Source organism: Ascaphus truei, chromosome 6, assembly GCF_040206685.1.
Source record: "Ascaphus truei isolate aAscTru1 chromosome 6, aAscTru1.hap1, whole genome shotgun sequence".
Classification (NCBI taxonomy): Eukaryota; Metazoa; Chordata; class Amphibia; order Anura; family Ascaphidae; genus Ascaphus; species Ascaphus truei.
Window position 1 is genome coordinate 9,047,392 of NC_134488.1, and position 144,179 is coordinate 9,191,570.

The 144,179-nt window shown below is 43.3% G+C and overlaps 1 protein-coding gene across 1 annotated transcript; it reads left to right on the forward strand.

Moving 5' to 3' along the window:
- Positions 1–22,538: 22,538 nt before the first annotated feature.
- ADAMTS15 (ADAM metallopeptidase with thrombospondin type 1 motif 15) lies at positions 22,539–80,823 on the forward strand. Its single transcript, XM_075603364.1, has 8 exons — positions 22,539–23,923; positions 54,253–54,385; positions 57,954–58,121; positions 67,854–68,137; positions 73,519–73,696; positions 74,722–74,897; positions 76,566–76,741; positions 77,418–80,823. The coding sequence occupies exons 1-8, from the start codon at positions 22,961–22,963 to the stop codon at positions 78,157–78,159; spliced, it is 2,820 nt and encodes a 939-aa protein (XP_075459479.1). The 5' UTR covers positions 22,539–22,960; the 3' UTR covers positions 78,160–80,823.
- Positions 80,824–144,179: the final 63,356 nt, after the last annotated feature.

Genomic DNA, 144,179 nt, shown 5'->3' on the forward strand with positions numbered 1-144,179 from the left:
TGTGCGCTGTTTGTTCTTTTTTCCCTATTAGTTCTATTGGATGTTGAGCCATCTGAAGTGACACAGCAGCAGACTCTATCTTAAGTTACACAGGAACTCCTCCCGCAGGAGGCAAAGGCAAAGCACAGCCGCAAATAGAGAACGAAGGAAGGCTGAGAAGTGACTAAAAGAACTTTATTCGCACAGTGTACTGACGGATCCTCTGACGCGTTTCAGCCCACTGGCCTTTGTCAAAGAGTGATCCGCCAGTAAAAGAGACACCTTGATATAGTATGTGTAAACCAAAACACCTGTATAAATTGCCAATCAGGAGATAGGCAACAGGTGTAAGGAGTCACATCATCACATCATTATACAAATATATTAAAACATGGACCACAAATACAGAATGTATGTCAAACATTACCAACATAATTGGACAAAAAATTAATTAAATATATGACACCATCGATATATAGAATTGGTCCAAGACATAAAAAACAACATGAAATAGATATCAATGTATACACTAAATGCTCAAAGATGAGAATATCAAATACATCTATTACTATACCCATATATAAAGCCAAATCTAACAGGAAAAAGCATATGACAGCAATATATTATATTATAATGTTACCTGATAAATGTAATATTAAACCATAATAAAATAATGAAAAAAAGAAAAGAAGAAAAAGGGAAGGGATGAAAGAAAAAAAAGGATGAAAAGGTGGGGGATGATAGAGGGGGGGAGGGGGGGGAGAGGGAGAGGGGAAGGGGGGGAGGAGAGGGAGAGGGGGAGGGGGGAGAGGGAGGTATGGGGGGAAAGGGGGGAGGGGAAGGGGGGGACAGGGAGAGGGGGATGGGGGGGGGAGAGGGAGGTATGGGGGGAAAGGGGGTGAGGGGGGGAAGGGAAGGGTAGGGAGCAAATTAATCATGAAGAAAATGTTGTAATTCCCATTCCATATTTAAGCCCTGAGGTTGCAGAGATGGAATGGGAATTACAACATTTTTTTCATGATTAATTTGCTCCCTATCCTCCCCTTCCGCCCCCCCCCTCCCTGCCCCCCACCACCCCCTTTCCCCCCATACCTCCCTCCCCCCCATCTCCCTCTCCTCCCCCCCTTCCCCTCTCCCTCTCCCAAATGTGCCTCTAATCCAGCAGTGTGGTGGTTAACTGCTGGTAGGCAATTAACTAACACCACCTGGCTGATTACAGGTGGTAGAAAAAGCCTGCCTCTGAGACAGGAAGTGAGACTCCTTAGCTCACACCTGAGCTGAACTAGGAAACAGAGCAGAGATTCCTTAGTCCACAACTGGGCTGAACCAAGGAAGGACAGATGTCTTGAGTGACAAGCTGACCACAAGACAAAGGGGACAAGATTCTAACCTGGAGCCTGACATTGCCTGTGCACACAAGGGTGCGGTTCCAAGAGAGCAGAGAAGCTTCCCCTACAGCAGCCCAGCTAACAGATAAGACTTTTCGTATCAGACTATTATCTATGTCTATTTGTATTGATAAATGTCTCCATGATTTGGGGCTGGTAAATAGCTTAGCTAACAAACCCAGTCAGAGAGGGCTGAGCTACATATGTAGATAGTCTCCAAAGCAGAGATAGGTTTTTTGGTTTGGCTTATTCTCTTATGTTGATTTTTGCTGTGTTTAAAGCGACAGGCACAACAAAGCCTTGTTTTAATTTCACCTTAAAACAGTCTCCATTGTGTACCTCTGCACATGTCCTCCTACATATTGTGTCAGAAGTGGGATGAGAGGTGGTCTTTGAAGTTAGGACCCGGAGATTTCCTGTGGAATTTTTTTTTGTGCTTTTTGCCTACGAACAGCCTGAGCAACATAAACAATCACATGCAGCAGAGATCAGAGTTAAAACGACACACCCAGGCAGGAAATCTGCACTGCAGTGAAACTCACAAAACCACAGATGGACTCTTTTTCCCAATCCCAAGAGGAGAGAGAGAGAGACAGCTGAAGCAGGTAAACCTTATTTGCCTATCACAAAGTGTAATATGGTCATTGAAATAGGGGTTTTGCCTTTCAGCCATAGTCAGGGTTCAAGAAGTGAGTTAGCCCTTAAAAGGGATAGGTGTTTGTTGTTTTCAAATGTTTCGCTGAAGCAGTGAATACAGATGGTGACCCACGAGCGGTACTGATTCTGCAAATAAAGGTTGCCACACCGCATAGGACTACCAGCTGTGAATGGAGTATATGCAAAAAAGTGTGAAAATTGATGCAAGACTGTGCTGAAGCAGGGGAATTTTCAGCAAACAAATGCTGAGTGTAAAATTGCCCTACGGGGAAAAAGGGATTGCTGAACTGTGTAAAAGAAATATTCCACTGCAAAGAATGTTTTTTTTTTCTGCAAGTAAAAAAGTCTGAATATGTATCTTGGGAGTAAAACAGGCACCCAAAGTGTGAAGAGTAAATGCCATAATACCCAAAGATGAGACTGAAAATTACTGAACTCAAGCAGAAAACCAAATTCTGTTGCTGAAGCGGAGGGATTGCACATAGCAAGTAAATGGTGTAAAGCAAATGCCTTTGCTGAAGCCAGAAAATGGGCAGCTAGCAAGCACTTTATTTAAAGAAATAGAACCCTGGGAATTTAAAATGGCCACCCAGCTGAAGTCAAATACAGACTCTGTAAAAATAGGGAAGAAAATGTGTTCCTGGTGTAAAGAACCCCACCACACGGAGCAGTGTCCCTTCAGGCCTTATTCAGATGACGAGAGTGAATGCATGCACAGTAATGCTAATATTGTAAAACTTACCCAAGGGAAGAAAAAGTCTACAGAGAGGCCTGTGAGAGCTACGACCTCTACAAACAAAATATGCCCACCTGTAGGACTACAACCATTTGGGGTTCTAGCAAATACAGTGGCAAGAGCTGCAATAGCGCCTCCTGTGGTCAGGAAGAAAAATACACCTGATAGCCCCAAAATGGAGGACAAGATGCAGCGTTCCTGTAATGAAGAGTGGCCTTCCAGTCCGATGAGGAGGAAGACATCTCTTATGGGGAACCCAAACCGAGTCACACCCACAAAACACCCCAAGAATGGTGGGGGTGCCTGAACTCGGTACAAACCAAAAAGACCGCTCCCTATGATGACGAATATGATCGTCAGGAGAGAGCGGGAGCAGTGGATCACCGAATATTTCCGTCAGCTGTTACAGTTGCAAGAGAAGCCAGGTGGATCCAGTGACGCTGCTAAAATTTCAAATGAAGATGGAGACCCCAGTATCCCTGAGGGGACGGTGTCATCCAAAATAAAAAGGCGAAAAAAGAAAAAGAAAAGCGGTTCTTAACTTACCGTGGAAGGAACAGACACATCTGCAGATCTTGCGGAGGAAAAGGGGGTCCGAAATGCCCTGCAGCCTAGAGAAAAGGGAGAAGTCGTCCCACGGATGACCGAATATCCAGAGGGCCCAAGGCAGAAGTCGTGTACCCCAAAGAAGTGTCTGTCCGGTGCTAATAGTGAAAAAACCTCAACCAACGATCCCAAAGAAGCGGAGCCGGAACCGCTGAGTGACGATCCCTTGAACAGCCGTGGAGATTCCCTGAAGGTTGCCAGGCGTGACTGTAATTGGCTCCGGGAAAATAACGTGAAGCTACATAAAGATGTGCTCACAATGTACTCTTTGGCCAGGACTGAATTGGACGATCTCAAGACTGAGCTAGATACTGCAAACTCTACTTTTACCTCCATGGATGAAAAGCAGAGCCAATCTGATAAAATGATGGCTAAGCTGAAGCGGAAGTATGAGGAGGCACTGAAGCAGATGACAGTCTTCCAGCAAGAGATGCACATTCTTCGCATAGAGCTGAATGCCTCACAACAGGAGGTCAACAGTGTCCGGGCAGAGGTAGAGTATCTCAGAAGGAGGTTCATACACTCCGCAGAGCACTGGATGCCTCACATCATGAGACCAACAGCTGCCGCACAGAACTGGAAGTCTCCATAAAGGAACTTCACAGTCTCACTGAGAAGCTGGACATTTCAAAGAAAACTATCCTACATCTTAACTTGGATCTCAAAGTCTCTCAGAAGGAGCTTCAGAACCTAAACCTGGAGATGGAAGTCTCACGCCAGGAGACAGCCCGCCTCCAAGCAGCTGTGCAAAAATGGAAGGTGGACTGCAAGGAGGCCCTGAATAGTACAGAGACTGAAAAAAGAGAAAATGTAAGATTAAAAAAAGAAAATTCTGAGTTAACAGAACACGTCAAGGGAAAGAATGAAAAGCTGCACGAGCTTAAAGAAATAAATACATTTTTGGAAGATGAAAAGTTTGAAGCAGAACACCGACTACAGAACCAACTGCAAGGTCTGCGTACGCACCTCCAGTATGCCGAGGAGAAGCAGCAAACGCTGCAGGAAGAAAAGCTGCAGGCTGCTAAAGAGGTACAAGCGCTGCAGGAACGTCTGAATACCCAGTACGTCCCCACAGAGCAGTATGAGAAGCTAAAGGCCACGCTGCATGTCTTCAGAGCATCATTGGAGGCGGAGCTTCAATAACAGGTGACTCTGTATGAGAGGGAGCGTGAGAAGGCTCAGAAACTGGAGCAAGAGCTGGAGAGACAGAGAGACTGTTCCATTTCCTTGAGTCGGTACACCAAGGAGAAAACAGACGCAGCGGCAACCTTGACGACAAAAGTTACAGAGCTCCAGAATATGAAGGAGACACTGATACAGACTCAGAGAAAGCAAAGTGCGCAGATAAATTCCCTAAGAAGAGACTTGCAAGACGCAGTCAAACAGAGTGAGACTCTGCAGACCAGTAACTTACAGATTCCTCCAATACGGGAAAAGGTATTGGCTCTGCCCAAGCACCGGTATCCCACAGTAACTAATGCCTGTGAGGACAAGGGTACAGTACAGTGAGAGTTGGGGACTCCACGCACACCTTCAAAACAAGATTATGAAGTTTGAGCCACCTAAGAAAGCACTAGCCAAACCTGCAGCTGCCCAACAGGAAACAAACAGAGGTAGTAGTGCAGAATCAAAGCCAGAAGAATCCTTAGCTGAGGAAGCTGAAAAGATAGGACGTTCTCTGGAAAGGGAGGTGGAGGTGCAACTCAGTCCCAAAGAAGCTGAACTGGCGACTCCGTTGTGTGGAGGAGGTTCAGAAAGACCGCTTCAAGAGCGGAAAACTCTAAGGGCTAGTCCTAACTGCTCTACAACTGTTGACATACAGTGTGTCTACAAAAAGAAGAGTGCCCGACGCAACGGAAATCTCAGTAAAAAGACTTTACTTGGAAAAAGTCCTCCTCGAGCGACTGAGGAGTGCTGATCTCAAGCACCTTCGGGAGGAGACAAAAATAAACTGGAGAAAGGGCTCCAATCCCAGCAGGACAGAGGGTTCTCTTCCTCCATCCACTCTCATTCAAGTCACAGAAAGATCTCGAATGAGAGTGGAAGGATGGGCTTTGGCCGTGGTAAGCCCGAGCTTCCCACAAACAGGGGAGGTATGTAACAGGGGACTTATCCCTGTTCACAAATGTGCCTCTAATCCAGCAGTGTGGTGGTTAACTGCTGGTAGGCAATTAACTAACACCACCTGGCTGATTATAGGTGGTAGAAAAAGCCTGCCTCTGAGACAGGAAGTGAGACTCCTTAGCTCACACCTGAGCTGAACTAGGAGACAGAGCAGAGATTCCTTAGTCCACAACTGGGCTGAACCAAGGAAGGACAGATGTCTTGAGTGACAAGCTGACCACAAGACAAAGGGGACAAGATTCTAACCTGGAGCCTGACATTGCCTGTGCACACAAGGGTGCGGTTCCAAGAGAGCAGAGAAGCTTCCCCTACAGCAGCCCAGCTAACAGATAAGACTTTTCGTATCAGACTATTATCTATGTCTATTTGTATTGATAAATGTCTCCATGATTTGGGGCTGGTAAATAGCTTAGCTAACAAACCCAGTCAGAGAGGGCTGAGCTACATATGTAGATAGTCTCCAAAGCAGAGATAGTTTTTTTGGTTTGGCTTATTCTCTTATGTTGATTTTTGCTGTGTTTAAAGCGACAGGCACAACAAAGCCTTGTTTTAATTTCACCTTAAAACAGTCTCCATTGTGTACCTCTGCACATGTCCTCCTACAGTGCTGATACCCCGTAGGGGGTCTATATTGAGCAAAATGAGCTAAATATATGACACCTGCACAGAGATGTCCGTACAGGTGAAAAGTCGAAATGGGACTGAAGATATCAGCAATAAATTCCAGAAGCTCAGGTGCCCAAAGCCTAGTATAACGTGGCTATAAGGGCTACTTCTGATAGGTCATGACGTCACTGGATAGCCTATAGTAGCACTCACAAAAAGCACTGGTGTGTAATTAAAGGATTGTCACCTAACATGTAATGCCTCACAGAACTGTATAACACTGTAGAAGTTAATAACAATTGAGGGCAACAATTAAATATTGTGAATAACGGTGTAAGATCAGTATAAACCCACACACTCGTTAAAAACACACAAGTGCACACTTGCAGTGGTAAACAAATAAGTGATTGGTGCGCAGCTAATAATTAGTGAAACAAATAAGTGATTGGTGCGCAGCTAATAATTAGTGATAACAAATAAGTGATTGGTGCGCAGCTAATAATTAGCTAATAAATAACTTCACTATGTGCGTTGTGCGCCTTGTCTTTTTGTTTTTTCGCACACTTGCAGTGTTTGCCACAGTGATAAGTGGACAGACACATGAATGGAGTAGCTGAATTCGCTGATTGGCAGTAAGGAACACCACAAAAACTAACCCTGAGCGCCAATAACTAAACACAGGGATGGAGGTGAAATTGGGAGGTCCCTACACACCAATATATGCTGACCCTGCGGGGATATAACAGTGCAGTAGGATTGTGTGCTCCCCCAGACTAACCCTCAAAAACATAACCCAACAGCGCACGGGGGGTGGGGGGGGGCGGGGAGAGGGGTGTAGCATAGCGACTTCATCAGGGGCTGAAGTCGCTTTGTGTGACGAAACGCGTAGGAACGTGGTGACGTCATCACGCACGGGTAGAGACACGAGGAGCCCCTGGACTCGTAGCAGCCAAACGAGTAACACAGCCAAGCCAGCTGACTCTCTTCTTGCCGAGAACGTAAGCAGTGATGGAGGATAAGCCACACGGGTCCTGTGAGACGCAGATACAAGGCGTAAGCGTGTGATAGGAGCTTTTGGAGGCTGCACGCGGTTTCTACTCGATTAGGTGCACCCAGCATTTGCCGGGCTTTCTCTACCCCTTTTGACATCCCACAGAGATTTCTCTCCCATGAATGTGTTTTTTAAAATCTTGTAAGTGCATCTCCTTGTGACTGCTCTTGCTTAATAAATTCACCCTGATTTTTACACAGATTTATGCTATGGAGCTTGCGCTTCTCTGTGTTTTATTCATATATATATATATATATATATATATATATATATATATATATATATATATATATATATATATATATACAGTTAGGTCCAGAAATAATTGGACACTGACACAATTTTCATAATTGTGGCTCTGTACACCACCTCAATGGATTTGAAATGAAACAACCGAGATGCAATAGAAGTGCAAACTTTCAGCTTTAATTCAAGGGGTTGAACAAAAATATTGTATGAAACGTTTAGGAATTGCAACCATTTTCATACACAGACCCCTTATTTCAGGGGCTCAAATGTAATTGGACAAATTAACACAATCATAAATAAAATGTTCATTTTTAATACTTTGTCGAGAATCCTTTGCAGGCAATGACTGCTTGAAGTCTGGAACGCATGGACACCACCAAACGCTGGGTTCCCTCCTTTGTGATGTTTTGCCAGGCCTTTAATGCAGCTGTCTTCAGTTGTTGTTTGTTTGTGGGTCTTTCTGCCTTCAGTTTTGTCTTCAGCAAGTGAAATGCATCCTCGATCGGGATGAGATCAGGTGATTGACTCGGCCATTGCAGAATATTCCACTTCTTTGCCTTAAAAAACTCCTGGGTTGCTTTTGCAGTATGTTTTGGGTCATTGTCCATCTGTAAAGTGAAGCGCCGTCCAATCAACTTCGCTGAATTTGGCTGAATCTGAGCAGACAATATATCCCTATACACTTCAGAATTCATCCGGCTACTTCTGTCTTCTGTCACATCATCAATAAACACTAGTTACCAAGTGGCATTGTAAGCCATGCATTCCCATGCCATCACACTGCCTCCACCGTGTTTTACAGATGATGTGGTATGCTTCCAAGCCTTCTCCATACTTTTTTCTTCCCATCATTCTGGTACTGGTTGATCTTAGATTCATCTGTCCAAAGAATGCTGTTCCAGAACTGGGCTGGCTTTTTTAGATATTGTTTGGCAAAGTCTAATCTGGCCTTTCTATTCTTGAGGTTTATGAATGGTTTGCACCTTGTGGTGAACTCTCTGTATTTGATCTCGTGAAGTCTTCTCTTTATGGTAGACTTGGATAATGATATGCCTACCTCTTGGAGAGTGTTCTTCACTTGGCTGGATGTTGTGAAGGGGATTTTTTTTTACCATGGAAAGGATCCTACGATCATCCATTACTGTTGTCTTCCATGGACGTCCAGGCCCTTTTGTGTTGCAGAGCTCACCAGTGCATTCTTTTTTTCTCAGAATGTACCAAACTGTTGATTTGGCCGCTCCTAATGTTCCTGCTCTCTGATTGATTTTCCTTTTTTTTGCAGCCTAAGGATGCCCTGTTTCACTTGCATTGATAGCTCCTTTGACCGCATGTTGTGGTTTCATAGCAACAGCTTCCAAATGCGAATGCCACACCTGGAATCAACTCAAGGCCTTTTACATGCTTAATTGATGATGAAATAATGAAGGAATAGTCCACACCTGTCCATGAAACAGCTTTTGAGTCAATTGTCCAATTACTTTTGGTCCCTTGAAAAAGAGGGGGCTACATATTAAAGAGATGTAATTCCTAAACCCTTCCTCCAAATTGGATGTGAATACCCTCAAATTAAAGATGATAGACTGCACTTTAAGCCCATATTCATTATTTAACTGTAATTTGAATTTATTTTGGTACACAGCCGAAATAGCAAAACTTGAATCAGTGTCCAATTATTTCCGGACCTAACTATATATATGGGTTATATGTATTGTTTTTTGTAATATGTATTGGGTAGGTGGGTTCTCTGTATTATTTGGGGGTGGGGGAGTTTGTATATATTTGTGGGGGTGGGCATTTTTTGTATGTATTTGGTGGTTGGAAGTTTTTTTTATTGGGGGCTGGGAAGTTTTTTTTTGGGGGGGGGTAAGGGCGGTCAGAACTGTAGTCCTGGACCCGGAAATCTGTCTGCGGAGTGTGAGTTCTCCTGCAGGGATTGTCTCCACATCCCTGGAGCCTGCAAGAGATGCAGGCACTGACACCGGGAGGAAGAACCAGTTAATAATGCAGAAGCCTGTCCTGATGTCCTCACGACTACCGGCGGACACCTCAGGATCCTGTAAGCCGGTTGGTAACCAGCACATGACAAGTGTTGTGGAACAATCTCCCAGAGGGTGGGGGAAACACTGCTACACAGTCTCTCACTCATGGATAATCGTTCGGTTACTCTGCTCTCCGATCTCTGTTCAGTTGATCAAAACAGTGAACTGCAAACGCAGCTGATAGAAATGGATCCGGAAAATGTCCCAGCAACAGATCTTGGAAACTTTAGGGGACAGAGGTCCCAGAATCGCCCAAAGTGTTTCGTTCGTCTCTGCGACTTCCTCAGGGGTATAAACAGCATTGAATCAGGAGAATATTTAAGCCTCTGCAGTTGCCGTGGTAACCAATAGTCAAGCTGATTCTTAAAGCAATACTATTCCAAGATGGACAAAGGTGGGGAAAAAAAGGTATATAACCACATCCTATATCAAACCATTATACAGAGGTGTTAAAACTATTATGTTGATACATAATATTCAATAAAAACATCCCAATTGTAATGACAAATAGCAAAAATGATATAAATACAAATAAAAAATGGTGATGAATCTAAAAACACATGGGAAATGTAAAATTAGCTATACTGTAGATCAACGGATGTAACTAATGTGATAGTTACCTAAATATGTTGTTCACCCTATGATCAATCTATCTAAATAAATTAATTAAAATGTATAAAAAGTTTATATCTCACTATTCATACTTAGATGATGTACCAACAGGCGGTCATAATTATTAAAAGTAAGATTCATCTAATGCCACATTCGGTTGTAGAATATTATATATTTATTCCTATAAATATACATACATACACAGTGTTGCCATGTATGTACTGTATAAGCCAGTTTGCATTTAAGGTCAAAACGTGCCAAACAGCACCATGGAAGAAATATAATGAATACATTAAAAATAGGTACACGAACCTCAAAAATGAACATGTATAATTGTATTACCTTTTTTACTACATGTGTATTTTTTGTACCTTCTAACGCATATAAAATAACGTAAGAACTGTCCTAAGGGGAACATTATGGGTCTTGTACAATGTCAGATTTAATTATTTTTGACACAGTGCAATGTGCTTTATTTATAAGCTTAAAATGTAGAACTGTATGAATGTCTATCAAAGGAGTCCAAAAAATGATATAATTTGTGATTAATGAAAGGCAAATGTGGACATAGCTATGTGTCGTATTAAAGGGAGAACCGCAATCTTCATTTTATAAGTTTATGGTGCCTTATTGCTTAAAATCAGAAGCAGTAGCAAGTAGTGCTTTATTCGAGATCAATGCCCAGTCGTGCCTTTATGCTAAAAATTAGGAGCAACGGTCACTGCAGTATGATTGCAACTGTGGTGGTAAGAAACTCACCCTTTTGTATTAGAAGGGTCTCCCTGATGTGTGAGACTAAAGCACAGTCATTTTATCCCATTTAACAAATACACATTACAGACTAGTACCACAAAGCAAAGTTAAATAAGGGCTCATAATTGTAAAGTGCATTACTTAAAATAGGAACGGGAGTTGTTTTCCTTGAAGTTAACACATTTCTAATTAAATGCCACATAACATTGCGTTATCTTCCAATGACGGGGTGTTAAGTATGTCTTAGAATTACTCCAATTCGGACCCTGACGTAGGTGTGTAACTCAAGTTGAGAAAGAGAGCAGAAAGAGAGGAGAGGGAAATGATGCTGGGAAATAAAGCTATGTTAGTTCATTCATACCTGTGGCGTTACCCCCAACCAGACCCTGTACAAGTCCTATTTCAGGATCTGGGTGTGAGTAACACGTATGACCTAACTTACGCGAAGTTGAGTCCCCGTGTTAACCTTAACAGATTTCCGTGGATATGCTATGTTATGGCAATGCCTCATTTGCATGTCATTTCAATGTCATTAATAGCCATTACAGTTAATGCAGGTTCCTTAATATGTGAAAATAAGGCCTAATGCTACGTATTTGTTCTCTGAAAAAACACGGTTAGGGTTAGCGTGACATTAGGATAGGCTAAGAGCACGTTTAGTGACTTTGCAGAGTTTTGTGGATCTGGGCCTAAGAGACATATTTACTAAACAGTGTTATTCCACAAGACACCTTATAGCAGTTTCTGGTGCTGGAACCTGTCTCATAGAATAGTAAATATGGGCCCAAATTTTAAGCTGTTTTGGGAAGGGACACATTTTATCTGTGTGGTCCTACTATATATAGTCCTGCTTTTATTATCTTTACTTAATAAAACAAGCGCTAAAACAGGGATATGAGCTGAACATTACAACTTGATTGGAGTGTTTTAAAGGATATGGAGCTTTTAAAGGATATGTACTGTATACAACTTGAGACTCTACTAAATTAAGTATCTCTTTTGCTAGCGCTCACACTCCCCTCCCTGCAAAACCCATATTTCAGGCTCTGGACGTAGATCACAATACTAATCTCGCCAACTCAAGGAGGCGTCAAAATAAATGTGAGTTGTTTGAAGCGGTTTAGATTTTTGCACTTTACAGAGCTACTAGAATTCAGCTAGTTTGCAAAAAAAATGTGTTTGAGCCTTTTTAGTCACTCCACCCAGATTTTCAAAGGACGGAATGACACTGCTTCCAAAAAACCTTTTCCGCACGGTTTGGACAAGGGTTTACAGAATAGCAAAATATGCTAATCTGATCCGAAGGAGCTCTTTGATATGAGACCACAGAAGACTCCCCAAAGAGGGCCTCCACACCATGCTTCCATTTCACTGCTCCTGTCCACTAAGGCAGCATGGACAAGGTTAACTTCATCAAGAAAGGACAAACACAGCTTGAAAAACCTGGAGATTGTCACCTTCTCCTCCCCTCCCCCCTGCATTTTTGCTGGTAGGGTCTGTTTGCTTCCAACTGCTATCACTTCACCTCAAGACTTCTTTGATATGAGACCTATGAGACCACACGAGTCTACTAAAAGGCGGCAGCCAAAGGGCACCCAAACGGTGTCACACGTTTGTTGCCATTCGCTGGTGTTAGAGAGGCTGTTACTATTCAATAAAGAATCTGGTCGCTCCTCCTCCTGTTACCGTGCACCTCATGACTGGAACAAACTACCAGAGATTCTCATACCTGCCTCCAGGTGACGCCACATGTAACAGCCTCTGAAATTATCATTCACCCTGTCGCCAGCGACATAGCTGAAAGTTAAAGTATAACTTACGCTACTGGTGACGGCGACGGGTGACATCATCCGTCGCGTTGCCGTTGCACGCACTATAAGTGCGACCTAATAGATTGTAAGCTCCTTGGTGTAGGGCCCTTCTTACCTACTGTAACAATGTAAGTTTGTTTGTTATTTTATTGTTTTTGTCCTCCAACCCTATTGTACAGCGCTACAGAATATGTTGGCGTGTTGTTATAATAATAATTCTGGCTCTACCTATCTGTCTGATGTGAAACAAAATCATTGTATTTAATTGTAGTTGTTATCAAACTGACTGTCACACATAGTGATGTCCCTTTAAGTGAAAGCCTATATTTATTTAAAAAAATAGATGATGATGATGATGATGTGAGTTTTTTAAACGTGTATTACTTCCTGGGTGCCGTTGGTATGCCCAATCTTACAAATTTGCCCTGCTTGCTATGACTCTGAGCTCACCTCTTCCTCAGGCAACTCACTCCAGGGACTATACAAAACTACAGAGAGTGAGTAAGCACAGGCACCAAGCTGCCAAACCCTGGAATCACATGAAACGTCTCACAGTGTGCAAGCAGAGAAGCTGAGCTCAGACCTCACATCACTCACACTGTGTATACTGTAGGAAACCTGAGACATCTGCACATATGTCATCGGGCACACCCAGTCAACACTCACATAGAAGTTTATATTTATATACACACTGTATATATGCCATGAAACATACAGTATATACATGCACACATGCGCACACATCTTTCAATTTCCCGAGGAAGAGAGAAAACTCTCAAAAGCTTGTCATATCAATTGTTAGTCCAAATAAAAAAAGTATCACCTAATACTGAAGTACTCATATACTCTGCAACTGGACTAACAAGACTATTTCTACTTAATTCATGTAGGCATACAAAATCGACACTCGCCATATATATATATATATATATACTGTATAGATATATATATATTTTTTTTTTGTTTGTTTGGTTTAATATGTTTGTCTAAATATGCACATTAATCCATTTCTGATGTAATTGAACACATAGTAAACATAGTTAAGTCTTATTTATATATAAAAACCTACATACATGTGTGCACCTAAATGCTGCTGGATTAAAGTTTAAATTAAACTCGGGGTAATGCAATCGCCCACTTTTGATAATATTTAATGATCTCTTTAGTGCTTGTTTTTTTTCTTGCAGCCCACAATGGAGAATGTGTTCTTTCTTTGTCCCCCCATTTAAATCAGGAGTAAACTACATTGCATGTTTCAATGTCATATACTGACATATTGATAATTTTCAGGAACCCAAAACCAAGATTGGTTCAATATTTCTGGGTCAGGTAGTTAAACAAAGTTATAACCCCAAATAATAAAGAGTAAATTAGCGTCCCAGAACCCGTATTGCATCTCTGTAGAATAGGGTTAATAACACATTATTGTAAGATAATGCTGCTTTATCTTCCATAACGTGACATTCTGTAAGTCTTGGCATTACTCCTATCCAAACCCTGAAATAGGGCTTTTGCTGGAGTGAAGAGAGAGAGAGAGAGAGGAAAATAATGATGGCAAATAATGCTATGGTATTTAAAGCATACCTAACTGTGGCAGTACACCCAGCTTGATACTGACAAAGCTTCCGTATGAGAGTAATGTCAACATGAACAAATTGATTCAACCTCAAATCAATAAGCAAATGAAAAATCAAATTGTTGCTACCAATTGGAATTTGAACATACCCATTCAACCGTTGGAGAATACTTTTACCAATAACTTCACCCCGTTAATTATTGCATCACATACTGTAGAGCTTAATGAACCAAATTCTAAGAACAAGAAAAAGACACCATATTTTGTAACAAAATGTAATAGCTCACACAACAAGATTAAACATATTCTCAACAAATATTGGTACATTTTACATATGGATCCAATATTGGCCACATTTTTACCCAAAAGACCGCCTATTTTCTTTTCTAAATCCAATAATCTAAAAACCATTTTGGCCCCTAGCCTTCTTAAGGGTAGTGTTTCTGCGAAAAAGAAGGATTTAAGAGATATATTTGGTTTAAAAGGAAATCATAGATGCAATAGGTGTAAAATTTGTCCTAGAATGCTCACACAAGATCATTTCAAATCCAAAATGAAGACTTCAAATAAGAGATCAAAAACTATATTGATTGTTTGACAACATATGTCATATACGTCTTACAATGTGGGTGCGGACTACAATACGTAGGCCGCACCAAACGCCATCTCAAAATACGTGTAATGCAACAGCTAAGAAATATTGTTAATATTCCTAAACTATTGGCCTCTGGTAAACCACTTACACATCTGTTGTCCCATTTTAAAGATGTTCACCAATGCAGCACCACAGGGGTCAAATATATGGGCATTGAACATATAGTAACACACATTAGAGCTGGTGATAAAGATCTGCAAATTGCAAAAAGGGAGCAGTTTTGGATTTTCACCCTCCAAACAAACATCCTGGGGGGTTGAATGATTATGTAGGGCTGACTCCCTTTTTGAGGTGAACATCTACACATTATTCCTTTGAAGTTTGCCATATGTTTATTTTGAAGGTTTTTATGTTTTTCCTTCTTATTAGGGTGTTATATTGTATTCTCATTATTGTTTTTTTCCCCAATTCTTCCATTCACTAGCCCCTATTTTATTTACCTTTCCCCCTCTTTTTTCCTTTTTTCTTTGTCCTTCTCCAATTCCCTTTCCCCTTTTTCCCCCCCTTACTCCTCCCTTTCCCCCCCTTCTTCCTCCTCTTCCTTTTCCCCGTTTTTTCCTTTCTTTTTGGTTTTTCCAACATCATTGTTTTATGTTTCATGTTTGATGTGTATTTGAGTATTTGTTTTTATGTTTTTATGTTTTATGTATTTTGCACAATGTTTTATATGCTGTTCATATCACTTTATATGAAAATCTTTTTAATTTATATTACACTTGATTACAAGGGCCACTTATTAATGTGACTTTATATGTCTTATTTTTGATTTCTGTGGCATTTATATTTTGTCAATGGTATATTATCTTTTCAATTTTATAGTGCCATTGAATCAATTTACTATACATTTCATTCATTATAGCCTATAATAGCATTATGAATTTAAAATATGAGAGGGGAGTGTTTGAGATTCATTCACCCCTCCCTGCTATTACCGTAATTGGCTGATCAGCCTCTGGGAACAGCCAATGGCGGAGCAAGATAGACATATAAAGGACCCCAGATAGGTGCCCTAGTCTAGCCTGATGAAGTATACTTGGTATACGAAACGCGTCGCAAGTTGTGTTGCTGGCTTTCACATACACAAGTGTATCTTTCCCGGTCGCGATTATCAAAATGGACAGGCATCCAGAGACGGCTACAGAGGGCTTCATTCCTACGTATGCGCACTACGCTCCCAACCACGCTCACACTCGTGGAGGTCAGATTGCGGATAGTGCTACAGAGTTAGCCCCAGCGTGCGGGACTGTTATCTGGAAGGATTGACATTGCCCCTGTATACCCTCTTGAGTGATGCCCTTCTAAAGAAGATATCGTTTAGATCGAGATGTATTAAAGTTTTATTCTATGTAAGTGTTTACTATTCCCTATACTTGGTAATACACTTTATTTCTCTTACCTTGGTTCGCTCCTGTGTCCCTTTTTTTCTTGAGAGTAATGTCAAGTCTAGTGCTAACCTAAATAACGTAACATTAAAATCCCCACGTTAACTTTACAGACTTTAGTGAAATTGAGATATTGTAATGCCTCATCTGCATCTCGTTATCACTTGCGTCTACTATAATTAATGTTGTTCATTACGGAGTGTTACTATTAACTGTGCAGTGTAATACGCCCGGCATTGCAGTTATTCCGGCTACAGACACTTCACCACTGATTGTCCTGGCTCCCACCAAGTGGAGGGGTCGGAGGAGCCGCAATTGAATGGCGCACGGGGCAAAGCTACCACATCCGGTTTGCTGAGTGAGAGAAGAGGTTCAGATCCGGTTTGCAGAGAGAGAGAAGCACCTATTTACAACAGAAGCTCTGTGGATCCGTGTTGCGGTGCTGGGGTTTGAGATTATTCTCATAAATGCTGATGTTCTAGCTACGTTTGTGAGTGCGCATTTTATATTGTTCCAGTCCTATAACAATTGTTGAAACTTTAATACACTAGTAGTGCGCCTGTTTTCTTTTTGTTTTGTCCCTAGATATCCATGAGGGATTGGTGATCCCTGTATTCAGACTGCAAAGACCCCGGAGGACTGTGTACTGGGACTGGTTTCTTATATTTTAAACTGAACGTTTTTTTATATAGACTTTTTTGGTTATTGATTTATAATTTTTTTTATTTATTGGTTTTATATTGTTTTATTAGGTTGTTTGAATTAGTGTATTTTAGTAGTTTTGCCCATACTCCATTGTTATGTTGGTCAGTACAAGTTAGTATTATTATTTAAATAGGTAGTTAGTGATTGATGCGCTCCAGCGCTGGATCCATTCATATGGATAATAAAAATGGACATGAAATATTGGAACTAGTGAGATAAATGAAGATGTAAAGTCCTCTATAAGGGCCAAATATTCCCTGAAGATGAGGCTGTTGATGAAGCCCCTATGTGTTCCTCATGGGGATGGACCCTGGACTCACAACCTGACACAATATTCAAAGATACTCACATACTGTCCGAATCCAAATGTTCCGAGTGGCGTGCAACTCTGTGGGGTAGTTCATACAATATAAAAAGAGAGAACTGGCACACAGCCAAAGAGCGGGTGACCAACAAATAAGCTGAAGAATAATCCTTTATTGATCCATAAAACAAATGGAGGAGAGCACCTTCCTACGCGTTTCGTGTATAGGAATACACGTTATCAAGGAGTTGATAAAGTGTATTCCTATATTCGAAATGCGTAGGAAGGTGCTCTCCTCCGTTTGTTTTATGGATCAATAAAGGCTTATTCTTCAGCTTATTTTTGGGTGAAAAAAATGTATATATATGTGTATATATATATACACACACATATATATATATATATATATATATATATATATATATATATATATATATATATATATATATATATATATATATATATATATATATATATATATATATATATATTTATGCAATGTGATGCCAACACCACGTTGCAGTCTCTTTTAGTCCCAATCACTGTAATTTTTTATATGGGGTTTATTTACAGCAATTAAATCATACTAATAGGCCCACCCTCCCTTTAAGTCCAAACAAACATAAAATACACTCCTACTCCTCTTAGGAGACTAACTGTACATTCAGCTTCAAACTCTTTCACTTGCTTAGACGGCTCAAACTTTGTAATCTTTTTTTTTTAATTGAGCGGTGTCCCCAACTCTCACTGTACCCTTGTCTTCACGGGCATTAGTGTCTGTATGATACAGATACTTGGGCTGGGTCAAAACCTTTTTCTCCAACTTCAGCAACACACACACATATACACCCCCTTAAAGGATATAGATATATGTACAAATGCCCCTTTTCTCCTGCACCTTTCTTTTAGGACTGGTTCTGCCGCCAAGGAAAGTCAGCCCCGGGCTGTTTCACCCCTACGGTAAGTGATTGGCATTAGGAGTTACCTTTAGGGGTTTTAGGGTAAGGGGTTAAGATTCAAGAGTAAGGGTAAGGTTAGGGTAGTGGATTAAGGATAAGCTGTTTTAGGGTAGGGGTTTTAGGGCAAGTGGTTAAGGTTTGGTGATTTAGGGCAGGGGTGCGCAAACTTTTTCATCTGCGTCCCCTGACTGTTATCCCCCCCTATCCCCCTCCCCCACCTTACCTTGTCTCTGGTGTTCCTGATGTCACAGCGTCATTTGCCACTGTGTTGCCAGAAGCCGCCGAAGACCAGTTAAGTACTATACAGGGGTCTCGCACGCTCCCCTGGCATCTAATTAAAATGCTTTGAGGAAGAGCACGGGCCTCTGTAAGCATCGCCCCCCCAGAAAATGTTCCACCCCCCAGTTTGCGCACCCCTGGTTTAGGGTGAGGGGTTAAGGTTTATAGGGTAAAGATTTGCGTTAGGGGTTAAAGTTATGGGGTTTTGGTATGGGTTATGTGGTTAGAGTAAGGAGTTAAGGTTAGGGTTTTTTAGGGTAAGGGGTAAGGTTAGGGGTTTTTAGGGTAAGGGGTAAGGTTAGGGGTTTTTAGGGTAAGGGGTAAGGTTAGGGTTTTTAGGGTAAGGGGTAAGGTTATGGGTTTTTAGGGTAAGGGGTAAGGTTAGGGTTTTTAGGGTAAGGGGTAAGGTTATGGGTTTTTAGGGTAAGGGGTAAGGTTAGGGTTTTTAGGGTAAGGGGTAAGGTTATGGGTTTTTAGGGTAAGGGGTAAGGTTAGGGTTTTTAGGGTAAGGGGTAAGGTTATGGGTTTTTAGGGTAAGGGGTAAGGTTATGGGTTTTTAGGGTAAGGGGTAAAGTTAGGTGGTTACCTTGGCAGCAAAATGGCCGGTACCTAAATATCCCAATGGCTTAGCAGCAGCAAGTGCTTGTGGCAGAGTGGCAGCAGCAGAATCTTCTAGACCAGGGGTGCTCAACTCAAGTCCTCAAGCCCCCCTCTCCCCTCCTCCCCCCTAGCAAGTCAGGTTTTCAGGATATCCCTGCTTCAGCAGAGGTGGCTCAATCAGTCCCTGCTTCAGCACAGGTGGCTCAATTCTTTACTCTTCGACTGAGCCTCTGATTGAGCCACCTGTGCTGAAGCTGGGGTTTCCTGAAAACCTGACCAGTTGGGGGGGCTTGAGGACTGGAGATGAGCACCCTTGTCCTAGGCCGTGGGGAGGATAATGGTGCAATGTGCTCTGAAACACGGAGCATAACTTTTCATCTGAGTCAGTTTGCGTCAGCAGCATATGTATTCAATACTTGTACCTTGGTTCTTGCATTTGGCACAGAATTCTTGGTAGCAGAACATAACGCCACATAGGCTTGGTGAATTTATTTGTGTCACAGAGAAGGGAAAACTGCATGAAGCAAATTTTGATACATTTTATTATAATATTTCCCTGACTATATCCTTCCCAAACTCGTCTTATAAAAGTAGTGATATACCGGGTATCCGGAAATTACCCGGTACCCAGCCTACCCAGCCATATTTAAACTTCCCGGAAATTACCCGAATTTGACCCTGGGCGCAGGGACCCAGTGCCAGGTATTTCTGTCCTGCTCTGTTCCCTCGGTCCACCTCTTGGAGAAAGGAAGGGGCAGAGCAGCAGAAGAGACTTACCTGCAGCCGGCGGCAGAGGGTGAGGAGGACTACGGTGACATCCTGGTGGCGGTGGGAGCAGAAGAAAATGTGACCGGAGCACGAGCGGCACTTGAAGACAACCGGAGAGGAGTGCGCCCCAGCGGTCTGACCCAGAAGTCTTCTGACTTCCGGTGTCTGCCGCTGCTACAGTGCAGCTCCTCTCTGGCTGTCTTCTAGTGCTGCTCCTGCTCCGGTTACATTTTTCTCTGCTCCTACCGCCACCAGGATGTCGCCGCGGTCCCCGCACCCTTCCGCCACCATCTGCTGACCGCCACCAGGATGTCGCCATCGCCCTCACCTGCCGGCTGCAGGTACTTCAAACCTACCCCTACCCGGCCGGGTAAAAAAAAAAATCCCCGGGTACCCAGTACCCATTACCCGGTAATTTTTTGGACCTTGTACTACACTAATAATAAGTCTAAATACTCAATGACAAAAGTGGAGCAAAATTGGAGCAAAACTCCTTGATACGTTTACATGAAGTGATGCAGAGTCAAATGCTGCACTTTTCACCTTGGGCCAATGCTTCAGTGTATGTATCTATAAAAAAAAATGACCAGGAAGAAATACATTGAGAGATACCTAGTATGTCACTAATTAATGGGAATATTTAACATTGGCTTGATATTTCCCTTAAGCTTCAGTTTTAAGGTAACACAGAGATGTGTGAATATGTCCCAATTCATCTCAGGTTATTTAAAAAAAAAAACACATTAGGGAAATATTTTGCTGAACATATTGAATGAGATTGTGGCACTTGACATTTTTTGCAAATGTTGACATTTTTGCAGCTTGAAAATGTCCTGTATATCTCAAGTGTGCGTGAATGTTCAGCACATCCCTAATATTCAGTATGACTTTAGATTGTACATGCTCATTTTCTGATTAGAGTTCCAGTGCCCAAGAGCAATTGATTCACAAGAGGTTTCTTAGGTAAACTGTTATACCCGTTACCAATTCTTTATTGCTTCTGTCACAATTAACCTTTATGACTTTCAGGAAAAATCCCATTTTAATGGTTCCATTGACGTCATGATTTTTTTTTTGCTTGTGACTACAGGTCTGATTCTCTTCAATCCCTGATGTTGAGGGCAGACTGTGAGCATGAATGTTTAATCCAATCCTCTAACTCTTATTTCAATGCATTTTAGTTAATACAGTGGTTGTTCTGTATTTGCATGGAAAGTGGCAATTTAGAAAACTAGTACTGGACTAGAATAACATTATGACATACAGTAGACCTAGATTCACTTAACCCTGACTACTAGCAATCATGTGCTCCTTATCACTGAAAGTATGGTGCCACAGACAGTCTAGCACCAAAAAGGTTGAAGATGGGTGAATCCTAATAACCTTGTAGTTAATGAGAATCTTGGTCTCTCCCTAAACAGAACAAATACACACTCTGGGTTATTATAACCCTCTGGGATATATATTTTGTTGTCCTGGCTACAAAAATAACTTGAAATGTATTGCTTTCAATGGCTACAACATTTGTGGAAACAATTTAACAGGTTTGTAACAAAGATCAGAAAATAAAAATATCACTTGTGAGCCCATTCACATGCCTGAGACAGGACTGTAACCCTGGAGTTCACCATTATCACCTAGCATGCAGTGCTTTCTCTGCAGCTAGGGATTCTGGGAAATTACATGCAAATGAGCACACAGTTTCACCTTTTGTTTCAAATCTACTGAAACGTACAGTATGCCTGACACATTACATAGCTTTACAGCACAGCTAGGGTTAAAGAAGAGCATAGCCAGTAATCTCACTCACAGATCATAGTAAAATAAAGGGGATTTATTCCCGTGATAAATATAATGCTAGTGTAAATGATGATTATCGTGCAAAATATAATGCACTACTTTTACCACAGTTTTGCAGCCAAGAGGCTCTGATACTGTAAGTAAAACCCACTTTCCCAAACTTCCTGCACAGACCCCAGGAATTGCTACAAAAAGTAAAATATATTTTGTTGTTTAGGACATTTTTTTTCTCATTACACAAATAAACACTCAAACTGTACAAAATTAGGCAGAAAACTCCCTCCCAATATTTCATAACAAACCATAAAATGCGGAATGACAGCAATCAGGGAGAGGAAAAAATGTTTTCAAAGATGCTTTGTCTTATATCTCTAACACATGTACATTAATTGCATTCTGACAGCTCAATGTGTAGGATGTAAACATTTATCCATCATTGCAGGTTGGAAAGGAGGAGCCTGTGGCACTTTGGTAAAAGCTCTATACAGTACTGCATAACACTGTATAACACGGACATATCTTGCAGATAAGTCATCCAAAGTAAAGGAGAAAACCCATGGGGAAACAGTCATGAAATACGTCTAAAATATCATAGCTTGCAAACATTGTGCAGAGGGAAACTGGCTGACCTGGGAAAAACAGCTGCTTTTAGCAGATGCAAAGCTGTGCTGGATAAATAAATCTGGCTCTTTAAAGTTTGCCAGGCAAGAGAGAGAGAGAGAGAGAGAGAGAGGGAGTGTGTGTGTGTGTGTGTATGTGTGTGTATGTACTGTATGTGTGTCTGATAATGAGCTACAAGTGGAAGAGGCAAGCCCAATAAGCCTTCCCAGCACCTCCCAGGAAAAAAAAACTCTATTTGCACAGGACAGAAATGTATATAAAGCCCTAGAAGAGGCTGATGTTGCCTGTGAGTAGACAGGTAGTGAAGCAGCACACAATGCCTCCAGGACTGGGACTCAGCGCTGCCTGAACATCTGGATTACTGGCTGCAAAACCAGCTCTTATTTTTGCTATTTGTGGAAGAGCATAGCCGGCTGCATTTACTTACACAATATTTCTTCTCTTTCTTTTGGGCATCATTATTTTCTTACCCTTTGTACGCTAAACACTGTTATTGCTCGTCTTTTCTTTCTGATTTTTTTTGTTTTGTTTCTCTTATGTACACATATATTTGGTGAATAGATTTTACTTGTAATAAATATATACTGTATATGCAATATTTTATTTGCATTTTTCCCTGAACTCTCTTTTTTGGGGGTCTCTCTCTTTATATATCTTGTAATTTTTGGATGCATTGAGTTGTGGCTGTGTTACAGGCACCATGCACACACATCTGGCTGTCACCTCTCTGCTTGCTTTGGACCTGCTTCTTCTAACCCCTACCCTGTGCTCCTCCTTGGAGGGGGTCGTGGTTACCCCAAAGAGGCTAGATCCTGATTTAAATGGAAGGCATTATTTCAAAACGGGTAATGAAGATGCCAAGGAGTTTGGGGTCATTTTCCAAATCACAGCTTTCCAAGAGGATTTTTACTTGAATCTGAGCCCTGATGCCCAATTCATTGCCCCCGCCTTCTCCATGCACTTTCCTGGCTCCCTCCCCAAACCATCTCCTAGTTTAAGACATTGCTACTACTCAGGGGATGTCAATTCTGACCGTGACTCCTTTGCTGCCCTGAGCCTTTGTGGGGGACTGAGAGGGGCTTTTGGCTATCAAGGGGTGGAATATCTTATCAGTCCTTTAAAAAATGACACAGGGGGGAGGGTTCAAAGCAGCCACCAGGGGCCTCACCTGCTGCAGAGCAGAAGAGCACTGTTCCGTGCAGTGGGCACCACCTCAAGGTGTGGGGTGGGTTCTGGGTTGACCCATGGCATCATGGAAGCTTTGCAGAGATACAAGGGCTCCCACCAAGACAAAAGGCAGCTGAATGGCACTAGGGCGAGGGGCAACAACAGATCCAGGCGCTTTGCATCAATCACCAGGTACGTGGAGACACTGATAGTGGCTGATGAGACAATGCTCAAGTTCCATGGAGATGACCTTCAGCACTATCTGCTCACATTGATGGCCACAGCAGCTCGCTTATATCGACACCCCAGTATTCAAAACCCCGTCAACATTGTGGTGGTGAAATTTATGGTCCTCACTGACGATGGGAAGGGACCCAAAGTAACCACCAACGCGGCGATGACTCTGAGGAGCTTCTGCAGCTGGCAGAAGAAATGGAACAAAGTGAGTGACAAGCACCCTGAGTACTGGGACACCGCCATCCTCTTTACCAAACAGGTGAGTCTCAGAGGAGGGAAATACTGCACGGTACAGTACTGTACATATGATGATTCTCAGTGATAATGAAGTGACAGGTCCATTAACAAATGATGTGTGCATCTAGTATGTATCTATGATGAATGCTGGTCAGTTGTAGGCAAATGTTCATGGTAGAGAAGTGATAAGTCCAAGACAGTTACAGCTATCTGTTGCATACTGTATACGGACAGTATACACCGTCCCTGTGCTAGCTTGTGAGAAACAGAGCTTTTACAGGACAGGAGTTGCATTAATAGGTAAATATTGGACGGGCTGCATAGTAAGGACCACTGAACAAACCTAGTCTGCCCATGTTAGATTTTACATACCCCTCTGTCAAGAACAAGCAGGATTAATTTCTCACACTAACCTTAGCTGTACTTTAATAAAAAAATAATGGTTATAGGATAGTTAAATATGATCAGCAACGGTAAAGAAAGACATCATCTTCCGGGGTTGTGACAGCCGGGTAGGAACTGGACAGAGTGAAACAGTCCCCATAGTTGAATTGTTGAAGGTACGGTTCAGTACTACAAATAATGATGACTGCTGCATGATCAGAGGGTGAAATGTCCATGACAACAGAAGCTTAAGAGAGGTATTCGTCGCTGCACCCATACACATCTGTAACATGCTGCTTATCCTACAACAGGTGGGAGTTAACAAGAGAGCACGCTATGTCAGGGAGCTAATACCACATTCATTTATAATCTCTCTAACAAATAAGCTGTTGCGGATACAGTGTTTAGTAGGTTTACATAAGAACGATGTAATACAATGTGTGTGTGTGTGTTTTTTTTTTTTTTAATTAAGCATAGTATCATAGCACGTGTGGCTGAAAGAAGACTTGGTGAGTCAGAAGACTTAGTGAATCAATTGAATTCAATCTCTGAGCTACTGCACTATCCTGTGCAGTATAATAAGTATGTGAAGACAGCAGAAAAACATAATAACATTCTCGTAAGATGATCCTGCAACTTGAAATCATATTAAGACATATAGTTAAGCTATGCTTATTAAAGCTACAGTACAATTCAGAACACCTACAGAGCAGTCATTTGGAGAGGTGGTGAGGACATACAGCGTGGTCACTGCGCCTGCAGGTCACAGTAGCTTGCTCAGTAAATCACTCAGTATACTACTGACTACTGAGGTACCCTATATCGTCTTAACTTCTGGGAGGTGTATTCACAATGATGAAGTAGCTGTATTACATGTTATAAACGCATTCACTAAAAGGAAATTATCATATGCAACAGCAGCTACTGTATGTCCTTTGACACCCCAATTGCTGTATTATTCTAGTTGTTGTAACACTATAATACCTCACTCTAGCAAACACCTTTGCAAGAGTTTGATTACACATATAACATGTATATAAGGTGCCTTTGATGATATGAAGGCAGGACTCAGGATAAGAGTGCTGTGGTAGAATAGTCCACAGTATGGAATCCTGAGAGATATAATTTAGTTTCAGTCAAAAAATTGTGTTGTTTTATAATGTAGTGACTTAGTATACTGATATTGAACTTCTGATTACTAGTGCCCTCTTGAAACGTCCGTAAGGGTTGGCTCTTAAGGAATTGTGACCAGGTGTAGCAGGCATGGATCGCAGCTGTCTACATTAGGCTAACTTCATATCATTTACTTGTGCTATTTCCCTATTATTTATACCTGCAGAATCACAGAGAAGCCAAAAATAACCATATGTAACTACAGTACCTGTGGGGGCCACTAGGAGTGCTATCACCTGCATTTCTTAATACACCAGTCCAACTCCATTAGCCCCTGCAAAAACATTTTAACATATAATATGAGTCACCCTCAACGTCAATCTTCTACCAATTTGTAGCTTTTTTTATAATTCCAAGCACATACAGTAAAATGTTAATCCAACAAAAGGCCCCCAGGCTTTAAACTATTAAAGGCATAAGCGTGCAAAGAAAGCTGTCATCTTTGAAGTCACTTCAATTTCTCAATTTCCGAAACATGGCCAAAAAACACAATAGGATTTCAGAGACCAAGGCAAGAAAATGAAATAAATACAATGTGAAATGTGAAATTATTGTTCTTTATTAAAATGGGGCAGTGCTGTTGACAGCAACCTGCAAGTTAAAAAAAATAAAAATGTATTGTATGAGATTTTGGTTCTTTTGGTCTTGGAACAAATGTGTCTTTATCAAGAAAGAAAACAATACATGTCCGCTCAAGCCTTCTAAATTATTGCAGCTCCCATATGAAGGATATAAGAGGTACTAATCTTTAATATCTAACAACAATAAGCACAACGTTGAGGTATGAAATAACCTCATACATTGGGTGACTCAGGAAATGGCTGGGTTGGTCCGCTGCGCAGTTACAGTGTAGTTGCCATCACGCAGACAGGCTGCAATGTTGGTTACTGTCTCCCATGTTGCTGAATGTACATTTAAATCTGGATGGTCAGATGATTCGGTTTTATGATCACGATTAGGATTTTTATATGATGTGATTTGGAGTAACTACTTACTAGGAACCTGATCTACTGATGGATTTAGTGTTGACTGTGAAAAGGGTGCACTATGACTGGAGAAACTTCTGAGGAATGTGAAATAGACCACACAGTGAAGGTATGGTGAAATTGTTCTGTTGGCTAATCATGGACATTCTGGGACACAGGAAAAAATAACCAACACAAACATCTGTGATAATTGAAAGTCTCAGAACATTTCACAACAGGAAAACCACTGTCAGTAGCCACTCCTCCCCTTTTATCACTGAAGAGGGTAGCAATTAAATCGAGTAGCAGGAGAGAAGCACTTTGATAATGTTGTTGTTGGATTGACAGTGACACTGGCTCTTTTAAAGAGGCAATCCAAGCGGGCGATTGTAGAGGAAGGGGAATGTGATTGGAAAGGAGGCCATTTTTTTTTACATAGGATTGAAGCAGGGGGTCTCCGGAGCTGAACCCCATTCATTTCAGCTCTGTGGACCTCCTGCTTCCGGATATACATACCTCCGTAGGGGGTGCCAGTACCCACTCCGCTCGGCTAGCAGGGTTAATGTAATGGTGGCGTTTCAAAGCTCTTGTGCCCTGCGGGCCAATCGGAAGACATAACTTCACCTAGTTTGCCTTCCTATTGACCCGTGTGACACAGGAGCTTTAAACTTTAAACCCCAGCTAGTCAAGCCGGAGCTGCTACCAGCACCCCATACGGTCTGTATCTCTGGGGTCCCCGGAGCTGAAATTAATGGGGTTCAGCTTCGGAGACTGCCCGTTTCAATCATGTAAAAAAAAAAAGCCTTTTTTCATTTCTCAAATCCCAGACTTCTATAACATTGCCTACTTTCCAACCATATTTCTCTTCCTCTACAATAACGTCTTTAGCCGGACTGAATGTACCACTCTTTTACTTCCAAAGCTTTAAGGGGCTTCATTTACGTTGACATATTGGCCTTGCAGGCAAGGAATCAGGAAGTATGATTATAAAGCTGCTAGTCTTGCAGGTTGCACTTTGTAGGTTTACCACCATATTCCTTAACACAATTACCAGTAGAATGCTCCCTAAGCGCCTCTGTTTGGCAATTGGGAAGGGGCACTACCAGTGTCATTATGTGTCACTTGCCAGTAGTGTAATAAAGTTACAGCTTATGAGGGGCAAACAAACATTACAAATAATTTGTTGCACCATTTTAGAGAATGATTAACCTTTGGATATCTGTATCTCTCTAACATTCTTAGTATCAACAATATGAGTAGCATAGTAGTTTCTTCAGTGGTGTCTTTAGTATCTTATTTTAGTATTTTATTTAGTATCTTCAGTAGTGCTTTTTAACATGACCCTGCCAAATGGCACTTATTTCAAATGAGTCTTACACATTGAAACCTCTCTTTAATACGTTTAAGAAAATTTTATAACGTGTGATCATCATGTGTCCACACCCCCCAAATCTCAATCATTTCTCACTCAATTTAGACTTTGAAAAGTATGTACTTGGCCACTGTGTCTATTAGGAAAGTAACTTCCTGTCTGTGGTTCGCATCCACAAACTTTGTATTTAGGTCCATATAGTCTATGAAGTAAAAGCTCTGGGCTGCAAAACTGGGACTAAAACTAGTGCAAGTCAGAGCCCCAGATTTATCAAACAAAACCAATAGCAGTTTTTATTTAGAAAAATGTACGCTAATGCAATTCTTTTGTATTAGGTTTGCCCAGATTGCAAAACGTTATTACATGTATTTATTTATAAAATGTGTTACCAGGAAGTAATACATTGAGAGATACCTCTCGTTTTCAGGTATGTCCTGGGCACAGAGTTATGATGACAGATACATGGTTACAAGTACATGGGTATATTAGGTGAACAGAATTATACATTATATATAAAGACATTGCATTACATTAGGTGAACAGGATTTATATTATATAGGAAGACATTGCATGAACAGTTAAAGATAAAATAAGTTATTGGCTTATGTAACAGTTACAGACCAGATTAAAATGTGAGACAGCTTTAGTTTTGAAAGAACTTAGACTGGTGGTGGCTGTGAGACTCTCCGGTAGGTTGTTCCAGTTGTGAGGTGCTCGGTAAGAGGAGGAGGAGCATCTGAATACTTTGCTGAACCTTGGGACATGTAAAGTCTCTTGGAGTCAGATCTCAGGAGATCAGTGCCGCATGTGGTAGGGGTGAGGAGCTTGTTCAGATACAGGGGTAGCTTGCCCAAGAAGTATGTGAAGGCAAGATACTGCACCGACACACTTTATTCGAGCAAATACCCAGTATGTACCTGGCAGATACCTGGAATGCGCCGCTCCACACCTCTGACAAGCCCCGTTGCGTTTGCCTTCCCAGCCTGGGTTAATGCCTGGCTGACGGGCGGATGATCTGTTAAATGATAATGATTAGGATTTAATAGGCTGCAATGCTTCGCGTGTCTACCAGATGGCATAAATTCATGAATTGTAATGCAGTATATATATATATATATATACTGTGCAGTATTGCAGCCAGCGGGAATAAAATGCTTCAATCCATGCCTGGAAAATAAGCCAATGCACTCGGGCAGAAAACAGTCACAAACCTCAATACACCCGGGTATACCCGAATTCGTGGGACTAGCCGAGCTCGAATAAAGTGTGTCGCCAGTGTAGGAGACATGGGCCTCCTCAGTCCATAATCTTTTGATGCATAATTTAATAACATGGAAGTCATATTGTTCTTTAGTAAGGGTAGCTGATACGGGAACTCCGCAAAATATATTACATTTCCATGCCTGCATTGTGTAATCCTGGTCTGTAGCTCTAGACTCAAGAGCAGGTCTCCCTCTGATATAATGGAGATATTTATCACAAAACAGCACACATGTACTGAAAGCAATACAGTATATTTATTTTCTTTGTTAAACCTGGTACTAATTTTACATCAATATTACACCAGTTTTGCAGTTGGATGACCTTTTGTATATGTAGCGGTTTTTCCCCCACCCTCTGGGAGATTTGCCCTGCTACCAGGTGTTTAGTGCTGGTACCTGCTGGTTTACAGGATACTTAGGTGTCCGCCCAAGGGAAGGGGACAGAAGGTGTCAGAGCCCTGTACACCTGTGTGATATCAGTCTCATTCAAGAGGGAGAGATAACTGACTAAATTTAGTCGTTGTAAACAGAAGCGGGGAGCTCAGGAACCATTGAATATGTGGAGAAATTAAAGGAAAAAATACATAGTGCAAAATTGCATCTATAAAGCATCTATAAAGCATAATATGTGACAGTGACACCTATAGAGTGAACACTCACACTTTCAAAAGATAATACCAGCAGTGTGCCCCACAGTGGTCGCCTCTTCCATAAAGGTGGGAAAGTTGATTGCTGTGATTGTTGAACTGAATCATGTCACGGTATGGCCCATCTGTACGTCCTAACACTGCTGCACCTGTGAAATGTTCTCATAGCCATGGCTATGACATGGCAGCAGTGTTAGGACGTACAGATGGGCCATGCCATGACATGGTTGTAGGTTAAAAATACTTTGGCCAAAGAATTGCACTAAATGACCCTTGCTTATGAGAAGATAAACAGCCTGTTTATATATGCATCTTGGAGCTGAGACATGATTCAGTTCAACAATCACAGCAATCAACATTCCCACCTTTATGGAAGAGGCGGCCCCTGTGGGGCACACTGCTGATATTATCTTTTGAAAGTGTGAGTGTTCACTCTATAGGTGTCACTGTCACATTTTTTGCTTTTTAGATGCAATTTTGCACTATGTATTTTTTCCTTTAATTTTTCCACATATTCGATGGTTCCTGAGCTCCCCGCTTCTGTTTACAATGTCTATTCCCAAGAATCCACCTGGAGGGTTCAACGTGGGTTGAAGCCGACAAGGAACCAATACAAAAGTATCACTGATTATTAAATCAATATCACATTACACTTGGTATTAGTGACTATATATATATATATTCACACTATTATATGTACATTAATTATTTAACAAGAGCGCCAGGTGATTTTTTTCTCTTGTGACTAAATTTAGTGTTGAAGCCCCTTAAGTACCGAGGAGGAAGGTCCAAGGTCTGAGCCCCTTATTGGGCAGAACACAGGCCTTAGCCCACCTCCTCCCCTGTCACTCAAGGGAGCTGCTGGTGGTGGGGAAAACCCAGGATTGGTCCTGACACTGCCTGCACTGTTACCAGGGATTGCATGTCAGGGAGGGCAGATTAGTAGCCAAAACCAGACCTGGCTACATATATATGCATATATATCATCGTTGCAGATGTAAAACTCATGAAGTATATTTTTGGCAAAAACTCACTAAATACCTTTCCTGACATGGAATTTCTTTATATTTCTATAACGCAATTCATTAAAGACACATAATCTTCAGAATTTATCATATAAAAATACCTTCCTTTTTAAATACAGAATGTTTTTTGTAAACAAGAACATTTAATTGCTTTTTCCTCAGTACTCAGTACTCAAAGAATGCAGTTCATGACTTTTACCTCTACAACGACGATATGTTCTTTAGTGCATTCAGTCGTTAACTTTGGGTTTGAGTACTTTATATTTATGGGGGGGGAAAAGGTTGTTATCATGAAGAAATTTGGAAGTGTACTGATTCCATGTCCAGTGTTCTTCTCCAAGTTCAAGAACTTTCGTTCACTGGTTTCTGAGATACCAAACCCTAAAAATAGCAGACTTTTTCTTGGAAACGTATTGCTCAAAAATAACTAAACAGATTATAACCAGATCTAGAAAGAAGAAACAAAATGCAGATCTAGACCATTTTTTTTAAATGCTTTGGCCTTTTGAGCATTTGTAAACATATTTATTTAGGATGTGCTTTAAAGCCCAAGATTCACTGACGGGTGCTAAGCTTCAGCATGCCTTAACATTTATTCCTTTGTCAGACTCTCCCAGTAAACATTTGCTGCTGGTGGTGGTTATCACTTTGGATTATGAAATGTTATTTAATCAAGTGACATAGCTTATGTGCCTATTTCTTATCTATTGTTTAGTGGCACAGTTATAACAAAATGATGCAGTGCCAACAGGAATGCCACAGTCAGGAATCTTGGGAGTATGTGTGTCTTCATTTTTTTTCTTTAATCGGAATCACATGTAAAATAAAAAAGGGTTAATTGCTGTATTATTCATATATTCGATACAGATAATTAGCCACAGAAGTTAACTCTACCGGCCAGATTATGTGGACAGCAAAAAGAGAACTACGGTACATAGTGCAAAGCTATATTATTGGGGATTCCATTTTCATGGATTTTCACCAAACATTTGGCTTATTTCCATTATAAATGGATGGAACTCATACCAGAATGTGTACTTTTGTAATGTATGTTGGCTTCAATATCTTTTAAAGGGTTATGCATCTGTATTTGTGGCATAGCTCCTAAAATCGATGTGAAGTCTCTAGAATATCCCTGCACACATTTCATATACGTTTCCAATTTAGCATGGTAAGATTGCTTTAAGAAATAAAATAATGAAGATGTGAGAAAGTACTTCTTCATGGAAAGAGTGCTGGGTTCATGGGATAGCCCCTCCCCCCCCCCACAGAGGTGGTATAGGATAATGCTTTAAGAGAATAAAACAGTCCTTGGATAAATATACGGGCTATTTTCAGTATGAATTAAAGCCAATGATCACATAGGGTCAGAGATTTAACAACAGACATTACAATAGGCAGACTGCAGTATGTAGACTGAGTGGTTCTTATCTGTTGGTCAATTCTATAATGCATTTTTGTATCTGCTAATTCAGTTTTATTCACAACATAATCCCTTTACCATTGATTAGCATGTGTAGATGTTTTGTCAAATCATGACAAAATATCCCTAGCAGAAAGTGATATTAAAATAAGAAACGATGATTAAATTGCCCAATACCATAAACTCTGCCACTTTATTTGGCATCATACAAAGACAATATGTAATATCATTTGTGAAAGAGGCAAAGAAAACCGAGTTATGATATTCAATAGCACTGTATGGGCCACCGAACAATTGCCTGTTCCTGAGAACCAATTTTGAGGCCTGCAGGTCAATTGTCTTCTGAATTGCTATCTCGTTATAAATAAAGCCACCAATTCATTTTTATGACCCAGCATTGATGATGAGATGCCCCTGAAATGTGATGGAACATCAGAAAGGGCTGAGTTATGGGTTTATAGCAGCCTTCACAGACGGTGAAGTTAATTATGGTTCATTGACTCCTGCTCTCTACTATCAATCTGCCACTGTCTCCTTTTGATTTCCATGGGCTAAGACAAAGGGCAAACTCTAGTGATTCTTAGGCAAATCCCAATCTATTCCCTTTCTCCCCCAAACATATATAAACGAGTTTCACCAATATTACTCAGCAGATGTCCAGTCCACCTAACTGTGGTGAATGGACATGGGGTTCTATTCAATCATTCCTTCTTGCCCCATCCTTGTGTGTATCACCCATCACATTTCACTCTTACATATATGTTGTGTTTGTAGACTTTAGCCATTACATCATCCTTAGTGTTAGAAGTCTCATGAGTTATTTAAAAATATTGTTTTTCAACTATTAAGCTACTATATGGGGAATGCATGGGGCATGGTGTTCTCTGTTATATCTGAGTCATTTGTTTTTTAGGAGGGGTATCATTTTTATTTATTACCTATTTAAATACCCTGTGACACTACAGTGCAAAGCATTTAAGTCTTTAATTCTGTGAAAGCATAAATATTTCTTCATAGATAACAGTCCATCCATCTCTTTGTAGATTTTAGGGGGTACGTCATACCACTAAGTATCATCACTGTTCAATTACTACATTTAGGGAATACAACTGGGAGGAAATTGAATATTAAAACTGAGGTAGAATACAGATTGCCATGGCAGAGATACTAAAAAAATAAGTGCTGTTAGAAAGACACAATCTGCATGGACCCAAAATGGCTTTGGCAGGGATAGTTAGGACATACTTACTTAGTCATTAAAACACCTGCTTTTAAAAAAAAATACATTTTAAAATGAAGACTGAAAAAAAGAATCTGAAACAGCAGTACCGTATGCTGCATTTCCTGTCTATGGATGCATCGTTAACTGTGACTTACCCTGCTTCTGACAATATTAAATAGGTGAGGTATACAGTACACTACTTTTGTCCTTTCCCTATGGATTTGGATCAACGTGAGGTTTATTTACACTGGTAGAGATTTTTTGTATAATAGGGCTCATTGTAGGTATTCGTTCCTTGCATTGTGGTATATATAGCAGTCCCTATTATTACTTTTTTGCTATTTGCATATGTTAATGCTTATACAGCATATGGAGACGATATGTTATGTATTTTTAGTGTTTTTATCTGAGTTAGTCTGTCTGTCTCCATTCAGCTATTAGCATAATAAAACTTACGTTTTTGTACCCATATTTGTGGGCCCCAGTTTGGAGTGTTAGTAGGTCCTGCCTTATGGGACCTACAACATTCTTCTTTTTTTGTATCTAGTAATTCTATTGACTCCAGGGAGCACCACCTGTAATATACAGGTTTATTATGTGGGTACTATACTTACATTGGTAGTAGTACTCTGTTAGTCCTTTTGCAAATATTAAATAGAGGTCTGAGAAACACATACAGTATTCACTAGACTGACAACAAAATAAAATAACATTTTAACGAAAACTGTCAGTTTGACTCCATTTTGGTATAATTAAAAGAAATGTGAGTAGCAGGACAACTTTTTTCATACTAAAGTATGGGTGACTGTACCTTTAAACTAGGATTGATTTTAACCTCCCCATCCACTGTGCCATATACTAATAAGCAGGGTTGTGTCAGAGCTCTGGGAACTTGCAGGCAAAAGATAACAAATGAGCTCGTTCTCCAAATAGCTGCAGGCAGAGACTGCACAGCAGTACAAGAATGCTAGGAATCCCAGAAGAAAAACAGGAGGGACTCTTGTCACTGATAGTAAGGTGCTGGTTTCACTAGAATTCCCATGGTTGCTGGGAAGGTGTCCATTATGCTTCAAAAGTATACTTTCAAAAACATGAATTAACATCTGTCTCTTGTAGCAAAGAACTGGCTGTTCCTTTAAATGAAGATGCTGTAAGCAAATACACGTCGGTCAATATATTTACTAAACGGTGCTATTCTATAAGACACCTTCTGTTGCCAGAAGACACCCTACAGTCCAATCAAGTGAATGGGCTGTAAGGTGTCTTCTTCCACCAGAAGGGGGCTGGTGGAATAGCACAGCTTAGTAAATATGTGCCACACTGTCAGTCACACACCATGCAAATGAAAATAGTTAAAAAAAATAAATGATAATAAAAGTAATAATAAATCACCAGCTGATCTGATGAAGGACTTGTTGGTCTTTTTGTCTTTTGTATGTCCTACTTTTTGTGCTTGCTTGTCAGAAAGGCCAACATAGTGTTGTGTGTGACGTGTTCTGAATCATTTTTTTGTTAAAAACGAGGACACCTCTGTCACGGGAGACCAGGCAATTACACCTTTTTACCGGGATCATATCACTGAGCAAAACCAAGAAGTAAAACAAATTGTCATTTATTCCATTGAAACAGACGGACACACAGTGAATTACAATTATACAGAGGAAAACACACTTACTGGGGGTCTTGGCTACAAAACTAACCTTTCCAAATTGAAATAGCACAAAAAAACAAAGTCTTTACAAGTCCTTTAGATGACCGGGTCTAAGCCCGAAAAGTCCTGGAACTGAACTCGGCGTGCATTTCCTGCCGCCACCGCTCTTTCCACTCTGGAGGTGCTGAAATCCCTTGACCGGGAGCGAGTACCAAATGTCCTGGTACTCTTTTTTGACTTGTAGTTCCAGCCGCGACCGCTACGTTCTGTTTTCAGAAGTTGGCCTCGAAAAGTGGGAAAATTTCTTGCCTTGAAATTTCTGAAGCCGGCTCGCGTCTATTTCTCACAGAGCATCTTTTGGTAAATTCAAATCTGCCGCTGCTGTCTGTGTAACTCCGGTACTCCTCCCGCCCTAACACCTTGGAATCTCTGAGACTTTCAAGTCCGGGACCCGACCAGACACAATGGCATCAAGCCTGGTGGCCACCTGGTCTCTCGGAACCAGGGATTTAGAAATTCCCCAGCTTATATACAGTGCATAAAACATATACAGAATACCTTTATACACCATGTTAATAAAAATATCACAAAATTCTTCTAAGACTTTCGTCCCCTAGGATCTACTGAAAAGATGCGCACGTTCATTTTCAGAGCTCCTAGAACTTCCTATAAGAAGTTTACTAAAAAGTTGCTTCAAATAACGCTTAGGTTAAGTTTCAGAGTTGCTTCTACAGTATTGTACCGAAGCTGGACTTAGAAATAATTTCACGCTCGCAACCTTATACATGGTTGGAGACAGTCCGAACCACAAATACCAGGTCCGGGGGTTTGAGCATACAGTATACTGCGGGGGACTCCCCCTAAACCAGGGACTTTTCCGTGTGATTCTCACATTTTAAAAAATCAGCTAGGTGGCATAAACCGTTCGTATATGTAAGAAAGCTGATTGCCATACAGTATACTTGGGAAAGGCTGCTGTGTCAGCCAAAATGTTGGTCAAATATGGCTCACTAGCTGATATACCCAGCGTTGCCCAGGATGCCCGGGATGTAAATCCGTAATAGGTAGTATTATTTATAAATAGGGGAACAATAGGTTGACTATTTGGTGGAAAGCTTGTATAATGATGTTGAAAAGAAACATGGAAGAAAATGTAATACGATGTTGTTTAAAAATGGTTTATTGTAAACACACCACAGTACAATGTATATTTTGGTGACATAAGTGATGTAAAAATGTGAGGTGTGTGTCCTGCTAGGGTGTGAGCAGGTGTGAGGCGGCGGGTGGGTGTTCAGGACGGGTGGCGGGTGGCTAGTGACTGCTGGCTTTGGGTGGGGCTCCCGCTTGGGTGTGAGCGGTGTGAGGCGGCGGGTGTCTGGTCAGTGCGTGCGGTGGCTCGTCAGTGATGTCGGTGCGTAGGGGTGTGAGAACGGTGGGTGGGTGTGAGGCGGGAGGCACCGGGTGGGTGGTGAGTGTGTGCGAAATCTGGTCAGTGATGTCGGTGCGTCGGGTGGGTGAGAGGCGGCGGGTGTGTGTCGAGTGTGGCGGTTGGGTGAAAGGTGGCAGGTGTCTGTTGAGTGCGGGCGGTGGCTGTGGGGCGCAGGGGTGTGAGGCAGCGGGTGGGTGAAAGGGGGAGGCGGCGGGAGGGCGGGCGGCGAGTGGGTGAAAGGCAGTGGCGGGAAGGCACGTGGGTGAAAGGCATGGGCGGGAGGGCGGAATGGGTGAAAAGCAGGGGCGGGTGGGTGTTGTGTGAAAGGCAGGGGCGGGCAGGTGGTTTGTGAAAGGGCGGGTGGGTGAAAAGCAGGGGCGGGCGGGTGAAAAGCCGAGGCAGGAGTGCGGGCGGTGGGTGAAAGGCAGGGGTGGGTGGGCGTCAGGTGGGTGAAAGGCAGAGGCAAGAGGGCGGGTGTCGGGTGGGTGAAAGGCAGGGGCGGGAGGCGGGTGGGTTAGGGGCGGTGGGTGGGTTTGAAAGGCATGGGCGGGAAGGCAGGTGCAGGAGGGGGAAAGGCAGGTACGGGGGGGAAGGCAGGTGCGGGGGGGAAGGCAGGGGTTGGGGGAGGGAAGGCGTAAGGGGGAATGTGGGGGAAGGCGCGGGTGGAGGGGGGGGAAGGCAGGGGTGGGGGGAAAGGCAGGGGCGGGGGGGAAAGGCAGGGGAGGAAGGGGGGTGTCAGTGTGTGTGTCACTGTGTGTCAGTGTGTGTATCAGTGTGTCTGTCACTATGTGTGTGTCACTGTGTCTGTCAGAGTGTGTGTCACTGTTTCTGTCACTATGTGTGTGTCACTGTGTCTGGGGGGAGTCAAAAACGGAGCTGGGGGGGTCAAAAACGGAGGTGGGGGATAGGCAAAAATGGAGCTGGGGGTCAAAAACGGAGCTGGGGGGGTCAAAACGGAGCTGGGGGGAGGGGCAAAAACGGAGCTTGGGGGGCAAAAACGGAGCTGGGGGTGAGGGGCAAAAACAGAGCTGGGGGTGAGGGTCAAAAAAGGAGCTGGGGAAGGGGCAAAAACGGAGCTGGGGGGGTCAAAAACAGAGCTGGTGGGGTCAAAAACGGAGCTGGGGAGGGGCAAAAACAGAGCTGGGGGGTCAAAAATGGAGCTGGGGGGAGGGGCAAAAACAGAGCTGGGGTGGACAGCCGTTGAGGAGGGGCTGAGGGGTGAGAGGGGGGAGTGTTGTACTTACTTTTGGTGTTGTGGTCAGCGTCTCCAGGGGTGTGTGTGTGTGTGTTTGTTACGGATGTAATCCGCAGGGTAGGCTCACAAATCTCAGGTCTCACACAGTATGAGGAAGCTTCTGGGGTGTGAGCAGTCCACATGGGTGAGAGTGTGGTGTGTGAGTGAGTGGCTCAGAGTAGTGAGTGTGTGAGTGGCTTAGAGTAGACCGGCCAATGAGAGCCATGGGGGGGGGGACCATCGTGGGGGGGGAGCGAGACACCGGCCTATGAGAGCCGTGGGAGGGCAAGTCGACCGACGGACCAATCAAATGGTCTCCAGACACTCACAACCAAGATTTTCAAATTTATATATATAGATTAGACCTTTTCTGTTTTGAAATCCAAAAAAGTGCCCTGCCTTTTTCTTACATACAATTCAGAAAGCTGGTTGAAACTTATTATTTGCAAAAAAGATTACATTTTTTTATCTTACCTGAAATGTGGGTCCTCAAGGAGCTCACCTGTGGCCCACTGAAGTCCGGGATCAGAGATAGCGAGCTCATGGTGGTGTTGGACTCCACCGGGCAAATTTGGGAAAGACTATGGCTGCCGGATTCAGGGATCGCTATAGCAGATAATAGAAAAGTAGCAACGTCATGAACGATGACATCGCAACTCCATCAGCTATGTTTGTAGTCTGCTGTCGGATTTGTAGTTTTTTTTATGTCAAAACAGTCACACACAAAAAAAATACAAATATCTCCAGAACCAGGAACCAGGAAGTCCTCCAACGGGAACCACCGATGAGCTATGGGGAACCAGGTTCAGGTTAGTTAATAAAACAAAAATGCTTAAGGATCTCTTTGGAGAGGTTCATGCCTAGATTTCTTTGACAATTTCATGTCCACTTCTTCCCTCTCATCTTTCTTCTTCCTCTTCTTCTTCTCCATAGATCTCTCCTGGGTGTGAAAATTAAAGCCTCTCTGTGAGTTGTGGTTGACATAGGGGTGACATTCCCAGTGGAATCAGTTATATTCAAGGAATGCATCTAAGTTCTTGGTACTGTGCTCTTTGATGTCTCTTTTCTCACTTCATCTGTCTCAGACACAGTACAGGCTGACATTTTTTTGGGGGGGCATATTAGCACTTTCTGAAAAGCAACTAAACATTTACAGCAATCAGTGCAATAAGCTAAACAGGTCTCTTAACCAAAGGAGGACGTACTGTGTGATACTCAGGTAGGAAGGGTATGACTTAATGCTCTGTAGAACTTCCTGTAAAGGGAGTGGTATGGGTAAGCTTTGCTTTGTTGCCTATCAAAGGGGATTTGGTTGTTGAATATTACATGCTATCTCCATGGATATTAAGTAATATCCATTATTTCTGTCACGGAAGAGGTTATGTTACTTTAGTAGGGTGGGTACCTGGAGTAATGATCTGCAAACCGCTCTAACAAGGGGCATGATATTGAAGTAATGACCTTGCAGGTTAGTTAGTGTTGAGGAGGAGAAAAAAAATGAGGAAATACTCCTAAGGGCAAAAACATTCTTGGCTAAGGAGAAAAATGATTCTTGGAATAATACTGAGCAGATATCAATAGCAGCAAAGAGAACTATGGAGCTTTACTCTGATTTGTATTCTTACTAGAAATGTACCTACAGAATGATCCTCTGCAAACTATTGCAGAGAAAATTTCTCTACCGTTCTGTTTAGCAGGAAATTAATTGGATCATTATTTGCAGGTCTCCTGATCACGTTTAGTGTTTATAGGTTTATTCTCCACCCAGTAGAAGAGTTGTAGCAATATTCTAAAGGCCCCATAGAGGGTGTTTCACATTAAATACAGCCTTACTCTATAGAATATGTTTGTGGAGTAATGCTCTACAGCACCCTGTAGTAGCAAGTTCCCATGGGGCTTCGGTCTGCATAACTCTTTCAGTGGTAGGATTAAAGGAGTTCAGTGAAGCATTGCTAAGCCGAAGGGGCAGCTAACTTAATTAAGCCATTTTATCAGGAGATCCCAATTAAGGACTAAACTGAATTACAGAGAGCCCAAACCAACATTAAAATGTCTCTGGCATTTAAAATGTCACTTCAAGTGTAGCCAACAATTAGAAGTTGGTTTGCCATGTTTTAATATCAGTGATGAAATATCCGGGAAGCGCAATATATGTAAAAAAGAATAAAATACAATGGTGATAGTGCAATATTGTTAAGGTGAAATGGATAAACTCAAATAAAGATGACACTGCTCTCAATATATATACTCACAAACGTGTGAGGTTATGCAGGCACATAAAGGTATCTTTTAGGATATTCTTGTTAGTCCCTCAGTCATCAGGAGATACAGCAGTCAATGCAGCCCCATATAGATGTACTCCCAGGAACCTTATTCAAAGATACAACTGGACATAGTGCAGACTGTATGTATAATTTATAAAAGGTAAGTAAAACAAGTTTACACTCACATAGTTTCAGATATAGGTAAGCATTTAGATCTCAATGGATCTCTCCGGCCGGGTGAATGGTATCTCAGCTTCCCCTCTCTCGTGGCGTGCGTTCCACCGGTGCGTTCCAAACACCGGAAGTGATGTCATCTGCCGCGTCCACTTCCTGGGGTTCCGGCCGTCTCAGGGATAGAGCGTCACTCTACGCGTTTCACCACATAGGTTTCATCAGGCTCCTGATGAAACGCGTAGAGTGACGCTCTATCCCTGAGACGGCCGGAACCCCAGGAATTGGACGCGGCAGATGACATCACTTCCGGTGTTTGGAACGCACCGGTGGAACGCACGCCACGAGAGAGGGGGAGCTGAGATACCATTCACCCGGCCGGAGAGATCCATTGAGATCTAAATGCTTACCTTTATCTGAAACTATGTGAGTGTAAACTTGTTTTACTTACCTTTTATAAATTATACATACAGTCTGCACTATGTCCAGTTGTATCTTTGAATAAGGTTCCTGGGAGTACATCTATATGGGGCTGCATTGACTGCTGTATCTCCTGATGACTGAGGGACTAACAAGAATATCCTAAAAGATACCTTTATGTGCCTGCATAACCTCACACGTTTGTGAGTATATATATTGAGAGCAGTGTCATCTTTATTTGAGTTTATCCATTTCACCTTAACAATATTGCACTATCACCATTGTATTTTATTCTTTTTTACATATATTGCGCTTCCCGGATATTTCATCACTACTATTCTACATGAGGATTGACTGAGCAAACCTCAACTGGGTCACAGCTGCATCATATATCTGTATAAGTATCACTGCATTATTTATATCATTATTAATGGTCATTATCTGATTATCTAGAGCGCCACATTTTGATAAGTTTCCTTTGTATGTTTTAATATCAGCCTGACTGGTATTACATTGACTGGATGGCCAGTATTACCAGATGCCAACATATACCTACAGTAATTGCCAGTTTACAGTCAGGAATCAGAGGATATCCATGATAACTTTGGTAAGGAACTTCAGTCTCAGCCCTTTTCTCACCAAAAGCACTGGTTACTATCACTATGAACTGAAGACACAGCATTGAGATTGGCTTGGATGGCCTCATCCTGTTTAGAGAATGTAAGAAGCAAAAAGAAAGGCTTTTGACAATGCTTTTTAAACTGCTTGTTTGAATACCCCTCTTCTACAGGAATGGGGGGAGGGGGTTGGACAGACAAAATAGAAGAGGTTACACATACAGACAGATAAAACAAAATAATAAAACATATCACAGACAAATATCAAACTTTAAAATTAACGATACCAAGTCAGAAGCAACTTTGAGAATATCTCCTTGCCGGATAACCTGTTGCAGACACTAAACAATAACTTTCCGTTCACGTTAAACTACTTTGGAGTCTACATTTCCCCCAGATCAGCTGTTTTTTTCAGCTAAACTACCCCAAGTGAATACATGCGATCAAAGGTGATCTAAGGGACTGAGATCAATTTAACATTTCTTGGTTAGGCCCAATTAATGTAGTGAAAATAAAAGTGCTTCCAAGAGTTCTTTATGTGCTGCAAACCCTCCCAATTAAATAATCAAGAGACGGTCTCAGTTCGCTCCAGTCTATAATCAACAAATTTATTTGGCAAGGCAAACGCCCGAGAGTGAAAATGGATCTGCTGTATAAACCCCAGCAGAAGAGCGGATTGGGGAACCCAGGTTTTAATAGTTATTACATCTCAAACCACTTAGTCTGCTTTTTGGACTGGTACGCCAACACATGTATGCGGATGACACAATCTTATATGCACACAGCCCTAGTTTCTCTGCCCTTGGACACGTACTTCAATCTGATTTTTCATGAATTGAATACTGGATTTCCCAAACCAATATTTTTACCCACTGACAAAACTGTAACAATGGTATTTGGGACTAAGGCTTAATTTGTAAAGCTAGCAATTATAGATCTACAGGTACGAATAAACTATAACGCCATTCTAGTCCTTCATATGGTTTGACTCCCATTTAACATTTGGGTCGCATATTGATACTCTGACATGCAAAACCTATACCAAACTAGTCGTTCTTTATAGGAACAAATCCTCCCTAAGCCAGCTGGTCAGAAAGAGTATCGTACAGCAGATGCTAATTCAAATGTTAGACTATGGGGACATAGTAGAGTATGGTACAGCACCCCAAACTCACCTTAGCAAACTTGACACCCTCTACAACTCAATATGCTGCTTTGTCCTACAATGTAACTACAACACACATCACTGTGAATTGTTCAAAGAACTAGATTGGCTATCCCTTGAGTCTAGTAATTTTTCCTGCCTTGCCTTCAAATAGTTTCTGGGCACGCCACCCACGTATCTGAACAAACTCCTCATCCTTATCACACGCAACACTTATCATTTAATCTGGTCTGTAACTGTTACATAACGTTCATAACATATTTTTTCTTTAACTGTTCATGAAATGTCTTTAAATACAGGCATACCCCGGTTTAAGGACACTCACTTTAAGTACACTCTCGAGTAAGGACATAACGCCCAATGGGCAAACGGCAGCTCACGCATGCGCCTGTCAGCACGTCCTGAACAGCTATACCAGCTCCCTACCTGTACTGAAGCTGTGCGCAAGCGGGGAGACTATAGAGCCTGTTACAAATGCGTTATTTACATCAGTTATGCACGTATAAGACGATTGCAGTACAGTACATGCATGGGTAAGTGGGAAAAAGGGACTGCTTCACTTTAAGTACATTTTCGCTTTACATACATGCTCCGGTCCATTGCGTACGTTAATGCGGGGTATGCCTGTATAATGTATAACACTGCTCAGTTAATGTAACCATGAATTGTTACCATAACTGTTGCCCATGACATACTTGAAAACGAGAGGTAACTCTCAATGTATTAGTTGCTAGTAAAACATTTGCTAAATAAATAAATAATAACAACACTATACTTTGGGCTCAGTTGGAGACAGAACTCAGTAAAAAGCATAACATCCACCTGGATTCAATATGCTGGATAGAAAAAAACTTGAAGACCAAAGGATCTCGGAGACCACCCTGTATGGGACAGAGTTCAGGGATAGAGTGGGGATCCCCTGCAACCTAACCACGACTCCCTCAGCACTTATACCCATTTGTGGTAACCCTGAGTTCCCCCTATACATGGTTCCAGGGGCCTTTGGTAAGTGGACTGGTGCTAAGTGGTTAGATTGGTTTGTGGACAAGATTTTGCCCTTTACTCATTTTGAGAGCATATTGTATTGGGGCAAAAGGGAACATTGGCAGTTCAGACAGCTAGTCGACTTCATAAGTAAACATAAGCAAAAACCCTTAATTCTGAGACAACTCACGCAAATTGAGTACATTTTTAGTTGTCTAGTGAACGTGGGACACAATCTAGCAGCTATTTATAGGATCATTAATGGGAGCAAAATAACGTTTAAACAGAGCTTTGTAAAGGCATAGGAGAAAGAGCTGAACTCAGGAGTTTCTATGATGCGGAGCAACACAATAAAGAAAGAATTTATATATAAAAATAAAACAATGATACATTTGTTTTTATGGTACAGTGGTTCTCTGAAGTCCTTCAACATTAGAAAGATCTGCAGAGCATTGCTGTGGGGGTAGAGAATAAGCTTTCTATATTGGGGTGAGAGAGAGGGCACAGGGAGGTAAGGGGCACTGAAGAGAGGAGTAAGCGAACACATGAAAGAGCAGGGAGTGGACAAGAACATAGGAGTTTAGCTATATAAAAATTCCAAAGCAATCATTTCCAAAAACTCCTGGGGTGTGGAGATCATGCTTTGTATGTTAGGTTTCTGCAATCATTGTGGTGCAGCGAGCTGCTTAGTAATTTCAAATGTCAACAGAACGAATATGACTGGCTCTACAACTGGTTATTTCACATGAATAAATAACATTAATATGTATGTGCCCTAAAGTCACTTTCTTGGATTGCTTACCTTCTATACTCGCTGAAGAACAAACACAGTGTTTATAAGAACATGTTCACACTCCAATAGCACTCCCATAGAATGTATAAGGTTTTACCCAAGTTGTGGATTCTGGACAGGTAATAGAAAGAATGATACAGTACTAACTTCTTTAATGCAAACTATCCAAACGTAGTGACCCAAAAGCATTTAATTAAACCCTGAATTGAGGACTATAGAGGGCAGGCAGGCAGATGATGTAAATCTCAGTTGTTCTGTACCCTCTCCAGCTGGAAGAATATTTGCAGGATTTGGGTCACTGTGTCAGCGCAGGTGTTGGGCCTCAAGCCATATCCCTGTCATCAATAAATGAAACCAAGTCTGATCACTATACTTGCTGCAGAGAATAGCAAGGTATCACTTACCGGTAGAATGCATGTAGATTTTTGCATAATTTAGTATTTATTTCTAGAGACATTCTTAGATATTGCAGAACAGGGGTTTGTCTACAAAGCATTGGTTTGTTTACTATTTCTAGGTCGGGAGGCCAGAATGTAGAGCATCACTTATTAATAGGGTGCCTTTAAATTATAGCTTCAAGACACCCTATTACTATTGTCCACTTGTGTATACTACTGAACAGACATGGCGTACATCACATACATGCATTTTGTATATAAAGAGAGAGCTGCAATATATTTGTCTCTAAGAGAATCTGGAGAGTGTTGCTCAATTTACGTTGACTTCACTTATACTTGAAGAGCATAATTCAGATTTAGATTTTCTGTAGGTTGTTAATCCATTAGCAATATCTTTCTAGATGTGAAGAGCATCACTTCTGGATGTCTGCTGAGCCTATCACCTCTAATATCTTCTGTCTTGGAAACGTGTCTGCAGAATAAGCTCAAGTTACTATTCACTGTTAAATAGTCCTATAAGATATTTCTATGTAATGGCAGTGAAACTAGCAGAGTATTCCACAGTAACAGGATTTAAGCAGAGCATTTGCTTGGTAACTACTTCTAGAGAGAACTGCATAGCATCACTTAGTAAGGTATTGGACGTTTTAGTCTTAAGGAGCACTACTAACTAGAACAATATCTGCATAACATCTCTCACGTTACTGGACCTTGGAGCCTGCGAGGAAGCTCCGCCTCTCTCCCGCAACTTAAATATAAATAAATAAACACACAACGAAGGTCTGGAGGTAGAAAGGCTGCGGCTTTATTTACACAAATAATAAACCCTGGTAAGTGCCAACCCTGCCAGCGTGCTCCGCCCCTCGTAAAGGCTAATGATACCCCAACCATTGCCCACAAGACCCACCAAGGCGGCCTGGCGGTTCAGCGAGACTGCGCTCCAGGGAATCACACACAAATGAGCCCTTCCCACTCTCCACTTCCAGCCACCACAGAGCTTTTCTGCGCCATAGAGCCCCTGCTGGCAAGGTTAACGTGCACTTGCCCGCCTCCCCTCCCCCACCCCAACAGCCGCCGTGACGAAGGGAACACACGCCTTGGAATGCCCACCTCAAACATGGCAGACATCAAAGTTAAAGCTGACATTGACCTTTTTTTTTTTACTGAGATGCTTGTGTATGAAACTTGATGAACGAGTTACTTATGTTTAACCAAGACAGTAAATGGCATTAATGTAGTCAGCTTAATGTATTGACCTTTTTGTGTTATCATTAGGATCAGAGGATTCCTGTACGAGCCACCCCCAGCTAAAGAGATCTGCAGAACATTGCTCTGTACCCTTATTCTAGCAAAGAAATGCACATCATAGTGAGAGGGAAAGTGCTGACAGAAGTGAATGAGAGCGCTGACAGAGCTGGATGAGAGCTGAGTGACAGTACTGGTTAAGGAGTTGTGCCTGAACCTGCCTGGTGTTGGTCTCTCTGTCAGATTGATGCATTTTGCCCTCTGTAGCGCAAGAAAAAGACATGCCCCCCCCCCCAGTCAGTCGCGGGTCACAGCAACCCCTCCCCCTTACTACATATTACCAACTGCTTTACTGATCAAATGTATCACATTAACCCTTTTAACCCTGCAAGGCACAGACACGCCTGACTTAAACTCACATAAACCATGAGCCTAGACCGGAATCTTATACTGTCGGTGCTTTCCCTCTTAAACTTAATCTTATATCAAATTGCCAAGTAATAGGGAGTGCTTCTGCGGATCACAATTTGTCAGCCTAAAAGTCACAGAGGATCTGAAGACAGGTCTTAAGAGCCTGAAACGAATGCACTCACAACATACAAAGTCATCATCTCTCCTTTTTTCCTGCTAGTAGTACAACACTATAGTGTCCCATTGTGGATGTAGCTTAAGGAGAAGGATGATCCAATTCTAGTTTACAGCTTGTTTTGCAATCCATTTCTCGCCTCTCTGGTAGCGAAGGTGTTTTAAAATACCAGTTTCTCTTTGCACCGTCTGTATCCTTAAATAGACAAAAATGTAATGCGATTTTAGAATGTTTCAGTTTTGATATAATTCACTAAAATAAGATGGAAGCTTTTGTATTGTTAATATATGAACACCTGATATCTATTATTGATCCTAATGTAGATGTTAACCCCTTACTGTTATTTCTTACAGTATATGGAACACAAGGCCTTGTTTTTGGCATAGTGAAAAGATCAACTTTATTTTTTAATCTTTATCTCTCTTGCTCCCCAACTCCCTCTCAATAGCATTAGAAAACCACTAATATGATCCATGACCTCTTGTTGGTTATTACATTGGCTTTATTCACTGCCTTAGAGCAGGGGTGCTCAACTCCTATCCTCATGGCCCTCTCCCCCCCCCCATCTGCCCCTTAAGACTGAGCCTCTACTTGAGACACTGGTGCTGAAGCTGGGATATCCTAAGACCTGACATGCTAGGGGGCTTGAGTATTGGAATTGAGCACCCCTGCTTTAGAGAGTAGTGGGGCGTGCATAGAAAAATCAACGTATGATACAGTATGTGGAAAAGAGAGGATTCTTTACATAATATCGTTTCTGGAGAAAGGTATCCATTTTTGAGAGCAGGAAATGTATTCAGTATTTTTAAACAGCGAGGGGGAAGAGCTTTTCTGGCCTTTATTTAGAAGTCTTAAAATGCCAAATTATGTGTAAGGGGAAACATTTGTTTTGACATAGTAAATAATTGTTGTTAAGGGGGTCTCTGTATCAAGGCAAAAGTAATGCAATTCAGGGCCGAAAAACAGCACCATATGCATCAAAGAACAAAATCCTATTGCTTTCAATTAAATGTTTTCAATTCATACATACGGTTCAGATTTTTTTGCCTCAGGATTGCACCGCTTTTGCCTTGATACAGACCCCAAGTCCCTTATCCAATATGGGATCCTGATGATGCGTGTAACTCCATTAAATTGAATGAAGCAGAAGTCTACTTCAGCATGGATAAAACATCTTCGTAGCATAAGGGCCCATGTACCAACATAAAGAAAAGTTTGATAAACTACTCTATTTGTGCACCTCTTTTATTTTACTCACAGATGTGTTAAATATAAGAAACAGATTCTTACATCTGGTGCAGATTGTTAGTCAGAAAGGTTTACTTCACTTTAGCAGCAAGGGTGTAGAGGAGCACAGCAACGTTTCCTTGCAGCATACCAGCTAGTGGACCGCCAAAATCAGGGTAACTCCAGACAGGGAATAGTATTTAAAGGATACTTTAATGGTCAGTATATAGACAGCAATGCTGTCTATATACTGACCATTAAAGTATCCTTTTAATACTATTCCCTATCTGGAGTTACCCTGATTTTGGCGGTCCACTAGCTGGTATGCTGCCAGGAAACGTTGCTGTGCTCCTCTACACCCTTGCTGCTTGTATGTACCCTGAGAGGATTGCACGCTGGATCGGAACCACCCTTCAAGGACACCACCAAGGAAGGTAAAGGGCTTATGCCCCTCATACTATTACCTCCCAGTGCTGGACTGACTGATATATTTCCCCCAGGGTGGTATATACCATTATAGGAGACCTATTTTTGGGGTACCCGCGTGGGCACCACCAGGCCTCTGGTTTTTCACCCTGGGATGTTATGGATGGATTATTCTACATGTCCTTGAACTTGGATCCAATATGATATATGATATATATCATTTATGAGCTATCTATGGTGAAGCACCAATATACACTACTTACTTACTTCACTTTAGACTTGGCTGGTTGTTAGTCATAAAAAAAGGGGAAAATGATGATGCAGAGACCCAGGATTCAATATACTCCATTATAATATGTGAATACTACTGATACACCCTCCCTCAGATTGCACACTTGGAAAAAATAGAGAAAATGTTGTTGGTTCTCTGACATAAGATACAAATTCCTCTCTGCACAGATTTAGCTTCAGAATTGCCCAGATAAATTGCCTTTTAATTTTGGAGTCATTCGCAACTAATTATTAACTGGTTCTTTTATCACTTTATGACAGATGCATACAAAGGCAAGCACAGGATGAACTAGAGATGCATGCTAGTGTAGTCAGGTGAAAGTAGAATCAGGGTTGATCCCAAGAGATGACAGTCTGAGATGATAGTCGTGGAGGTAATGATGATATGAGGTCAGAGACAGTTGCATGAATAAACTGCGACCCTCTCTCAGAGAAACTGTATGGCCCCTTGAATTCAATAGCACAATTTGCATATAGTCTGCTATAAAACTTTTTTTTTATTAACTCTATCTAACTTATTTATTTTACAGATCCTAAGCACAAATTCTCTACAAATGACACAACTTTAGTGTTGGAGTGACGGCAACCTCTTGAAGCTTTGTCATTTATTTATTTTTTCATATTGAATAAGTGAAATAGACCGCTGTCACTTTAAATGATTTGAACAATGTAATTATAAATGACAGGTGCTGTAAGGGTGTTAAATACAATAGTATCGGTGGTGATCAAAGAGTTTGATCAAGAAAGAAACCCTTCTAGGTAGCAATCTCTTGTCATGTGTGTAGTGTCATATTTAATGGACTTAATTGGTCCCACAGTTAGATACTGTATGTCTGAGTAATGCCCAGATTCACAGGGGAAATCAAAAAATAATATAAAATATTGTTTTACATATGGTAATACACCGATTGATTTATGACAAAACACTATCACCACTCTACATAATAGGGATTTTTAATAATGTATATGTGTTTTTAATATCTATGTAGATTTAATAAAATTTTATTATTTTTTTATTTCCCCTGTGAATCTGGGCACTACTCAGACATACAGTATCTAACTGTTGGACCAATTAAGTCCATTAAATATGACACTACACACATGACAAGAGATTGCTACCTACAGTAGAAGGGTTTCTTTCTTGATCAAACTCTTTGATCACCACCGATACTACAATTTTTTCATACTAATTATTTACAATGTGTAAAACACATTTAAAGGATAATAGAATCCTATTTAAAGCAATGTGTTTTAGGTCCCTCCAACACTGAAGAGGTTAAGCCACAATGGATACTGTATATCCATGTCCAAAAGGAAATGAATATAAATAGGAATATTAAGGATTTGTTATTTCTCCATAGAGTTGACAACATAATACACTTTAAAACAGAAAATACAAGGGCTACACATTATCAGTGCAGATTTATGCGTACCCAGACATAAGTGCAAACAGCATTAAAGGGGGGTTACCTGCCTCAAATAGACTGCAATATACAGTAGTGCAAAACAAGGCCAATGGTATATAATTATACGTGTGTCAATCAGTGTGCTAGAGAAAGTAATTAATTATGTTAAAACAAATATAAAGTTAAATGAGTACAGTATAGCAGGAGAACTGCTAAAAAGCTTTCTTTGGAAAATACAACTTCTGGGGTATGTAGTGGTGGTGGATTGTAGTGGGAAGGAAGTTACAGGAGTATGGAACAGCATGGGGCATGTCTATAGAATAGATAGATATAAGAGGGTAGTATACACAAGCTGAATAGGCCTAAGAATAGGGGAAGTTAAGAAAGTACAACTTTAGATACAAACCCCCAGATTCATCAAGCTTTGTAATGTTTAAAGCTCCAGAGCGGGCGTTAACTTCTACTGACTGGAATGGGAGTTGAGGCCCATCTGGGTGCGTTAACTTGTAACAGAGCTTGATGAGTAACCACCATAGAGACAGGTTTTTGCAAAGGTTATTATTGATTGCAATGCAAACAAATTATGGGAAGCTTTTAGAAGGATTTGAGGAGGAGAAGAGGGGAAAATACCTAAAAACTTGAGTGAGTTTGATCAACAGCAGGAGTGACCCTAAAGAAGTGGGGTTGCCATCACATATTTCATTCCTTTGTTGTTAAATCTAATGGGTATCATGCAATGGTCATAAATTATGGTGGGGAATGAAATGTAGTCCCCCTAATGAATTCATGTGCTCCCCTAACTAGATTACTCATCCCTATGGCTTGATCAGGAAGTGGAACATTTTAAGAAAACCTGCGATGGACGAAGTCCCCCAGATTATAGCATGTGAGAGGTTTGTCCTGCCATGTTTCATCCTGTTTATATAAGGGGGATGCCAAGACTTGCTCCCATTACAGCTGGAGGAATTTGGTATCTGTAGAAAATTGGGGAAGGGAGAGTGCTACAAGGAGGGTCAGTAAGGTCAACAAGAGGACAGTTGTAAGTAGTGTCAGTGGAGGTACAGGTATACTATACTACATTGCCCGAGGAACTTAATAAGTGCTCTGTATAACATGGGCAGATTCTACGCAATAGAATAACCAGGCGAAAGGTTATTAAGTGGTTCAATGAACATTTAACCCTGTAAGTGATGTAAATATAAAGCCTTACCACTCTTCCACTTTTACAGAGATATATTCTTTGTAGGACATGATGTACATTTGTAAGCCAGCAGTCTTGAATGGGACTACCACAATAAGTGATTTCAGTGACTTTGCTAGTATAACTAGTAAGGATTTATAAGCAATTTTTTTTTTAGAAATATCAAACAAAATGACTAATGCTCCTGAATTCCAGCTTTTCAAGCATTGAAGTGGACACAATTAGGAATTATATACAACATTTATTTAGTCAATTGAAAAAAGAGTAGCTGGAATACTGTGACCCACTGCTAGCCAGAGGCGGATTTCCCACAAGGCTGACTAGCATATAGCCGAGAGCATTTAGTGTATCCTTGAAATTGAAGGAAGAGCCGACACTCACTGGTCTTTACAAAAGTGATTTCATCGACAGGAATCGACGTTTTGGTCAGTAATACTGACCTTTGTCATATTAATGACCGAAACGTCGATTTCTGTGAATAAAATCCTTTTTTATAAAGACCTTTGGACTGCCGGCTCTTCCTTCAATTTAGAGCACACACTAAACATAACCATCCCCCGCTGGGGGCTGATTTCCAGGCACTCGAGGCAATTGTATGCAGTCGAGTGACTGCACCTACCCTTCCTTTCCATAGCCTACAGCAGCAATTTTGGGGGGGCTGCAACTTGTGTGTGTGTGAGGGGAGAGGAGGGTCTTACCTTCTCCGGAGTGGCCCAATTCCAGCTGCGTCGTGTTGTCATGGTGACCCAACATCAAATGATGCCGAAATGTCACATGATGATGCGTTGCCATGACAACACGTCATCACATGCCAGCGTGACGTCATGACACTGCTATGCTGTGGAGGAGGGCCGCCCCCGAGCCTATGGGGGGGAAAAGTAAAACTGCCGCCGCTTCTAGCACTTCAGGCCACTGTGTACATGGTTGTATACATTGATAGTGCTTTCTAAAACGATTTTTCGGCCATTCTACAAGGTGTAACAGCAGTACAGTGCACATGATCACAACATGGAATCCAGGAGGCAGGTTCTTACCTTTTCTTTGAATGGATGTTGAGGCGCACAGTGACTGATAAGTTACTAAATTAGAGGGAATGAACCACAACATATCGTAGTACAGCTCAGTGACATAGCGTAGGTCAGAGAGAATGTAACTAATACTATTCACACCAGGCGAGTATTTACGGTAGAGCACAATAAAAGTACCAATCAGTGTTTAGAATGAAAACTGTTCAAAATAGCTTCAGAAAGATGGAATAGATCAACACAGTAGTGTAAATCTATGTTCACAAGAGATACACAGGTGGTATATTGCACTTACGTGAGGTCTTTTGAAAATAAGCCTTTTGGGTCGTTTGTATAAGGCCCACCCCAGCCGCCTTGTCACCCGTTCAGCAGAGTGGAATACGGACACCGTCGGAGAGCCTCTTGTACACTGCAGGTTCTCTTACTCGCTAGTCCAGCCGTTCCAGGAACACAAAATGGTCGCCGACACTGGGAATGGTGTTCTCAGTAATGAAAAAATCCTACACGTTTCACCAAGTGGCTGGCTTCCGTGAGGACAAGGTTTATTTGCAAAATATCTCTTATGAGTGCAATAAATCACCTGTGTTTCTCTAGTAAACATAGATTTACACTACTGTGTTGTTCTGCTCCATCATTCTGAAGCTACTTGGAACAATCTTCCAGTGTTTAGAACGACTGATTGGTATGTCTATTGTGCACTATATACTCACCTATGGGAATAGTATTAGTCACATTCTCTCTGACCTACTCTATATCACTGAGCTGTGCTATGTTGTGGTTTATTATTACCAATTTATGAATTTAGGAGTCACTGTGGGTCTCAGCATCCGCTCAAAGAATTACTCACAAATTTCTCATAAACGGTAGAAGAAATTCATGATTTGAGAGCAGCAGTCCACCCAATAAATTATCAGTATTATTTATTATTACATCACCAATATCACCTAAAATCACTTATTTTGATGTTTATTATAGTGTTATTTTAGAGCGCATTGAACTTTCTCTTTCATACAGGTTATTACCAGTACATTGTACCCTTGGCTGTAACCCCATTCCCTGACTCAGATCATTGGAACTGACTGTTCTGGCCTTGAGATGAAATGCTTGAGGGGGACACATAGGACACAAAGATGTGCTATGATTTGTAAGTGTATATGGATATGTCTTCAGTAATCCAGCCCTAGAGCTGAGAAGCTATTTGCCCTGACATTTATGTGCTAAACCCTCCAGCCCTCTAGGTAACCGTACATTTTTATTTCAAACTTTTATATTTCTCTAGAAGGGATATAGTACTTGTATTTGGAAATATCAGATGGGGCAATTAATATACCCGTGTGGCTGTCAATGGAGTAGCTACTCGTCTTTAAATTCTTAGTTATTTGGAGTAGGTCTCGTTGGAAACAAGTCTCGCACATTTATAGCATCAATAGTGTAATAGAAACTATGAAATCAAATATGCTACCTTACAGTACATTGTCATATGGCTGTCTAAAATCAGACTTCATGAGGTCTTCTGACATAGGGGGGGCTTTTATGTAGGATTCTGCCAGAATATATAAATCAGATAGTGGGAGGTATGGTTAAGAGTTTAGCATAACTTGCGACGTTCCGATCTTGTATTTGGTTTTCGTTAGTGGTAACAGCTTTATTTTGTATTTTGGATGTACTGACAAATTCAGTGTTTATACTAGTGAGGGGTGCTGTCTTCTTTTTGTATTTGGGAACACCGAGAAGAATACAGTGGTGCAATTTTACTAGCTGAAATAATTCAGGGGTACATTCATATTACTGTAAGTGGGATGAGTAAGGGGAGAAACCATTGGTACAGTGCTAGTATTTGGGGCCTAATAGAGGATCATGCTATTTAAGGCTTGGGTGAGCAGTCTGAGGTGCATCATTTGAGCTCAGGAGAACACAGGGTGAGCAGGCCTTGTATATGTAGTAGTACAGTTAAATGGTGCAGCCCTTGTAGAGTATAAAGTTGAAGAGAAAGCTTCTTAACTACAAGGTATTTTTAGAGTGCTGTAGAATTGTTACTCTTATGTAAGGATGTCAGTGCAGTTGGGCCAGTGTAAATGGTTAAGTATTGATTTATTTATAACATGTTTTACCAGAAAGTAATACATTGAGAGTTACCTCTTGTTTTCAAGTATGTCCTGGGTACAGAGTTATGATGACAAATACATGGCTATAAATACATGGTTACATTACATTTGATGGCAGGAAGGGGTAAAGCCCTGATAATGGGGGCATTACAATACTTGTGTGTTGTAATAGTCAACAAAATAAAACAGCCTATGTATTTGAGGGAGGTAAACATCTGACATCTCCCTCATTCCCTGCAGGATCTCTGCGGTGCCTCAACCTGTGACACACTTGGAATGGCAGATGTTGGCACGATGTGTGATCCCAAGCGCAGCTGTTCTGTCATAGAGGATGATGGCCTCCCCTCTGCGTTCACCACAGCACACGAGCTTGGTGAGTGGAACATTGTACCCAAGACAGGTAGAACACAGGGTGGAAAGTGTTATGGGGGTAGAAATAAAGGAGTAAATGTTCAAAACAATCCCAAATGTGTACAGAAATTCAACAGGCAAAACAAAAAAAAATAAAACATTTTTAAATAGATAGGACATTACCAGTAGAACACAAACATAGAGGAAAGTATTGACAGAATACAGTGAAAAAGAGACAGAAACAGAGTCAGAGACAAGGAGAGTTTTAGAAACAGTGCATTTACTTTTCATGTTCTTCTTCCTGAATCTTTGTGGTCATAGACAGAGGGTTTGGCTGGAGTTCATTGTCCAGAAATATCTCAGAAATGCTCAGAGATGCTCAGAGGTGACTCCCAAACAAGTGCCGCCTTTTGGCCCCGTGAGCTGTCAATGCTACGTGTCCGGAAACTAATGAACTTAACCAGACGCAGGTCACATGCCCACTAAATATACAAGGGAGGATGAATAAAGAGATCAAGAATTTGGCAATGCCAGACATGCAGAATTATGAAAAAAATAAATATATGCAAATCATGAGGAAACATACATCCAAATGCGAAGAATCACTGAGCACGATCTGGCTCTGATCAGTTTATGAAGTCTGTCATTTCTTTCATAGTGGGACATCTTGTACCATGACGTAAACAACTCAATAAACTCATCCGAGCTGCTGCCATTTTTCACTCTTAGGTGCACAGGTTATTTTCTGCTTTGACAGAATCATTATGCAGCAATTGAGAATAATTCATTTGATTAGAGATATGCAGGTAGGTTCTCCTGGGGCTATGAAATGTTGATTGAAATGATATAAGTATTTGTTATTTTTTTTTAAATGTTCCTGCTGAGTACCTGCATATTTTCTTTTGTGCGTTATGGAGAATCAATCCCATATTCATGTGCACTGGTATTTCACTTTGCATGAGAATGGCATGCATTCAAATATATCTGCACTTTGGTTATAAATGGGTGTTGAATTAATTTCCGAATGTGCCTCTGAGAGACGTATTCAAGTCATTATGAACTCTTAGGCTATGGCCCCAGTCACTGGTGCACGCGTGGTGCAGCCGCAATCTGTGGTTTGTGACGCGCGTCAAGAGAAGAGCAGGAGTTCATGACAGGGGGCGTGGCCATGACATCACGCGGCTGGTTCGCCCTCATTGGCTGAAGTACCACCGTGACGTGGCCACCGCGACGTGGCCACCGCTCCGCCAACGCGGCAAAAGTAAAATATCGCGCTTTCTGCAGTCGTACGCAGATACTTACTGGAGCCGGCCCCTTAAATGGACGTACTTTGTGTGCGCCATGCATGCCATTGTGTGCACAGCCGCGGGTCAGCGGGAACAAGGCCTTAGTGGGGTCACCCGCCTCCAAAAGGAACACTTACAGTACCACTGAAACCGGCATTATTATTTTTTAAATCTTTTTTACTTTGCTGATGTTTCTAGGAAAAACACATATTCATTAATTAGCAATCCAATCATTACTTTCACAGATGATATGGATTGCTGTAGTTTGGAAGCAGGTGGAAGCAGTTTTTAACTGAATAATGTCTGTCTGCCCTAACATATAGTTACATTTTGCTATACAAAATGGTGTATATCGACTTTACCACTGTTTTGGGCACGGTGTAAGACTTATTTCTTCCTTCTGGCTTTTTCTATCTATCTATCTATCTATCTATCTATCTATCTATCTATCTATCTATCTATCTATCTATCTATCTATCTATCTATCTATGTCTCTCTCTCTCTCTCTCTCTCTCTCTCTCTCTCTCTATATATATATATATATATATATATATATATATATCTGTCTCTCTCAAAATGAATTGTGTATAATTGTATTTGTTCTTAAACTGGACGCGTGCTTTTACTTAAAAAATAAATGATGATGATGAGGACACGTGTGCAAATCTGTCTGGCACTTTCCCCCAGTTGTAACTTGTTACAAGGTCAAACTAGTTCACTTCCACATTGTGCCAGTAACATTGTTAAAATTGTTAAATGCCAAATCAGTCATAAATTCCAACACAGCCATAAATTCTGACTCCATCCTATTGCTCTCATTAACTAACGGAAAATGTTAAATGTATGCTGAAAATATGGTGTGTGTTTCTTTTAGAGAGCTCTGTTTATTTGCTGTATATTAGATAGGGTGATAAATGAAGATAGTGTTAAAATGAATGCTAACTAGGCTAGAAACAAATGGGATGGATACAGAAATACAAAGCTTGTCATCTACAGCAGGGGTGCGAAAACTGGGGAGGGGAGGTGGGTGGGGGGGCACGGGCGGCTGCAGAGGTCCCGCGCTTTTCCCCAAGGCATTTAAATGAAATGCCGGGGGACCACACGGGGCCTCTGCAACCTGTACTTACCGAGATGCAGCCGGCTCAGGACACCGTGGGTCATTTGACTCCGCACTGAGGTAAGAGGTCGGCGTGAGAACGGAGGAGAGCAGGCAGGGGCGCAGCAAGAAAAAGTCTGCGCACCTACAGTATATTATATTACCCGTTTAGTTCTGTGTGCCTGTGCAAGTCTAGTAACACTACGAACTGGGGCATACTGTATTTGGATAATAATGTGTTAAAAATAGGTAAATCCCTTAAATAGTCTTAAAATGTTAACCAGTGTATACAGAAGCCAAAATAGCTACAGTATATGAAATTAAATATTCATTAAAGCAGCAATACTACATCCCCTCACCCTTTCCCCTCCTTCTTTTTATATGTAAAGCATAATGTGTATAAATGTATAATTCTACATTCTTACCTAATACTGGCATCATCTGGTACTCCTGTTATAAATAGGTTAAAATCCTGATGGCATGGTCACCTTTTGAGTCAGTGAAAATGCTGCAGCTGATATGTAACTTTATATTACTAAGTGTATCACATTATTGTTACAGCTTCCAGAGTAATAGACAGTATGCTGTTTGGAACACAGCAACAGATCTGTCTGTGATACTTTGTTGCCAAAGGACAGCACTCAACAAAGGTGTGTGTGTGAGAGCCTATTTCAAACGAGGAAGTGAATTTGACTTTCTAAATGGTTGCTGTAGCAACCAAAAGGTGATCACTATATTTAATAAAAAAAATCATTATAAATAAAAACGGCAATAGGAGTTTAAAAAAATGCAGACAATATTATTTAATATTAGAGAACTGATTTATAAAAAAAAACATATAGAATTTTTCACATTTCCCTATTTTAAAGTGTATGGAGACGCCCTTACTTTTTCTTTTTTAAGAGGGAGTGATTTTTTATGTCATTGGTGACATAGGTTGCACGTGAGAGGCAGGAACACTCAGTGCTGTACTAACATTCCTCTGTGCTGTTTTGAGATTAGCACAAATTTACCCCCCCTCCCCACCCCCCAATACATATTCATCAAATGTTTTACACATGTTTGTATGATTCAAGAAGAAACCAAGGGGTTCTAAGTTACTAAAAAATGACTAAATATTTCAGTGTCACAAATAATGTGTTTGTAAACCCTTTAGGCTCTATTATAAGACTCCTTCCTCCCTTACATGCTTCCTCTTCTTCCCCAAGGTCATGTTTTCAACATGCCACATGACAATGTGAAAGCCTGCGAGGAGGTATTCGGGAAGCTGAAGGAGAATCATATGATGTCCCCGACCCTGATACAGATTGACCGAGCCAATCCATGGTCTGGATGCAGTGCTGCCATTATCACAGACTTCTTGGACAGTGGGCATGGTGAGAAATGGAGGTGAACAGCAGGCCTGTCATCTCATTTGGAGAGAGTCGCACCCACTAGAAGGCAAATTAACTTATTCCTAGAGTCAGTGGTTTTTATTGACATTAAAGATGTCACTTCTTGAGGTTTCAAACAATTATGTTTCCTGGTCCACAATTGCGTGCCCAATTAGATTAATAAATAGTAACAGGTTTGGGACAGAAATTCTGCAGTCAGTTCCCTAATGGTTGCGCATTCGCCCATTGGTCTTCCACTGCATTCTGCATCTTGCAGTTCTGTATTTTACAGAGATCAGAGAGGGATTGTTTGCAGTGCGCTAAATTCCATGTTGTCTTGCTGATCCCAATGGTATCGAAATACACCTTGATTCTTTGCAGACTATTCAACCACAGACCATAGTAGATTCAAATGCATTATGGCCAAAGTCTTACCAATGGTCCCTAACAGGATTACTTAGTGTTCTGGTTTTGCTGTATCTCCACTAGGATTAGACTTGCATTTCCAAGTGATCACAATGCAATGCAATTGAGAATTCAGGTCTCTAGGGTCGTGTCTTCTTACGCAACCCAAGTTGGATTTCTATGCATTCTCATCTAATCTTAATACTGGACAGTATATCCCAATACATAAGGACGATAGAAAATATGCAGCCTGGGTTTAACCCCGGGGTAGGTTGACAGCTGTGCAGCCGGGGTGCCTGCAGAATGCGGGAAGAGCATCCTGACAGATGGCTAACGTCTCTAATGATTTCCACAGCTGAATGGTTTAGCCCAAGCCCTGGCTCAGCTCTGACGCCTCTTTAAACAGTTTATACTTGGCATCCGGTCTCATTTGTAAACTTAACACGGAATCTGGCCTTGGACATTGTATTGAATAAGACTTAATGAAGGGAATACTGAAAACTAACAATGTTTATTGATACTTTGAGGAACCCTGAAAGGGAAGCAGTGGGAGGACCAATTATATATGCATATACACACACAAGTCATGTATTGTACATTTACAATAACTTTCAATACTATTCCACAGAATGTACTGTATGTACCCGAGTTTTTGTTTTATCTTGTGGTTGTGGTGTATTATTGTAAATATAATGTTAATTGGATTTACTTTTAAACAAGTAGTCATGTAGGAAGATTGAGAAAAGGTTCTATAGAATACGGTCCAGAGTTTTATTACTGCAATTTAAAGTCACAGTCCCTGTTTTTGTATATTTGTTTTTTTTTATTGTAGCTGAACTGGGGTATCCCTTGGAGCTGATCCATGGTTTCGCCAACCTCCTGCGGTCCCTGAAATATTTGAGTTTTTTTGTTGGCAGTGTGACTAAACTCTGCCCCCCCCCCTGAAATATGGTGGCAGGTCACCAATAGAAAGTCACAAAGTCATCTATTGATGACGTTGCAGCTTTCTTTTTGGCTGTCAGAGCGATCCTAATGCCGCAACCATTTTATGTTTGCCGGTTATGTATTGTGGCCTGGTGAACAAAACTAATTATATCTTGGGATCAACAGGGTCTTTGAGGTTGGGGGACTGGAGATCATCTCAGATGGACCCCCTGGTTCAGCTAGAATAAATATATTTTTACCACTCCCCACAAAAAAATCGAGTAGCATGGACCGCAGCTATGCAAGGATATGCAAAATGATACACTAAAACCACAAGACTCACCTGTAGCATGCAAAATGTATTGCACTACCATGCCATCTACCACATAAGTCAAGGACCTGGGAATTATTAATGATTTAACCAGTTATGATGAGTAAAAAAAAGTGACAAAAACCCTCCACCGTACAATGTACAGTAAATAAAAATACAACTTGTGGTGCATTTGCATCTCAGACATATCTGCAACCCTGTCTTTCCCCATTATCCCTTAGCAAACAATGCTTTCACTGCAGCCAGGGATTCTGGGTAATGATATGCAAATGAGCACTCATAGTTAGTCACTCTTTACCAGCCTTGCACTGATGGTTTAAACAGCTGCGTGTGAGTAGGTTTACTGCCAATGCACTTCTTTAACACAGGATGTGCTGAAAAGCTGGGTAATACGGTAGGCATAAGCTTATAGGGGGCCATGTTGAAATGAATCAGTAGAAAAGAGTGACTCACTGTGAGTGCTAATTTGCATGTCATTACCCAGAATCCCTGGCTGCAGTAGAAGCATTGTTTGCTATGGGATAATGGGAAAGACAGGGTTGCAGACATGTTGGAGACATGCAAATCTACCCACAAGTGGTATTTTTATTTACTATTTATTTAACCAATGCAACAAAGCAGTGAGTAAAGCCAGCAGGTAGTATAGAGAAATCTATAAGTGCAGAAAGACAGGTAGGTAAGTGATCATGCTCTGACACCGAATGGTTCATGGAAAATATGAGGAGGTACGCAGTTATATAAAGGGTGGTAGATTCATAAAATAGCTTCCCAATAGAGGTGCTAGATGCTTATATTGTAACAGAATTCAAAACTGTGTGGAATAGACGGTATCCTACAGTACATATAAAAGAAAGCCATACATCCAATTGGGTCAGAGGTTTCACAGATAGAAAATAGACATTGTAGGCCAAGGGTTTGTTATCTGCTGTAAATGTTAACATTTCTACTTATCCATGCACTTTGATTTCCAGTGGGGGTGAGTACAGTTATACTGCCAGTACGGTTATACTGCCAGTACGGTTATACTGCCAGTACGGTTATACTGCCAGTACGGTTATACTGCCAGTACGGTTATACTGCCAGTACGGTTATACTGCCAGTACGGTTATACTGCCAGTACGGTTATACTGCCAGTACGGTTATACTGCCAGTACGGTTATACTGCCAGTACGGTTATACTGCCAGTACGGTTATACTGCCAGTACGGTTATACTGCCAGTACGGTTATACTGCCAGTACGGTTATACTGCCAGTACGGTTATACTGCCTACCTTTGGTCTAATTATTTGTATGAAGTTACTTAAGGGTAAAATATTAGTAATCACCAAAAGGGGGTGGAGGTTAAACACCTGTAACTTAAAGCTTACAGCATTACATCTGCCTTTCAGTAAAAACCATTAAGGGGTATAAAAGTTCTATGCTTAATATTGCCTTGTGCAAAGCTACTTTCCTGTCAATGTACTTAAACATACACTACCTAACTATCATTGCTACTTTAAAGCAGTAAAAGAAGAAAAGATACAGCAGCCGTAACATGAACGAGACACCACAGCAGAATTCCTTCCCATACACTTAGCTTTATTCATCTGGAACAATACTGGAAACATAGAGAGCACAACCTTTTAGGGGGGTCTTTGTCAGGTGTATGTGAAAAGTGATGTGCTGTTCTTTGAATACCCTAGCGGTCTCAAACACAGGGTCATGAACCCAAAAGTATTACATCGATCACAGGCATCACAAAGTAACACAGAGAATTTAGCATATGTTGACATCATAATCTAATATACAAATGTAGAAAGACGTACTGTCCCCAGCACCACTGCCGAAAAAGCGAACGACCGCGGTGCTTGAAACGGTGTCTGCAGCGATCAGGCAGTGGGGTATCCATGGTGACAAAAAGTGTTGCTTAGGCGCTCCTATATAGAGTGTATTCAAGTGATATGTTGTTATAACAATATTAAATCACAAAAAAGGTTTAAATTGTGCACTAATAAATATTAATATAAAATAAAGTACAAATGCATGTGCAAACAATTACAAAGTTAAAAAGATCGCAGCTCAACACTATGGAGAAAGGTCCAAATTCTTCTGTAAATGGATGTGGTGGAAGGTTTGAGGAGCGCTTCATGAAACGCGGTTCATGAAAAATGAAGCAGATAAACACTACATAGTGTAATATGCTTCAATTAGGTCTCTAATACAAGGAATTCAATAGAATGGGGGCTCACATTTTTTTTAAATAAAAAACAGCATATCTCACAATCAATGTGGCTCTGGATCATCAGACTTCACTTCCGGGTTTAGGAGATGGTTATGGTCTGGTGTGTTGTTCCTCAGTGTAGGAGAAAAAATACCATAGTGCAAAACTGCATATACATAAAGCTTGTATTAAACAGATGATTGCACTTACATAGATATAGACAGCATGGACATACTGTATACAACTACAGCTCAACCCCGTTATAGCGCGATATGCTACAAAATGGATCCACTTATAACGCATTTTAAACGTGGCTCCCGATTTAAAAACACCTCCTTTCGCCGCACGAGGACTTACTGGCATCTTCATTTCCCTCGTCTCTGCGGCTTTCGACTCTCTCTGCTCTTGCCTCTCCTTGCCATAGACTTCTCGGGCACAGAGGAGGGCCACATGACACACACATCCCCCTACATACACCACGTGGATTTTTTTTCCCTTTAAACATTCAATACTTTATTGCTAACAGACACATACACACAACCCTACACCGTGTGGGAGTTGAACATGAATACATTTTATATAATACACATGCAGGAATCAAACTCCGGACCTTCCATTTGCTAGACCAATTCTTTACCTGCTACACAGGGCAGTGGACTGCAAAGTGTGCAATATGTTAAGTATGCTTTTAGAGCCTGAGACATCACACAATCTCTGTGGCTTGGAGATATAAATTGGTCTAGCATATGAAAGGTCCTGTGTTCTATTCCTGTATGATATGGTATAATTTATACGGCATGGAGAGAAGAGAGCCGATAGCCGCAGAGAGAGATATGCAGATGCCAGTGAGTCCCGCGCGGTGAATTTACGCGATCTCGGTTATAACGCGATCTCATTCCATGGACCGCGTTATAATGGGGTTCAGCTGTGTACAGTAGCTGCCAGGCATCTGATGTTTCTCCTACAATGAGGAACATCACACCAGACCATAACAATCTCCTAAACTAGGAAGTGAAGTCTGATGATCCAGAGCCATATTGATTGTGACTCCATTCTATTGAATTCCTAGTATTAGAGACCTAATTGAAGCATATTATGCTATGTAGTTTTTATCTGCTTCATTTTTCATATTGTGATACCTGTGCTCCCCTGTGTGGCAAACGGGAGGCCTGATCCTCCACCACTGGGGAGCCTGGGGTGTATTATATCTACTAAACAGCGCCTCCACCTGAGAAGTATACTCACATAGTAGGATACTGTAACCCCTCCCAAGACAATATGCCCAGTAATACACACACAGAGTATGGGAAACAGTATTTACTGGGAGGTAATAAACAATGACATTAATAGGAACAGCAATAGACATATATGTATACCAACCCGCAGAATAACCCCAGAGTACTTGGGTGCAGCGGCACCAGTGTCCCAGAGTCCAGACCCCAATAGCCTTTCCCACCCCCAAGTGTGAGATAGCGCTGCCCATGTGAATGTTGTTGCACTTATGCGGATACCTTCCCGGTGCTCGAGCCCCTGGGTGTAGTTGAATAACAGTCAACGGGCAGTCTGTTCCAACAACGCCTTCCGCCTCCGCGTGGGGTGGTCTCCATCAGGAGCGTCCCACCATAGATAGTCTCTGAACATAGGTGATCTGATCCCAAACCACAAGTTACGCGTCACTGTATGGCGTAGACTCTGTGTCCCTGATACTGCACAACACAGGAAAAAGGGTCCCTAAGTATGAGCTTCCCACTACAGCTGCAAGTGCTTAGTGTGAGTCAGGAACTGGGGCCTGCAAGGGAAAGCTGGCCTAGTCCCAGGGCAGCTGGCATCTGGGACCCTACCTCCCTCTTCTGTACCCTGCTCCCAACTCCCCAACTGCCCTACAGGTAACTGTTATCACTGTCCTAACTGCTATCACTGTCCTAACTGCTATCACTGTCCTAACTGCTATCACTGTTCTAACTGTTATAAATGCAGCAGCCCTATTGGATGCCTGGCAACATGTGGTCTGCAGCCCCTGAGGCTGCTGGGACTTGTAGTTCCCAGCGGATCTATGGGTGTAATGGCCACCGCTGGCCCACAATCATCCTGCAGCAACCACACAGCCACCCCCCTCACACAGCCCTGATGTAAGAGGGGGACTTGGCTACACATGCATTCAGATCGGACCCCTCCTCCCGCAGCGTTAATCCGTCTGGACTGCAATCGTCATGGGAACGCGAGCGGCTGCGGCAACACAGACTGTAAGTCTTGTTACATCTGTGTACAGTAAATTGTACTAAAAAACACTAGCAACAGTTACTACTGTGTACAAATAGTGTGATAGACAGATCAGATATCTAGGGCATCACCATAAAAAAACAAATCTATTACCAGTAAGTGTAAATGGATAATGCTATATATTCTGTGTGCATAAAAATAGAACAAGAATCACACAAATGGTTTGAAATTCCTCTTAAACATTTCTCTTACTTCGATACTAGGGTGTCACAGAAGTGCGGTACATTTTTACCGTTAAGTTATCGCCATTTTACATATAGATATTCCGTAACGTGTATCCTCATAGTTGCTTAGCGTTACGATGTCCTCGCATTCACCTGAAAGATAGCAGATCGATGCATTTTAACGGATGTTTTGCTTACTCATATACAAATCATGAGAATGGCTCAGGAGTGGCTCAGTGAGTAAAGACACTGACTGGCACTGAGTTTGAAGCAGGGGAGCCTGGGAGAAGGAGCGGCTCAGTGAGTAAAGACACTGACTGGCACTGAGTTTGAAGCAGGGGAGCCTGGGAGAAGGAGCGGCTCAGTGAGTAAAGACACTGACTGGCACTGCGTGTGAAGCAGGGGAGCCTGGGAGAAGGAGCGGCTCAGTGAGTAAAGACACTGACTGGCACTGCGTGTGAAGCAGGGGAGCCTGGGAGAAGGAGCGGCTCAGTGAGTAAAGACACTGACTGGCACTGAGTTTGAAGCAGGGGAGCCTGGGAGAAGGAGCGGCTCAGTGAGTAAAGACACTGACTGGCACTGAGTTTGAAGCAGGGGAACCTGGTGTCGGCTCCTTGTGACCTTGGGAAAGTCACTTTACCTCTCTGTACCTCAGGCACCAAAAACACAGATTGTAAGCTCCACGGGGCAGGGACCTGTGCCTGCAAAATGTCTCTGTAAAGCGCTATGTAAAACTAGCAGCGCTATACAAGAACATGCTAAAGAAAAAAAACAACGCTAAGATATTTAAGACTTAAGAGAGTATAGGACTTAATCCTTTCATTCAAAAAAGTTGCACGTCATACAAATACTGTATATGTTTTAGGGATAATATAAATGTCTGAAACACATAATAAACTGTGTTATGGGTTTCATTGATTAAATCGATATGTTTGTGTGAACTAATATGGTATATAATGTAATAATGACTGTATTAAGTATGGGTGTACAATAATATATATAATTTTTATTAATGTACAATTAAAGTAAATGAAGGACAGACCCTATAAATAATGGAAAATGTTAAGTGTAAAAATATTAAATTTCTCAGAATTATAATAAGGTTTGCATTAGCTTTTGGTAATGCACGAGTAATGCACCTTAATCGCATGAGATAATAATGCGCATTAAAGGTTTACCAATGCGCATGTGCAGCGAACGGGTCTCTGAAACATGAAAATCACCGGTAATAGCGCCGCTACTTTTACGAACAGATGTTATTTTGGCATCTCATTAGCTTTGAGGATACCCATCATTAAAATGAAGAAAAATAACGTCCATTCCCAATTTTGGTAATAAACGTTATTAGTGCAAAAATGACGGGCTTTTGTGGACCTAACCCTGTTTGCTATATACTGACTTAAATGCCCATGTGGCTTTTGTTATGTGGGGAAGACTAAGAGAGCCATTAAACAGCATATGTTTGAACATAAAGTGAAAGTAGTGTACGTAGTTATGATCCAGGTTGGAAAACATTTTTCTTATACCAAACATAATGTAGCCTAATTAAAAATGCAGATTTTAGAGCAAGTGTTGCTACCAGAAAGAGGAGGTGAATGGTTTAAATAATTACTCCAAATAGATGTGTATTGTATTGTTAAATTAGATAAACGGCATCCAAGCGGTTTACATGAGCATGAAAATGATACTGTAGATGCTTCTTTTATTCATCCATATTCCGTATAGCATGAATTGTATAGGATTAATAATAACGCTGTTGTAATACATGCTTTTCCTGTATAGTTCTCAATCCATTTGTGTTTAGTGTTTTTTTTTAAATATATATATAAAATAAAAAATAAATAGATGATACTGTTCTGTGGCTAATGAAATGCTTTTATTTGTGCGAGCTTTCGAGATACACTGATCTTAACCGATGTTAAAATGGATAAAGCAAGAGAGGTTTTTACTTAAAAACAGGCACATCTATATATCTATATCTATCTATATCTATCTATATCTATAAGACTGAAATAATGTTTGTGCGTGTATTTCTTCCCCCTGTGTGATTGGCCCTGTGTTCCCTCTGTGTCATTGGCCACGGACGCACACCCCACAACTCACCCCCCCACCCCCCTCACCCCACCCCTCACATTGCACCTCTTGCCCTCACTTGGATTTGGAACCTCACTTAGCAGGACCATCTCACTTGCAGTTGCAGTTGGAACCTTACTTGTTACAAGAACAACTTGGCGATCCCACACTCCTCACCTCCCCCCCCCACACCCACACACCTCCCCCCGGCCACACCACAAACAGCCATGGCTCCTCGGCGCAGGCATCACCTCTCCCCCACCACAAACCCCCCTCCCCCCGGTCACAACACTAACAGCTGCTCCGGTGCAGGCCTCACCTCTCCCCCACCACAAACCCCCCTCCCCCCGGTCACAACACTAACGGCCGCTCCGGCGCAGGCCTCACCTCAGTTAGTAGATATATATAATTATCCGTTTACACATATGGATTTATTTTTTAATAGCGATGCCCTGGATATCTGATTTGTCGCTCACATTATTTTTACACCGTGGTAACAGCACCGCTTGTGTTTCTTTTAGTATAATGAATATTTTAGACTATGATGTCAACATATGATACATTCTGACTGTTACTTTGTGATTGATGCCTGTGATCTATGTTAGGCCGTGCATATAGTGCCCACGACGGACGACGCGACGTCGCCCAAAAACAAATGCATTGCCGCCGCGTGCGCTTATAATAAGCGCGATGGCGGCAATGCGACGGAGCGACATTTTGGAAGCTGGCAATATTTGATTTTTCAAGGGCTGTCGTCTCATGTGACAGCCCCTGCACAATTAAATGCCAGTAAGCCCGCGACGCCGCCGCAAAGCAAAAATATACCTTTTGCTAGCGGCAATGGGTGATGTCACCAGTCGCGTCGCCCGTCGCGGGCACTATATGCGCGGCCTTATACTTGCAGGTTCATGATCCTGAAGCTAGGGTATTGAAGGAACAGCACATCCATTTTCACATACACCTGACGATGGAAGGCATATAGCCCCCCCAAACATTGTGCTCACTAAGTTTCCGATGAATAAAGCTAAGTGAATTCTACTGCAGTGTCTTATTCCTGTTGTGGTGGTTGCTGCTTCTTTTGAAATATATGGAGGTGTTACCACAGGATGCTTAGGTAGATCAGCACGGAACACCAGAGATGACAGCCACAAATATAAGAGCTTAAAGAGGCATCCTGTGAGTGTGCCAAAGCTACAATGTTGGACACTTTAACTCAGTCCCATGCTCTATTTAAACAATCGTGGTTGAGTAATGGACGCTGCTTCTTCACTGTCAAGTTATTATTTGTATTGGTTCAAATGAGGAGTGGTCAAGAGCCCCTTTAGAGGGTAAATATATTCTTATACTTCTCTGTGCAGGTGAATGCCTTCTGGATGAACCAGCGAAGCCTATCTCCCTGCCGGAAGAGCTACCAGGTGTGCGGTACAGCCTTAGCCGGCAGTGTGAGCTGGCATTTGGCCTGGGTTCCAAGCCCTGCCCTTATATGCAGTACTGCACTAAGCTGTGGTGCACTGGCAGAGCGCGAGGACAGCTGGTGTGCCAAACTCGGCACTTTCCATGGGCTGATGGCACAAGCTGTGGTGATGGAAGGTTTTGCCTGAAAGGGACCTGCACGGAGAGGCACAACACCAACCGGTATAAGGTGAGAAACCATGTACCTGTCTTGTTATAAGATCTTATAAAGACTCCCTTCATATGTGACCAATATAGCATACACTGTCCAGTTGAGATACTGTAATACATTGGAAGGTAGGTCCCAAACTTCTGTAGATAACCGTCGACTAGTTAGTAATAGACCCATACGACCATAAGACAGTTCTCCATAGTTTAGTTGTCTATGAGTTTGTATGGCTATATACCTTTCCTTTCTAAAAAGTTGTCCAACCTTTTTTTCAAGATATCTATTTTATCTGCAATCACAGTCTCCATGGGTAATGAATTCCGCATTTTAACTACCCTTACTGTGTAGAACCCTTTTCCTTAAGGGATGACCCGTGTTGTTTGTACTGCCCTTGGGATGAATAGTTCTTTTGAAAGCTCCTTATACAGTATTGTCCCCGAATATATTTGCAAATAGTTATCATATCTCCTCTTAGACGTCTCTTTTCTAATGTAAACAAATCAAATTTAGCTAGCTTCATTTTCTCTAGTTCCATAATGTATTTTCTATGGAGTGGTGCCCAAAATTGTACTCCATATTGAAGGTGTTGTCTTACTAATGATTTATAAAGGGGCATAACTATGTTTACTTCCCTTCCATCTATTGCCCGTTTAATACAAGATAAGATCTTGTTTGCCTTTGAAGCTACTGCATGATATTGGGCACTATTGCTATGTCTGCTGTCTACAAGCACACCTAAATCCTTCTCCAACAAGGATTCTCCTAATTTATCCCCATTCAATTTGTAAATTGCCTGTTTATTCTTTTCCCCCCAATGCATAACCATACATTTATCTGTATTAAACCTCATCTGCTATTTACCTGCCCAGATTTCCAGTCTATCCAAGTCCTTCTGGAGAGAAATTACATCCTGCTCTGATTCTACTATCTTACACAATTTTGTGTCATCAGCAAAGATGTAGACTTTTTCTCTATGTTAACCTCAAGGTCATTAATAAACATGTTAAAAAGCAGGGGTCCCGGGACTGATCCTTGAGGTACTCCACTTACAACTTTAGCCCAACCTGAAAAAGTTCAATTTATGACAACCCTCTGTTGTGTATCCTTCAAACAGTTTTCAATCCAGGTGCAAATATTTTTTTCTGGGTCCAATTTCCTTTACTTTGTACAATAACTTCATGTGGAACCGTATCAAAAGCCTTAGCAAAATCTAAGTAGACCACATCAGTTGCATTACCCTCATACAAATTACTACTTACTTCCTCAAAGAAACGGATAAGGTTAATTTGGCACGACCTACTGTATCCTTCATAAATCCATGCTGACTACTACTACAATTTTTTTTCCATTATGTATTCTTGAATATTATCCCGTATTAAACCTTAAAGTAGTTTACCCACTATTGATTTACAGGTCTGTAATTCCCCGGGTGTGATCTAGCTCCCTTTTTAAATATAGGCACCACATTTGCCTTACGCCAATCTTGTGGTATTGAGCCTGTGGAAATGGAGCCCTTGAATATTAAATATTATGATTTGGCTACTACTGAACTTAACTCCTTAAGAACTCTTAGATGTATACCATCTGGGCCAGGTACCTTATTTACTTTCATTTTATCAAGCCGCCTATGAACTTCTTCCAAAGTTAACCAATTATTCGTTAATATAGAGGTTGTGGCTTCCTCCTGTGCACTACTATTGCAATTGATTCATCCATGGTAAATAGAGGCAACGATTTTGCTTAATGCCTCTGCTTTTTCCTTATCTCCCAGCATCAATCCGATGCAGGAAAATTGATTTTTTTTTCTAAGTCCCTCTCTCGCCGCTTCTCGGCAGATTCTCACTGCTTTCCTGCCAACTTTTCCTGGTGGGAGGATTTTGAGAGGAAATCTCCATTCTAGAGCCGCGATTAGCCCCAATAAGCTAATTGGGGCTACAAGAATTGCACGAGTTTGAAAACCTGCAGATAAATGGATTATCGCCACTCGTTTGGCGTTTTTTTTTCCTCAGAAAAAAATGCAGAAAAGGGCTTTTATCAGCGACTTATGGGGCTTACTGAATTGCAGTAGGTCTTTTTTGGCGAAAAGGCCTTGATAAGTGGCTTATCGGCGCTTAGTGCCTAAGCCCCAAAGTCTTTGTTGAACCCAAGTTATATGGTTTTTGTTCATTTATTTCAAATGAGACCATGTTATGATTACTGTTAGTCAAATTTTCCCAGACTTGAATATTTGTTATTACTCGTACATTTTTTGATATGACCAAATTCAGTACTGCCCCTCTCCTGGTTTGTTCCTCAATAATTTGGGTCATGCAATTGTCTTTAAGAACCCCCCAAAACCTGTTTCCTCTCGTTGCAATGCTAATTACATGTCTGTGTTTGCACAATTAAAATCCCCCATTATGCAAACATGACCTCGTTTTGATGTCTTCTCCAGTTGCGAAACTATTTTAGCTTCCACAATCTCACCGATATTTGGCGGTTTATAACATATTCCTACAAACATTTTCTTTATACTTTTACCTCCACTACTAATTTCTATCCACAAGGTCTCTACATTTTCATCATTCCCTTCATAAACATCTTCCCAAATCATAGTTTTTTTAATCCGGTTTAACATATAAACATACTCAACCTCCTCTTCTATTTGCTTGATCCTTCCGAAAAAGGGAATGACCCCCTAAATTAACGGTCCAGTCATGAGTTTCATCCCACCATGTTTCAGTAATGCCTATGATATCATACTGCTCCCTTGCAGCTATTAATTCAAGCTCCCCCATTTTATCTGTCAGGCTTCTTGCATTAGCAAGCATGCATTTAAGTTTTTTTTTCAGTCTGTACTATTATCTTATCTGCTCCTTCCTTTCTACTCCAATTGGATTTAGTTTTTAGAAGTGTTCTAGTATTATATTACCTGTATTTAATATGGCTGTCTCCCTGCTTGTCAAACTCCCACTTGCCCCTATTCTACCTCTATGACACCTCATTCTCATTCTCTTGTGACCGCATTGGAAACAAGAAACATCTTTCTCGAGCACGACACAGATCTGTTTGCACGTTATCCACAGCTAAGAGGGAAAAGTAATGGCTTCACAAAAATGTATACCTCCCATTATAGTCTTAGCACCCTGTATCTCCTCCATAACTCATCCTATTGCTTTCTTTAACCACTTTCCAAAATCACATGCTAATGCTAAGCAAGTAACAGTGGCAAGGGAAATGATACATTGATACTGAGATATGCACAGCTCTTGTACTTGCTACAGTACATAGCTCCTTTCGTGAATTTGATTAATCAAGGCATTTATTGTTACAGTGTGTCGAATCCAAACCATCACCACCAAACACACACTATGACGCATTATGTGTTAGCACGGGTGACAAAAAGTGATATAGCATGCCAAATCCAAGCAATTTCCTTGTGCAATACCATGATATATTGTGAGAAAGCTAGGGCACATTAAAAGCCATGAAATACCATGGGAAAGAGTAAAAAAAATCTAGTGTGTTATGTCTGTAAATACCATGCTACTCTGTCCAGTACAAACTATTAAAGATAAAAAATGTCTTGTCATGTTTAAGGTAAAAAAACACTCAGGCGCCAATCACTTCTCATAAAGATTCTACAAACCTCTTCCAGGCTCCCAACAAGTATACAGTGTGAGAGTTATGTATCAAGAGTGTCTCATGAATGCTGCCCAATGCTTCACTTTTTCATCTGTTTACATTTGTTTGGAGTGTTACTAGGATGAGTTATGGAAGAGTTACGTAACATATAGATTATAATGGGTAAACGATCATTTTACTCCGCTGATGGCCCTTTGATAGTATCAAACACATAAACAACTGTGACTTGCATTCTACGCTAAAGACACTTGATTTACGTTTCTTACATTTGACAAAGCCAAATGCAAAAGATTTCCACTTTGTCAAAACAAACTATATGTTAAGGCGTACAGTAGACCCCACACTCTATTACCTTAAAGCTTTGGTGTGCTGCATGCACAGTGTGAACCATTAAACTTGGATTAAGGAAGTACAAAACCTATGTGAAAAGTTTGCATGGGAATCAGGGTTTGTATATCTTTCCAATACTTTCTACACTGGAGATTTTGTACTTCCCATAATCGTATTGCTTCTGTTTGTAAGAGTGGGTCATTTATTAAGGAGCAGAAGTGACTTACTGTATGTTAACTGGAAATTGTATCAGTTTTCCATGTTAATAAGTTTCGCAGCTATGCTAATTCATTGTAGGTTGTGATATGTTTTGATGGACCCTCAAGAGAGTTTATATATTTTTATATATAACACATAAAACCAGCGCACAACGAATTATACCATAAATTAATAAGTGCACAAAATAAAATGATTAATAATAATGATAGCTGTTGTATACATGGTTCTAGGACAGGAGTGTGGAAAATTGTAATTAGGCAGAGGGAATCGGCAACTCTAATAGGGATAAAACTTTTTTCTGATATATATATAATAGACGATACAGTTCTGTGGCTAACGAAATGCTTTTATTTGTCCGAGCTTTCGAGATACACTGATCTCTTCTTCCTGCGGTGTTACAATGAATAATAAGCTCGGCTAACACAGTACGGTTACCTATATATATATATATATATATACAGTGGTCGACAAATCGCCAAAAAATCTACTCGCCGAACAAAAAAATCTACTCGCCACCTAGTACCACACGTGTGCTGCTTGGGCCAATAGGAGCTTGCCACAATGTTAAATCCACTCGCCCGGGGCGTGCAAATGTATAGGTTTGTCGAACACTGTATATATATATATATATATATATATATATATATTTAAACAGTGTGCACAAAGCATTCCAAATTGTGCAGGTCTGTACTTCATGTGTCCAGATAAAACTGTGCTAAATTGTTTCAGTGCATCGTGATGTAAATCCCATAAATCTGATGTAATTCTTAGACATGAAGGCAAAACTGGCTTAAATTGGTTAAGTTTTAAGTGTAATCCTTCCCTAATCCTTGATGAATAAGCCACTGTGGCATGGAATTGTTATGAGCCATTCTTTGGATTTAGCGTAGAACATGAGACATAATGTACAGTACCACTTATATAGTAGTATGTTATTCCCAAGCACCATACAGTATATGCTTGACATATACTTATGTCATTGCATTCTAAATAGAATGGAAACATTCTGTAACTTTACAACTAACGCTAACACAATATATTTCTCACATTATCAGTCTTTGTGGAGATGACTTCAGCATTTTTCTTGCAGTCTCTTCGAAGTACTGTATATTGAATCTGTCCCTAAGACTCAGGACACAATTTTCCTTCTTATATTAAGGAATGTTTCTAGATGGGATGGTTTGCATTTGGCTCTATATAACTATATAACTCTCTAACTTTTTCTCAAGGTGGATGGAGCTTGGGGGAAATGGAGTCCATATGGCCAATGTTCTCGGACCTGTGGAGGGGGTGTCCAACTGGCCAAGAGAGAATGTAACAACCCCGAGCCCACTCATGGTGGTTCCTACTGTGTAGGACTGCGTGTGAAATACAGATCCTGTGCACTGAGCCCCTGCTCTGATAATGGTGAGTAATCAGTGGACCAATGGTGAGCATCAAGCAAGGCATCTGTTAAGTATTGTGTTCATGGAGCGGCTTTGAGTGTATATATTGAACAATGATAATTTTTTGCACAATTACCCATTTTCACTAAGTGGTGCAATGCCTGTAAGCACTATTCATAAATGTATTCATGTATTTGTATTTAGGTTGGCAATAATTGTTTGTCTTTTACTGAATTTAAATAGACCAAGGCTACCTAGGTTTAACAAACCTGAAAAGCATGAATGTACAGTCAGTGAGAATGAAAGATACAGCATGTTGCATGCTTCTGTATGACTGTATACTTGTGGTTGTTTATCACAGTTGCCACAGGGCTCTTAACTTAAAGGCCACTTCCTGCCAGTCCTGTTTTGTAGTTGGGTTGGGGCATTTAAAATGTACTGGTTGAAGCTGTTCAAAAACTGACTAAACTGGACAGCAATCTTCTCAAACAGCACAGATCATTTAAAAATAAATACTATATCATTTAATTGGGGTGTACAGAGTCAGCTTACATAAGGTGCAACAGTGGTACTTTCAAACAAAAAAACATGGTTGAAGTTGTCCTTTGAGCCACCGTGTACAAAAAAAAGCATTGGCAATTAGAATAGTCTGATTGTGCTTTTCTATTGAGGCCTGCTGGCTTCCCTTCAATTAAAGTCAGAAGGGACGGAGCATTCATGATTACCAGCAAACTGCTATGGGTGCACAAATGTCTAGTCTCGCCACTTGTGTAGTGCAGAACGCAGCATAAAGTCGGCATTCACGAGGAGCATTAGAAATTATTTATGTCGGCATGAATATTTCAGTCCTATTCATAGTCTATTTTTATCGTAATAAAGGTGCATGTTTAGGACCAAAATGTTGATACCCTTTTAAATAAAGGATTTCTAAGTCTCCAAGTAAGTGCCAATTTTATGCTCCAAAAACGTCTTTGTCATGTATAGATCAGGATGCTTACAATCTAATAATGAATCCTGCTTTATGGATGTGCTTGTATTGTCCTATAGGGAAAAGTTTCCGCGAGGAACAGTGCGAAACCTTCAACGGCTTCAACCAGAGCACCAATCGCCTAACTCTGACAGTGGGATGGGTTCCCAAATACTCAGGGGTGTCACCAAGGGACAAATGCAAGCTTATTTGCCGAGCCAATGGCACTGGCTACTTTTATGTGCTGTCTCCAAAGGTTAGTGTACAACTACATACCCCGATCTGTATGCCAAATGTATTGGACTTTGTGGCCACAGAGGTGAGAATGGTTCATATAGGACTATAAATCACAGCATAGACAGTGACAACATCATTATAACATTGATATTAGCTTTATTTATTCCCTTACCAAAGTCAATATTCTCAGTGAACATTTTTTACACCCCCAAATTTTGCAAGTTAAGTATTTCCTGGACTGGAGAACTTCTGGTGGTCAGACTCAGGCATTGTACTTGGGAAAACCTTGCATGTCATGTAACCTAAGGCTGAGGCCCCAGTACCTCCGCTGCACGCGCGTCAGCGAGACTGGCGGCGCGTGCATCCGATTCCCCAGTCTGCAGGGAGCTGCAGACCAAAAGACCGAAGGGGGGCGTGGCGAGGGAGTGACGGGGGCGCGGCCATGATGTCACCTGGCAGGTTCGCCCTCATTGGCTGAACTGCCGGGGGGGCGTGGCTTAGCGCTCCGTAGCGAGTCCTGCTCTCAATTCTATTGAGAGCCGGAACAACTCGCGCCACAGCGCTGCGGCCCCCTCTCGCAGCGGGCCCGGCGCCATTGAGGGGATGACTCTCATCCCTGCAGCGTCCGCAACAGCGGACGCTGCAGTAGCCAGCGGGGACCAGCCCTAAGAAAATAACTGTGTATGTGTTTGGGTGTAGGAAAGGCAATATTAAGTATTGATATTTTTTTATAAGTTGCCAATATATTACGGGTTACCTTTTACAGCAAGGTAAAATAATACAATGCAAACAAAAAGTATTACATTCAAATAATATGACACAATAGATCTTTGTCCAAAGAGCTTACAATTTGGATTTTTTTTTCACATCTTGCATAGTCCAACGACCCCATGTGGTAACTAAGAGGTTAAATAATCTGATTGTATTGCCATACAGGATAGTGTGAAATTGCATGAGCATACTGCTTACTGTACCACCTTACTGCATCAGGTGATCAGAAAGTTGCTTAGATTGCAAGCTCTGTGGGGCAGGGTCTCTTTAAACCTTATGTTGTCATTTACCTGTTGTATTTACTCCCAATGTTTGCCATATACGTCACTTAGGGCTGGGACCCGCAGCGCCCGGTGCAGACGGCCGCGCGTGCGTTTCCCACCAGCAGGGGAATCCTCCCGAGCCGGTCCCAGTCCCCCCTCGCTGACGGCTCACTACGCGCTGTGACGCATAGCCGCCAGGGGATGCAAGAAAATTGTGATCCCGAGCGGTGACGCGTCACGTGGTGCGCTGATGAGCCAATCAGCGGTGGGGGTGGGAGCTGTCAGGTGTGTGTGAATGCGTGCGTGTGGAGTTGCTTACCTTACAGCAGCCCGCAGCAGCTCCCTCCTGTCCGGCAGCCCGAGCCCGTGGAGGGAGGGGGTGGGGAGTAGCGGGTCCCTCCGCTCAAGCTACGCCCCCTCCCACTCCTGCCCCACTTCCGCCCCCTCTCCCGCTCTCTACAGACCGCATATCGCGGTCTTTGTCTGTCAGCGCACCGCCTGTCTGCAGTGCGGGCGCACTGACTGAGGGAGCGGGGCCTTAGCCTTACCTTCTATTGTAATGTTGTACATGGTTGGTGCTTTATAAATACAATTATACATACAGTACATACATACAGTATATAAATGCACTCTTATGTCCTCCTGCCCTGCAGGTTGTGGATGGGACCCCCTGCTCTCCCGACTCCACTTCCGTCTGTGTGCAGGGAAAGTGCATTAAAGCTGGCTGTGATGGACAACTTGGCTCCAAGAAGAAATTTGACAAATGTAGGGTGTGCGGAGGGGACAATAAAAGCTGTAAAAAGGTTTCTGGCCTCTTCACCAAGCCAATGTGAGTACGCATCTCCCTCAACCTTAACGTTGTTAATGCAAGTATTCCCAACCTACAAGCATGGATAAAGACACATGCAGTCACACCATCATACCAACACACATATTTACCCATATTTATCACAGAATCAGTGAGGCTAACGTCAGGTGGGTTTAGGACACATGCAGAAAACTGTTGAAACAGAACACTGAGAATTGCATTCCCAATCGTAGGCTACTCTGTGTTTATATATTGAACAATGAGACTGGCTACACCTGTGCATACTATATATACTGTAGCGACTGTGTACATATTTAGATCTGCATATACAGTAATATATAAACATTATTATTATTGACATCCAAGAATGTAATAATGACAAATTAGGATTTATGGGTCCCGGTTCTGATTTGCATTTAGTTCTGGGTGAGCTAGAGTTAGTTTTATGTTGCTCAATACTATAACTCAGTTAAAAATTATATTGTATATTGTCTTTGAATGATGAAAAGAAGGTTGATTAAGTGTATACTGTATCGTAATAAAACTTTACTGACCCCAAACACATTCACCCAAGCATGGTATATGAAGGATAATCAGTCATACATTTAAAAAAAAATATATAACTAATACATGTATATTATATATGCATTTGTGTAATCACACATTTACTGATGCATAGCTATTACTTTCCTTTTAGACATGGCTATAACTTTGTGGTGACGGTCCAAGCTGGTGCTAGTAACTTGGACGTCCGACAGCGTGGATACAAGGGCCTGATCAACGATGATAACTACCTGGCAGTGAGGAATGGGCAAGGTCGTTATATGCTGAATGGGCATTACATTGTGTCTGCAGTGGAGCGCGATATCCCTGTGCGGGGGAGCCTGCTGAAGTACAGCGGTACGGGAACTGCAGTGGAAACACTGCAAGCTATTAACACAATTCAAGAGCCACTGACTATAGAGGTGCTTTGTGTTGGAAAAATGACTCCTCCTCGGTTGAGGTACTCTTTCTACATCCCCAGAGAAAGGAGGGATGCTAAATCTGGGCAGGGGATAAGCAATAGCCTTGTAGGCCTGCCCCCTCCTCCTCCCAGGCTTCAGCCTCCGTCCCACTGGGCACCAGGTAACTGGGGCGAGTGCTCGGTTAGCTGTGGTAATGGGCATCAGAAGAGGTTAGTTGAATGTCGTGACCCTTGGGAACAGCTGGCATCAGATTGCCAGGCATCTCTGAGGCCACCAGAAATGAGGACCTGTGGGGACCCTTGCCCAGTGTGGGAGGCCGGAGAATGGACACCCTGCTCTAAAAGCTGTGGCCGGGGATTTAAAAGACGGCAGGTGAGGTGCAGCGCCGGTGGTAGGGTAACGCTGCCCAGAGAGCACTGTCACCTGAAGAGGAAGCCTCAGGAATTGGACTTCTGCACCCTGCAGCCCTGCTGACTTATGAAGGAGGGAGAAAAGAAAGGCAGCGCCGTTGGACTGTAGAGATCCAGGAGAGAAGAGCACCAAGTCCTACTGAGAATATGTGTAATCCAGGAGTGCCGAAAAATCAGGGTGCAGGGTTTAGGGAACCCTATGTTCTATGACCAAAAAAAACAAAACAATCTGGAGACAAAGAGAGAGATATATGGTATAAAAACATAGGGAGATGTGGAAGAAGGCTAATATGCCCTAACTAATGCTTTGCACTTTTTATTAGCATTTTGTTACCTTAGATTTTGTTCCTACTTTTTAAAATTGCAATGCAGGACAGCAATGTACAGTACCTGTATTGCAGGCTGTTCATAAGGGGTTACACAACTGCAATCTTTAGGGTTTTTGGAAGGTGCCTGCCAGACGGGTACAGATGCTATGGACCTTTCTTTTTATATTATTTTTTGCCACTTGAGTGCCTGACACACAGGATCTGCTAAATGATCTCCGGTCACATGTGTTACAGTAAAAAGTTATCCAATAGTGTATTTTTTTCTGTGAGATGCCACATTGTTACCCACAGATTTCATATTCACGATAAACCATAGTTATTGAGAATGGGGGAGAGAGAGAGGAAGAGAGAGGAAGAGAGAGAGAGGAAGGGAGAGGGAGATGGAGAGAGACCTGTGAACGCACCAGAAATATCTGGGAATAAGCTCTTTTAAATATTTGAAAACGCTATTTTAAATATGCAAATAGGCTTATTTCTAGGTAACTCAGGTGGAGATTTTTAATTGGTGAACCGTTTCCAAACTCTTGAAAAAGTTATATTCTTCAATGTTTGAAAAAACAGCAAATGTTACGAAGTTCGCTAATTTAGGCAAAATGTTTGCTTATCTGTAGTGAGGATACTAACAGGGAAGGTGGAGTAAAGTTGGAATAGGACAAAGATGCATTTAAGAGACAATCATATATATGTAAACAATTCTAAAATCGCAGTTCCCTTTTACCCCAGTGCTCTGGTGTGTTTAATACCACAGACCCGTATGTTGGATTGGTAGTAGGGATTTAAGCATACCGTACATTTTACCTATAATGTATATTTAAAAAGCAGCTTAAGTTAATGTATACTTAAAGCAGCAGTCCCTCCCAAAACATGAAAAACTGAAGTAATTACATAACCTGATAATTCATGTCGTGCTGATCTATTTCTAACTTTTCATTTTTTTTTAAAGCTTCATTTTTTGCTGAGTTTCACCTGTTTATTATTTCACTGTTACCATGGCAACTTCTGTTGGTCTTAATGAGTGGCAGTGGCCATTTTAACTTCCCAAGGAAGCAAACTTTCAGCAAATACAGTATCTCCAGAATGCAACAACAGAATAAAAAATGGATGGTTGGATTGCTAGAAACAACAGCAAAGTAACTTTACAATGGTAATAAGAATGTACTGTAGACAATAATTTATTTTTTGGTGAGTGGATTGTATCTTTAAAATGTCCCTAGATTAGGATTTTTAAGATTAATCTGGTCTACAACAATATAAACAATTGAGTAAATATGACAGCACAGGGTTTGATTTGTCAGATCAGTATCAGGGATCCATGGCATAGAAGGGGTTAAACAAACCTCCTGGTTTATCTACCTCTACATATGATGGAGAGAGGGGAGGGGCTTTAATAATAGATGTATGTTTTTAGGTCCTGAGGTGAAAGTCTGACTGCCACTGGCATGAACAATCTACTTCAACCCGACTCAAAAATGCAGCAGTACGGTATCTAAGTCAGGTCTCAGCTCTGCTACTGCAATTACAAGGACTGTAAAGCATTTGTGTTGACCTTAATGCTTTGCAAGAAAACACTGTCTGAATCTGCATTTCAACTGTTGTTGTAAAGCTTTGTTAATACATGTTTTTCATGCAGCGTTTCATTTTCCAAAGGTGCTAAAAAGGTTCTTAGTCAAACTTTGATGTATGCCCAGAATTCCTCACTTTCCATTCTGGACTAAAGCTGCCAAGAAGAACTGCAGGAGCTCTAGTATAAGGCGGGCCTGTTTTTAATTAACATCTTAAAATAACATGGGCATTTTAGTAACAGACCTGCAATGGCTTAAATGTCACTGTTAGGTGGTCACTGATTTCCTGCTTGCCTGACAGTTCTAAGATAGTGTTATGTTTATGAACTAAACATTATCAGAGTGTAGATCCTGATCTATAGAACATGGTTATTCAGTCCTGAGTTTAATTTCTTTTACTTTTCTCAGCAATTTTTTTTTTAAACAGGACTGGATCAGCTTGTTTTGTAGTCCTGGATCATGTGGGCATCTGTCATTTCCCAATAAGTGTGGACACATTTTAAGATGTAATTCACAGAGACACAGAAAAAAATGGACATTACCACAGCTGGTAATAATAATAATTGGGTTTTTTTTCAGGTAAAAGTGGAAGGAGAAACAAAGACTGAATGATGACTCCGTGATAGGACTAGTTTGTTCTTTTATTTTATATTTTTGTACATTTCTTTTGCATTGTTTTTCATATAGCAAAAGGAGTAGAAAAGCAGTGGTACAGGCTGTGTGTATATAAATATGTATACTGTGTATACTCTCAATAGGCATGTGCAAGGAGAAATAAACTTGTACAGATCCAAGTCAACTCTTGGTAAATGTACTGCATAAAGAATCCAACGTAAATGTGTTGCCTTATTTATTTCATCACCTTAGTAGTTGTAGGATCTTCTTCCCTTTTACCCTTCTGCTTAAAGGTACAATTATAATGTAATTCTCTTTCTTAAACAAATTAAATGATACTTAACGCAAAACATTTGGGGGGAAATTAACAAGAATGCTTTCCAATCAATTGCTATACCAACCTCTTGACCAGTTAACAGGTTACTGACGATAGAAGAGAGAGGGGGCATTGCCTGTACAAACTTCTGTTCAATATATACTGTACTGTACCTGTACTATAGTGATATTGCACATCAAGGAGTAGCTACAGATGTAGCAAGACTTACCGTCAGTGTGAGCCGCTATAAAGCTGTGAGGGGTCCATGCTTCCAGATAGGACTCCCTGCAGTGTTAATCCTTGGTTGCTATTACCGCGGAGTAGCGGTCCGAAGACTACATCTTGTTACATGAATATACATGAAATCAACCACCCCAACCCCATGTCACAGCTTACCATGTTTACACACTGCTTATATCACTGAGATGTAACCCCATACACATGTACATTTCGGTCCTAGCAGGGACTGCACCTTTAAACACACTACCAAACCCTTTCCTCTTTACATAGCTACAGTTCCCTCCAAACCATCATACAGTGATTTTAACCTCTCTCTGCCCCCACACACTGACTTCAATGTGGTTCCCCAATCCATGTCTAAAGAACGTTATCTCAAAACCTCTGGTAAAGTTTGTTGCGTTTTAAAAATGTAAAACTAGCTGGGAAAGTTGAAGACTTTTGTGGCAATGGGATGGGCTGAGGATTGTATGCACTCAACAATTTTTAGCACATGTGTTATATTATTACATATAATGTGCAGATTAGGCAATGCAGATCAACTGGTTCATATCGGCCTCTATGTTTTATGTTTGGATGAGAAGAGCAGAATTCTAACTCCCACACTTCTATAGATTTGAATGGAGAGACCAACTGACCAGACAGATACATTTGTTGCTTTGTCCACTGCGCTCTCTGGGGATAGGGAAGCCATGTTGTTACTTAAGCTAAGTACCACGACTCATGGGTGCAGTAGTCTTACTATTCTTCAATAGTTATTGAATAGAAGCATAAGGAAAAGCTACGTACTGTAGGGACCTGGATCTTCACTTTAGGTAAATGGGTTGGATTGCATCACATTCATAGCTATAGACTGCAAAATAATTACCTGTATATTTGTGAACCCAGACTATCTGGACATATTTCTGTGCTGTTTCTAACCGTATCTGAAACACTCTAGACAACTGGTGATTTAGTAGTAGAGATGGGCGAATTCACAGAAATCCGTTTCCCGGATTTTCGCATATGTTACCCCCAAAATCTGTTTCACGTTGTAAATTCCACAAACAGATTTAGGTGATTGCAGATTTAGGTGGTTTCAATCTGTGTGGATTCATCAAAATCCGCCCGTGGATGGATTTTTAGAATCAAATCTGCGGATTCAGCAATCCGTTGGCGGAGTCTAAAGAACGGATTTCTGAATTCGCGGGATGGATTCTAAAAAAAAAAGGTCCACGGCTTGCGGAATCTGTGGAGTGTATTGGTAATAATAATAAAAAATCCACAAAACATGAATCCGCCGAAATCCACGGACCAAAGGAACCAACCGATCCACTGTGGAACCGAATTTAGTAGGTATTTCCAATCACAAGCCACAGATTTTTAAGGGGTTAAGTCACTAAAGTGCAATAATGGTTATGAATCGTTAACATCAATTCCAGTTAATACAACTAGCTGATACATTTTTTTATTGATAAGGGTACAATCTGGACCTCAAGAGACGATCTCATCAGAAACAGATATTTTTAGGGGAGCCTAGCTATGGAAAAGCAATCTCCAAGGTACAATGTTGGTGGTGTTTGAGAGAGAGAGACCCACCCACACACAGTGAAAAAAATAGGTGGTTCTGTTTAAACCAGACACAAGATAGGAGCACAAATAGAGACCGTGTAAATTTTAAGTATAATTTATGTAGTAAAAAATGATTAAAAATTAATATATAAAATGGCAAGACTGCAATCATCGTCCCAAGATGGAGGGACCCGTGCTGGCAAATCTCCAAAACCGGCAATAGGAATCCGCAGGGGTCTTCTTCCACAGGCACCGTGCTACTCGGTCCAGTAGAGAATTATTTAACAGCAACAATATGTTTGTAACAGCCATGCACATCACTACGTGCCAAGTGCTCCTACACATCCTCAATGCGTTTTGCGTCATTACGCGCCATGAAGGAGTTGGCTCAAATCAATCAGAGGGGCCATATTTAGGTAAATAGGACACACTTCCACAGAAAGGCACGTTCATTAACCCTTTGCACACTTAGAAGTAGATATAAATAAATAATGACAAATACAAATACAAAAATCCCAAACTGGATACGCTCATAATGGTGGGCAAACAGTGTGACATTAGTAAATTAGTAAATATTTCATGTAATAATCAACTATCTACATTAATAATGCTAAAAAGTATATAAGAAAAATATATCTACAAAAGGTATCTTACTACCAAATATCCAAAACTACTATCATACATGCCCATTATGCGAGTGGAACCATTTACAATAATACAAAGAACAATAAAAGCAACATTCTTTTAATTTTAAAATCTTGCTTACAGAAACGAGTAGCAAACATTGGTTGTGATAGAAATGTAATATTGACAGGGGAAAACCACCCCACTGAAATACACTTTTTGCGTCTTAGCCTCATTATTGAAAAGAATTAGATTACTAGCAAAACATTTTCCAAACTGGTGGATGTAAACACTTAGGGCAGGTCCATACTGCCGCAGACCACGCGGAGGCGTCTGTGCAGGGCGTGATTAAATTGCCTAAAGGCATTGATCGCGCCCATAGGCAGCGTGGGCGGCAGCAGGAGGGGGGGTGCGGTGTGCGAGAAATCAGTTGAAACTGATTTCTCGGCGCGACAGCCAGGCCACTTGAATGTATCGCCCAATGAGGGCGAACCAGCTCCGTGACGCCGCTAGGCACGCCCCCACGGTGCTTCTACCATGGACAGAAAACACACCCGCTTCACGCGGGTGATGTCCCAGCCTTTGCACACCTCCGTGCGGGCGAAGGCTGTATGGCCTTAACCTTTGTGGGAGTATCCTAGTAACTGGATAAATAACACACCATATGGGCAAATTTTAAGGATCAAGAGAAATTGCACTAAAATTAAGGATTTCAAGGATCAGGGCAGTGCTGTGACCAAGAGGTTTTTGGATAAAGGATGAGATCTGAATTAATAAAAATATCACAAAATAAGAGCACAAATGTATCATGAGAATCACTTTTGACATCTAAAGTTAAGATTAAAGACTTTAGAGCAGGGCTGGCCAACCTTTTTCTCAGGATTGCCAATAAACGGGCAAAACAATTCTGGGGCCACTGTTCTCCTCGTCACTGCCATAGGGGGCAGTAGAAGTGCAGCTGCAGGGGTGACAGCAGTCTGTGTGGAGTGGGCAAGACCGCAGACAGCTTTCCTGGGTCCCAGGACAAGAGTTTCTACCTTGGCCTCCCATGTCGGCAGGCTTGCCAACCACCCCTCTCTTTCTCTTACACCCCACCCCTCTCTTTCACCTATTCGCTCTCACCCCTCTTTATTTCTCTCTCACCATACAGTATGTATTTCTCTTCTCCCACTCATTGTGCCCCTATCTCCTCCCCTGTGTTGCTCACTCCCACAATCTCTTCCCCTTCTCTCTCTCAATCTCCCCTCCTCTCTTTCATTCATTTTCCACTCTCCTAAATTCCCCCACACAATTCTCCTCCCCCCTTCCATTCACAAGTCCTCCCCCCTTCCACTCACAATTCCTCCCCCCTTACTTCAGAATTCCTCCTCCTCCCTCCGTCCCCACAATTTTACCCTCTCACTCACAATTTTACACCTTCTCCCCTCTCTCACAATGTTACGTCCACATCACAATTTTACCCCTTCTACACTCGCTCACAATGTTACCTCCCCATCACAATTTTACCCCCCCCCTCCTGACTTGCAGTTTTACTCCCCCCTCACTCACAGTTTTACCCTTCCCCCCTCACTCCCAATTTGACCTACTCCTCCTCAAAATGTTACCCCCTAACACAATGTTACCCACCTCACTCACAATTTTCCTTGGGGGTGCAGTGGAACAGGATCCTCCAGGGATCAGCTTCTTCTCATGCTGGCCAGCACACCTGCCCGCGTTGCATTGGGCCTACCAGGAAGTCAGGCCCAACTTCCGCATCTGCCACCAGGCCCCTGCTCCCTTCCAGTCTTACGGCCTCACAGAGGTTCTGCTCCATTTCCAGTGAAGGCCGGCGCGAGAAGAGGATCATACGCGTCAGTTAAAAGGCTGTCGCTGCCACCAGTGGCCACCCCTGCTCTAGAGTATCAGCAACACCAATGTTTGTTACTGATTTTTGTAAGCAAGATTTTTAAATAAAAAGGACTATTGACAAACATTGGGGGCTCCTACATATGGATCCACTTTTGAAGGATAATCTAGTTGAATGACCTAAAATTGTTTTTAGAAAAAATAAATTCTCCTAGTGCCCTTAAATATTCCGGCAATAAGAATACCGATACTGCTTTTCTCCAGAAACCTATGGGTAATTTCCGTTATGGACGCTGTGTAACGTGTCAATTAATGTCTTGTGATAAACTGATCAAAATGCAGCTGCCACTGAAAAAAAAAGATTTTAAAGTTTCTAGCAATTATCAATTGTTGTACATGTTGTGTTGTTTACATTATTGAATGTCCTTGCAGGCTACAATATATTAGTAAGACTATTAGAGTTTTAAAACCTAAATGGAGGAACATATTAATAGTATTAAAAATGCTAAGCATTTGATTAATAAAAGCAAAAATATTAATAACTTGGCCCAACATTTGTTAGATAAACATCCAGGAAGCACTGAAGGTTTCAAATGTAGGGGATTAGAGGTGGTCTCAAAAGACCCCTGTGGTGTAGAGGTGGACACAACCATATGAAGAAGGGAGAGAGAGCTGACAGGTGCAGAGAGGAGAGAGCTGCAAATGCCGGTAAGTCCTCATGCGAAGGACCCCGAGGACCGTGTTATAACGGGGTTCATCTGTATATGTATCAAAAAGAGAAGTAAAAACGCACGGCCCATAGTGTAAACAAGTTTCACATTTAATAAGGAAATCGGAAGGGAGGGAATAAGCTCACTCACAAGGAAAGAGTAAAAACTAGCATTATTGAACAATACTGTCACCGCCAACTAGATGGATCCTCTGGTGAAGTCCACGCTTTACATCTATAACCAGTTAGTATAAATCAGGAACGGACTCTGCTGCACCTCAAGGATGATCCACAGGTAGTTATGTTCTGATCCGTGGTAGATAGTGCAGTTGCGGTATGCAGCTGACGCTCTCAGCCTCTGGCAGCATGGGACGAGATCCGGCCACCAGCTAGGAAGGTCTTGCACAGTACAATATAAAGGATTCAGTATGGGTGTTTATCCCAATCATTCCAGCAGCTCTGCCTGTATGACGCCTGGGTGAGGTGTGTGGCTTGCTGATGATGCCATCACTTGGCGCCTGGTACTTCCTTGCAGTCCATGCTGCATTCACAGGCATACAGTATATATATATCGCTATAGCAAAGAGATATGGTGCGCAATATACCAGAAGCCTAATATAAAGAGGGAAATGTGTCTAAATATGCTGCCACAGTCTCACAGGTTTTACACAGTAACAAAAAGTAGATACAAATCAAAATAAACACAGGCACTATATAAGACAATGATTGGGGGAATGGCTGACTAAACAGACTAAATGGACATAACAGTGGACCCATGGTAAAATGGAAATTGAATCCGAGTCCCAAGTTGGTAGGATTCTAAAAAATTATGAAAGAGAACCAATATAGTGAAATATAGTAATACTCGTTTATATGGGCAAAAGGTAGACAGCTACTTACAATGTAGCAGACAATATCAGTATTGTGGATAACAATCCCTGCACGGTCAAGGCGGTGGAATTTGGCGTCTGTGCCTCCACACTGGTATATCCCGGAACCACCTATCGAATCCAGAGCTCCAGCTCTCGCGGGTCTTTACCACCTCGATAGGTGGTTCGGGGATATACAGCATGGAGGCACAGACGCCAACTTACACCGCCTTGACAGTGCAGGGATTGTTATCCACAATGCTGATATTGTCTGCTAAATTGTACAGTAAGTAGCCATCTACCTTTTGCTTATATAAACCAGTATTACTATAATTCACTATATTGGTTCTCTTTCATAATTTTTTAGATTCCTACCAACTGGGGACTCGGATTCGATTTCCATTTTACCACGGATCCACTGTTATGTCCATTTAGTCTGTTTAATCAGACATCCCCCAATCATTGTCTTTTATTGCACCTGTGTTTATTTTGACACACCCACACGCACACGCACACGCACACGCACACGCATATATATATATACACTGGCGACACACTTTATTCGAGCTCGGCTAGTCCCACGAATTCGGGTATACCCGGGTGTATTGAGGTTTGTTACTGTTTTCTGCCCGAGTGCATTGAGGTATTTTCCAGGCAGGGATTGAAGCATTTTATTCCTGCTGGCTGCAATACTGCACAGTATATATATATACTGCATTACAATTCATGAATTTATGCCATCTGGTAGACACGCGAAGCATTGCAGACTATTAAATCCTAATCATTATCATTTAACAGATCAGCCGCCTGTCAGCCAGGCATGAACCCAGGCTGGGAAGGCAAATGCAATGGGGCTTGTCAGAGGTGAGGAGCGGCGCATTCCAGGTATCTGCCAGGTACATACTGGGTATTTGCTCGAATAAAGTGTGTCGGTGCAGTATATATATATATACTGAGTTAAGTTATGGTGAGTAAAAAAAGTGACAAAAACCCTCCACAGCAAAGCAAATATGCAAATGTAAATACAACTGTATGCTCATCTGCATGTCTTAGGCAGGTCTGCAACCCCACCTTTCCCCTTTATCACCCAGCACACAGCACTTCCACTGCAGCAAGGGATTCTGGGAAATGACATGCAAATGAGCACACAGTGCCACTTTTTGCTTCAAAACCCATTTTTAACATGGTTCCCTATAGGCGTAAGCTTTGAGCACAGCCAGGTTTAAGGTGCATACCCAGAAAACCCACCCACAGACAGCTGTTTTGACCTTAATGGGTCTCATCAGTGTGGGGTTGGTTAACTGGGTATGCAGAGAAGCTAAAAGATGGGGTTTACCATACTGAGTTAAGTTATGGTGAGTAAAAAAAGTGACAAAAACCCTCCACAGCAAAGCAAATATGCAAATACAACTGTATGCTCATCTGCATGTCTTAGGCAGGTCTGCAACCCTGCCTTTCACCATTATCACCCAGCACACAGCACTTCCACTGCAGCAAGAGATTCTGGGAAATGACATGCAAATGAGCACACAGTGCCACTTTTTGCTTCAAAAACCATTTTTAACATGGTTCCCTATAGGCTTAAGCTTGCTGCATGGTCACAGCTTTGAGCACAGCCAGGGTTAAGGTGCATATATATATATATATACTGCTGCGGCCCATTTTATTCTAAAACATCACCGCATTTGTCCTGGATTTTTTCTCGAATGCGATGCACTTCACCGGGTGCATGCCACATTCATGTTTCGTTCTCAGCCGCGGGTCATGTGCGCTTCATGCGTTTATTGAGAATGGTTCGGATTTAATAGGTTGCAATTCTTCGCGTGTCCGACAGATGGCAGATATTCATGAATTGTAATGCGCATGCGCTTCAGTAATGTGTCGACTTGCAGGTGTTTCGTTTAAAAAATATACCACAGTGTGCTATTGTAAATTGGCCTTGAGACTGAAGGAAGAGGTTACAATAATGTATCAATTTAGGCTTTTCATATTAAAGAAAGACAAAGACCAGTTTCTGTTATTCTCCAGAGACCCGCCACCATGAGTGTTCAAGTGCAGCCCGTTTTCCAAAAACCCGACAGAACTTACGCGTATTTGATATGGGCCACGATTAATGCAACAGATGATAAGATGGCAACAGTTGTTCAAATTTAATCGGTATTTTATCGAAAATTATGACTTTTACTAATTTTCGCCAGCTCCTCATGTGTGGAAGCGTGCAATAAGGAAAAGGTTATGTAGCGATCCATGTTTTTATCGTATTGATCCCGAATTTATTGGAGGGTATTGGTGTGTATCACCGGCTTTTTCCTGTATCTATGATCATGCATACGGCAAAAGGCGAAAGGTTGTGTTAAAACCAACTAAGAAACGACATGTAGAGGTATCAGTACCGTGTTAGCCGAGCTTCAATAATCAAAAAATAAATAGATGATAGCGTTCTGTGGCTAACGAAATGCTTTTATTTGTTTTATTCGCACAAATAAAAGCATTTCATTAGCCACAGAACGGTATCATTTATTTATTTTTTTATTTCATAAAAGTCCATAGTACAGTGATCCGCAACACACACACACACACATATATATTACATAAATACTGTACATATATATACACTGTGACAAACGCCCCTCTTTTGTAGTGCTGACGTCTGTCTGGGTTCTTCCCGACACAGTCTTCTAGGGTTAATTATACAACAAACAGGATCATGCAAAGTATTATGCTGCTTAACTCAGGCTTCTGCCTGCTTTATTTTCATCCAAGTAAGGTACTGCAGCTTTAACATGTGAAGGTTAGAGGTACTCAGATACTTTCATTCAGCAGTTCACATATTTCAGTGTTACCATATTTCCCACACTGTTATTTCAAGAAATAAAACCAAAATCATATAAGCAAAATCCTATCCCTTTCAGGGATCTAACTACACATCAGAATCAGTCTCTCTAACAGCTGCTGGCCAACTAAACTGGTTCCCCAGCTTAAAACAATGCTCTCTCATTTAGGGTCACAAGATACAGTACAGTCTTTTAGCAACAGCAGTAACCATTTGTTTTGTCTTATCTGTTCGTGGAGTCCAGGCAAATCCTCTGATACTGTGATACGTGGAGGGGCCGTCAACCCCGATACTGGATGCAGGGGAGCAGCGACACCCCCAGCCCCCAGGCTCCAAGGAGAGAGAGTGAAATGCAAAACCTCTCTGCTCTAAGTACCTGTGCATGTGATTAGAAGAGCAGGTGAGGGAGAACTAGAGCCATTGTAATCTGTGGTCTGGATTTTCCATCCAGCTGCCTGAGTTAATGGGAATCTGTGGAACGGATCATTAACTATTCCTGCACTTTCTGCTCTAAAACGGGGCAGAAAGCTGCCTAACATCTTTGGACTATGTCACAACACACACACACACATATATATTAGCTGCAAAGAAAGAAGCGAAGAAAAGAGCCTCCTATGGTAAAGTATGTCTTTATAAAATATAAATCAACACAATTAAAACTCCAACGAACGTGTCTATGTAAGTGCGCATAAGTAGAGCAAAACCTGGCTCCTCCATCCTGCGTCCCTATCTTGGTAAACCTCTATCCGTCCTCAGATCTCCTCTCCACGAGCCTCAGATCTTCTGGACAGTGTACTGCTCCTGTTAGCCAAAAGACCTTGCCAAGAATGGTCAATATACAAAGTGGGTTAAAAATATTCCATATGGGCAGTTTCAAAGACTACAACAGAATTGTTCCAGACAGGAGGACTTTGAGACCCAGTCTGAATTATTTAAACAGAGATTACTTGATCAGAATTATGATGAAGAGTTAGTTCAAGAATCTCTGATTCGAGCTAGACAACACGATAGAAAATAGTGTGTGTGTATATATATATATATATATATATATATATATATATATATATATATGCAAATACAACTGTATGCTCATCTGCATGTCTTAGGCAGGTCTGCAACCCCGCCTTTCCCCATTATCACCCAGCATACAGCACTTCCACTGCAGCAAGGGATTCTGGGAAATGACATGCAAATGAGCACACAGTGTCACTTTTTGCCTCAAAAACCATTTTTAACATGGTTCCCTATAGGCTTAAGCTTGCTGCATGGTCACAGCTTTGAGCACAGCCAGGGTTAAGGTGCATACCCAGAAAACCACCCACAGATATATATATAGAGTGTTCGACAAACCTATACTTTTGCACGCCCCGGGCGAGTGGATTTAACATCGTGGCGAGCTCCTATTGGCCCAAGCAGCACACGTTTGGTACTGGGTGGCGAGTAGATTTTTTTGTTCGGCGAGTAGATTTTTTGGTGAATTGTCGACCACTGTATATATATATATATATATATATATATATATATATAGTGGTCGACAATATATATATTCATGTAGAGGTATCAGTACCGTGTTGGCCGAGCTTCAATAATCAAAAAATAAATAGATGATACCGATCTGTGGCTAACGAAATGCTTTTATTTGTGCTAGCTTTCGAGATACACTGATCTCTTCTTCCGCCGATGTTACAATGAATGAAGCAAGCAAAGGGTATACTTAAAAACAGTGTCTCTTGGAATGTTATCTGTGCTAGTCCTTCCCCCGGTGTGGATGAGATTTATGGCTAGAGGTGTTAAATGGTTCCTGAAAGTAAGTGAGGTAAGAGTGTGTGTGTATCTATGTGAGAGACAGTTGCATGAATACAAATTTATGCAACTGTTCGGGACACTTAACGGTGGCCTAAACAGAGATCGAAATTTTATGAATCATTACTGACACAAGTGAACTCTCTTCCCATGAGCGCTAAAGACCATGCCTGTACATACTGTGCTATATGTATGCACACACAGCTGTCTCTTACACATACCAATACTCCTTGTTTTTCCATCCCTATACACCAATAGGGACCACATAGTATCCACACACACTTTTAGTTGTGCTACTATCTCTCACATTTCCACACCTACCCACACCATTTATATTAACTACCACTCCACACACCCCTTTTGTAAAGCACTGTATACACTGTGGGCTCTCCATTCATTTATATTCACACAGATACACACACACACACACTCTTACATCACTTACTTTCAGGAACCATTTACCACCTCTAGCCATAAATCTCATCCACACCAAAACTGTACTCCATATTCAAGGAGTGCTCTTACTAATGCCTTATAAAGGGGCATAATTATGTTTACTTATTTTCCATCCATTGCCCGTTTAATGCAAGATAATATCTTGTTTGCCTTTGCAGCTACTGCATGACTTTGGGCACTATTGCTAAGTCTGCTGTCTACAAGCACTCCTAAATCCTTCTCCATCAAGAATTCCCCCAATTTATCCCCATTTAATTTGTAAGTCATCTGTTGATTCTTGCTTCCCAAATGCATAACCTTACATTTATCTTTATTAAAACTCATCTGCCATTTACCTGCCCAAGTTTCCATTGTCTCCAAGTCCTTCTGAAGAGAAATTACACCCTGCTCTGATTCCAGTACCTTACACAATTTAGTATCATCAGCAAAGATGGAGACTGTAATGGGAGATCAGGACCTTTAACAAATTTATACCGGGATCATTCATTAGGCAAAACAAGGCAGCTAAATAAAATGGGGTTTATTTGGATAAAACCTCGGACACACAACAGAAATACAAAAGACAGAAATATACACACTTACTGGGGATTAGGAATTGAGATCTAGCCTTTCCTATGTGCAGGGCTTATCCTGATTGGACCTTGTTCTGGACATCCTGGACCGAGATTCAGTAGAAAATCTTGACCGGACCTCATCCTGATTGTCCAGGAACTGATTTCAGCAAGAAATCCTGACCGTGACCCCTGCATTCGATTTGTAGAACTTGGCCAGAAAAGACGGGACTTAGTCTTTGCAAGGCAGAATTTCCTAACTGGTTGCTCTGCTATTTTGATCAGAGCAACTTTAAATGCCCACCCTAGCTTCATCGACTCAAGTCACTGGATGGTCTGGTTCTCTGACTCGGCCATTTCCTTACATACACTCCCCATAGCTATCCTTACATGGAGGTAGGAGGAGCAACCAATCAGAGTTTGGAAATTCCTCCCCGCCATCCAATAGGAATAGGGGCTCCTTCTTTGGCTCACTTCAGAGCAGGAGGTGTGCCAAGCCGGCTCGAAAAGCCGGGTGAGCGGGATATATGATTTAGCCAATGGGAGAAGCGCCTACGTGCTGTATCTCCCCCAGCTAACTCATTGCCACCCACTGGGCAGGCTCCACCAAATCTGGCAGATACAAAAGGTGCCCCCACAGGGTGCCCTTTGTTCTCCAGACATGGCAATTCAGCCTTCCACGCCCACCAAACGGTCTTCTCACCTCTGGACATCCTCTCCTCTTTGAACTACGGACCTACATCTATGCTGGCGTCTATGCTGAAGCCCAGGCTGACTGCATAGAGTCTTATAACAAATGTATAAAACATTATAAAGTACACTTTAATAAAGTATGCACCTTGGAGAACATTATACTTATAAGGGAAATGGATTTGGGATATTTGGGCTCGAAACTCAGCAGTCTGGGTTGCCCCGTTGTAATTCACCCCACGTACCGGCAAATCATGCATGCTCGTTGTGGAGAATTAACAGACTACTGGTAACTTCAGCCCCCGAACACCTGCATACAAAATAATTGTATTTCTACCTAAATACCCCACCTAAAACTTACACATATCAAGCTTCATAGTTCTAGGGCCAGGGAACATGAAAACAGAAAAAAGCAAGGGTCATTTTATTTTCCACATGTATAATCTCTGTCCCTGGTTTATTGTGCTAGTTTGCTGCCAGGGACCGCACAGTTACAGGGGTAACCATAGGGCTTAACCTTTATTTATAGCCTTGTTACCCCCTCCCGTCACAGAGACTTTGCTCTTGATGCCAACCTCAAGGTCATTAATAAACAAGTTAAAAAGCAGGGGTCCCAGTACCGATCCCTGAGGTACTCCACTCACGACTTTAGCCCAACCTGAAAAAGTTCAATTTATGACAACCCTCTGTTGTCTATCCTTCAACCAGTTTTCAATCCAGGTGCATATATTTTTACTGATTCCAATTTACTTTATTTTGTACACTAACCTCTTGTGTGGAACCGTATCAAAAGCCTTTGCAAAATCTAAGTAGACCACATCAACTGCATTACCCTGGTCTAAATTCCAACTTACCTCCTCAAAGAAACAAATAAGGTTAGTTTGACATGATAAATCCAAAATCAAAATCATAAATCCATGCTAATTATTACTAATAATTTTGTTTTCCATTAGGTATTCCTGAATATTATTCCATATTAAACCTTCAAGTAGCTTCTCCACTATTGAAGTCAGGCTTACAGGTCTGTAATTGTCCAGTTGTGATCTAGCTCCTTTTTAAATATTGGCACCACATCTGCTATACGCCAATTTTGTGGTACTGAGCCTGTGTAAAATTGAGTCCTTGAATATTAAATGTAATGGTTTGGCTATTACTGAACTTAACTCCTTAAGAACTCTTGGATGTATGCCATCGGGGCCATGTGCCTTATTTACTTACAATTTTTCAAGCCGCCTATGAACTTTTTCCTCAGTTAACCAATTCTTCATTAATATGGAGGTTGTGGCTTCTTCCTGCGGCACTACTATTGATATTGAATCTTTCTTGGTAAAACAGAGGCAAAGAATTTGTTTAATACCTCAGCTTTTTCCTTATCTCCAATAATCTGCCGGCCCATCTCACACTGAAAGGGTCCTATAGGGACCTAAAAAAACAGGGGGGAATGAATTGGGGGAGGAGGGAGTGGAACAGTATTTTTACATACAGTATAAAATATAGTGAACAACAGTTTAGATACAACATAGGTTTCAATGTTCAGAATATTTTAGTCTAAATATAGGGATATGTCAGAACCAAGGGGCCAAATTTCCGAGAATTTTGAGGTGGAACTACTCAGGTAAGCTGAAAGTTTTTCCATATAAACTATAGGCCAGATGTTGTTGTTTATTTGACTTAAGGATGGGGGTGGGGGGTGGGGGGATTGTTTCTATTCCATTCTTGGCAATTGTGCACCTAGTGGCGTTTAAAATTTGAGAGATAACTGACGTACTTTTTGTTTTGGTTGGTCATTGGTTTTCTTAGCAAGATATATAGTGTATCATGTGGAACAGTGACCCCCAGGATCCTATTTATGAGGTCAAAAACATCCCTCAATGTTTTTGGATTATAGGGTCTGATTTTTTTGTTATTAAGGTACAGATGCAGCGGCCATTTTTAGAACAAATCACGGAGCCGTTTTCGTGTGCGCTGCTGTACTTTACGCGGCAGGAATGCGGCCAATCGCCGCAGGCACTCGTGTTTATCGCGGTTGCTTTGTTTGAATTTAATGGATTCTGTTTCGTATCCGTGGCAGAAATGAATGAATTGTAATGTGTACAGTACTGTGCTACTGTATAAATTTCAGGTGTTAAACAGTGTTAAACACTAAAATGCCATTTTCTGCACTCGCAGCTAAAGGTGGGAAGGGGCGGTATGGTTGGACGAAATCACGCGCCATGACATGGCGTGAAGTTTCAATCCGTTAAATGCTCCTTGAGAAAGCGCCAGTGACGGATTGAAACGCGTGGGAGGAGGAGCCGTTTTTTATGTGGCTGTTTCACATTTTTATGTAGCCTAATAAAGATTTTTTTATTTTAATCTTTATGGCCGGTGAGTTCTGCTCTTTTCCTTGGTGTTGGCTGTTACACCGATCACTTTTTCTACATTGCATTCATCCTAATTGGAGAGACACCGACAAGAGTCGCAGGACCTTCAATGTTTCAGCGTGGCCAAGAGGACAAAGGGCACGGCGATATATTGTGAGTAATTTGCTAACTCCACGCCAACTTACTATTCGTTTGGGTTCACTATTCAATTTTCAGCAGTCCATCTACCTATGAGACTCTTAACAACATCTCTAGGCTCTGACCTGCTGATTTATTCCCTTACAGAGACCCCTTACTATACCTCTATAATAGTGCCTATTAGTCTTATACTGTACCTTGGTTAAGCAACTATCTCTATATAACTCATACAGCGCTCCTCCTTGGGCTTGCAGACGGTGTTGTTTCATCTATCATTGAAAAACACACTGGCATAGCCTAAGCAATCCCAGCCCTTGCACCACTATCTCGACGGACCAAAATAGCTCGCTTACGCGTAGAGCCCCAAAAAATGCCAAAATGCAAAAATGGAAGCTTCATTACACAGCTTTTCCTCAAACTGGGACACACAAACCCTCCCGGTCGCCTGAACAAGGCACTCTAGCATTAGCGGGGTGACAAACTTCCGGGCATCCTGAACTGCTGATGCCATCTTGAAACCAACTACTGCCCTCTGCATTATGAAAGTCTTAGGGGCCTATTCTAGTAGCCGTCATAACCCATAAGACCCTTATCGCTAGTTTTGAAATTCGTGTAATTCTAGTAGCCTCAATTAGCTTATCGAGGCTAATCGCGGCTTTAGAATGGCGATTTCCTCCCATATTCCCCATGCCAGAAAAAGTTGGCGTGAAGCTGGTGAGAAGCGACGGCGAGAGAGGGACTTAGAAAAAAAATGAATTTTTCCTGCATCAGATTGATGCCGGGGGTCTCCGGGGCTAATACACATTAATACCAGCACCCTCTCCACTATGCCACTACCGGATGCAGAGAGGAGGAGGGAGGAGGAGGGAGGAGGCGGGAGAGGAGTGGGGGGGGAGGGATAGGGGGGAGAGAAGGGGGAGAGGAGGGAGAGAGGGGAGAGAGGGGGGAGTGGAGAGGGAGGGAGGGGAAGGAGAGGGGAGAGGGAGGGGAAGGAGAGGGGGGAGGGGAGCGGAGGAGGGGGGAGGGGAGGTGGAGGGGAGGAGGAGAGGAGGAGAGGAGGAGGGAGCCTAGCCCTGGCTGTCTTGCCACCCTGCCACTTAAGGCTCAAAGTTACTTTTCCCTTTCTTTCCTACACTTTCCTATTTTCTTGGACAGCGGTAACCCAGCCACAGTCCAGGCAAGACACCTGTACATTTTTAAAATGATAATTCACATGTTTGATCTATCCAAGCTTAAAATCTGTGATCCTTTTGTACCCCCATACTAGAAGGTTACACTCTCTGTAATCCTCATCTGTTCACACATAGAATTGACTGGCTGCATATCCCTGATTTGTCTGCTCCTAGGAGTAACAGGTTACATCTGTGATGTATTCAGTCCTACAGGAAGCTGACATGCCTGATTTATACACCGTGTTCAGAAAAAAGTGACCTCTTTCATTTTTCATCATATTATATATATTTCTTTATCAATCCCCATGAAAATGTATACAATTTTACAGATGTAGCCAGATATTCTGTTTCCGGTGCCATGATTGCGTGCAGTCCTATTACCATGCCGATTGCGACATCAAAATAAAAAAGGATTAATGCTACAGGGGGGGGGGGGGGGTCCATGCTTCTGAATGGGACCCCCACCGCATTTTGCTTGTTTGTCCACGGTGCTGGTAAATCTTGCTACGTCTGTACAGTAGGTCTTTTATGCAGATTAAAACACTTGTGGCATGCCATCAGGTTTAGGGCTCTTAGCACAGTCTTCTAGGGTAGGGGTGTGCAAACTGGGGAGCACAAGATTTGCCAGGGGGGAGGCGTAGTGGTTGCATAGGCCCCACGCTCTTCCCCAAGGCATTTCAATTACATGCAAAGGGATTGCATGACACCTCTGCAAAGTCCCTTACCTTGTCTTCGGCGATGCGTCGCCATGACAACGCGGCAACATGACGTCACTTGACAAGGCAAGGAGGGGGGCGCGAGCAGAGGGGGAGAGCAGACAGGGGGGTTAAGCAGAAAAAGTTGGCGCACCCATGTTCTAGGGTAAGGAGTCACAGAAACTTTTGATTCGATGTTTGTGTTTATTTAAACAAACATTAGTGTCTTCAAAATAAACAAATAAGTGAAATAAAGAAAAGTCCTTGCTCTTCTTAGAGCTCTGCCTAAACAGATCTTTAACCCTAACTGTTCTGGGCGTCTACCCCCGCTTACTGGTTAAACATACAGTACCCAGGCTTATAATTGCACCAGAGAAATCATAACATATGTTTCCTTACCTTCCCGCACATCTACCAGGCAACTCAGCCTTTCTTCTAAAGCTGTAAGAGGGGCAGGAAATTAGGATCAGATGTTTTCTATTATCCTGCCCCTGTTGCTTGTTGGGAGTTGTAGTTTCTAGGTGAACTAAAAAGGGAAAAGGCTGTGTAGGATTCTGGGTTCTAAATACTTTCCCTCTATCAAAATCTTCTATAAATCTTTACCAACTTTAACTCTGATTTATAATCCCCAATATATTACAAATGCCGTATCTATAGAATATGAAACACAGAGGAATCATGTACAGTAACACTTATTAAATGATTCTATTCATCCGTGTAGCATCTCTGGGGACTATAAGTAATGTAAGGGGTTAACATCCTAAATGGGTTAACTGGTTGATATAATTCTGCTATTGCCCCTCCCCATAATGTCATGGAGGAGGACCACTCCCCATTATGTCTTGTGACCAGTGATGTCTCCATAGGGAGATAGAAGGGTACAGTTAGGTCCGGAAATAATTGGACACTGACACAATTTTCATCATTTTGGCTCTGTACGCCACCACAATGGATTTGAAATGAAACAACCGAGATGTAATAGAAGTGCAGACTTTCAGCTTTAATTCAAAGGGTTGAACAAAAATATTGTATGAAACGTTTAGGAATTGCAACCATTTTTATTCACAGCCCCCTTATTTCAGGGGCTCAAATGTAATTGGACAAATTAACACAATCATAAATAAAATGTTAATTTTTAATACTTTGTCGAAAATCCTTTGCAGGCAATGACTGCTTGAAGTCTGGAATGCATGGACATCACCAAACGCTGGGTTTTCTCCTTTGTGATGCTTTGCCAGGCCTTTATTGCAGCTGTCTTCGGTTGTTGTTTGTTCGTGGGTCTTTCTGCCTTAAGGTTTGTCTTCAGCAAGTGAAATGCATGCTCGATCGGGTTGAGATCAGGTGATTGACTGGGCCATTGCAGAATATTCCACTTCTTTGCCTTAAAAAACTCCCGGGTTGCTTTCGCAGTATGTTTTGGGTCATTGTCCATCTGTAAAGTGAAGCACCTTCCAATCAACTTTGCTGAATTTGGCTGAATCTGAGCAGACAATATATTCCTATACACTTCAGAATTCATCCGGCTGCTTCTGTCTTCTGTCACATCATCAAAAAACACTAGTGACCCAGTACCATTGTAAGCCATGCATGCCCATGCCATCACACTGAATCCCCCATGTTTTACAAATGATGTGGTATGCTTCGGATCATGAGCCGTACTTAGCCTTCTCCATACTTTTTTCTTCCCATCATTCTGGTACAGGTTGGTCTTAGTTTCATCTGTCCAAAGAATGCTGTTCCAGAACTGGGCTGGCTTTTTTAGGTATTGTTTGGCAAAGTCTAATCAGGCCTTTCTATTTTTGAGGCTTATGAATGGTTTTCACCTTGTGGTGAACCCTCTGTATTTGCTCTCGTGAAGTCTTCTCTTTATGGTAGACTTGGATAATGATATACCTACCTCCTGGAGAGTGTTCTGCACTTGGCTGGATGTTGTGAAGGGGTTTCTCTTTACCATGGAAAGGATCCTATGACCATCCACCAGTGTTGTCTTCCGTGGACATCCAGGCCTTTTTGTGTTGCAAAGCTCACCAGTGCGTTCTTTTTTCCTCAGAATGTACCAAACTGTTGATCTGGCCACTCCTAATGTTCCTACTATCTCTCTGATGAATTTTCTTTTTTTGTTGCAGCCTAAGGATGCCCTGTTTCACTTGCATTGATAGCTCCTTTGACCGCATGTTGTGGGTCCACATCAACAGCTTCCAAATGCGAATGTCACACATGGAATCAACTCCAGACCTTTTACCTGCTTAATTGATGATGAAATAACGAAGGAATAGCCCACACCTGTCGATGAAACAGCTTTTGAGTCAATTGTTCAATTACCTTTGGTCCCTTGAAAAAGAGGGGGCTACATATTAAAGAGATGTAATTTCATAAACCCTTCCTTCAATTTGGATGTGAATACCCTCAAATTAAAGCTGATAGACTGCACTTTTATCCCATATTCATTATTTAACTGTAACTTGAATTTATTTTGGTACACAGCCGAAATAACAAAACTTGCATCAGTGACCAATTATTTCTGGACCTAACTGTATATATAGGTCCACCCAATGTTCTAGACCAGGTTCCTCAGAGTTCTGGAATGGGCATCACTGTGAGTCCTGTAAATAGGTTTGTGTGTATAGATTAATGTATTTAAAGTGTTCTGTCCCTGTTTACTGTTTTCAATTAAGGAAAGTGCCCTATTTCATTAGAGCCCATAGTAATGGCCTAATATTTTTCTCATTCGGGAAGAGAAGTGAACAAGTGCTTGGCAGGAGTTCTCAGAGTAGTTGCTCCGGAGCATAATTGGATCATTTCCACCAGTATGCACTTAGTAAACTCTAGATCCAATATGCATGGGTGAAGTATGCAGTACGTAGTAAGGGGATACTGCTCCCAGAAAACAAAGTGTAATCCCTCAGGGGCCACTTGAGATGGGGTACTATTGACACTATGCATCAGATTGCCAATCTAACCAATACAAAGGAAAACAAGCATAAGTACTTCTGCAGCATAGGAGAGAGAGGGTTACCAGGGGAAGAAGCACAGAGTAACTATGAAAGGGTTTCGGTCTGGGGTGTTTCTGGAACTTGCCCATATGTGGCTGTGGTGGCCATCTTGGTCCCTGGCAAAACTCTTCCTGGAATTAGTAATTGACTGCACCTGTTCCAGTGTCTTAAGTAGCAGCCAGCTATTCCCAGCCTCTGCCCGAGCATTGTATTCTATTACATGTGTTCCTGGTTCATGTTTGTCTGCAGCTCTGGCCATGTTACCTGTTCTCTTGCCTGTGGATTCCCTGTTGCCGACCTTAGCCTGTGCCCCCGACCTTGCCTCTCTGCTGCCTGTCATGACATCGGCATGTATCCAGACTACGACTCCATTAACAGGACTCTGTCCCCTGGCTCTGGTCGTTGTTCTTATACCCCTATCTTAGCTTTGCGGGTCCGCTTCCTATCACAAACGTGCATTGTTATACTTTATTATTTCCCACCAGTTAACATGTCTGACGTAAAGTCTACTTTTTATATTGTGAGCCTTATAAACGGATGTGAATAAAGCTCTTCTTTGTACTAGAAAAGTTCCTGTCACCCATCCTTATTCTGTCAGCATATCCACGCCCAGCCTGGACGGATCCAGCACCATGAATAGGTATGAGAGACTGAACATTGCCATATATATACAGTACAGTAGTCAATTTGATGTAAACTCCTTTAGGGCGGGGGAAGGAGGGTTACATACGTATGCTATTTTTTGCGCGATTAGTACATTAATACAGCGGTCACAGCTTCAGCATCTGTAACCTACGTACTTCATGTGTTTACAAACTCGGGAAACAATACCAGCTGCAGCTCGAGGTTACAGAGCCTTTATACATGGCCATTTACATACACCACGGGCCATATTTACTAAGCGATGTTAAGCGTAAGGTACCTTGGGGCCCATTCACTTGAATAGTCTGGAATATCTCTTATAGCTTTGTACCAATAAAAGTAAACATGGTCTTCATAGATCATCTACAGCAGCGATGCGCAAACTGGAGGGCGGTGAATTTTTCTGGGGTGGCGCGGGCGGTTGCAGAGGCTCTGCGCTCTTCCCCAAGGCATTTAAATTAAATGCCGAGGGATCGCGTGAGACCCTGCAACACTCCACTTACCGGGATTCAGCCGATGCCGCGGTGCCATGGTGACGTGACATCACACGCATCAAATGACGCCGCAGGTCACGTGAGGTGACATGACCCCGCAGCGTCATTTAACGCAGATGTAAGGTAGGCAGGGGGGCGCGAGAGCCCGGACAAGAAAAACAGGGGGGCGCAGCAGCAAAAGTTTGTGCTCCACTGATCTACTGTATATATGGCTGACTCTATAACAATGAAGATCCACCTACAGTAATACAAAGGCTTCAGGCTCTTGCTTCACCTCTATGTCCTCTCTGTCGCCTTTAGCATTTAGCTTATTCTTGTTTTTAAATCTATCCAGCTAGCCCATACAAAAACACTTTGACACATGTGTTTAGCTCATGTTTCTCTTTATTTACCTCTCTCTGCTGTGGTTCTGAGATATTAAAAAAAATACAAAAACAAAACCCTAAAATTCTTTAGCTTGCAGAAAAATAACCATGTGAATCTGAGTCACTAATCTCTCCTCTTACATCTATCTTTACTACTCTCACTGTTCTAGTTTGGAAATCTTTATTTATTCCATGCCTGCCCCCAAACCGTCAAAATATATTTGCTCTTTTTCTTTTGATTATTATATCTCCAACATACATAAGAGAGCTCAAAAGATTTTTAAAATACCACTACTGCCATTACCTGTTGGATCACAGAAAGCCTGAGCCTCCGCCTCTGGGAGCCTGGGGTGGTATATTGATCACCTCGGTGCAGCGCCTCCATTTGCCAGGGATCCCAGCGTAGTGGGAGGAGCCCCTCACAGGAACCAATAGTACTAGTAAACACACACGGTATATAATGACAACCTTTACTGAACACACATGTAACCCTGCTTCCCCCCCCCCCCAGACTCTACGGTGGTGTCTAGGGTGCATGAGGGTAGATTACATGCGTCGTGGTGGTGCATACCTGTGAGGAACAGGAGGGCCTGAGCTTCCCACGATGTTATTGGGGAGCCAGGACCGGGCTTCTGGGGTGGTAGCCTCCATGATCTCTTAGTGGTGCAGCGCCTCCATCTTCTATACTCCCAGGAATATGGGACAGGACCTGTATAGAAGAACCCCTTGGGTCCCAGGGTAATAGCTTCCAATTCACACACAGTCTTTGGTACAAAGGATAGTCTCTTTATTGGCAGATCAGCGACTCTCAAATGTAGTGGCGTCCAGAAGCCACAACAACAACAGCAAAGCCTTGCTAATTACTCCGCTCTCCTCCCACACAGATATTTCCTCCTCTCCTTCCCTCCAAGTCTCTCATCCGACAGGATGGTCTGGGCTGGGGCTTCATTACCCCGCAGCCCACCTCCGAGGTTATCCTCGCGGTGGGGATTGAATTCTCCCCATCACCCCAGGCAGGGGGGTGAGGGGCATTGGTCCACCAGGTCTATAATGCTATCAGCTCTACTCAAAGTGGCTGAGTCTCTCCACTCCTCTCTCTGCTCCTGCACGGCTGCGCAGGTGAGACCGCCTGTCTCCTCCAACTCCTTGGACCGATCCGCAGGTCTCTCTCTCAGACAGACCTACGGCAGACTCGTCACTTACAGGAGTTGACTGCTAAATATAGAGCTAGCCCCACCTCTCGTGATGTCAGCAGAACCTCCCCTCTTGCTCACGCCTGCAGCAGAGTCCAGGCCTGCATCTACCACTCAGGGCAGGGCTATGAAGGGGGAAAACCCATGATGATTACTGGTGCCTGATCTTAACAGGACTTACCACAGTAGAAGGGCGATAGGTATAGCCTGTGCTGTTTACAGGGGGCTACACACACATAATATAACAACCCGTACCACATCGTACAATGCACACCCAGCCCAGTACCACCAGTGAGTGTCCCAAAATACATTTGCTGCTACTGTGCCGGCCACCTTTAACCTAACACTTACCCGCAATTGTTCGGGGCTTTTGCGGGTAAGTGTTAGGTTAAAAGTGGCCGGCACCAATATCCCGAATGTCCCTTTCCCAATGTCCAGGCCCACCCAAAAGTGTAGGGAGTAGTGCTACCCCGTGAGCTGTTGAGGTACTTGCTGAGCACTCCAGTACTCAGTGCGGCCGACTTAGTGATAAGGAACCTCTGATCCAGCGACGTCGTCGTCCACGGTGGCGTCCGCCTCTGCATTGGGTGAACTCTGGTAGGAGGGTCTCACCTTTAAGAGTCTCTAATAACACCGTGGTGGTCTGGCCCCAGGCCACAGGCATTTGAATCACCCGTGTCTTCACTGTGTCCCTGACACTAACAGTAAAATGGGGAAGTGTTACTAGATAGGGGCCTTCCCTGAAGCAACCACAAACTCCCTTGTTTGGAGCCTATCTGGGACCTAATGGGGGTTCTCTGGCCTAGTCTGAGTGCCACTGCCACTCAGACCCTACATTCGCCTTGTCTATCCACGCTCCAACTGCTCCCTTGCACTCTAAGCGAGCCAAATATAGCAAATGTCCTCACAGTCAATCCTCTAACCCTATTGGTTGTGCTGCGCCACATTATCTGACTGCACCCGGGGGATTCTGGGGTATGTAGTTCCCCTGCGGAGCAATATACAAAATGGCCACTGCTAATACCGCTCCTGTAATGGTCGCCGGGGTCTCTCTTCTCTGAGCATGCTCAAAGCCTCAATGTGCATGTGCGACAAATCCAATATGGTGGCGCCCTGTAGCGGCGTCCGCCTGGAGACCCAAGCATCAGAGCAGCATCCCTGGCTACACACAGCCCCTAACACACCAAGGACAAAGAGCCCTCCTCTCGGCACTGTCCCTACCGCCGCAGTAGCACTTCCGGACCTGCTCCTGTAGCCGAGAGCCGTAGCCCCGATAGCCGTCCCCCTCCCGCAGCCCGGAGGTAAGAGGGGGACCTGGCTACATCCTCCCCCTGGTGGAGACTCCAACCCCTTGTTTGGGCACAGTAGCACATAACATAACCACGCACCGAGTTATATAATAAAAATGCAGTAGTATAAATTTACAACTTATCACGTGAAATCAGCTCTACATGAGATTGTACATTTCTGTGAACATCACAATTCCAGATTTGATTTTACTGTGAGACCACTGCTAAGCCTCATAGTGGGGTGCCCCAATTGTATCGTAGGTTACCTGTCTTAGAGGGGACCTTGCATACTGACTTCTACAAAGCCCTTCTTCCACTCCCTCTGGGGAGTAATGTACATAGTCCTGAGGCTCAGCCTCTCCCATTGGGGTACTAGTGTCTCTGTAAAGTCTCTTTGTGGTACAAAGCAGGGACTTCTTGGGTCCAGAGGTTGGCTCATTGAAGCCATTGGAGAAGGCGTTGGTTGGCTGGGCCTATTACCCGTTAGGAGGTGCCCCATGACTTCTGGGTACCCTTTGTGAGGGTCCATCCATAAGATCCTGTACGGTTCCGTTGACTGTTTCTTCAACTTCTTCTGCAATTTCCGGCTCACCATCCAGTGGTGTGGCTTCTATTTCTGCCTCGTCACTTGTGGGATAGGTAGGAGATGATTCCGGTATCAGACCCTTAACCGGCCATCCATGTCTTTTATACGGTAAACCGGGAGGCCCGGCATCTGCGACTCAACCTCGAACACTCCATCTCACCAACGGTCGGCTAATTTGTGTTTCCCGGGGATTCCGAGGTTACGGAGGAGCACGGCGTCTCCAGGACGAATCTCCCGATGTCTGACATGGTCATAGTGCCTTTTGTTGTTGGCATTCAACTGGGAAGAAGACATTTCTGCCAGTTGATAGGCCTGCTGCAGGCTGTCTTGGAGCCGTTGCACATACAGACGAAACAACGAGTATTCTAAAGCTTGCCTTAAACTAGCCCGGTTACATGCTGGGTACATGCTGGGTATAACCTGGCTAGTTTAAGGCAAGTTTAAGGCATTTCTGCATTGACTAATGACCCATCGGATTAACACAGCAGGGGTCCCTGGCAGTCCCATTCAGTTTGAATGGGACTGCTAAGGACCCCCTCTGTTAATCTGATGGGCCATTAGTCAATGCAGAAATGCCTTAAACTTGCCTTAAACTAGACCCACCATGTACCTGGGTCTTTTTGGCGATTGCCACTGGTTTGTGTTAGAATAACCATCGGCACTACAGTATAGTAAGTGCGTCATATTTTGTACCCCGTCGGTTGATACCCTCAGAAACACGTCTACCGGCAGACGGGCTTCTCGACTGAACATGAGAAAGTATGGAGAGAATCCCGTGGACTCGTGGTGGGTACAATTATATGCATGTACCAATGTCTCCACATTCTTGCTTCACTCACTTTTCTGCACGCCTTTCAGAGTACCGAGCATATCGAGGCGAGTCCTGTTAAATCCCTCCGGCAGATCGTCTCTCTCTGGATGGTACTGGGTAGTTAGACTTAGTGATGTTGAGGAGTTTGAGTAATTCCCCAATGAGTTTTCTCTCCAAGTCCCGCCCTTGATCGGAATATAGGCAATTGGGTAGGCTATACAGGTGCAGCCACAAGTATTCTAACACTTGCCTTGGAACATCTGGGACAATACCCCAGTAATGCTGCAACATTTCTGTGACATTTCTGCAGACAGACTAATGGCCCATCGGATTAACACAGCGGGGGTCCATAGCAGTCCCATTCAAACTGACCAGGGATCCCTGCTGTGTTAATCCGATGGGCCATTAGTCTTTCTGCAGAAATGTCAGAGAAATGTTGCTGCATTACTGGGAGATTGCCCCAGATTTTTCAAAGCAGTGTTAGAATTCTCGTGGCTGCATCTGTAATGCACAAAGTAGCTTTCCCACACGATCTTCGCCACCGTGATGGCCTTCTGTTATTTAGTGGGGAAAGCTTTAGCGTAACGTGTGTAATGGACTGTGATGACCAGCACGTTACCGATGCCTCAGGTGTCTGGCTCAATACAAAGGAAATTCATTCACACTAGGTCCATGGGACCCGATCTCTTTAGGTGAGCCATTGGGGCGGCTCTGGTGGAGAAGGTCTTGCACTGGATGCACCATGAGCATCGGCGACAGTGTCATTCTACTGACTCACGCATCCATAGCCAGAAGAACAGGTCTCGTATCAGCCCAATGGTCTTCTCTATGCCCAGGTGGCCGTGTTCATCATGCAATGCTTTCAGGACCATATGTTGCAGGTTCCTGGGCAGGCCCAGTTGCCGTCTATCTGGGTGGTATGGTACTGCACTACCCAATAGAGTAGACTGTTATCAATTTCGAATTTATCCATTTCTCACATGAGTATCGTGACAATGACACTGGGGGCACTTTTCAGTATGGCAGTCTTGTTTTGCTGGACGGCTTGGCGGATAATACCAGCCACTTGATCCTGCATTTGATATTGCACCATATCCTTCGAATGCAATAATTTGTTGAGGGTGATATTCATCCCTTCGGGGTCACAGTAGGTGTCCGGAATGGCCTTGGTTTGGCATCACAAGGAGTCTGCACCCTTCATTTCAGAGAAGGTCACTTTATCTTGCATAATAGCCACTGTCGAGTACATAGCTCGTATTCCTGGTCCAGGAATCTCCACCATCGTCTGGGGTGGTACCCAGTCCCGGTCTTCGGGATAGAGCGTCGGCTCCAATGTTCAGGGGCCTGGGTTTATATTTCAGTGTTAAACGGTAATTGAAAGGCCCACCAGCCATCTGTGGCCGATGGCGTCCAGCTTGGCGGACATTAGTATGTATGTTACGGATTGTTATCTGTCCGTACCTCAAAGATAATGCCGTACAGGTAATCATGGAGTTTGTCCACGATGGCCCATTTGAGAGCAAGGAATTCCTACTTTTTGGACTGGATAATTCTGCTCGCTGGGAGTCAGACTGCGGCTGATGTAAGCCACTGGTCGGAGGCCAGCTGGGTACTTCTGGTGCAGGACTGCACCTAGACCGTTGAGGCTCACATCTACATGGAAAATGTATGGTTGTTCAGGGTCAGTATACGCAAGAACAGGCGCGCCTCTATCAAGCTCCTCTTCAGGCCATGAAAACCATTTCACAGGTGTCCGTCCACTTGTTCCCAAATGGTGTTTTTGCAGAGGTGGTCTTTTTCCCCGGTATCCTCTGGGTATATTTTTGGGAGGTTGTTAAGAACTTTTGTTCGACTTGAATACCCGTCCACAAAATGGCGGTTGTAACCGCAGATGCCTAGGAATGAACGGAGTTCCACAACATTCTTGGGTCTGGGCCAGTTCACCACGGCTTCTTTTTTGGTAGGGTCTGTTGCTATACCTTCCGCAGACACTATATCTCCCACATATGTCACCGATGTGCGACAGAAGTGGCACTTATCTAAGGATAGCTTCCTGCCTTCCTGGCCCAGCTGATCCAACACCTTCAGCAGTCGTTCATCATGTTTGTTACACCGGTGCTGCCCGCAGACCAGACCTGTCCCTTATACTGAGGTGGGGACGTATATGTGCACGCACCCACAGAAGAAGGAGTGTGTCCAGAGTGTGGTGTTTTAGCGTTGCCAGGCCAGGTGGAAAAAGACCCAGAAGGTCGGGGTCCAAGCTGAGATCGAGGGACGTGAGAAGCAGCGAGGTCAAGAGGGAGCCGGGGGTTGAGTGCCAGAGAGTGTAGTCCGCCAAGCCGAGTCGAAAACCTGAATAAGCAAAGACAAAAGAGAGCCGGAATAGACATCCACCAAGAGATACTATGTCGAGCAATGTGACAGAGGTAAGACAGGTACTATACACTGCGGCAGACCAATAGGAAGCGGAGGCAGGCCTGGAGGAGCAAGAGGAGCTGTCCTGGATTGGTTCCTATGATAGGCAGCCAGGTTGGAAGCTTTGGAGTTAAGTTGTAGCCAGCGCGTGGGTGGAGGTCGTGGCTTCACTGCAAGAGCAGTGAATAAATTATCTTGGTCCGGCGCGCGCTTCGTAAAGAGGGGAGGCGCACGCGCGCAGAGGCAATGGTAGCCGACTGAGCACCAGCTGCCCGCGGAGCAGCAGCCACCCGCCGGGGACAACCACGGGGGCCAGTCGGGAGCGGCGAGGAAGAGGCCCCACAGTAGCGGGAGCAAAAAGAGGTGAGGGGGGGTCACGCTGTGACCACCGTGACCCCTGGATCCTCACAATGTTCTTACAGGGTCTTCCCGAAAACAATTATATCATCCAGGTAGACCAAACATTCCCGCGGATTCATGTCACCTATGGTTTTCTCCATCAGCCATTGAAACATTGCTGGAGCTCCGCATATGCCTTGGAGCATACGGGTAAATTGGTAGAAACCCATGATACACACAAGCACTGTCTTATCCTGGTCTTCTGCACTCATCGGTACCTGGTAATACCCCGATCTCAGGTCCAGTATGCTGAACCATTGGCTCCCCGTCAACGCATTCAGAAGTTGTTCAATCCTTGGGAAACTATACTGGTCAGGTATGGTGCAATTATTTAGTATTCAATAATCCACACAAGTGGACGACCCATTCTTTTTCCTCACCACCACAATTGGTGACGCGTATGGGCTACGGGATTCTGTCACAATCCCCGCCGTCACCATCTCTTGTAGATCATCTCTCACGTCCTACGCATCTCAAAGAGCGATGTGGCGGGACAATTCTCGGAAGGGAGTGGTTTCACTTCGCCGGATGGTGTGTTGGGCATTCCAGCTGCAGCCCACATCTATCTTGCTAGTGGAGAACACTTCTCTTCAGGCTTCTAACTTGGTCATCAGCCGCTCCCTCCACTCAGTGGACAAGGTCAAGTCCCCGAAGTCAAAGGCCAACCCGGTCGGCGGATCTTGTTCCGCGGCAGTGGTCGCTTGCGTGGCCATCGTCTCGACGGGGGTAACATGATATATTCACCCCAATTTTTTACTGTGATCGAAGGACATGGATTAGGGAGAGATGTTTTGCACGAACACCTTGATTCTTCCCGGCAGCTTGGAGGTCCATTCCTGCACTTCGAGCACCAGGTTGTAGCCTCTGTGGGTGTCTTCCTCAAGCGTACTCTCTAAGGTGGTCAGCCTAGTCTCGGCCCAGGTAACAGCAAACGGTGGCCATGCGCTTCACTCCCCCTGGTGGAAACTCGGTTACCCCTGCTCGGAGGTTGTAGATAATCCCATGCCCATCTTGGGCCAACACCTTGCAACACTCTTCCCGTAGGACGGGGTGGATCTGTAGGGCAGACAGGGGCAGTTCCCCGGCATCTTGCAGGTAGGCTCTGATCACTGCCCACACTACATCCCCCAATATGATCGGGGAACTGGGGCATTCCCAAGGCTCAGGGCATATTAGAGCCTCCACATCCATGGTGTGGGATTTGTCGGTGTTCAGCTGGGGAATTTTCAGTCAAACCTGCAACACGTCGTTGATGGGGTACTCCTCATTGCTGAGGCCCCATAGTTTCATCTTGTTGGCCGACTGCAAAGGCAGATGTTTAAGATGTAGATCATAGAACGTCCAGTACACAATGGTCACCTACGACCCTGTGTCCAGTTAGGCCAAGGCATATATGCCATCCACGAGGACACGGAGGTCCTACGTGATGGTAAGCAGATGATGAGGAGGGGTAATCAGGTGTTGGTGCTGGTGCAATTTCTGGGGGTGGGGAGTTTGTTTCTGCAGTCTGAACGTTGTAAATCATGGCCTTGGGATGTAACATTCTAGTTCGAGTTTTATTTCTTTCCGGGCAGTCCCATGAAAAGTGACCCTTCCAGCCACAGCTGAAGCACATGGGGCCGCTTGGGTCCATGCAGGTCCTCTAGGTAGGGGATGCTCTCCCAGATGTCCTGGACTTAGCTGTATGCGACTTGGGAGGAGGATCTTTCTCAGTGCTGTATGTCTCTTTGACCTTTGGAGTGGATGCCCTTGGCTTCACCCTTGAGGGGCTCTTTGGTCTTTTTAGGGGCATGAAAGTGCACTTGTACTTCATGTTTCCTTATATGGCTCATTACTTTCATAAAGCTGGGGTGTCTTGCCGCTTGTGGAGCGCCTCGCATCAGAAGGGCAACGTGGTCTAATGGCAAGGATCCTTTCAGGAGCTGCTTAAGTCTATACTCGTGCATCACCATGGCCGGGATTATCTTTTTGGAGTGTAACCCCTACAGAGATAGCTGTAAGCGTTGAGTAAATGCTCCTTTTGGCGAGAGTCGGGAGTTAGGCCAGCAGCTCCTCCTCATTGTCCTTACCCATACGATATAGGTCTGGGTGAGAAGTTCGATCAGATCCTGGGCGGGAACTACCCCCTCGGTCTCACGGTGCATTTGTACAATCAGAGCCATGGGAGGCCGTAGGCATTTGACTATCCCTTGTCTCTCGACGGCCTCTTAGCAAGACCACTCATTTAGCACATGTAGAGCATGTTCCTTCCAAGCTTCGAATCCTTCTTCCCCCAGGGGTGTGGGCGTTATCCCAGAGAACGCCTTTAACTTGCGATAATTCTGGGATTGCGAGGACAGCGTTATGGCCTCCACCAGTTGAGGCAGAGTCACTCCCAATTCTGAGATCCCTGAAGTCAGGTGCCGGGAAGGTTCTGGCCTTAGGCTAGGAGTGTTTTCTAGTCTGGCCCGGTGCTCTCTTGGGAGGTGGTCGCAGGGGCTCAGCTCAGAGGGTGCCTCCAGCAGGGTCCCGGGACTGAAGATCACCCTGGGTAGGAGTGGATCTGAATAAAGGAGTGAGCATCCCGTGAGAAGGGCGTCGTACTTCCTGGGGATGAATGACTGACACAGAGTTTCTTCTGAATAGGGTACCTTGGACAATTGCAGGGGACTGGAAGTCACCATGGCATGGACAGTTCTGGGAAGATTGCCGGGCAGCCCTGGGGCAAGGCTCCCAGAAAGTGTAGGGCCCTGGGAGTGTCGTCCTCACTCACCTCATGGCTGGTCGCCATGATGAGAATGTACCAGCAGAGAGTGGGATCCCATTTTCACACTATTTGTCAGACGTGGACAATGATTTCTCGAGGGGTGATGCCAGAGGGCACATCCCCCACCGCGAACATGTGTCGGGGAGATATGTTGAGTTGCAGGGCCCAGTCACGGACCTGTTGCTTGGACGGGGAGAAAATGCTGTGGATTTTGGCAGACTAATTGACTGCTGAGTAGGGCACCCCAGGTCTGATATCTCAGCAGCGCCACCAAATGTAGCCCTCTATCCCCCTGACTAAAGAGACTACTGGTACTGCCGTTAACTGTTGGCTCACAGAAGGCCTGAGCCTCCACGAGCCTGGAGTGGTATATTGATCGCCTCGGTGCAGTGTCTCCACCTTGCCGGGGATCCCAGCGTAGTGGGAGGAGCCCCTCACAGGAACTAATAGTACTAGTAAACACACACGGTATATAATGACAACCTTTACTGAACACACACATAATATAACAACCCGTACCACATCGTACAATGCACACCCAGCCCAGTACCACCAGTGAGTGTCCCAAAGTACATTGGGTGCTAGGCAACAATTTTCCGATGTCCCTTTCCCAATGTCCAGGCCCACCCAAAAGTGTAGGGAGTAGTGCTACCCCGTGAGCTGTTGGTGCACTTTGTTGAGGTACTTACTGAGCACTCCAGTACTCGGTGCGGCCGACTTAGTGATAAGGATCCTCTGATCCAGCGATGTCGTCGTCCACGGTGGCGTCCGTCTTTGCGTTGGGTGAACTCCAGTAGGAGGGTCTCACCTTTAAGAGTCTCTAATAACACTGTGGTGGTCTGGCCCAAGGCCACAGGCTGCGAATTACTGCATGGTGTCTTCACTGTGTCCCTGACACTAACCGTAAAATGGGAAAGCGTCCCCTGAAGCAACCACAAACTCCCTTGATTGGGGACTATCTGGGACCTAAGGGGGTTCCTCTGACCTAGTCTGAGTTCCACTGACACTTAGACCTTCCCTTTGTCAGTCCTGGCTCCAACTGCTCCCTCACGCTCTCACTGCGCCAAATGTAGCAAATCTCCTGACAGTCAATCCTCTAAACCTATTTGTTGCTCTACGCTACATGATCTGTCTGCCCCAGAGGATTCTGGGGTGTGTAGTTCCCCTGCCAAGCAATATAGAAAATTTCTACCGTTAATACCATGTCAAGGCGCATGCAGCCGCTCCAGTAATGGCCGCCGGGGTGTCTGCTCCTCTGCATATGCGCAAAGCCTCGATGCGCATGTGCAACAAATCCAATATGGTGGTGCCCTGTACCGGCATCCGCCCGGAGTCCCGAGCATTGGAGCAATATCCCTGGCTACACACATTGCCTACCGCACCAAGGACAAAGAGCCCTCCTCCCGGCACTGCCCCAAACACCGCAGTAGCACTCCCGGACCCGCTCCCAAAGTGAAGCCCTCACCTGAGGTGTCCTGATAGCCGTCCCCCTTCAGCAGCCCAGAGGTAAGAGGGGGTCCTGGATACACATACGATACATTAACTTACATTACACATAATAAGATCTTACCACCCTGTCCACAATATCCCTGCCCGCCAACCCGTCAGATGAAAAAACGAACAGTCCCGCTGGATGTTAATTGTCCTGGCATGCCAGGACCACAGAAGGAACTGCTGTGCAGAGTATTGGTATGGAGGCTGCCGAGCTCCAAACAACCTCCAAACACAAACAGGCAAAGCAGGGAACTGACGTTGGCGTCTGACGTCACAGCGTCCCACGTGGTACCAAAGTAAAGAGTATCACCTCTACGCGATTCGAGTTCACGACTCTTTGTCAGGGGCTGTAATCACTTGTTGCAAAGGACTGTAAGATATACCCCACAGTCCCACACTATTGGTTACAATCCAATCTAAAATGCATAGAGGTTACCCTCCAAACACGTATAGGTGATACTGGTTACTTTGGTACCACGTGGGACTCTGTGACGTCAGACGCCAGCATCAGTTCCCTGCTTTGCCTGTTTGTGTTTGGAGGTTGTTTGGAGCTCGGCAGCCACCATACCTATACTCTGCACTGCAGTTCCTTCTGTAGTCTCAGCGTGTCGGGACATTTATCATCCAGCGGGACTGCTCGTTTTTTCATCTGACGGGTTGGCAGGTAGGGATATCGTGGACAGCCTGGTACCATCTTATTATTTGTAATGTAAGTGAATGTATTATTCGGAATATACATAAAGTGGTATTTAATAAATTACAACCCCTTTTTTGCGCTCTCTTTTATTTAGAGGTGTTCTAGTTGGCCACATTTTTTGATTGCGGGAGAAAGATTGGAGATGCAGGAGGGACTATTTGAATTCTGGATAGTTTGGGATCTGCACACACCCTATTTCTTTTTGGTTATTATATCTCCCCCTTAGAGATGAACAACCTTGAGTAACCTTGATAAAGCGCTTAGCACAAAACATGTAGGTTGTTCGTTTCACTTCTGTTTTACATGATCGATGAAACATTTTTGCTATTCAAGTTACCCGCTCTCCCCTCATTTGGATGGTGGCACATCGCATCCTTTTTCTATTTTGTTACTGTATCTCAAGTGCACTCCTTTGTGCACAAAGGTGTCAGGTGTTTTATAGGGTGATATAAAAGCAACTTGAGAGTCTAACAAAGAAGAGTTTTTCCCTCTCTCTACCTCCCTCTCCCCATGTTTTAGGTTCTGGAGGAACTTTTAGAGTTTGCTGAAGCGAACCTTGGGGACAAACGGCTTTCCCACGTTTTTTTAATAGCAACATGTTCAAATGAACTTTTGCGGATTTGTGAAGGAATGGAAAAGTTTGTGGGCCGATCTTTGACACTTTTCCCCTTCTCTATTACCCCTAACTTCCACTGATTGAAACTTAAATTCTCTCTTCCTTTGTAAGTTTAAAACAGCTGCTGGGAATCTAATCATAAGTACAATAGATGTAATAGGCTGGATAGTTATGCTCAGTATTATTAAATAAGAATATAATATGATCAATTTAATGTGTTTGGGATCTTACACATTCAACCAATGCTATTTTCTGCCATAAGGGCGTGTAACGTATTGCTCTGCAGCTCTCTCTCTGGCAGTGAAGGGGTTGAGTTTGGTCTTATATCTCCTTTATTTGACCTGCCTGGGATGTTGTATATTTCAGTTGAGCTGACAGCTCTATGGACAGTATATACATGCACTGCATCTCTCGTCCTGCCGCATATGGGACAAATTACACAAACACGCCGTTCCCAATGCTGCTTTCTGCTTTTGTTGGCAACAGTAGATTTTCCCCAGATGTTTTGGTGCTGACCCAGCTCAATGTGCGCTGGAGATTTTGATTCTGTCCCAATACATCCAGATCTTTACAGTACTGATTACTGCAGATATAATAATTCATTCTGTTCCTGCAGAAGAAAATATGACTGTGTTTATGCTCCTGAAGGACAAAAGCTTATGAAGGGAACCGTTTACAGGGGACATTTTTATGTATGTAGCCTTCTGCTTGTAAATGACAATGTAAAAATGTAACAATAATTGTAAAATGCATTGTTATAAAATATTCTTAATTTACAGGACACTGTGATAAGCAGCAGTGTTTTGCATATACCTAGTAATCTTTAAGAAATTACTGTACTGTATGTTTACAAAAAGCTTTGCACCAATGTTTCAAATAAAAGGATTGTGTTTTCTTGCAGCCAAATGCAGGACAGATACTTTTTAATGAGTTCCTGTAAAGACCACTGTGCAGTTCCAGCTCTCGATTGTGAAACAGGGCCAAAAATGTGCTAGAGTCAAAAGAGTATATAAGAGAGTGTTTTATAAGCAGAGACTGTTATAAGCAAAATGTTCTTTTTAATTAAAAAGCTGTAAATCAGTGTCAGAATCAGAACGTATAATCAGAATATATGTTTGTCTGTTATGAGCAGAATGCAGAATGTTAGTATTTCTAAGCAAAACACATTATATTAGTAAATCAGTTACAGTATTAGAAGAATATATACACAGTTGTGTGAAAAAGAAAGTACACCCTCTTTGAATTCCATAGTTTTACATATCAGGGCATAATAACAATCATCTGTTCCTTAGCAGGTCTAAAAATTAGGTAAATACAACCTCAGATGATCAACAACACATGACATATTACACCGTGTCATTATTTATTTAACAAAAATAAAGCCAATATTGAGAAGCTATGTGTGAAAAACTAAGTACACACTTACTGCTTCCATAGGAATTAAGTGTGACCACCTCTATAAAAGCCGAAGTTTTAGCAGTTTGCTGGTCTGTAGCATTCAGGTGTGTGTTAACACAATGCCAAGGAGGAAAGACATCAGCAATGATCTTAGATAAGCAATTGTTGCTGCCCGTCAATCTGGGAAGAGTTATAAGGCCATTTCCAAACAATTTAAAGTCCATCATTCTACAGTGAGAAAGATTATTCAAAAGTGGAAAACATTCAAGATGGACATCCCAGCAAATTCATCCCAAGGTCAGACTGTGCAATGCTCAGAGAAATTGCAAAAAAAACAAGAGTTACATCTCAGTTTCTAGAGGCCTCAGTTAGTATGTTAAATGTTAAAGTTCATGACAGTACAATTAGAAAAAGACTGAACAAGTATGGTTTGTTTTGGAAGTGTTGCCAGGAGAAAGCCTCTTCTCTCTAAAAAGAACATGGCAGCACAGCTTAGGTTTGCAAAGTTGCATCTGAACAAACCACAAGACTTCTGGAACAATGGGCTCTATGCAGTAAGCGCCGAAAAAGTGCTTTCGGCAAGTGTTGCCGATAGGCATGATTTTGGCGATTTGCCCTCGCAGTATTCAGTAAGGGCCGAATCCATGCCGATCCCTGCCGAATCTCTGTGAAAGCAAAACGCAGATAAGCCGGTGATAAAAAATCCTGGCTCCCGATAACCTGGCGATAGGTCGTTTCTGCAGATATGTGTTTGCAGCAGAGAGAGACCCGCCGCTCTCTCTGCGCAAACATCGGCAAAATAAAAACATTTCAAAACAAGTTTTACACCTAGTGTACATGTGCAGGGGGTCTCCGGAGCTGAACCGCACTGGTTTCAGGTCCGGGGACCCCCTGCTTCCCGAGATACAGGCCCCGTTATGAGGTGCCGGTATCCCTCTGCATTTAAATGTCCCGATCATGTGACCGCGGAATGTAAACAAAGTAGAGGGATACCGGCACCCTATAAAGGGGCCTGTATCTCGGGAAGCAGGGGGTCCCCGGACCTAAAACCAAAGCGGTTCAGCTCCGGAGACCCTCTGCACATCTACACTATGAGTAAAACACATATATAAATAAACAATCATTCCTTACCTTTGCAGCTATGTGCTATGGTAACGAAGCAGCATGAATGTATTTTTAATAATAGTGTACTGTGAGCAGGGGTTCCCCTGAGCTGAACCGCATTGCTTTGTGGACCAGGGACCAGGGACCCCCTGCTTCCCGAGTTACAGGCCCCGGTATGTGTCATCGGGTGGCAGTGTCGCCGCCATCTTTATAGCACCCCATTCGCGCCGTGCCCGCTATAAATATGGCGGCGACACTGTAACCGATGCCCCAAACCGGGGCCTGAAACTCGGGAAGCAGGGGGTCAAACCAAATACATACAGCACAACAAACCAAAACAGCCCGCTCTCCACTACACCAGAACGATCTCCCCCATTACACCTCCACTACGTCAACGCGATGACGTCATCCCGATGTAAGTTTCGCGCTCCGGGCTGGCACTTTGTCAAGGTGGGCTGTTTTGGTTTGTTGTGCTGTATGTATTTGGTTTGCCACATCTGCAACCAGCAGTTTGGATGCTCGGTCACAGCGTCCGTTTGTATATTATTACTTATCTATCACGATCATTGATACCATTAGACTGTGTATACACACATCTTGCCTCACACCCACACCCCACCCAGATAGAGGAGGCTCTATTAAGAGTTTGGTGGGCACTTATGTGGTAACTGGGTGTACTTACCTGCCCTGTGATATATCTATATAGATTTACATATTGTCACTCCACATTAGATCTAGTCACCTACCTAGGTGATATACCCCCCCTTGTTGGTGTCACCCACACTTTGCGTTGTAATTGTTTTTAAATTAGAATTAGAGCATTTATCACCAATTACGCGTCGTTGTTTTGTTTATCATTAAAATTTTATTGTTTTGGCCACTATAGGCTTTTTTGGTAACTGTCCTCCCACAGTGCTGGGAGCGGTTACTTACCTGTACCTATTGCAGCTTATATTCAACAATTGTTGGGGGGTATTTGAACCCCTATTACATTAAGCAGCCTTGCTGTGCAGTCAATAGGGATCTTGCAGGAGACTCCCTTGTCTCCTTATGTGTTTATGTCTAGTAACTAACAATCCTGATATGAGTAGTGATTCAGAACAGTAAAAAATGCAAAAACATCCCCACAGAATCCTAGCTGCTTGAGAGGAGAAAAAATAAATATTTTTTTTTAGATCTCTATCTATATCAACTAAGGAGAGATAAATAAGTTGAAATAAACTTATGAGTGCTAGTAAGACAGCACACATGAAGAAAAATAACAACCAAGGGGGAGCAACAGGGGAGGGGAAAAGGATAATAAATATAACACTCAAACCCTGTGTATAATAGTCCAAAAAATTACACTACTAAAGCATGCTGAGGTGTCAACAAACACTGTCGTTTAGAGCAATAAGGAAGACAGATGTAAATAAGTCTGCTGCCCAACTCAGCATCTATGTTGATGCTGAGAAGGATATGAAAAAGCCTGTGCTGTTGAAAAATCCTGGTAATTGACAAAAAGATACTCAGCTATAGACATCAATGTTCCAGTTCTTATAGAACCCAAGGAAGGAGTAATACCATCTAGAGTCTCAGTGAGAAGTCAAATGTCCAGGAAATACTCCAAGAAGATAATCAGGACCCCCCCCCCCCCCTGATGTATGTTGCTAGTGATTATCTTCTTGGAGTATTTAATTTACTTAAGTATTTATAGAATATTTATAAATTACTTTAGGCATATTTAGAGTGCTGTTATAAGGAATCTTGTTAGTCTTTTTGTGTGTCCATATATTATTGCCATCCCTTAGCACCACAGTTCTTGTTTATATTATTTTCTTTGGTATGTGTTATAGTTTCATTTACTATTTTGCAACCTATACACTTTTTTTTAAGTTGTGGTTTAGCCTTTTTCAATATATAGTGTGAGCGACTCCCTTTTGTGTGTGTTTATATATATATATATATATATATATATATATATATATATATATATATATATATATATATATATATGCAAATATAGCTGTATGCTCATCTGCATGTCTTAGGCAGGTCTGCAACCCCGCCTTTCCCCATTATCACCCAGCATACAGCACTTCCACTGCAGCAAGGGATTCTGGGAAATGACATGCAAATGAGCACACAGTGTCACTTTTTGCCTCAATAACCATTTTTAACATGGTTCCCTATAGGATTAAGCTTGCTGCATGGTCACAGCCTTGAGCACAGCCAGGGTTAAGGTGCATACCCAGAAAACCACCCACAGACAGCTGTTTCAACCTTGATGGGTCTCATCAGTGTGGGGTTGATTTTACTGGGAATGCAAGAGAGGCTATGGGATAGGCTAAACCATAATACTGAGTTAAGTTATGGTGAGTAAAAAAAGTGACAAAAACCCTCCACAGGAAAGCAAATATGCAAATATAGCTGTATGCTCATCTGCATGTCTTAGGCAGGTCTGCAACCCCACCTTTCCCCATTATCACCCAGCATACAGCACTTCCACTGCAGCAAGGAATTCTGGGAAATGACATGCAATTGAGCACACAGTGTCACTTTTTGCCTCAATAACCATTTTAACATGGTTCCCTATAGGCTTAAGCTTGCTGCATGGTCACAGCCTTGAGCACAGCCAGGGTTAAGGTGTATACCCAGAAAACCACCCACAGACAGCTGTTTTGACCTTGATGGGTCTCATCAGTGTGGGGTTGATTTTACTGGGAATGCAAGAGAGGCTATGGGATAGGCTAAACCATAATACTGAGTTAAGTTATGGTGAGTAAAAAAAGTGACAAAAACCCTCCACAGGAAAGCAAATATGCAAATATAGCTGTATGCTCATCTGCATGTCTTAGGCAGGTCTGCAACCCCACCTTTCCCCATTATCACCCAGCATACAGCACTTCCACTGCAGCAAGGAATTCTGGGAAATGACATGCAATTGAGCACACAGTGTCACTTTTTGCCTCAATAACCATTTTAACATGGTTCCCTATAGGCTTAAGCTTGCTGCATGGTCACAGCCTTGAGCACAGCCAGGGTTAAGGTGTATACCCAGAAAACCACCCACAGACAGCTGTTTCGACCTTGATGGGTCTCATAAGTGTGGGGTTGATTTTACTGGGAATGCAAGAGAGGCTATGGGATAGGCTAAACCATAATACTGAGTTAAGTTATGGTGAGTAAAAAAAGTGACAAAAACCCTCCACAGGAAAGCAAATATGCAAATATAGCTGTATGCTCATCTGCATGTCTTAGGCAGGTCTGCAACCCCACCTTTCCCCATTATCACCCAGCATACAGCACTTCCACTGCAGCAAGGAATTCTGGGAAATGACATGCAATTGAGCACACAGTGTCACTTTTTGCCTCAATAACCATTTTAACATGGTTCCCTATAGGCTTAAGCTTGCTGCATGGTCACAGCCTTGAGCACAGCCAGGGTTAAGGTGTATACCCAGAAAACCACCCACAGACAGCTGTTTCGACCTTGATGGGTCTCATCAGTGTGGGGTTGATTTTACTGGGAATGCAAGAGAGGCTATGGGATAGGCTAAACCATAATACTGAGTTAAGTTATGGTATATATATATGTAGCCCTTTTTCTGAACACCTTCCTAAGGGACTACTGGTCGCTGTCTAACACCTGTGACTCCAGGAGATATGAGCCTCCGCTAGCTGGGAGCCTGGGGTAATGAGTCTAGCGCAGCGCCTCCACTTGCCCACGATCCCCGTTACGTAAGATCGCCCTGGGCAAGAAATACACCAACAATGCATGCAACCATGTTTACTGTGCGCAATCATGAACTTATACTCTATATGAACCTTGGCAATCGCCCAATATACATTCTCTTATCTTACAACACTATACTTATGCTCTATACGTTGGAGTCCTTGTAATGGCGGCTCGGCCGCATTCCTAATGAAAATGTCCTGTACAACTGTGGCTCTGCCACGCTCTATAGAGGGTTGTCCTTGCAATAGGTTAGCTAATGTACGCAGTCCGCTAGCCACTTGCTACTGTCCTACCAGAATTATTCCTAAGGCGGGATCAGCGCCTGATGACCGGTGTTGGTGCACTTAATTGACAATAGTAACTCCCTGTCACGGCGATAACCGGCGCCTCTTCACAAATGGTCTGCTGCTCCCGCTCGGGTCCTCCGGACGCCGAGATGTCCAGCCGTCTGCTCCCAGATGACCGTCCACAACTCCGTGCGCAGTCCCTATCTAAGATGACAATACTCTCCACTACCAGGCGTCCCTACAGTACCGCAGCCTACGGTGACTCAGGGAAAATCTGCTATGGGCCTGGGAGTAATCTCTGGCCTATGCAGGCGGGTCACGGACCCCCTGAAATCACACTACTTCTCTCGCTCGGTCCCGAGCTCCTCTGCTAACGTGGTCTCTGCCCCCACGCTTCCTGTTCCCGTTCTCGTAATTTCCGCCCTCTCATTGGCTCCTTGTATCAGGTGATTGCCCCCAGAGCTCGCGGGAGTTGCCGTCCATATCAGAGCCTTTCCTTATTGGCCCCACGTTCGCGCGCTCCCCTTACGCATGCGCGACCTAAGACCTTGTCCGCGTCCTCACAGTATTGTGCAACAACATGGCGGCCCCCTATATACCGTGCCGCCGGAGAACCTGTCATACACACATTCTGGGTTTTAACACACCCTTACACTCTCCCCCCGCAGAACCCAACGGCCCCGCCTGGGCTGTATCTACAAAACTTTATACACAGGTTAACGCACACAGTACATTACTGACACTCTAGATTAAATTGCACAGCTCAGTAAACATTACTACTACCGACTGTACTCTGCGGCGAGCCCACTGCTGAGCCTCATAATGGGGTGCCCCGAATTGGTCGTACGCCATCTTCATTGGAGGTTGACCAGTTCTTTGGCTTCGGCGAGGTAGCTCTTCAGCTACCTCCTCTGGAGAAGAGCAAGTTTCACTGGGCATTCCCGATTCCACCCTTGAGGGGTTCAATAAATCTACAAAGTCTCTTTGCGGCACAAAGCACGGGCTCTGCGGGTCTAACGGCTGGCTCACTGGAGTCAGCGTATCTGTCGTTGGACCAAGGGGCTCTTTACCCGTAGCTCCTTCGGGAGATGCCCCCGCGGTCGGAAGGCCCCTTTGAGAGGTTCCCTCCATCGGATTCTCAGAGGTGGCATTTATTACAGTCTCTAGGCCATCCTCTGTATTTCCATCTTCACCATCTATTGAGACGTGGGCACTTCCAACTCGTTGTCCCCTACTTGAGGTATGGGGAGCAGATGATTCCTATGCCATACTTTTACTCGGCCATCTGAATCCTTGATGCGGTACACTGGAAGGCTAGGCATCTGTGATTCTACTTCGTACACCCCATCTCTCCACCTGTCAGCCAACTTGTGTTTTCCCGGAACGCCTAAATTACGCAGAAGGATAGCATCCCCCGGACGAATCTCTTTATGTCTTACTTTGTGGTCATAGCGCCTCTTGTTGCCCGCATTTAATTGGGCCGCCGTCTTTTCCGCTAATTTATACGCCTGTTGTAGACTGTCTTGCAGTCTCTGTACATATCGGAAATGCGTTTGGTTGGATACCCCGTCGGTAGATATCCGTAGTCGCACATCCACAGGTAGTCGCGCTTCCCTTTCGAACATCAAAAAGTAGGGGGTATACCCGGTAGACTCGTGGCGGGTACAGTTGTATGTGTGCACCAGTGTCTCCACATGCTTGCTCCACTCTGTCTTCTGAGAGCTAGTTAGTGTCCCCAGCATGTCGAGTAGCGTGCGGTTGAACCGTTCAGGCATAGCATCCCCCTCAGGGTGGTATGGAGTCGTCCGTGACTTGGCTATATTTAACAACTTCAACAGTTCCCTAATGAGAGTGCTCTCGAAGTCTCTGCCTTGATCCGAGTGTAATCGATTCGGTAACCCATAGTGCATGAAGTATTTTTCCCATAATACTCTAGCCACAGTCACTGCTCGCTGATCTTTGGTGGGGAATGCTTGGGCATATCGGGTGTAGTGGTCCGTAATCACTAGTACATTACTGATGCCCCTGGAGTCTGGCTCAATGCATAAGAAGTCCATACACACCAAATCCATGGGGCCAGAGCTTTTCAGATGCGCCATGGGGGCAGCTCGAGTGGTTAAGGTCTTCCTTTGTATGCAGCGAGTACACTGTCGGCAGTGAACCTCTACGGAGTCCCTCATTTTTGGCCAGTAGAACCGGTCCCGAAGTAACCCGAATGTTTTGTCGACACCTAAATGGCCATGATCGTCGTGTAGGGCCCGAAGGACCATATTCCGCAGAATCTTGGGCAGGAATAGCTGTCATCTGTCGGGATGATTATGATAGGGTATGACCCGATACAGGAGACAATTGTCCAGTTCGAATTTTCCGAACTTGTTCAACAGGAGTTTCACCAATTCTCTGGGGGCTTGCTTAAGGATAGAGGGGTTTCCTTGCTGCACAGCTTGTCGAGCTAATTCCACCACGGGGTCTTGAATTTGATACTGCACTAGCTTGTTCCAGGGAATAATCTTGTCTTCTGTAATGTTCATTCCGTCCCCACTTCGGTAAGCCCGCGGGACAGCCCGGGGTTGGCACCCCAATGAGTCGGCTACTCTTAGTTCCGAAAAGGTGTTCTGATTGTCGACTACTGCGGCTGTAGAGCATAGCGCCCGTATACCAGGCCCTGGAATCTCTTCCCACACCTCCTCATCTCGGACAGGTGGGAGTCCCGGTCTTCGTGACAAGGCATCGGCCCCCACGTTGGTGGGCCCTGGTTTATACTTGAGATTGAAACGGTAGTTGGCCAGTGCCGCCAACCACCGGTGACCGGTCGCATCTAGTTTGGCGGACGTATTAATGTACGTCATGGGATTATTGCCGGTCCGCACTTCGAACTGTACCCCATACAGATAGTCATGTAATTTGTCCACTACTGCCCACTTGAGGGCTAGGAATTCCAGCTTGTGGACAGGGTAGTTCTGTTCGCGGGGGGTCAAGCTTCGACTCGTGTACGCCACTGGGCGGAGCCCGGTGTCGTGTTTCTGGTGCAACACTGCTCCTAATCCGCTAAAACTGGCATCCACGTGTAGCACATACTCGCGATCCGAGTCGGAATAGGCCAGTACCGGGGCCTGTGTTAGACTGGCTTTCAGTTTTAGGAACGCTTGTTCACAAGCCGGGGTCCACCTCTCTCCAAAAGGAGTTTGCGCTGTGACATTTTTCCGACCGGCATCCTCAGGGTAGATTTTTAACAGATTATTCAGAAGTTTGGCTTTACTTGAGTAGCCCTCCACGAAACGTCGGTAATAGCCACAAAACCCCAGAAAGGACCGCAGCTCCTGGACATTACTGGGCCGGGGCCAATTCACTACGGCCTCGATCTTCCCTGGGTCGGTGGAAATCCCCTCAGCGGAGACAATGTGGCCCACGTAGGTCACGGACGTACGACAAAATTTGCATTTGTCCAGGGACAGCTTGAGCCCCTCCTTCTGCAGTCGATCCATTACCTTCAGTAACCGCTCCTCGTGCTCTTCCAGGGTTTTCCCGAACACTATAATGTCATCCAAGTACACTAGGCATTCTTGTGGGTTCATGTCCCCCAGGGTCTGTTCCATCAACCTCTGAAAGGTGGCTGGGGCCCCGCAGATTCCTTGCGGCATGCGCGTGAACTGATAGAATCCTAGTGGACAGATGATGGCCGTCTTCTCCGGGTCTTCCTGACCCATGGGTACTTGATAGTATCCGGACCGTAGGTCTAGTACACTGAACCATTTGCTTCCCGTCAAGGCGTTCAGTAGGTCCTCGATGCGCGGTAGGGTATACTGGTCGGGCACCGTGCGGTTATTCAGTGTTTGGTAATCTACGCATAGTCGCACTGCCCCATTCTTCTTGCGGACCACCACAATGGGAGAAGCGTACACTACCGACACACTTAATCACACAGCGGCCAGATCCGCAAGCCGGGAGATTTCCCTGGTTGCTAGTGGCCGCCCCTCGGCGTGCCGCGCGTCATAGACGCGCGGTCACGCGTCTTCGGGAGCGTGCGCCCCCTGCACGCGCATCCAGGGGCTCCCCGAGGGAGCCCTGGTGTCCCGCGATCGCGGGACAGCGGCAGGGGGTTCCGGGGGACCCGGCGGACCCGGCAGCGGTAGGGAGAGCGCCCCGATCGGAGGGCGCTCTTCCGCTGCTTCGGCGCGCGCCCGTCACTCTCGGGCGCGCGCCAGGCTACTGCTGCGGCCAAGAACGGGCAAATGCTCGAATAAACTTGGCCGCAGCAGTAGGGACTGTGGGACCCTTGAACAACACCAGCCTTCTCCATTTCGGCTATCAACCTCCGCACCTCTTCAACATCCCGGGGGGCTAGACGACGGGAGCAATCCCGGAACGGTGCAGTGTCGTTCATTTGGATGGTATGTCGGGCGCTGCGACTGCACCCCACGTCCATATCACTCGTGGAGAACACCCCTCGTCGTTCTCCTAGTTGGGTCTGCAATCTCTGTTTCCAGTCTGCCGTTAGCGGCGAGTCTCCGAAGTCAAAGGCCAATAGGGGGGGCATGGCCTGAGTGGGGGCCGCTGGCCGGCCTTTCACAGCCCTCTCTTCGGGTACCACCGGGTATATTCTGCCCAGCGGCTGCCGACGATCGATACACATTGGGTACGGGGAGATATTCTGCACATACACCCAGGTTCTGTCCGGAATCTTCCCCGGCCATTTTTTCACGGACGCTAATAGTTCATAGCCAAGCCGCTGGTCATCTCGTGTCGTGCTCTCCAAGGAGAAGAGCTGGTCTTCCAGACGTCTGTCCGGGTAGTTGCAGCCAGCGAGCATCAATCTCCCTTCTCCGGGCGGGATCTGGGTCAGTCCCCACTCTTGACTGTATACACTGGCGACACACTTTATTCGAGCTCGGCTAGTCCCACGAATTCGGGTATACCCGGGTGTATTGAGGTTTGTGACTGTTTTCTGCCCGAGTGCATTGAGTTATTTTCCGGCAGGGATTGAAGCATTTTATTCCCGCTGGCTGCAATACTGCACAGTACATATATATATACTGCATTACAATTCATGAATTTATGCCATCTGGTAGACACGCGAAGCATTGCAGCCTATTAAATCCTAATCATTATCATTTAACAGATCAGCCGCCCATCAGCCAGGCATGAACCCAGGCTGGGAAGGCAAATGCAACGGGGCTTGCCAGAGGTGAGGAGCGGCACATTCCAGGTATCTGCCAGGTACATACCGGGTATTTGCTCGAATAAAGTGTGTCGGTGCAGTAGCATCCCGTGCTCCTCTTCAGTCGCAATTTTACCGCAAGCCTCTTGTAGGGCCGGACACGCAGCGAGGGCTAGCAGCGGGGCTTCGCCCGCTTCTTGTAGGTACATGCGGACCACTGCCTGCACAATGTCGGTGTTGGTCCCCATGATTATCGGGGCGCTAGGGTGGTCTTGCGGCTCGGGACACACCAAGGCTTCCACTTCCATGGGGTGGTGCTTACCGGTGTTCAGCTGGGGAATATCCAGATGTACCTTTATCACTCCATCGATGGGGTAATCTTCATGGCTCAGCCCCCTCAACCGCAAGGAGTCAGCGGATAGCAGCGGCAGCCAATGTAAGTGTTGGTCATAGAAGGGCTGATACACTATGGTCACCTGGGATCCTGTATCCATCAATGCCGAAGCGTAGATGCCTTCAATTACCACCCGAACGATGGCAGCAGGTCCGATCCGATTGTTCGTTGAGGGCGGGGCCCAGGCTCCACCGTCCTGGGGAGCGCATGGCATAGACTGAGCTGGTCGAGACGTCGTTCTCCGTTGGGAGGGACAACGCGCCCGAAGGTGTCCCATCTTCCCGCACGTGTAACACTGAATTTGACTGAGGTAGGTGTCACTTCGGGCGGGAGGTGAGTTCCGCCCCGACACCGGGCGGTGCCGGGCAGCGGTCGCGGCCTCCGAACTCTCTTTGTCTGGGTCCCCGCTTTCCGAGGTCTCGGCTTTAGCTTCGGGCTTTTTGGGGTCCTTGGTTACACCCGACGCCTTCTTTCCAGGGGTTAAGTCACGCCCCAGCAGCACAGTCTCATGCACTTATACTCGGCCCATTAGATCACTGAATGCCAAGGCTTGTCCGGGTACAAGGCAGCCGCTGACACGTACAGACACCGGATGCAGGGGCAGGAGCCCCCTCAGTAGCTGGGTAGTACGCAATCCGTCGGCATCCACCTTCGGTACCACACCCTTTCATACCAGGGTCCACAGTTCCAGGTGCAGACGTCTGAGAAAGTCTGACACCATTTCTCCTTCTTTCTGGGCCAACGCATGAAACTTGGCCATCAGGGCATAGACATCCACAGGGGCTCCACAGGCTTTGGTAAGGCAGTAAATGAGTCCCGCCGCATCAGCATCCGGGTGATCGTCCCGATACCAGTGCACCATATGGGACGCTGGGGGTCGGAGACATTCCATGATACGCTCTCGACGGACGACGTCAGTGCAGGACCATTCCGGCAGTACCTGTTCCGTGTGATCCAGCCAGTCTTCAAATCCAAATTCTCTCTGAGGGGTGGGTTTGTCACCTGAGAACGTCTTTAACTTCCGGTATTGGTGGGCCTGTGTGGAGTGATGGATGGCCTCTGCGAGCACAGGGATGGAGGCATTATGCATTAGGCTACCCCCGGCGGGGGAGTAGGCATCTAGTCGGGGCATACTGAGTCTATTTGGGGCGGGCCTCAGGACGGACGGGGTGAATGAAGCGCCCAGGCCCACTGCAGCAGGCCACCGCGGGTGCAAACTGTTTTCAGGGGTGCGGTCGAAGCTGCCGGTGACGGCACCTAATGGGCGGGGGTATTCCCCCTGGGGGGTAGAAGTGGCCAGGGGTTCATTGGGGTCCACTTGCACTATGGGACAGCGCACACCGGGGGCCTCGGGCAATATTAGTACCAAGGGCAGGGCTTCGGGGCATATGTTCTGTTCTGTGACATAGAATATTTTGCGCCACAACTAGTCCCGATCATAGTAGTGGTCTTGCACTCGGGCAGTGTCCATAAGCGGGAGTTTCCTGACATGGTCTGTTACAGTGCCGAGTGAGAGAACGGCAGGGACATGCCCTCGGCCAAAAACACGTGTCAGAGGGACCTCATGCCGCTGGGCCCACTTGCGCACCTCGAGCGGCGAGGGCACAGACATGGTGGAATACTGGTCGCACAATTTGAGAGAAAAATAATTGGGGCACCCCAGGTCTGAATCTCAGCAGCACCTCCAAATGTAGCCCTTTTTCTGAACACCTTCCTAAGGGACTACTGGTCGCTGTCTAACACCTGTGGCTCCAGGAGATATGAGCCTCTGCTAGCTGGGAGCCTGGGGTAATGAGTCTAGCGCAGCGCCTCCACTTACCCAGGATCCCCGTTACGTAAGATCGCCCTGGGCAAGAAAAACACCAACAATGCATGCAACCAAGTTTACTGTGCGCAATCATGAACTTATACTCTATATGAACCTTGGCAATCGCCCAATATACATACTCTTATCTTACAACACTATACTTATGCTCTATACGTTGGAGTCCTTGTAATGGCGGCTCGGCCGCATTCCTAATGAAAATGTCCTGTACAACTGTGGCTCTGCCACGCTCTATAGAGGGTTGTCCTTGCAATAGGTTAGCTAATGTACGCAGTCCGCTAGCCACTTGCTACTGTCCTACTAGAGTTATTCCTAAGGCGGGATCAGCGCCTGATGACCGGTGTTGGTGCACTTAATTGACAATAGTAACTCCCGGTCATGGCGATCACCGGCGCCTGTTCACAAAGGGTCTGCTGCTTCCGCTCGGGTCCTTCGGATGCCGAGATGTCCAGCCGTCTGCTCCCAGATGACCGTCCACAACTCCGTGCGCTGTCCCTATCTAAGATGACAATACTCTCCACTACCGGGCATCCCTACAGTACCGCAGCCTACGGTGACTCAGGGAAAATCTCCTATGGGCCTGGGAGTAATCTCTGGCCTATGCAGGCGGGTCACGGACACCCTGCAATCACACTCCTTCTCTCGCTCGGTCCCGAGCTCCTCTGCTAACGTGGTCTCTGCCTCCACATTTCCTGTTCCCGTTCTCGTAATTTCCGCCCTCTCATTGGCTCCTTGTATCAGGTGATTGGCCCCAGAGCTCGCGGGAGTTGCCGTCCATATCAGAGCCTTTCCTTATTGGCCCCGCGTTCGCGTGCTCCCCTTACGCATGCGCGACCTACGACCTTGTCCGCGTCCTCACAGTATTGCGCAACAACATGGCGGCCCCCTATATACCGTGCCGCCGGAGAGCCTGTCATACACACATTCTGGGTTTTAACACACCCTTACATATATATATCAGGCACTTCTCACTGGACAAAAGTTGAATTCAGTGCAGTGAGGAGTGTCTGTCCTTTTTGATTTTCTATCCTAGTATACTAGGGTGGGAGACCCTCGCTTCAACTAATGAAAGTGTGTATGTGGTGGCGTTGCTCCTCAAGGCTAGGATAAGGATACAACAAAGGCCGCACTTATAGTGCATGTGACAGGACGGGTGACGTCAACCGTCGCCGCTAGCAAAAGTTGTAATTCGATTTATAGCGACGTCGCGGGCGACCAGGTAATTGATTGGTTCAGAGGCTGTCACATGTGGCGACAGCCTCTTAAAAATCAAATTTGACTGGCTTAAAAATTTCGCGTTGCTGCCGACGCTCCATCGCGTTGCGCTTACTGTAAGCGCACACGACAGCGACAATAAAAATTTTTATAGCGATGTCGCGTCACGGTCGCCGGCACTATAAGCGCAGCCTAAACAAGAAAAAATAAACCAGTTGTGGGCACTCAGCCACCCTGCTGGATGATTTATGATATTTAATTAATAAACTTTATTAGCAAAAACAGTTAAAATAATGGGTGTTAAAATTGAACAATGACGCTGAATAGATCCAATTATCAGTACTATGGTGAGTGCTAGGATCTGGTAAGTATATACTGCTGCGGCTCATTTTATTCTAAAACATTGCCGCTTTTTTGCTGGCTTTTTTCTCGAATGCGACGCACTTCACCGGGTGCATGCCAAATTCATGTTGTGTTCTCAGCCGCGGGTCATGTGCGGGTCATGCGCAGTTGACGCGCGGTTGATGCGTTTATTGAGAATGGTTCGGATTTAATAGGTTGCAATTCTTCGCGTGTCCGCCAGATGGCAGATAGTCATGAATTGTAATGCACATGCGCTTCAGTAATGTGTCGACTTGCAGGTGTTTCGTTTAAAAAAGATACCACATTGTGCTATTGTAAATTGGCCTTGAGACTGAAGGAAGAGGTTACAATAATGTATCAATTTAGACTTTTCATATTAAAGAAAGACAAAGACCAGTTTCTGTTATTCTCCAGAGACCCGCCGCCATGAGTATTCAAGTGCAGCCCGTTTTCCAAAAACCCGACAGAACTAACGCGTATTTGATATGTGCCGCGATTAATGCAACAGATGATAAGATGGCAACAGTTGTTCAAATTTATCAGTATTTTATTGAAAACTATGACTTGTACAAATTTTCGCCAGCTCCTCATGTGTGGAAGCGTGCAATAAGGAAAAGGTTATGTAGCGATCCATATTTTTATCGTATTGATCCCGAATTTATTGGAGGGTATTGGTGTGTATCACCGGCTTTTTCCTGTATCTATGATCATGCAGACAGCAAAAGGCGAAAGGTCGTGTTAAAACCAACTAAGAAACGACAGTCGCTGCCAAGCAATGCGCCAGCACCAGCACCAGCACCAGCACCGGCTTCCAATAATGGTCCCACCGTCAGTGACAACCCTTGCTGTCTGTCCAGCAAGCCTGAGCCGGATTTCGCGTGCAGTTTCGAGCAAGCTTGCATGTACCTAAGCGATTTCCAGCCTCATCAGCTGACTACAGGTGTAGTAGTCCCGCTGCAAACGATAAACGTGTATGATCAAGAACACTGGACTGGCAGTGGCCCGGCGCCGGCGCCAGCTGATTGGGAAATTCTATGGTGAGTATTGTTGCCGTATTATTTTCTGTGTTTTATTTATTTTGACAATATCAATATTGGTGCGATTCAAAAGTCAAGCGATTCTCCTGTAAGCAATATCATTGGCTGAGCGGCTTCTAAAGTACTGTACTGCAGATACTGAACAATTGGTGGAACGCTAGGCGCATGCGCATTGGAACCTTCTTGAAATGCATATGCGTGTCATCACATTGACGGTAGGCGCATGCGCATGTGAACAGGAGACGCCCCCCAAGAAATTTATTGGTGGGACTGACTGGGAACTTCTTTAGGGGACTGACCATTACAGTAAAAATTTTCTTTTTGTTTTTCTTCAGAAAAGAAAACGGCTAATGGAGGGATTTCGATGGATAATATCGCTTTGTGTAACAATGCCTGCACTTGCTGAATCGGATTTAAAAAACCACGTACCGGAGTCTACAGTTTAGTGGCCGTTGTTATTGATTAGGATAGAATACCTGAAACAGTATGCTGATGTTTTCCGACCGTACAGTATAAAATACTTTTTTATATACAGTATACTGTGTAATAAACCCGAAAAAATAAAAAGTATGCATTTATTCTGCATGTTTTACAGTACATACAGTATGTGTCTTCTATACAGTACCAGTACATACCGTACAGTACAGTACAGTATGTGTCTTCTATTTTTTTCAATACTCTTGTGATGTGCAGTACTGAGCATGCCTACAGTATACAGTACAGTATGCCTGGACAGTAGTGTACATTCTAGAAACACTGTTTTTTGTTACAGTATCAAAGGAGCCAATGGAACAATTTAAAACAAATAAACCTGTTCTTTTATTGGTGGAGTAAGTACAAAAACATTTATTTACAAATACTGTACAATGTAAAAACATTAAGTGCACAGCAATCAAAACATCATCAGGTGTATGGTTTACTGGTAGTGAAAACATTTATTTACAGAAAGTAAAAACATTTACAGTCAGTCAGTATGGTTTACAGTCACGTTATAAAAAAAATTCATTATTCATAAAATATACAAAACATCTCCTTTACACAAGAACGGCAAGTCAAAACATTTGCAGTGGGATGGTGTGCAGAACAGTCAGGCCTGCACCACTACAGTCCTCAAGGACAGCAAACATGCCCGGTTTTCAGGACAACCTTGAAAACTGGGCCTGTTTGCAGGCCTTTGGAACTGGAACTGTGCAGGTCATGTGTGTGTGTACAGCAAGTTAAAACATTTCTGTATAAATACAAGTTAAAAAACACACAACAACATCTCCTTTATTTAAGTACAGCAAGACAAAACATGTACAGTACAGTTCAGCACAACAGTATAGTCTTACCCGTGATTAAAAAAAAATCTTTATTCATAAAATATACAAAACGGAACATCTCCTTTACACAAGAACGGCAAGTCAAAACATTTACAGTGGGATGGTGTGCAGAACAGTCAGTCAGGCCTGCACCACTACAGTCCTCGAGGGCAGCAAACAGGACAAATTTCAGGACAACCTTGAAAACCGGGCCTGTTTGCTGGCCATGGGGACTGGAACAAAACATTTACGAAACATTTTCAACAGTTGAACACTCACTCAAATGCGTACCCCACCAAATTGACCTTCCATGACGCAAAACGCCATTAATGCAGTCTCGAACGCCTTTCATTACAGGATCTGTAATAGAATAAAAGCGCCGCAATTCCTCCAGAATGGTCTTTCTTAAATTGTCAGGAAGCGCCTTTTTTACGCGATTTCCTTCATAGTTCACTTTGAAGGCCCAGTCGCAGTACAACAAGTAGGACACATGGTGCTTAAAAATGAATAAGGCATACTTGTGGGGTGCACCAGCACTCATCACCCTATACTTCTCCCTGAGTGCCGGTGGCAGATCGCGCAGGGTGATGTTGGGCACCGTATCGATGCTAGCGAATTTAGGTCTTCTGGGAGCGGGTATGCTTGTGGCGACGGGCGAGGGTAAGTTGTCTGGGAGGAAGCTTTCCTCCTGTCTTGGTCGCCGTGTTGTCTCCTGGCGTGGTCTTGACGGCGTTGTCATGTCCTCCTCAACGGCATACATGTACACTACATCTTCTGGTTGAGGGGGTGCGCTTGGTGATGGAAAGGGGTCGATGCTCCCATTCATCACATCCATGCTACCCTCCTGTTCCGGCGTCGGGGAAACAGGGGCATGAACACCGACCAAATGATGTATCCCTACTATGTCAGCCTCTATCTTCTCCATCTGTCGATCCATCCGTTGATCCATATGTAGCATCCGTTGCTCCATATTTAGCATGGTCTCCAGAAGCAGATCTATCTTTGTCAGCATAACGGAGTCCACGGGGATATCCACACTTATCCCATTCAGCATCCGGTCTAACGAGCTACTTCTTGTGCATGGCATGTGGACATCTGGGTGGATGGGTGCTACGGAGGATGAGATGGGGGTTCCATGGAGAGAAGCGGCAGCGTCGTCGAAGAAGGGTGGAGGAGGTGACCTGTGGTTATCCGGTAGAGGAGAAGCGGCAGCGTCGTCGAAGAGGGATGGAGAAAGTGACCTCTGGATTTCCGGGTGAGAAGCAGCAGAGTCGTCTATGCGCAAAGGAGAAAGTGACCCATAAATTTCAGAGGCACCAGCGGCAGCGTCGTCGAATAGAACTGGAGAAGATGGCCTGTGGGTTTCCGGGAGGGTGGCAGCAGCGTCGAGGACGAGGAGTGGAGAAGACAGGCTGAAGATTTCCGGGAGAGCGGCGGCAGAGTCGTCGAAGCGTATGGGACGAAGTGGTCTGAGGGTTCGATGGGTTGGCTGCCATTTGTTTTGCGTTGAGAGTACATCACCATATTTCTTCTTGACATAATAAGGCTGACGTCTATTAAAACCCTTAGCCTTTGGGGTCAGCAGAAGGTTTTCTTTATTGGCCTTAGCCTGTCGCTTTGGCCTTGGTGTGGAAACGGCAACTGCCTTTCGGTTTTTCTGCATGACAGGCACGACAGAGGCGAGTGGGTTCCTGCGTCTGTAGAATCGGGGTTGATCCATGGAAGCAGATTGCATAATGCAGTATCTGGACAAGGGCAAGTTCAGATAAAGATCATCGAGTGGTGGGCTATGCAAAGTGTGTAACCTTTTATGCATGGTGGCGAGGTACAGGTGTTGAAAGTGGGCGTACTCTAATGTGAGTCATTACCGTATAAATACACCATCCATTTTGTGGATTCATTGCACATTGAATACACATCGACTAAACATTGAATATACATTCTTGTGTTTGTATTTCTTTCTACTCGCAGCAATGGTTGTTAAAAAGATTTCTAAGGATCTCAGCATGCGAATTAAGGAGATGTACACGAGCGGACACCGAATTGCTGCTATCCAACGCTGGTTAGCTACTTCTGGCTTTGTTGTGCCAGCAACCACCGTGAGCTATCATGCACACGGAAAAACCAGAGAACGCAAAAGGGCACCAAGGGTAACTAACGCGTAAGTATATTTATACAACTTAATTTTTTTTTATATAAAATATTGTACTGTAGATCTACAGTACTGTATCTAATATTTTTGTTATTTCGGTAGATTTATATTACAACAGTATATATATTTTTTATATTTATTTTTATATTACAGCAGTATATATATATTTTACATTTATATTACAACAGTATATATATTTTTTATATTTATATTTATATTACAAGAGTATATATATTTTTTATATTTATATTACAACAGTATATATATTTTTTATATTTATATTTATATTACAACAATATATATATTTTTTATATTTATATTTATATTACAACAATATATATATTTTTTATATTTATATTACAACAGTATATAAATATATATATATTATATATATATATTACAACAGTATATATATTTTTTATATTTATATTTATATTACAACAGTATATATATTTTTTATATTTATATTACAACAGTATATATATATATTTTATATTTATATTTATATTACAACAGTATATATATATATTATATTTATATTTATATTACAACAGTATATATATTTTTTATATTTATATTACAACAGTATATATATTTTTTATATTTATATTTATATTACAACAGTACATATATTTTTTATATTGCTGCATATTAATAGAACAATATATTGTGTACTGTTGATCTACTGTCTCTAATATTTTGGTTATTTCCATTTATATTTATATTACAACAGTATATATATTTTTTATATTGCTGCATATTGATACTGTAGAACTGTGCTGTAATACTGTAATGCTGTGCTTGTGGCCTACTGCACTGTAACTTACCGGATTGTTTTTCTTTACATTGTAGGGAGACAACTCTTCTGGTGGACAAAATAAATGAGGAGAATGATGAGAAGAGTGCATTAAGGATCAAATACACTCTGCAGGAAAATCACAATCTCACTTTATCCGAGACCAGCATAAAGAAGATGAGACGCAGCATTGGATGGAAATATGGACGTGTGAGGTTAGTACTCGACAGTACAGGAGGTAAAAGTGTTGTTTAGGAAACTGTACTGTACCGCTAAAATGATTTATTCCTTGTCATTACAGAGCGTACCCCATGATAAGGGACGCAAACAAAATCAAAAGAGTGGTCCAGGCCCAGGCATGGATCGACAGTGGGGAAACTTTCCAGGGTTGCATCTTCACTGACGAGTCTACTGTGTGGCTGGAGAGATTTGCAACCTTTGCATTCCACAAAAAAGGTCGCATATCTATGAAGCCACGGCCAAAACACCCCATGAAGCTGCATGTGTGGGGTGCCATCTCTAGGCGTGGTCCAGTATGCATTGTCATCTTTGAAGGTAAAATATATCAAATATAATGTAGCCTTATGCACTGTACTAGTGTAGCCTTATGTACTGTACTGTACTATTGTGCAGTTTTTTGAGCACTTTTCTTTTCTTGTTATAAGAATCATGAATAAAGCTTTCTTCCAAGACAAAATTGTGCCTGAGATAGTGGAATACATCACACGCGAGTTCCCGGATGGTCACCATTTCTACCAGGACAACGATCCGAAGCACACCGCGTCAACAGCGCATATCCTTGAGCGCGGAATCAACTGGGTGAAGATGCCAGCGGAGTAAGTGCGGTAACCATGTCTCATTTTTTTCCCACTGTTTTTACTGTGTACTGTATCTCTTAAACTAATTGTCCTTTTTTTCCAATGACAGATCTCCAGACTTCAATCTGATCGAAATAGTCTGGCATCAGCTGAAGGACCATATCCAGAAAGTGGTGAAACCCTCCAAAAAGGATGAGTTGGCGAAAGGCATACTGAGTTTTTGGAACGATGTACTCACCGTGGAACGCTGCAATAAATATATAGACCATATTGCGATTGTGTTGCCCATTGTGATCGCTCGAAATGGGCAAGCATCAGGAAAGTAGTACTGTACTGTAGTATTGTAAGTACAGTATGATACAGGTAAGTATGGCACAGATTTTTTCTTTCCTAATAGTCAGAGTATACAGTAGTTACAGTATAGACTAGTTTGACAGCACTAACTGCCTACTAACTGCTCAATTTTTTTCTTTCCAGAGAAATCAGCACCAGCCATCTACAGTAGTATAACACATCACACAATGCATAATACAGTACTCACATAACTGCACTAATTTTTAGTTTTCTCGTCTTTTCAGGAAAAAAGGATGGCCTGGGGGGTGGGGGGGTGTTGTGTGCAGTCTAATCTGTTTGTACAGTCAAGTGTACAGTATATAAACAGCAGTAATGATGTACACAAAACCTCTCCTCTCTCAATGAACTACTGTACTGTACACAGAATGAGGAAAAAGATAAAGACGGAAAAAATTATATTACTATATATATATACATGTTGTTTTGTCATTCATTCTTTTTCTTTGGTGTACTATAGGTGTGTGTGTAAGGGGGGGTCGTCAATGACCTTGACCGATTCTGATGACATTTTGTGGGTTCTTTTCTGCTATCCTAACTTAGGCCTGCCAGAAGTTTCAACCAAATCAGTGCAGCCGCCATTTTGGAATGAATTTTTTGTTTTTTTAAGTAATTTAAAAAAATCGACATTCAGACCATTTGCTCGAACCTTTTCAAAAGAATTAAATATTAAAAATGAAAATTAATTTGGTAACCACGGTAACAAACAACACTATAAAATACAACTAACGTTCCCAGCACTAAACAAATGCGAAAAAGAAAAGGTATGTCTTGTGATCACATATTTTACTGATGCCAATCAAACATGAATGGTAGAAAAAGATAAATCACATGAAGTGCAAGATACAAAGCATATGCACCAGAATTACTCTTATCTGGTAAAAGAAGTAGTCGCCAAACATGAGACAAACAAAGGGGAGGAGACGGGAAGTAACACATAACAGAAATTCCACGGAAAAGAATAGGAACTGCCAGTATGGGGGGGAAACCAGGAAAAAAATGTAGGGAAGAAGGGGAAGGGTAAAGAGAAGGGGTAAGGACGCGTTTATAGTGCCGGCAACGGCTTTGCGACGTCGTCCAAAAACAAATGCATTGTCGCTGCCGCGTGCGCTTATAGTAAGCGCTACGGCGACAAAGCGAAGGGGCGACGCGATTTTTGGTAGCCGTAATTATTTGATTTTTCAGGGGTTGTTGCCTCATGTGACAGGAGCCTGGTCACCGAATCAGGAGCCAATCAGGAGAATGGTCACCCGCGACGCCACCGCAAAGCGAAATACAACTTTCACTGATGGCGACGGGTGACGTCACGCATCGCGTCACCGTCGCCGGCACTATAGGCGTGGCCTAAGGAAGGCAGGTAGACAGGATAAAATAAAAACAGTACAGGGGTGCAACATTTCGGGGTAATGGCCCCTTCTTCTAACCCATTCCCACAAACATAACGTCAATGGTACTAAACTCATATTAACCCTAACAAAAAGCAAGCCTCCTTGTAATATATATATATATATATATAAAACTAAAAATAATAGTAGTGCCAATAGTGATGTAAAAAGTGATATAACTAAATATAAATTTAATATGTGAAAGAAAATGGCATCAGAGTTATAAATGTAAGGATCTAAATATAAACCTCAAAAACAAATGAAATTATAAACATAAGATATCCCTATGTGCAAACAAGAGGGACAAACAATGACAAACAACATATAACAGAAAAAAACAGTCCATTTGTTTGCAAAATGTTCAACGATGTGGTAGACATGCTTCTGTTAGTGGGGCAAAGGCAGCTCTCAAAGGGATGAACCACATCCACAGATGATAGAAAAAATGCGTGCAGTCTTAATAGATCCCCTTGATTCAGACTAGGTGGTCTACCTCTGCAGCTTTCACTCTCCCGTGATCAGCGGGGTGGATACGAAACATGCAAATAAAAAAGAAAGCGCAATAAAGGGAAAAAACACAATCAATAAAGATAATGACCTTTATATCAAACTTAATAAAAATGCATAGTAAAATTCACTTTATAAAATAAGGATTCACATGAACCCACAGTTCCACAGTAACAAAGCACTAACGGGGGGTCCCTGAATCAAAGCCCCTAAGTCTAATGATGAAAAAAAGTCCTTGGATAGGGCTAGATGCTACCACAGCTTACATTGAATTCAAACAGGGACCACTCCATGCAAAGTTAGGGAAAAACACAGCAGTCGACCGAGCATCCGTCATCACGTCCGCTCCCCGCTGCGTGATGACGTCACCTCTATGCGTTTCGTGTCATATGACGCTTCTTCAGGAGAATGTCTAACCACTCCCATGGCTGCTCTTATATAGCAAGGCTGACAATTCCTCTGCTAATGGGAGCTATCATGGGTGTATCAGCGGGGAGCGGTCATGACGACGGATGATAAAGCCCCACGGGGTGAAACGTGTTAGAGTTACAGGGGGCATATTCCCCTTTTTTATCCATTTTTGTCTATGACTTAATTTAAAAAAATTCTACAATAGCACAGTCCAGCCTTATATATTTTTGCACAGCAATGCCCACTGATTCTTTCTTCGTTGAGAGATAATAATGTGAGAGTTGAGGTGGTATTCAGAACTTACATTTTTGTTTGCCTTCAAGACAGTGCTTGTTCGCTGTGACATACAATAGCCGCCTTTCTGGACAACTTTGTTGCCGGTGCCTCGACTGTCACTGGAATCTAGTCTTATTTATCAGCTTGTATAATACCACACAATCATTTGACAATTAATTTGCCAAACATTACCGTTTTAACTGAAGTTTGAGAATAGGACATTTTGATGACAAAAGCCAAAAATGTATGTTGTTTGAAATGGTTTTTTTTGCCCGAATTTCATTCTGTTATGAATCTTTGTTCTATTAGGTGTAATCGCTCATCCAACAAGGTACAATCAGCAGCCACATACAGATGTAGCACGACTTGCCGTGTGTGTTGCTGCTGCCGCACGCGATCTCACGATCCATGGATGGATTAATACTGCGGAAGGTACTATCTGGATGCATAGACCTACCCGCACCACGATCGCGGCAGACACTGTCGCTAACCCCTGAGGCAGCTTGTTCAGCCGCGGTTATGAGGACTGTAAGTTTGACCACATCTGTATGCAAACCAATGCAAAAACAGCAGCCCACAGTTCAGGAAGCGTTTGAAAAGGTGAACAAACACCACACACCCAGGAGAGACCTCTGTTGTGCTCAACGGCAAGATAGCCAAAATCATCCATCATTAATCATCACTTCAAATCATCATGATTCATGATTTCAATGTAACTCAGGTTGAATTTGATGGATTTTGTTTTTCTACTACTACTATAGTAACTGTATCGATGTCATTGTTAAATACATCTGTGCTTGAGGTACAAAATTAAATGCAATGTGAAATGTTACATGATATTAATTTGACTAATAAGCAATTAACACAACCTTGAACTAGAGGAATATAATAAATCAAATAATAGTAATTATTAAATACGTCTGTGATTGATGAACACAATCTAATGCAATCAAATGCAGTTTGAAATATTACTTTGAAAAAAAGGCAATTAAAACACCCTTGAACTAGAAGAACATGATTAATCAGCCACACATTTTAGTGTAACAAACTTTTAGAAACATGAACTATTTTTTTTAAACTTTTTTTTATATACGTAACCAAAAACAAGAAACAAGAGAACTGAGGCTCAGTAACAGAAACACTGCAGAACAGCAAAAACAGCCATGTTAAAACCATCAGAAGAAGAGGCCATGTAGAAAGCAGCAGAAACATGTAAAATGAGGACTTGTTTGTTGCAAATGAGAATAATAGTAAGGGATTGTGTACAGCAGACGCCTGCATAACATACGGTCCGCGGGCCACAAGCAGCCCGCCGTGAATTCCTATTCGGCCCGCGATAGCCCCCTCCATTCCCCTTTCCCTTCCATGGTAGGAAAGGAAGGAGTGCGCTCCAGCAGTAAGAGTGCGTTCCAGCAGTGTGACCTCGATTCAGTGGTGTGACGCGCCTCCCAAGCTCGTACCAGCAGTTGATGGACACATGAACGCACTGATGTGCTACCCCATCCCCCCTGAGCCAGCAGCAGCAGCTGATGGATGCATTGACATGCTCCTCCCCATCCCCCCCTGAGCCTGCTCCAGCAGGGTGATGCGCTCTTGCAGTGTGAACCGGAACTTCTGGGGTCTGCTGCTAGACCGGATGCTTCTTACCTCATGCTTCACTCTGATACCGGTAGCTGCACGGCCAATACCTCATGGATGGGGCCCGCCACCGATTCTTCCGCCATCACTGCCGCGATCAGGTAGGCATGGGGGGGGGGGGTGGTTGATGAGGGGGACTTCAGAAAGGGATTGGGGGAGATGATGAAGGGGGGGTGTAGACGGACGTTCACAGAGGTACACAATTGGAGACTTTTATAAGGTGAAATTATAATAAGGTTTTATTGTGTCTTTTCCGTTTCATCAGGAAATCATCCAAACACAGGGGGGGAACAAAGCTTCTATTCACTTGGGAGTATTTCTAGTGAAATCCTATGCAATTAATTCACATCTCCCTTAGTTAAGCATTTCTCCCAGCCCCAAACACATAGCATGAGATAAGCAGATATAAGAAGTCTCTTAAGAATGACAGTCTGTTAGCTGCTGTAGAGTAAGCTTCTCTGCTCTCCTGGAACCGCACCCATGCGTGCACAGAAAATATCAGCATCCAGGTTTAGAAGTCTTATTTGTCAGCTCCAGAGATCTGTGTTCTCTTGGTCAGTCTCTCCTGGGAGACTCAAGAACCACTGCTCTGTCTCCAAAGTTCAGCCCACAAGTGAGCTAAGGATTCACTTCCTGTCTCAACAGACAGGCTTTTGTAAGCAATCTAAATCAGGCAGGTGGTGTTTATTAATTGACTACCAGCAGTTAACCACCACAATGCTAGATTAAAGGCACATTACTTGAACAGGGATTACTCCCCTGTTACATACCTTCCCTGTTTGTGGGAAGCTCGGGCTTGCCACGGCCAAAGCCCATCCTTCCACTCTCATTCTAGATATCTCTGTGACTTAAATGAGAGTGGATGGAGGAAGAGAACCCTCAGTCCTGCTGGGATTGGAGCCCTTTCTCCAGTTTATTCGTGTCTCCTCCTGAAGGTGTTTGAGATCAACACCCCTCAGTCGCTCGAGGAGGACTTTTTCCAAGTATAGTCTTTTTTCTACGTGCGCGGTCATGAGATTTCCCTCGCGTCGGGTGCTCGTCTTATTGTAGGCATACTGTATGGCAGCAGTTGCAGAGCGTTAAAAACAGCCCTTTGAGTTTTCCGCTCTTGAAGCTGTCGCTCTGCCTTTTTCCCACTCAATGGGGTTGCTAGTTCAGCCTCTTTGAGATTAAGTTGCAATTCCACACCCACTTCCAGAGAATGTCCCATCTTTTCAGCTTCATCAGCTAAGGATTCTTCTGGTTTTAATTCAGCACGTGTACCTTCTTTTGTTGCCTGCTGGGTGGCTGAAGGTTTTGCTAGTGCTTGTTTAGGTGGTTCAAATTTTGCAACCTTGTCTTTCAGATGAGCGGTATTCCCAGCTCTCACTTGTCTTCATGGGTTTTTGAGGCTGTGGTATACTGACGCTTAGTCAGGGTCACTACTTGTCCTTGTAGGACTGTAATCTCATCCACGAGAGATCCCTGGTTTTTGAGTGCGTCTTGAAAGTCTCTTCTCAGGGAATTTATCTGCGCACTTTGCTTACTCTGAGTCTGTATCAGTGTCTCCTTCATATTCTGGAGCTCTGTAATTTTTGTCGTCAAAGTTGCTGCTGCGTCTGCTTTCTCCTTGGTGTACAAGGGAAAGGAACAGTCTCTCTGTCTCTCTGTCTCTCCAGCTCTTGCTCCAGTTTCTGAGCCTTCTCACGCTCCCTCTCATACAGAGTCACCTGGTATCGAAGCTCTGCCTCCAATGATGCTCTGGTGACATGGAGCGTGGCCTTTAACTCCTCATACTGCTCTGTGGGGACGTACTGGGTATTCAGATGTTCCTGCAGCGCTTGTACCTCTTTAGCAGCCTGCAGCTTTTCTTCCTGCAGCGTTTGCTGCTTCTCCTCAGCATACTGGAGGTGTGTACGCAGACCTTGCAGTTGGTTCTGCAGTCGGTGCTCTGCGTCCCTTGAAATGTCCAGCTCCTCAGTGAGACTGTGTAGTTCCTTTCTGGAAACTTCCAGGTCTGTGCGGCAGCTGTTGGTCTCATGATGTGAGGCATCAAGTGCTCTGCGGAGTGTCTGAACCTCTTTCTGAGATACGTTCACCTCTATCCAGACACTGTTGACCTCCTGTTGTGAGGCATTCAGCTCTATGCAAAGAGTGTGAACCTCTTGCTGGAAGACTGTCATCTGCTTCAGTGCCTCCTCATACTTCCGCTTTAGCGTAGCCACCATTTTATCAGATTGGCTCTGCTTTTCATCCATGGTGGAAATAGTAGCCTTTGCAGTATCTAGCTCAGTCTTGAGATCGTCCAATTCTGTCCTGGTTAAAGAGTACATTGCGAGCACATATTCCTGTAGCTTCACGCTATTTTTCTGTAGCTCTGTGTAACCATCTTCCTTTTGCTTCAATTGTTCACGGAGCATATCACAGTCATGCCTGGCATTTTTATGGGCATCTTCAGGGCTGGTCAAGGGATCGTCACTCACTGGTTCCGGCTCCACTTCCCTGGGATGGTTGGTTGAGGGTTCCTCACTGTTGGCACCGGACAGACACTTCTTTGGGGTACACGACTTCTGCCTTGGGCCCTCTGGATATTCGGTTAACCGCGGGACGAATTCTCCATTTTCTCTAGGCTGCAGGGCAGCTCGGTACCCCTTTTCCTCCACAGGATCTGCGGACGTGTCTGTTCCTTCCACGGTAAGTGAAGAACCGATTTTCTTTTTCTTTTTCCGCTTTTTTGATTTGGATGACACCGTCCCTTCAGGGATATTGGGGTCTCCATCTTCATTTGAAATTTTAGCAGCGTCACTGGATCCACCCGGCTTTTCTTGCAACTGTAATAGCTGATGGAAATTTTCGGTGATCCACTGCTCCCGCTCTGTCTCCTGGTGATCATATTCGTCATCAAAGGGAGCGGTCTTTTCTGTTCGTGCCGAATTCAGGCACCCCCACCATTCTTGGGGTGTTTTGTGGGTGTGACTCGGTTCGGGTTCCCCGTAAAAGATGTCTTCCTCTTTATTGGACTGGAAGGGCCACTCTTCCGTGGGGTAGGGTTCATTACAGGAACGCTGCCTCTTGTCCTCCTTTTAGGCTATCAGGTGTAATTATCGTACTGACCTCAGGAGGCGCTATTGCAGCTATTGCCACTGTATTTGCTAGAACCCCCAATTGTGGTAGTCCTACAGATGGGCATATTTTGCTTGTAGAGGTCGTAGCTCTCACAAGCATCTCTGTCAACTTTTCTTTCTTGGGTAATTTTTTTTTTTTTCAATATCAGCAGTACTGTGCATGCATTTTCTCCCATCAGGTATACAAGATGTGCAGTTGCTAGGAAAAAAAGTCTATTTGCTTTACACCATTTACTTGCTAGGTTTAATCTCTCATTAGGTATGCTGAATGTGTAGTTGCTAGGTAAAAAAAAACTTCTGTTTGCTTTACACCATTTACTTGCTAGGTCCAATCCCTCCGCTTCAGCAACAGAATTTGGTTTTCTGCCTGTGTTCAGTCATTTTTAGTCTCATCTTTGGGTATTTTGGCATTCACACTTCACACTTTGGGTGTCTTGTTTTGCTCCCAAGAAATATATAGGCCGACTTTTTTACTTGCAGAAAAAAAAACATTCTTTGTAGTGGACTATTTCTTTCATTCCCGGCAGGGGGACTCAACACTCAGAAATTGGTTTTGAAATACCTTTTACACAGTTCAGAAATCCCTTTTTCCCCTATAGGGCAATTTTACACTCAGCATTTGTTTGCTAAAAATTCCCCTGCTTCAGCACAGTCTTGTATCAATTTTCACACTTTTCTGCATATACTCCATTCACAGCTGGTAGCCCTATGCGGTGTGGCAACCTTTATTTGCAAAATCAGTACCACT

Coding starts and splice junctions, on each gene's coding strand:
- ADAMTS15 (XM_075603364.1), top strand. CDS start 22,961: ATGCACACACATCTGGCTGTCACCTCTCTGCTTGCTTTGGACCTGCTT. Junction 23,924..54,252: donor CCATCCTCTTTACCAAACAG/GTGAGTCTCAGA, acceptor CATTCCCTGCAG/GATCTCTGCGGTGCCTCAAC. Junction 73,697..74,721: donor GAGCCCCTGCTCTGATAATG/GTGAGTAATCAG, acceptor ATTGTCCTATAG/GGAAAAGTTTCCGCGAGGAA.